Below are 143,092 nucleotides of genomic sequence, written 5' to 3'. Positions count from 1 at the left end.
TCAACTGATCAATCGTGTCATCTCTAGCAGCACATTCTCTGCGGAGACCAGTTATTTCCAGTTCCAGCTGTTTCAGACGAGTTTTGTAAGCATCCTGGGTAGCTTGACGAGCGTGAAGCTCCCTAATTTCATTCTCCATTCGCAGCTGGGTGGATATGATCGCCTCGAGTGACGAAGTTATCGCGCTGGGGCACGACATGGCAGAGTCCGAGGGCGCGCTCCGGGTGGGACCGGGGGGTGGCAGGGGATTGCGACCCGCTGGCTTCAGAGTGGCAGCATTAGCACGCTGTGTCAGCATACCTTGAGCCGCCGAGTAGCCCAAGGTCCAGCAGTCATCCGCTAGGCCAGCCAAGTTGCCGGTAACACGGCGGCAGAGAGGACGGCCGGCGACAGCCGGGATGACCGCAGACAGCGCAGCATGCAGCAGTTCTCGGAGCTCTCTCAGGTCGGGTTCGTCCATGGATGCCATGATACAGCACACCGCAGCTGGGTCGTAGCGCCCACTGAAAATGCAATCCGACTCAGCGATTAGACGTTTCTTGTCGGCTGACGTCGCACTAGTGGGGATCAGCTGGTCCAGGGTCGGCGCCCTCGCGCTCGTCGCCACCCTGTCGTGGGATGCTTTGTCGTCATTCTCGCCGGTATGCGTAGAGTTAGTCGCACTCGTCAGCTGTTCGGGGGTTGCGGTAGGCTTATTGGTGAGAGGAGAGATAGGACAAAAAATGCTCTTCGGTACAGTTTCTTCAGCGTCCGTAATCGTTGATGCTACGATTTTTGCCTTGCTTATCCTGCTCCGTTTGGTCTTTCTCGCCACAACCCATTCTCCCACTGTTTGATCGTAGCCACTAACCGAGGTGTCAGAGTCTGACATTATTGGCTATAAGGATCTCTCTTCAGAACTAGCACGAGACTTACTACTAAAAATCTAGAGCGAACTAACGCGGTGGTGAGTCTAAAATTTCAAAACTGGGTCAAAATAATCAATTTTTTAAAGCCTATAATTCAATTATTTCACCATTCAACTCAACTGCAAGTACCACCAAAATATTCTACGTTAAATTAAGATTCGTTTCATGCTTATCTCAAAGTCATTAAGCAATATCAAAGCAATAAAATTGTACAAACCACATTCTGATATTTTCAGGGCAAATCAAGCCGCTATAAATTCTCCAGGCATACATATGCAGCCCAATGTAGTTATTATTATTTCTGTAGGCCGCTTCAGGGACAGCAGTCGAATGAACCGCGGTATCCCTATTCATATACCGAATTAAAAAGGGAGTCGGTGCCTACATCATGGCAATCTGTCAACATTGATTTCCTGGTAAGGGCAAATGGTGGACGACTTATTGAACTATCTGTTAAAACTAAATATTCAAAACAATTGTTAAATCTGCAGAGGCCCAAAAGTAGTTAAGTACCACACCACCGCTAAAACCACCAGTAAGATCTCTTTGAAACACTAGGGAGTCGACTTATAAAAATTGCTACATTGATATCCCTAGCTTGTTTTACTTGCACTGGCTCAGAGTACGCATTTTGCATCCATTGCTTTGAAATCCCGCTATCATACCAAATCACTGCAAAAGCTGTGGTGTAAAGTACTTCTTAACTGCTGAACTTGACTGAATCCATATTCAGTGCACAGTGAACAAATGGCTCTTAACTTATAAACTCCCTCATGAAAGCACTCATCATACTCATCCACTCATCCATCCATCACGTTTGATTCACCATAACATTACAATAAACCACCATGCTATATCAAGCGCAATTATACCTCCCTCCCCAGCACAGTACACACTACACAGTACACAGTGCAACTGCACACCCCTACAAGCTCTATGCACAGCCCCTGCAGAGGCCGCCACCGGCGGGTCGCTACATACAGCCATCGTCGAGCCGGTGTAGGTCTTCAGCTCCTTGTCCTCCACGACGTAGTTGTTGACGACGTAGGTCAGCGAGGCGACCAGCAGCGCCGACAGCAGGTCGCCCAGCAGGCGCGGCACCAGGCCGGCGAAGAAGCCCAGGATGCCGTTCTCCTGGTAGATAGAGCGCATCGAGGAGAGAATGCCACTGGCGGAGAGAGAGAGAGGGAGTTTAGCGATCTGGCGGCCCATACTATAACTTAATCGGATACTCGTGTTGCGGTCATACTGATACTCTTTTATTTACGGTGCTTCATATGGAGCATGGTTCGTAGCGATTCCGCATTACCCAGGCGGTGAAACAGGACTAAATCTGGACGCAGAAGAAGACTCGCAAAAACATGGCACGTTAGATGCATAGAATATACAAAAGACAGGATAGGAGGAAAAGAAAACATTCATCCGAAAGCCACTGAACAATTCAGATGCATATTAGGTCATGTACACCGATTGCTGCAGGCATGAATTGTCAACATAACAGATGCATACAGATTTCATTCATAGCCAGCAAACATATATAGTGCCTTTTTGTTTATGTTTTGCACGTCATGCTAGTTCGGAGCGGAACAACGCAAAGAGTTGATTGATGGGCTGTGCAAATGAGCCGATTTATATTCCACGCCGACTAACTATCAACGAGCATCAAACAACCGCATATGTATGACCTACAGATAACATGTGTTACAAGTTGTCAATCATCAGCTATGCAAATAAGCCCGGCTCCCGAGACAAAACCAACCCAGTACTGTCCCTGCCACCCGGTGCCAAACACATACCACCTCAGTGCTGGGTCTTCTGAACTAACCGCAGCACTCACTAGTTAACAGCTGCTGTGCTGGGTCCTTTGAGATTGCACCTTACGGCGCCCACACGTTAAGCGCTGCGCCCCCTGACCTGACCGAGACGCCCTCAGGCTACCTATGATTAATCTCTTGACCTGACCTGGGCATGATACTGGGTCTCCTGAACTCACCAATCATAATGCCTACCTGTGTTGTGTCTCCTGATCTGACCTTACCGCACCATCTACCTATGTTGCGTCTCCTGACCCCACCAATCATCATGCCTACCTGTGTTGTGTCTCCTGATCTGACCTTACCGCACTATCTACCTGTGCTGGGTCTCCTGACCTCGCCAAGCCTACCTGTGTTGCGTCTCCTGACCGATGAACTGGGCGATGCAGCGAATCTTGACCACAGTCAGGGGGTGGGTGAGGATGATGCACGTCAGCCGACCGCCCAAGTCGCGCAGAGTGGCCATCATGAACAGCTTCCTCAGCTCGTCCTCGGTCAGATCTTCCTCGCGCTTCCTCCGCAGACGGTCCTCCTCCTGGGGAGAGCAGAGGAACGGTGAGGAACCGAGCGTGAGGAATGACACACGAGAGGAGCGTGGTGACAAACGTTCTGGGGCCAAGTAAGAAACTGTCAGTGGGAAATCAAGAGATGATTGGGAAAATACGATTTATAACGGATAAAATAGCCGCAAGGTCTGATATCATTCGTGCGGCAATCATTTCCAGATTAGCTCAGTTCCTGCTTTTTCGGTCCATCATTCGTGTTATTCCGTGTAGTCTCCTCAAATTTAGAACATGACATATTCGTTCCGAAAAGGGGTAGGTAGATAACTATTAGCACGTAATAGTATTAGTCAATTCACTAACCCAAACAACAAACTATTGACTGAGGCATAGCTGTCATCATGATTATACATCGCTGACATAAATTCTGCCGAGAACCCGTCACATAAGCGATGTCATAGACCCATATGGAGTTCCTGCTAAACGCAACGCCAAATCTCAGAAGCGCACTCGAGTACAGCCCCCTAAATTAGCTGTGCACACATTGAACAAGATATCGCAAACACTCCACGCTATATCCTGCCGTATCTGCAGCAACCCGACTGCATTATACCACCACGTGGTTCCGAAAGCGTGCCAGTAATATACAACAACGTGACATAAGCTACAACGGAACTCCGAGCACCTGTGCGACAAAACGCTCAGTCAGCATGACAATGAATTTTGGGTGTGAGTCATACGCTGAAGGCAGTCACAACCATGCTAATACTTCTCGGCCTTGAGAATTGAGACGGGTGGAAGGGTTGATGACGTCATACTAAATTCGCGGAATACCGGAGCTGGTGTCTGCGGGTGCTCGGTGTTTCATGGCGAGTAGCATCGGCTGCTTAGAAGAGCCAGTGATGTCATCAAGGTCAACGACCGCGACAATGAATGGGCAAATGTGCCCGCTATCTTTCGCTACGTGTGTTTACTGGTTAGCGTCACTTCATGTGAAAACCATTTATAGGTGTAGGAAAACAAACGATGGCGGGTTTCGTTAAGAAACCAGACATGCGGGAACATGCACGCCATCGCTTCGGAACGGGTTAAACACGTTGGCAGCTTATACAATAACGCAGAGTCATGCTAAAGATTGTCATCGTGAAAAACACCTTCAACACTATCTCTATGCGTAGACCACTATATAATATATATCCAGGCAATGCCCAGGACACCTATATAGTGGACAGTGGTCTATGCTCTTTGAAATATGAGAGAGCACAGACCCATTGAGTTCAACACGACGCATTGCAGCAAAACTTTTGGCCCGTGCATTTTCCTCTCACCCGTTATCTCTGTGACCTCACCTTATGTGTTAACCCGCGCCGTGCTGGGGGGGGGGCGTTTTTACGCCCCCCCCCTCAGGTTTTTCGCAAATATCTCAAAAACGGCGGCGCTGCGCGCCGCCGTTTTTGGTACACGTGTTCCTACATCATTTCCGCACATGTTGTGAAAATTTCAGACCTAGGCCGTTCAAGGTCAGGTCACCAGGTCACGTCAAGTGACCTTACCTCAGAAAAAGTTCAAAGGCTCGCTATAGCTACACCGACTGAACGATCACTTTGAAACTTTCAGCGATTGATATGAGTAACAGTATGTATAAAATGTATATCTCGGATTTTTGATATCTGTGACCTAAGGTCAGGTCAATTTTGCGACCTCTCCATTATAAGTCAATGGGAGAAAATTGAAATGCGCCTCTTTTGGACGAATATCGTTCAAAACGCTCTCAAACATCGGTTCATAGGTAAACATGACACACTGAATAGGAAAAATGCACCTGTGACCCCTCTGTGTGCCCCTGAGGTCATCTCAGGTCATGAACGGTCGCCAGCAGTTTTTTGGCTATAACTTTTGATAGAGACGTGCTAGAGCGGTGAAAACACGTCAGATGTGTTCAGCTCGACGATACGGATCGACTGATATGCAACATGACCCTTTTCGGTCAGGTCATGACCTTGACCTGAGGTCAAATTTTCAAAATGACCTTTCAAGGTCAACGAATAGTTCATTCGACGCGTCTCGACGAGAGAAACACGATGCTGGCAAAAGTAATGTCATGGCGCTTATGAGTCAAAAGTTATTGACGAAAAAACGTTTTTCGTAAAAACGGCTATTTTTGGAGTTTTTGCCCTCTGGAGGCTAAACCGTTGACCTGAGGTCAAATCTGAGGACATTACTCAGAAAGGTCTGTAAAAGGGCTATCGAATGCGCTTTTCCGCGGCGCTGTAGCTCTATCGGTTCCCGAGATAGCCGTTGGCAGTTTCCAAAATGTTGAAATAGTCAACATTTTACCTTTGGTGACCTCTGGTGACCTGACCTTTGACCTGACCCAAAAAATGACCGAAGTGTTTTCGTCCTTATTTTTGACGCTCTTTCGATTGCCGCTTACCGCGTGTCGCTACGTGGCCCAGGAGCCGAGTTAGACGGGGGGGCGTGAAAACGCCCCCCCCCCAGCACTCGGCGGAAAGTTCAGGCCACCAGCACGGCGCGGGTTAATTGGGGCTTTAGGCCGCGCCGACTACTAAGATCATTTTGCGCCCATGTGACCTGACCTTAAATGTGAAGCGACTAGTAACGTGGTGGGAGGTACAGCAAGAGGTCTCCTCTCTCCTCCCTTTAACCTCCTTGCCTTCCTCTCTTTGACCTGACCTTGAATGTGATCCGGCTGGTGACCTGGTGGAAGGTGCAGCCGGAAACCAGCTGGCACACAATCCGGGATGTGCTGCCGCGGTACAGACCCCAAAAGCCGTCCCGCTTCCTCATGTAGTTCACTGGGGAAGAATACAAGACAAGGGATGTGTTGTGTATAGTAGTGACACGGCGGCGAGGCACTGATAAAGACAAAGGTAACGACGGGTTAAAAGCAACGGGTTATAAGGACTGAAGGGTGAAGCGAATCGCCGCTTCAGGCTTGGATCAAGGGAAGGACGAAAACAAATTTACATGGGGAATAACGTCGCAATTTGACTACATACATACATATGTATGTATGTACTGATCTGGATAGCACAGACGGGTCCTGTAAGGCTCCCATCACCTATGGAAAGACACTTCTGAATTTCAGTAAGCTCGCAACGTTAGATGGCTACAAAAAAAAAACGAAAATCAAACTTAATCACAATGGGCAGTGGTCATAAAATAATCGCACATCTAACAAAGCATTTCCACCGGTTACGATTTTAGGCTCAATGACGTTTCTACTTACTGTATTTGAAGACATTGGGCAGTCCCAGCACCGGCCGGCCAAACAGGGTCTTGGTCGGGGTGGGCGGCAGCGGCTCGAACCCGATCTGTGGATACCGCCAGAACTTACTCCGTCACCAAGCCAGAGCGTTCCATACGAGGTAGATGGCCGTCAAATATGCGCGGGTAAAGACCGGGGAAGATGACACGGGGCGGGGAAATACCGAAACATCCCGTGAGGTTAATGTGTCAAGACGCGTGCAGGTTAAATCTGAGATGAGCGCAATAATAGCGGCGGCTGAAGGAAAACCAGAAAGAAAATCATATTAGCGCCAGAGTCACAATGGCGAAGAACGAACGAATGACGAACAATAACGGATACCTACAAATGCTTAAATATTTCAGGTTACAATAAAAGTCTATTGAGCAGCTTGTATAGCTTCATGCTCGCCATCTCAGCTATCATTTAGAATCCCACGCCGGTTTCCGACCGTGGGCCAAAATAAACAGCGCAGAGACATCAATATCGCTGTCACATCCAGCCAAGGTTCTCTTCACGCCCCTCACCAAGTCAATGTGTGTGTGACCACTGACCACCCTGTGGTTGATAAGTTTCTAGAACCTGTGATAATGCTAACGAGTCTAGTGCTGGCTCGTCGCTACCCATTTAAAGCAGTTTTAATTAGTGGTTTATAATATCGTAGCACCGCTATATCATAATAATGCGGCATGCTACGCTGACCACCAAAGTGACCTCGATTGACCTGGTTGGCAATGGAGGTTTGACGTACCTATATCACGCAACGTCTTAGCTGAGTATAAAGAGCGGTGGTACGGTGTTACATCAGTGGGATTAATTTTCCGTCGTCATGACTCGACAAAATACTAAGCCATATAATACCAGACATTCCCGTTAAGTGCCAAATTTCCTGCCATCGCAATTTTTTTTTTTACCCCGCTGTCTACTCCAATTCACAAGCCCCAGCCCATTCCAGCCCATCCCATTCAGTTTTCTATCCCTGCTGTCTGCACAAACTCCATTCACAAACCCCAGCCCATTCCACGGCCCTTCAGTCGCACCTGCATCAGCAGCTTGGCGTTGTCGATGGGGCTGAGGGCGACGTTGAGGCCCAGCTTGACGGCCATCTGGTAGCAGATGTGCTCGTTGGCCTCGTCATAGTGATGGTTGGCCATTGGAGCGGTGCCGGCGGCGGCAGAGGGATCCTCGGGCCCCGGCTGATTCGGCATGTAGCTCGGCCGAGGGTGATCCTGGAGACACGCAGACAGGTTAACCCTATTAGTGGCAGGCTCCTGGCTACCCCATATTAGTGGCAGGGGGGGCTGTTTACGACCCCCCCTTGATATCTCGAGATCTAACCGACCGATTTTCAAAATTCAAACGGCATTCGATTTGGCTCAACGAGATCTACATTTCTAAAAAAAAATTAAAATGTCAATAGGGGGGTAGAGGGGGGGAAAACGGGCAAATTGCAGATACATTTTAGACTGTTTATCACGGCCAGGTTTCTGAACCAATCTTAACGCAACTTTTGCCGATCGATAGAGAATGAACCAGGAATTCACATGGATCCTAAAAATATGCATTTTCAAAAATCATAGGCGGATACAGATCATTGAGATTGGGGGTACACAAAAAGTATAGTAAATAAGGTTTTTGTTGGTACTGTTTCTAAAAAGGGTGGCAATGGTCTTGTTATGTTACAATTTTCTTATGAGAGAACGACTAAAATTGTATTGGTCATGCATAGGCGGTGTCAGGGCACCTATGTTGGGAGGTAAAAAATAACCCCCCTTTTTGGACGCCTGGATCCGCCTATTATAGCAAAAACGTGTCAAAAGAGGATGCACAATAACTTTGTATATGTTATCACATGACACCTTTCATTCACTGTTCGTAAAACTGGTGCAGCATCGTGATCTTCGCCCAAATGACTCGCTTCACGAATAGGACCCCCAATTCCCAGTGCTCTGGAGCCGCCCCTGGTAAAGTTATGAACTTGAAATTTTCAGGGAATGTGCCCAATTTAGTTTTAGGAAAAGTCAGAAAATTTCAGCATCGTAGCTTCAGCGGTTTCGGAGATATTCCCGAAAAACCTGAGGGGTGGATAAAAACAACCCCCCTGCCACTAATAGGGTTAAGTTAGTCAGTTAGTCAGTCGATCAAAAACATGGATAACAAAGCAAGGTTCACTAGTTTCGTTTATCTTGAATAAAGTGATTTTTGACCGATTCGTAGATTACAGTAGGGTGGCTTAATCAGTACAGTAATCAGACAAGCGGCACTCATATAGCCCGATGTAGTCAGGTACGGTTCAGGTGCCAAGGAAGAACAATATAAGTGCAGTTGCACGTCAGGGATGCAGCAACATATACTAGTTGTCGTATGACAGTCCCCAATGAGAACCAGCGCACCTGGCCGGGCTACCTCAGATCCGCTCGGCATATCTTACCGCGGCTACAAACTGCTGGGACCGGGCCGGACGTGAACAGACCCGAACTAACCACAGAGACGCCACGCACAGCACTGACAGCGCTTCACCAGACACTCGGCAATCCTCCCCGTCCCCACCCCCACAGCGTCTCGGTCACTCGGCACCGGCCTTTCCGGGAACCCGATCCGGCGAGGGAGGGGAAGTGTCCCCCCCCCCCTACCCCCACCCACGCCTGGCGACTCAACGCGCTCGCGTCACCGATGTCCCCGCCCACTTTGAGAGACGTCATCATGGCTCAGCAGTGCCGGTTCCGGGAAACGCGAATCGAAAGGGGCCGAGACGAATCATGTCTTTAAGTGGGCGTCCTTACAACATTCGTATTAAAATTACGCAATCGCAAGATTATCTCACGTAGGAAACACAAATGAAAATGGATCAGCAGTATGCAAATTGACGGATTATATCGTGCACGTCAAAGCTAGTCTCACGACTAGACGGCAAACACCTGAACAGAGCCAGCATTGAAGCCAAAAAAACACGCCACTGTTTAAGTTCATGTCCACCTTTGGGCTTAAAAACAGAAAACTTCGACATAACTAAAACCATTCACGACAGTGTAGCTGAAAATGTAACTTTGTTTTACTAGTTCGAATGCCCTTGGATATTCCCATGAGTTTCCTCTTAGAAAAGATGGAGCAAAAGATAACTCACGATGAAAGATACACACAAAACAAAGCGAATATGCCGGAAAGTTGTAGGTAATAAGAGAACAAAACAAAATTTAGGATCAAATAAATTTAAGTTTGTTGAAAGTATACAAAAGTTATCAAGATGAACAACGACGAACTCAATAGGCGGTCTCAGGATATGAAATGAATATGATCATACTAAAAAAGTTCAGCTTTCGGGACGGTTAACGATTGACTACAGCGCGGAAATGAGTCGAGCCGAAGTTAGAGATTGAAAAGAACAAAGATGGAAAGCCAAAAATTGAAGAGGACAGGACAGGTCTAACTACAAGGCAGAACTACAAATACTTATTCACATCTGGGGTATTGCAGACAAGGCATTGCGGAGCAAAGCAGGCGGGAAACCACACAGCGGACCAGGACACCCAATTCTTGACCGAAGAAACATCCATGGTTTCCGTCACTTCTGCTGTCGAGAGCCGACCACCCAACCGCCGCGCACACTGAACGCTCGACTGCCGGGTCAGCTGACCGCGACCCGCGCGGCGCCCGGTCACCGGTCAAGGTCATGCCCCGGGGGCGGATGGCGCTCGGTCGGCCCGGGTCAGCGCGAGGCGCCGGTCGCGGCTCGACCTCAGGCGCCTGGGTTACCGAAGAGAACGCGACGGACGGTGGTCCGACGTCAACAGTCCAGATTGACTGATGCGTCGTTGAATAGCCAGGAAAACAACAAACGACGGAGGGTGGGCGGAGGGGTGTGGCGGCTGGGACTGATTGACGTAGATTTGCTGAACGCAATGAAGCAGTGATTTTTGTTTTGTTGGGTTCAGGTTAGACCCTTTCGGTCCGACGAGACCATCTCAGGACCGGAAGGATAATAGCAATTAGGGGAGGAGATTGGTCTGGGCGAGCACCCTGGTAAGTCGCCGGGACTGAGCTTGTGCTCTAACGGGCATTCCCGCATGATATAGTTGCCCGTCCAGCCCGGCACAAGGGATTGAGATTTGAGCCTGAGGTATGGAGGAGAAAGATTTGAATGACATGAGGATGGAACCGACGGAACGGCGAAACAATGATATTTAAAGCTCAGTCTTTGTAGCTGATGCGAAACGGTTTGGCTTTTGTTTGGCTGATGAATCACATACTTAACAAGTAGTATTTGTGTAAAATGGCAAAATGATATTTTGAAACCCCTAGTTTTCATCGTTGTAGTGCTTTTATACTTATTATATGGTTTTTACCTGTTGCTTCAGTTTTTGTATTCTTGACATTTAAAAATTGTGAATTGTTATCAAATGTAGTGAAGGTAAAGTACAACAACACTATAGGTATCTGTGGTGCTGAGGATACCACTAAATGAGAATGATAGCAAGATAAATGCTGTATTCCTGCAAGCCATTGTTGCCTATCTGTTAACATTACTTGTGAATCAAATAATGATTAGCCAGCTGAGTGTGGGATCAATATTTTTATTTTCTGTTCAAAGTAAATCAATTTATTGATTGCCTTTCACTACCCTTCAGAATTCAGATTAATATGATCAAAGCAAAATCATTATGCTCAGTAGAGAGTTCCAACATTTATGTTCAACATTAGACATGTTCCTTGTTGAAACACCGGCTAATTCTTAAATGATTAGTGATTAAGAAATGGTGTACACTTATGCCCAAATATGGTAATGAAGAATCAATTTTTGATGCCTCCATTTTTTTATTCCAGAAGCCCAGTTTGCCCAACTGACTTCCTCATTTGTACTACATAGAAGGGTTCTAATGGCTAAAGTTGGGCCGTACTATTTTCTGGACAAATCGCCAGCTGGCGTCATATGATGGCGCTAGCAGAGCTTGTTATATATCAATGCCAGATACAAGTAACTTAATAGGTATCTATCTTTTAATTTTTCTATGAGTGCCTTTTTAGCATACGTGTTCATGTCCATCTCCCTCCATATTTATATTAATTAATAGCATAGGTAGCTATTGTACGTCGCCAGCTGGCCAGCCAGCTGATTTTATCCAGTTGTTAGTAAGGCCCCTAAATTTCAGACACCATGACCAAGGCCATTTATGTCATCCCATGCAGCAACATTACTAATGCTTATCTTTGTGCTAATATGCCAAAATATGCCTGGACTGTGAAAAGTGGTGCCCGGAGAGATGTTCACGGGCAGTGGGCACTGCAAACTGCTGAGTGCGGTGTGTGCACCAGGCGTGGGGGTTGGGGATAGGTAGGCGATTCTGACGTCACGGCTGCATGCGGTGGACGGTCCACTGTGGCCAGTCCCGACCTGCCACAGCCGTCGCTGTGTGCGGTGATGGAAGGCTGATGTAGGGACGCAGTGGGTAGAGCTTGGAGGCTGGGTGCGGTCCGACCACACACACAGCCCGTGAACAGCCCTCAGGCCACGGGTTAGTCTAGTACATATAGCTAGGTTTGAAAATTGAAATCATTTAATTTACAAACTTTCATAGCTGAAAAAATATTGATGTGCGCCACTGCCTGGGACCTGGGGTTTCTCTTTTTTTCAGAATCACTTAGGTACCTATTGCAATTAATCGACTTCATCTAGGTACCTATTGTATGCATCGATGTCAGTTACCAATGTCATCAACATTATAAAAATGAGATTAATACTCACCCAGATTTTTCGATGAAACCCCAACACACTCAACACATCCGAATCGGGAATAATCCAGCCCCCAATTCCCACACTCAATCAAAACAACACGCAATCCGCACCAATAATAACAGCGCCACAATCATCTATTGCGCACCGGTGCTTGTCACTGTTGCGCCGTTATGGGAATGAAAAGTGCAATGAAGGAAAAGTTTTCATCCGCTTTCATTTGCGATAAAATTTGACATCCATTCCCTTATTCATTGTGATGCAGCTTCAAAATTCTATTTTGGCAGAAGAAGTAAAAATAAAAGTCACTTTTGTTTTTATATATTCAACAGTAATATAGAAAAATGCAATAATTATAAACCTCTTGTAATATTGATTTGTGTTCAATAAGATATTTGCAGCATTTCTTGTTCAAAATGGATATAAAGAAATTTTATAAATAATTGATTTTCTTTGTAACCCATCAATTTCAAAATACCGAATCTAAATTGAAGATAGCAAATTAAACGTATAGTCAAATAAAAATGAAAAATACCTCAAAATTTGCTTGGAAGAACTATATGACGTCATTTAAAATTTCCTGGGAGATTCAGAATGTTGCTGTCCGTGCTGTCGAACAGATGGAAAATACATGTGAGTGAGTACGGTCAAATTATACTCTACAGCAACGTCCTACAATTTCTAAGGTTGCTAGTTACATAATGTTTACTGCACTGATGTGGTGATTGTCGAAGTTCCCATGGGATGGATGTTATTGATTTCTTTAACTTATGCCAATGAACGCAATAGGGACCGTAGGCTTGCGTCACCATACCTAGTGTACCTTTATTTCATTGTGCAAGGATAAAGAACCTTTGAATTGTGGTAGCCATTTCAATTTCATTTTTTGTCTGCTTGCAAAAGATCTGTATCCTTACAGTTGGAGTTGTGTTTTGCAAACTGCTTTATAAAACACTTTTTGCGTAAGTTTTTGCCCTGGGCAGTGGGCAGTGGGCGGTGTCTGTATATAGGGCCTTGGGCGGTGTTTCACGCAAGTTTCACGGCACTGTGCTGCTGTGCACTGCGTGTAGCAGTGTACTGGGTTTCCATGGAAGCATCAACAAACTTGGACATTTGCAAAACTGAAACTTCTCTCACCTGGTTCACTCACCTGGTGGGGTTCCCAATCTCATGTCTGCAGACAGGAAGGAGTAGGCAGGGATACAGTAGGAACCCGCAGACACAAGGTGCACCAGTAGTTGCTACTACCAGAGTGGAGTTCATGCTGAAGTTGTCTCAAAAGCCACATTCATACAGCTGAGCGCTGCAGTGCAGTGTTGTGGAATACTGGCCTGCCCTGTTGGTAGTTTCCTGTCCCATTTATTATATTGCTGAACTAATCTGAGCTGGGCTACCTGGTTGCTACTCAAGCACCCATGTTGCTTGCAGCTGGCATGTCAACTGAGTGGAGTGTTGATGCTGTGTTGACTAGAACCCTTTTCAGAAGACCTGGGTCCTGGATTCCCCTCAGAATTCTGTGCCAATTTTATTTTCTGATTATATGGATGCCTTCTATATATTTGAGGTGGTGAACAGTCACTAAACCAGTGGAAACTGAACCAATAAAACTGAATTGCGGACAACTGAATCAGTGGTGACTGACTACTAAGTCAATGACAACTGAACCAGAGAAGACTGAAACAGTGACAGCTGAACCAGTGGGCAAATGAACCAGTAACAACCAAGCCAGTGACAACTGAACCAGTGACAGCTGAACCAGTAAACATCTGAACTTGTGATAGCCACTGAACATTAGGTTATACTTAAGCATAGGTTTAGGTGAGGACTGAGGTTTAGGTTAGATTAAGGTTAGTTTTAGGTTGTGTTAGGCTAGGTTGAGTTGCGTTAGGTTTGATTATGATTATGAGTTAGATTTAATGTGAGCTTTTCCTGCTACCCAATGTGGGCAAGGGCCCAGATAAGTACTGGTTCAGCTGTCCACTGTTTCAGTTGTCACTGGTTCAGTTGTTTAATAGTTCAGTTGTTTACTGGTTCAATTGTTACTGGTTCAGTTGTCATGGAATCAGTTTCTTACTATCATTGCCCCAATATGAAAATTTTAGCTACATGATCAATGGTGTCTCAGAATATAACTAGATTAAGTTGTGGATATAATATGTGATTGGCTGGCATCATGCCATCACGCTAATATCCTCCCCTGCCCTGGCAGGCTGGCAACATTTCAGTGATGATCTGCAGTCTCTCTGGAGCCCTGCGGGGACTCAGACACAGTCTCTCTCCGCTGGTGCAGTCCCTCCGTCGGCCGGCGCACACCAGCGCCTATCACTGGCTGAGTGGCAACGGCAACAGCTATGGCGGACAGTCGCGGTGGCAGTACACACCCGATGGAACCGTGTTTCACTCACCGGGAAGCAGGCCCTCCTCACAAGCCGTCAGCGATACGCACTTTGACTTCTCTCCATACCAGTGCGTTGGCTTCGACCTGGACAACACGTTATGTCAGTACCGCGTACGGCCCCTCATGGAAATGGCCTACTCGCAGTGTCTGGTGCCACATCTCATCGAACGATTCGAGTTCCCCGGAGACGTGTTTCTCGACATGGATGACGGCTCGGGGCTGTGCGCGCGGGGTATCGTCCTGGACGCGCCGCGCGGTAACCTGCTGAAGCTGCGTCATGACGGTGCTGTTCTGCGCGCCACACACGGCTCGCGGCCCCTGACTCGGGAGGAGGTGATTGATGCGTACGGCACCCACAGCGCGCCGTCGGCTGCGCGAGACCTGGCACTCTCGGTGACTGATCCGCCGTGCGGTCGGCTGCGCACCTTCCGGGACTTCTTCGACGCGCCGGCGGTGCTGGCGGCAGCCTCACTGGTAGATGCTGTGGATGCCGGCCGACTGCCGGGCGCGGACTACGCCACCGTCTGTGCTGCCGCTCAGTCCGGACTGCGCCACATGTACGACCGGGAGAAGTTCGCACAGGATCAGGACGGCTTCTTCAGCCGCCTGCGGGCGGACACGACGGCCATCGCGCACCCATGCAGTCCGGCCGTGCTGGAACTGCTGCGGCAGCTGCGGCGAGACGGCAAACTGCTGTTCCTCGTCACCTCGTCGCACGTCGACTACGCCCGGCACATGGCCGAGCTGGCGCTCGGCGCCGACTGGTTCCAGTTCTTCGACGTGGTCGTCACATACGCATGCAAGCCTCGGTTCTTCACAGGTCGTGCGCCGTTCCTGTCGGTCGACTCATACGATCGTGAGGGTGCCGTGGTATCGGCCGAAGCGCTCCGCCCGGGCCGTGTGTACTCACAGGGCAGTTGGGCCGACCTGTACTCGTTCCTACGGCGAGAAACCGCCACCGAACACCCGATGTGCGTGTACATCGGCGACAACCTGGCGTACGACGTACACCCAACGCGGGTGTACACGCGCAGTCACGCGCTGGCTGTGTGTGAGGAACTTGAAGCGGAGCACGGCGTACGCTGCTCTAGCGGCCAGCCGACCTCACTGCGACACTCTACCGTCTGGGGATCCATGCTGCGGGAGGGGGAGCACGACACGCTCTGGGGCGCAGTGGTGCGCCGTGCGCGCGCCTGTGTGCCCCGGCTGGACTACCTGGCCTCCAGACCGGACTGAGCACCCGGAGAGAGGTGGGAGGTTGAGTGGAGATAATGTCAAACCAGAATGTTATGTTAAGTGTGTGCACGAAGAACGTGGTAGCCGTTGTTCACTGTGCGCACTGTGGCGCAAAGTGATTTGCTTGGTCTTCCTTGTCGCTAATGGAGCTATTGCGTGGAAAGGGGAAGCTTTCAGCTCGCTGTACTACGAAGTGATGAAGATGTTCTTGTTCCTGTCCTGTGTTGAGTTTATGCTACATCTCCCGAGCGTTTTCACTGGCTGTATTTGACTGTTCAGTGTTCAATGTGCATTTCGTAGGTCTGTTTTATCTTAATCTTGTTCCTACTTTTAAGTTAGATACGATCGATATCGATAAATATCGATACGATATTTTATCGGTTTCATGATACTAGTGTTGAAAGCAGCGGTCTCTTGCAATATTTTCCGTTTTATTTTACTACTGTAAGGTGATCTTAATTCTTATAGCACAAGACGATTATAATAATTTTACTTTGGAGACTCCGTAGTCCGGTGTCATGCCTGCGCTCATATGCTTGCGCTCGAGCATCGCATCGACGATAACGACTAGCGACTTTTCGTAGTTGCGATCTTGGCCATAAGACCAGGCTCTGCTGTGTGCGGATTTCAAACTTGCGGACTCAGTTATGTCATTCATTTATCTTGTACTTTGTAGCGGTCCATATTTTAAGTCGTACTTACGTGCAATGCAGTGGTAAGTGATATTATTAGAATAAGGCTGGAGACTTCCACACGCGGGTAAGTCGCGTGTAAGTGGTTTGCGGGTAAGTTGGCGTTTATCTCGCGTTTAAGTCGGCGGGTAACTTTGCCCGGAGACTTCCATCTGCGGGTAAATAGTTTGTTCGCTAAGTTAGCGACCGAACTTACACGCGAGCCACCCCATGTATTAAGTTCGCGGGTATCTTTTCGGTGGTGCTTTTTTTGGTCCTTAGGGGGTTTTAAAAGTTTATTTCTGTGCAAATTTTAAGTGCAAGTGATAGACAATAGTGCAATCATCTAGTTCAGGCTTTTTCAGCCAGTTCGGCCTAGCCGTTCGGCTGCTAAGATTAGACGAATTTGAGGTCACCTTTTCATAGTACTGAGGCCAGTTTTACCAACAGAAAAATAGCCGCCTGGCGGAATTTTTCGCCTAAAGGCCGATTCACATACGGATCGAGAGCGGTAAAGCCCTATCCGCTTACGTGCTTATCGCGTTTCCACTCCGTATGTGAAACGGTCTTTAGGCAAAAAATTCTGCCAGGCGGCTATTTTTCTGTTGGTTAAACTGGCCTCTGTGCTTGTTGAGGGGTTACAAATTACGTATTTCATCACTGCAAGCATCCAGATGTTTTCAACAAGTCATACATGAGTAATCAGAGCAATATTTGAGTTGACAGAATTGAGGATGTAGGACTCAAATTTTCAAATACGGAGGTATTAGTCTATTTCCATCGCACCTATCTCCTTGCCACCAGCTGCTATTTCGTAATCTTCGGGATAGTGAGATGGGATTCGTATCGCATCCGAAATAATGAGATCGTCGAGCCAGCCGGCTAGTGTCGGGCCCCTGTCGTCGCACTTCGCGTTACGTGTCAGTGGGGCGAGGACCAGCTCAGTGGAAGCAATACGAGTGTCCGGTCAACAACCATGGACAGGAAGAAGAGGAGCAGAAATTTCAGTAGTAGAGACATGCATTTGTTAGCCGATGTCATGAAGACTGAAGTAAAAGTCATCAAAAATAAGCGACACGATGGAAGGAGTAATGAAGAACGAAAACGGTCTTGGAAGAACATTGTTACAGCCTGTAATGCAAGGTCAGAAGAAAAATGGGACTAGAAACAGCTGACACAGCTCTGGAGAGATATGAAAAGGACGGCCAAAAAGAACCATTAGCGGTTTAAACGGCAGCAAATGGGCACTGGTGGTGGACCGGATCCTGCGCCGTTGGAACGTCAGCCACCCCCGCGACACGCACATATTAAACTGATGACTGATCACTCGGTGATAATCGTCCTTTGTGTGGCATTGCATTGGACACCGACGACGCCTCACCGGTGAAGTGACGGGGCGGGGGTGAGGACGGGGGGTGACGGAGACGAACCGACGAGGGCAGACGAGTAATCTGAGATACGGCTGTTGCAAGATCATGCAGTAGACTGGCGGTCGGCCATACAGAGTGAAATAACACAAGGCGATTAGCATTACTGATGCTGATTGGCACGGCTTCAAACGCTGTTCTGGTTAGGTTAATGCATCACCACATCCCATTGTTACGGCTGTACTCATTGCATGTGCAAAAACGCTGATTGGGGGCCACCGGTCCCATAAATAACGGAATTTCGCACTTGTTCATTGGACCAGCTGATCGCCGCATCCCGATCAGCTGATCGGGAAGCCCTTTAAACTGGCGTGTAAGTCGGCATTTAAATATTTACACGCGTGTAGCTACCCACCAGTTAACCGCGGATGGAAGTCCCCGGGTAAAAGTTGGTGGGCAGCTACACGCGTGTAAGGAAGTTAGCCACCAAAATAAACGCGAGTTAACCGCAAACTGGAAGTCTCCAGCCTAAGTGACCGAATTTTAACAGCGTATTCAACGTTTCATGGTGCCTGGATGTCATTTGCGGTTCCTCTTAGTACCTATGACTTATGAGTGGGGTGGTTTGATTTCGTTTGTCATATAAGTACTCTTGAGGCGAGCGTGAGTGTGGGATTGTTTTTTTTTTTTTCGTAACGAAAGTTTGTCTGTTGGCGTGCTTGCAAAGTTAATTATGAGAAAGACTGCGACTGGCAATAAATTGTAGCTTCATGCCTTACACTACGATGAATGGCTATTCCGTGCGAACACACAAAAGACATGTTTTCGGAGTGTGCCCACAGGTTAATGCTAATCGGTCGCCAAGCTACGAAATCTTGTGCTTTTGCAATCAAGTCGTCTCAGGGCGGAAGGCGTGCTTGCTGTTAGTTTCCTACACATGTGTAATGTGCATCGGTGTGATAAGACGGGCGATGACATACATATTATAGACTGCTCACTAAGAAACCAGCCAGTGATCACTAAAGGCACAATATGCGTAGTATATTATGCTTTGCATGTACGGTACTCTTCTGGATTTTAACTCGTGTAATGTTAATGAATAAATTGTCTATACGACACACGAACAAGTTTTTATCGCTGGCGTGCAACTTTGTCGAATATGCCTGCGTCTGTGCATGTATCGGTGCTTCGTACGCTCCAATGGCATTCCGTCTAGACATTTCTGTCAACATTGGAAGGCCACAGAACTCGCCAGGCTGTATGTGGATTGTGCCTTGTGGAATGATGCCACTGGCGTACAGTTGTATGCCTATGGTGCTCGCCATGGATAAGTGATGTCCTCATCCTTCTCATTTTGATTTGTTACACCTGGGCCAGTTACATATCGTCCAATCACCCGCATTTTTTGTACTATTTGCTCATTTTTAGCAAATGAAAATGAGCAAATAGTTAACGAGAAATGTACGGCCAAGGGCGCACATTCTACTCGTCTACATCGTTCGGATGTGATATGTCGAAAAGCTTATGGTCATGTAGCACTCGCCCTGATTTCTTGAGCGTGCGCGCTGCAACCCCTCGGCATGCACTTCCCTCCAAACTAAAGAGCGCCGTGTCCTTAGCTTGTATTTGGAACGCGTTTCCTGCACCACGGAGTTGGAGTTTTATTTAGACGGGTTATCACCGGTCATCAGCCCGGAACGCGGTTCCCGAGCGAAGGCACTGCACGCACTGGCCGGACGAAGGCACTGCGTATATGTGGTACACTGGCGTGAAGCCGAGCCCGAACATAGGCTGTGTTACGAAACACTGCTGAAGTACTGTAACCGCACTTGCACAGGCACAGAACGTGCGCTGCATTGTGCACAGCTCTGGTGGTCCAGGCAGCACCGCTTGCATGCTATTACGGATGCTAACCCGATTACCTTATCCTTCTATCAGACTGTCCTTTCCCCAACCCCGTTAGCTTAGCCATCTGCCGGTTTCTGGCGCTACCGCAGACAAACCATCGATATGCAACCTTCTGAAAAAGGTTCAGGCGTAACCACTACCCACAGATCTGTGCATATTTCTACCCACCACCTCGTTACCCCGTTATAAAAGCTTAGCCTACCCTGTAACATGTCCTTCCCCACCTGCTTGGTTGAATGCGAGTGCGACTGCTACTACCTACATGATCCGATTGTTCCCTGTGCCCTTATGCACAACCCGAAACGATGAACATCGGAAACTAACCTAAAAGAATCGAGGAACGACGTGAATAGAAGACCTTCCCACTTACAGCTAGCGTTAGTAGCAGTGAGAGGATGCAACCAACAAACATACGGTACCTTGGCCTACAAACCCAACCATCCCGTCACAATGAACAGGTGTTAGTAACAGGCCGACCATAAGTCATTAACTTTCACCACTGCTTCCTCATGCGTAACATCAGGACCACCGTCTACCGTACGGCCTCGCTACGACATCCAAACGTCGCTGGCAGCGAAGTTTGGCGGATGAGTAGCTGAGCCACCCGGGGGCGGATTTTGAGCCTCCCAGGGTCGTGCCAGGGCCGCACGGGGGTCGGGCCAAGGCCGGGCCTCGAGGCCGTCGGACGTTGGCTGCCCCACCGCAGAGGCGCGCTGGCAGCGGCCGACTCCCCCGAAACGTACCGAGGTCACTTCGGGCGGGCCAAATGGCCGGCGCTCAATGTCCTCCAATCAGTGTGAGGTAATGTTACCACCACCACTCTAGATGGAGTACTCTAGCATGGTAAATCAGTTATTTACCAAGTCTTTGAAACGTGTGTAACCGTTTCAACCCCCACGAATGGTGGTCCCACAGTCGCAAGAAATGCTCTCCGAGCGACTGGGATCGGGTGTCAGAGCATGTCATTATTGAACACCCGGTCCTTTAGGGTGTTCAATAATGTTCGCCACTGCACCCGTGGGGAAGGGAATGCTACAAGCTGTATTTTCAGCTTGAGTCTAATCCACAATCGTGGAACTTCCGATACGATCCATATTTGGAGGCCTGTCCTGAACGGACGATCCAAAACCTCAGCGACATGCACTAAGTGTCTCGTCCGTCTCCCTCGCCATTGCAGGGATAAGAGGGAACAGTGAATCGTTCAGGGAGTTGGGTCCACCATGAAGTGGCATATCCTCCCATCCCGAGGGATTCAACCATCCCGGCGACCCATGCCATGCTATCAGAACATGCAGGGCACGCATGGTTATTCCCGGACGAAGCGGCCGAGGCAAAGGGAATTAGAGCCTGTACTTTAGCGATGGCATCCCATGCGGTCAAGACACCGTAGGTGACCATCCCGGTGCAGCTTTGCCTATCCTTGTGGATTAGGCACACGGGTTATGGCCTCCAGGCCATGGTGCCCGTTTACAGGGTCCCAGGCAACCCCAAACGGCGATTGTCTCCCTCAGGATGAAGCCCTATCGTACACCTATCAAACCGGTCTGGTTTGGGCCGATTGGCTAGCCATCACACTGCTCGCATTGGCAGATAACACACACGAAATCGGGGCACCAATGTATTTCAGAGATGCAAAATGCATCAACTGAATGGCCCTCGTCATGAAAAAGGTTCTCTCGAGATTTCGGCATTGTCAGCGATCACCAGCACAATCGGCCCAACTTTTGTGCACCGGGGCCTTCCATCGAGCAACAATCGCAGAGCACACACAAAATGCCACTACACGATCAACACACACAATCGCAAGTAAAAAACGACAACTACAACGCAAATCATGTCCTTGGCTAATATCACAGCGGCTGTGCAAGAACCGACTTCCTGGCACTGGCGCATGATCATCGAGTCGGGGTCACGGCACCACCGAACGGCTGACTAGTAAACCAACACCGTTTACCGTGCAAGGCTGAGCGTTCGCTCGAAATTTGAACCGGCACGTCTGCTGATGTGCCGGCAATGAGGCATGTGTGAAAATTGGTGGCACGTGCAGCAATCGCTGCCAACAGCGGACCCGTCTCTGTCTGCAGCCAGTGGGGAGCGGTCTTTGCACGCCCTTGAGCACCTCAACATAGCGGTAATATCTCGACAAGGCTGGGTAAGTCACTACGACCGCAGCCTACACGGCAAGAGCTTATTGCCGACTAGGTAACCACCCAGCGCGTCTTCCGACATCATGGCACATGAAATAAATACACTACAGTACGCGATTGACATTTCTCCGCGACACTGACACTTCAGCACGAACACCAGTAGCAAAAGCACGGTACAAAACGGCAGCCAGCAGCGGCCCAATCACAGCACCAGCGCTGAGCATTATAACAACAGAAATACCCTCACATTGTTCCTGGCTTTGTGCACATCTCGATCAGTCGGCTGCCGAGGCCGTCCGACCCTCCGCCAGCAGCAGTGGGGTGCTCAATGTTCCATTCAGCTCAGCTTCTCTGGACGGCAGTTCCGTCGCCTTTCAGAAGAGCTGTTTGTGTGAGACCTACAGACACTGCTGCTGCCGCGGGGTTGGTCGGAACGGCGCTCGGATCAAGCCACGACTGGGCGCTCCTGACTATCACGTCTGTTATTTTCAACACAATATAACTCGCAGTTTGCGACAGAACAGCGGTGGGCGATGCTGCCACCGGGAGTAGCACCTGCAGTACAGCCAGCACGACTGGACCCGACTGCTCGGTGGGGTTTGTGTGCGGTTGTGGCTTCGAGTTCCTCATCTTCGTACGTTGTTCATGCCCGTTCAGATCCTGATCAGATCACCGATTTCAGAGGCGTCAGTTTCTCATCAGTTTGGAAGAGCAAAGGTTGTTCCTTACGACAGGTAGTGTTAAGTTCCGTCCGCTTAGCAAGACGACGGAAGCTCCGGTTGAAAAGTAAGAGACATTCCTGGAAGCTGCTACCAAGTATCGGCCGCCGCTACTGAAGCCACCGAGACGAGGAGACGGCAGAAGTATTTTGTGGAGCCGCTGCAGCAGAGGAAGACACTGAGAGGAAGGCACCGATGACATCCGGGCTCCGAGTGGACCCCCGAGTTACTCAGGCCACCGTCTGCTTGTCCAGGATGGCGCGCCAGTCTGGGATCAGCTTCTGAAGATTGTCTTCAAATACATTCTCCAGTCGCCTCAAATGCTTGTGTACAGGCGGCTCTTTCTGAGAGTGGGATAGCAAGAAAACGTCAGTCTTTAGATAGATACGCAGCGACATGAACCCGAGTGGGATAAATCGGGCAGGTGAACAAAACAAAGCTTCTGAACGATGCCAAATACTTATAATAGACTAGGTATAGTTTTGCTCGGCGTGTTATTACGCCGCAAAATAGGCGTTGTTACGAGTCTTTCTCATGCTTCTGTTGAAGGCCCACTCACAAAACAATGTCCTAACAGCATGATTAGTTACGAATTAAAACCCTTTCCTAAATATCAGCCCTTGTTATATGTTAACAATGACAACCCGATACCTTAACACTTCAAAAGATGGCTACTGACCTGTAAGCTCGGGTTTTGGGCGATCAGCTTCCTTAGCGCGGAGATAAACTCTGGGAAGCTGCTGAACCCATTCGAGAGCAGGCGCTCCCTGATTTTGTCGAGGGCTGGCGGACGCGCGATGCCACGGAACTGTGGCATCCTCTGAAACGACGAGGGAAGCGTCAAATCCCAGTGACAGGTGCAAAGACACGACGAAAATGGCCAACACACTGATGTTTGTCATCCATTTCCTTCTCAATCGTGAAAAGTCGTCATGAATTTTGACAAACTGACCTCAGGTATTACATTTTCGCGTGCCTATGATGACAATGTCAATAGTATCAACTGCATCAGCTTTAACGGTTTTCATACGCTCCCGACAGGTCCTCCTGAGCCCTTCATACCTTGTACCGCTGGCAGACATGAAGGACGCCGGCATGGTAGGCATTCTGCCTGGTGAGGCCCTTTTCAATCAGAGGCTTCACTTCGGTCGAGATGATCTTTAGCCACGCACGTGTGTAACTCCGTTGACTCTTTTTCAACTGAAAATACCGGGGTAAGATAGTTAGGATCGTGAGACATAAACACCAATTAGTAGCATAAAGAAACAATTTTTGCCATCAGTTAATATTGGTCTAGCATTAGATGGAAACAAAATCAAAATAAAATGTTCATCAACATACTGGTAGCCGCTCATACGTAGTTGTAGTGGTGAACTGAATCAATACACAAAACAATGATATCTTATCAACCATACAAGCAAGTAACAAGTAGCTTATATCCCGCCCATGGCCGTGACAGCCACGAACCAACCGTCAAACCACGACTCACCGCCATACTCTCCAGACACTGGAAGTGGATGGATGGGTAGAATGCCGTGAAAAGCTCGGCGAGGAGACGCCGTGCCACGGCCGCCTCCTGATCCCCCAGCCCGGAGCTGGAGCCGGCGGCGAGAGGCGACGGCAGGACCGGCGCAGGGACGCACAGCGAGCACTGCCACTGGTCGCTGCGGGTGGAGGCACACGTGGTGGTGAGAGAAGGCGATGTCGAGTGTGCACGGTGCAAGGGTTTTTATTTTTGGGAAGTTGCACGTCACGAGCAGGCATCTTTAGAGATTTGGCACACCTGAAGGTGGGAAAATTTATGAAATGTGGCAAAAATAGCTTGTGATTATGTCCCCGGACATCTGTGGTTCACACAGTTAGGTCTCAGACCGCTTTAAAAAATAACAGCAGTAGAATGGTAAAGCCTCGTTGTTTGTGAGGAAAGCTAGATCACCGATTAATAAAGATCCGTGTTTGTTGAAACAATTAACAACATTTTCTTTGCCTTGGTCTGACACAGTCACCGTCGGCGTGTCGCTCACCTCAGATCGCCTGGCAGCTTTCCGATGTAGCAGGCACGATGGAAGGCCCGGCCGCACGGACCACAGGTCACCAGCTGCCCGCTGTCCGACCAGCAGAGCACGCAAAACTCCACGGCAAGATGGCCGCTAGCGCGCTTTGGAGAGCCAGACACTCCGTCCGCAGGCTGTGGCGTCGTCGACGGAGGTGGCGGAGTCTGCGCAGGAGGAGGTGTCTGAGCCGGAGGAGGTGTCGGCAGTGACGACTTCGATGGCGGCTCCGATGCGGCACTAGGTTTATTGGAAGAGGAAGTAGTGTCCCGTCCATTGGCCGCTGCAGGAGGTGGTGTGGCTGACGGCGGCGGTCGAGTGGGACACGCAGGTTTGGTCGCGGGAGTCGTCGAGGACTGTTTTGATTGGTCGGTGTGTTTTGGAGCGTTGTTCGTCACTCGAATTTCCTTGGAGACTGTCTTTGGGTGGTCTACCTCCTTGGCACTTTCTGTGATATGGTCCTGTTTTCTCGAACTTCCCGAATGTTTTCTTTCCTTATCCTTAGCCTCAGAAGGCTTATGGCTTTCCCCTTTGTCCTTGCTAGATTTCGTGACGTTCTGATGTTTGCCTGAATCCTTCCGTACAGATGGCTCTTTGTCTACCTGCTTCTCGGTGGATTTGGTTTTCTCAGACTCGTGCTTCCTAGCATGAGTGGGACTCTTTTCTGACTTCCTATGATGTGAATGTGTACCCTCGGACTTCTCAGAAGCAGACTTCCCACTAGAGCTGGTCTTCTCCCTGCATACCGCCTCTGGTGCCGTGGAGGTCTTCTTCGTCTCAGCACTCTTCGGTGCATGAGTCACAGCCTTTTCAGAGTCTGACTTCTTGGTGACCGCAGATGCCTTCTCAGCTTGTACTTTGTTTGAAGCTGTCGGGGTCGACTTTGTTTCTACTCCCTTGGAATTCGTCGAGGACTTTTCCTTCTCCTTCGTAACGTCTCCCGAGCTGCTAGCGGTCTTCTCAGACCGTGCGTTCTTTTCACCATCCTTGGCCTTCTCTGCCTCCGCCTTTTTATGAGCAGTTGAGGCTTTCTCTGCATCAGCTACCCTGCCAGCAGCGGAAGCCCTCTCAGTATCAGCACTCTGGGCGACAGTGGGTGTCTTCTTTACTGTTTCAGTGTCCTTAGAAACAGCTGCGACTTTCCCTGTATCCGTCTTCTTTGCCACGGGCGATATGTCCTCACCCGCTCTCTTAGTACCCGTAGTAGCTTGGTCCGTAGTCTTCTGAGTCGCCTTTGCCTTCTCGACAACCGGTGAAGATCCGCCGGCTTCTTTGGTACCACTGGTAACACTTGTCTCCTTATCAATCTGCTTGCTTTGTTCTACCGCTGTGGCGGCGACTGCAGCTTGCTGTGTAGCAGTAGTGTTCTTCACCGCTTGATGAGCCGGGGTGCTCCCTGCTGCCTTTTCGGGAGTAGACCGAATCGTGTCCTGCTTTTGAGGTGAACTTCTGACCTTTTCTGGCTCGCCTTCCTCGGAGACCGTTGGGGCCGGTACAGCAGGCGCATTGCCAGCCGCCGCCTCGGCAGGCACTTGCTTCGTTGGAGGGGAAGCCGGTCGTGCAGGATTAGATGACGTCGTTTCACATACCGGTTTTGTCACAGTCGTCTGTGGTTTTGACGCAGCATTTGGCGACTTTCCTGCATCGTGGGCTGGTTTTCCAGCATCAGATGCCGGTATTTCAGGAGCAGACGCTGGCTTTGTCGTAGTTTTCACCGGTGAAGCTGGTTTCGTCGCAGAAGGTGTTGACTTTACCGCAGATGGCACCGATTCCGAGGAATCACCAGCTGGTTTCGCCGCATCACCGGACGGTTTTTCCACAGTGGGAGCTGGCTTTGTTGTAGTTTTCACCGGTGAAGCTGGTTTTGTCGCAGGTGGCGCTGATTTTGTCGCAGACGGCGCCGATTTTGTCGTATCATCAGATGACTTCGCCGTATCGCAGGACGGTTTTTCCACAGCGGGAGCTGGCTTTGTCGCAGCAGTCACCGGTGAAGCTGGCTTCGTCGCAGACGGCGCCGACTCTGATGTATCACCATCTGTTTTCGGCGGAGCACAGGCCGGTTTTTCCACAACGGGCGCCGGCTTTGTCGCTCTTTCCAACGATGAAGCTGGTTTCGTCGCAGGTGGCGTTGACTTTTCCGCAGCAGGCGCCGATTTTGTCGCATCATCCGATGACTGCGCCGTATCGCAGGACGGTTTTTCCACAGCGGGTGCTGACTTTGTCGCAGCCTTCACCGGTGACGCTGGCTTCGTTGTAGAAGACGTTGACTTTGCATCAGACGGCGCCGATTTTGCCGCATCACCAAATGAGTTCGCCGTATCGCCGGCCGGTTTTGCCGCATCACCAGTCGACCTCGCCGCCGTATCACAGGATGCTTCTTTCGCACTGGACGCTACAAACGCTGGTTTTGTCGCATCACATGACGTTGGCTTCGCCGCAGAAGGCACCGATTTCGCTGTATCACAGGCTGATTTCGCCGCATCACAGGTCGGTTTAGCCGCAGTAGCAGTAGTAACCTCCGGGACCTCTCCTGTGCCCCGACCACCCTCCATACCCTGTCCATCCTTGCCGGCTGCGACTGACGCGAGGGTGTCAGTGGCACCGCTGAAGAGCGGGCTGGAGGTAGCCGAGCGCACGGGCGAGGCGCGCGTGTCCTCCTCCTCGGGTTCCTCGACGCAGAGCACGATATCGATGAGGTCGTACTCGGTCGAGGAGCGCTCCTCGGTGGAGCTAGCGCGGCTCGAGTGCTCCTTGGGCGCGCAGTTGCGCAAAATCAGCTGTTCAGTGGTGAGAGCGGGAGAGTCTGCAAAGAAAACGAGACGTGCGCCTGGTCAGTGTCGATCATGGTGATCCAGAAGTCAGACCATTTACTGGTAAAATACGCAGGTCGCAGATTTACTTTTTGCTGACAGAAAACAGATAAGCGTTAATGCTTCGAAATAGAAACATATGTCAAAACATGTGTTTTAAGATCCACTAATGGATAAGCTCAAATCACCTATCGCACAAAAGATACCTCCCATGTCTATGATGATCGCAAAAGCTACCAAACAGCTGAAAGCTTCTAAAAGACACACATACACTGAACACTCACCTGGTTTGGCTGGTACCGGCTCATGATCTTCGCTACCGGCCTCACTCTCCTCAGCGATCGGTTGCTCTTCACCTGTCGGTGACGTAATCGGTTGGTGCGACGGTGACGCCATCGACGGGCGGCTCGGTGACGCCATCGGTGACGTCATCGGCGAGCTGGTGACACTCACCGGCGGCGGTTCGGCCGCCTCGTCCGCCGCCGGCTCCGGCTCCGGTGACGCCGTCCAGGCGATGTAGTCGGGCTCCACGGCCTCGCTGCGGGCCTGGCCGCGGCCCCGACCGCGCGGTTTGCCGGCGCTCGTATGGTGGTTCCAGGTGGGGTTAGCAGGACGGACCCGGGTCGTAACGGGAGGTCGGGGCACAGCCGACTCGGGCTGCTGGGGGCGGCGAGGAGCGGGAACACCGCCGGCCGGCTGACCGCCCGACGGTCGGTTCAACATGAACCGGTTCGGCGGGGTGTCCGTCGGCCGCTGTGGCATCAGGTCCACTGGGAGGCTGGATCCATCCCGACCGCCACCGCGACCCCGGCCCCGACCCCGACCTCGACCGCGGCCACGGCCACGCTGAGAGCCTCGGCCGACCGGTGGATCTGTGGCGGATGGTTCAGTGCGGTCGGGCGGACTTGGTAGCAGTTTCCCAGCCGACGGGGTCTTCTCCCACTCACTGAGGCCCACTTTGGGCACCCTCTGATTCTCCTTCTGGGACGGCGCCGGCCTCTGCTCCCGGCCCGCCGCTGCTGTCTGTCTCGGCTGATGCTGCTGCCGCCGGTGGGTCTCACCGCCCGTCAGCTCCCGGTCTCCGAGCCTCTCGCCACTGCGATACCTCTTCTTCTCAGGCTCGCCGTTTCCCGAATCGATCCTGCGCTTCTCGCCGTGTTTATCCCGAGTCCTACCGCCGACCTCGCTCTGCGACTCGATCGGCGAGTGGAGAGACCGCGGGTGGAGAGGGCTGGTCGCCGACGCACTCGTAGGTCCCCCGTGGATGACAACCATCGGGGGCGCGGGCCTGGAAGGGGCAGGTCGGTGCTCTTCATTCTTGGCTGGCCCGTCCATCTCTTTGGATATCACCGGACGAGCTGATTTTGACGTATCTGGATTGCTTGACTGAGCATTGGTCGTGTGTCGATTTTCTTCGGTATCCGCAGATACCTCCGAGTTTGCAGATGGCGCTGGAGTCTGCCCGGCAGAATTCTCATCATTAGTCTCCGAGGAGAGCCCAGTAGCTCGAGTGACTGAGAGCCTCCGGTTAAACTGACGCCGACGGTGAAAGGCATCCAGCGTTCTATCCAGCTGCTTCTGGTGTGAACTGCCGCCATCAGCGGGTGCATCGTCTACCACCAGTCCGTCACCGGTCTCCAGAGAGAAGGTCTCCGTGATCACCAGTGAGGAGAGCCCGCTGTTGTCTGCCGTCTCCGATACCGGCTCGTCACAGTCGATGATCTCTGGAGCGGCGGTGTCAGACGCCTGGTGGCCGCGTCCGGAGCGGCTGAGGTCACCAGAGGCCCGCCGGGACTTGGACGGTGCCTCAGACGACTGGTGTGCTGTCGCTGGTTGTTGTCCTTCCGCCGCCGGCGAGCTCTGTAAATAAATAGAGAATATGTTGTAACAGCTTGTCGGCTGGGACACAACCATTACTTCGAGCGAAAATGCCGCAGAAAAACACTCCTGTTAGTAGGGTCTACGAAAAGATCATTGAACATGACAATCGTCTAGCACACCAAATACGAAAACGTGACGAGTTTGACACGATATAAATCGGAAGAGAAAATACGGTAGAAGCATCATGTCAGCCAAGATAAGCAACCGGTCAGGTCAGAATGCATCCCCTTCAATAAATCACTTTCATCCTTCTTACCTGTCCGTGCTGGTCCTCCTCTGGAAGTGTCCGCTTCCTTCCGAGCGGCACCTTCAGGTGCTGCTGCAGCGAGAACTCGGGCGTCGGCCGTGGAGGCGAGCGGTGACCCGGCCCCACCCCCGGCGCTGGGTCCACACCAGTAGTCGGCCGCGGCTCTGACGGTGCAGGCGACCGCTGCAGCCCTGGAGACGCAGCGGGCGCCCGGGGCGACGGCTGGGGAGGGGCCGCAGCCGCCGGGGAGGGGGCGGGGGTGACGCCCGGACCTGTCAGGTCACGGGGCGGGGTCACCACAGTCACGTCGTCGATCAGCGAGGACAGTGTAGGGTTATTCTGTTGGATGGGTGTCACCCGGGGCGGTGCTGGCCCGGACGAGGGCGGTCGCTGTGCCGGGGAGGTCTGGGGGACGGATGCCGCGGCCGGCGACCGCTGAGGCTGCTGCTGCTGTTGCAGAGGCGGCGTCTGCTGGGAGGAGCGTCTGACCATATTCGCCAGCTGTCCGAGCGGCTGGTGCGGCGATAGCTGCTGCGGGGGGCGGAGACGATGATGATGCTGCTGCTGCTGCTGCTGCTGCTGCTGCTGTTGTTGGACGTACTGCTGTTGCTGGTTGTACTGAGACTGATCCTGCCGATGATGCCGGGGAAGCTGTTGCTGCTGCTGCTGTTGCGGATGGTGGATGTATTGCTGTTGCTGGTGCTGTGCGTGATGTTGTTGTTGTTGTTGCTGCTGCTGCTGCTGCTGTTGCTGCAGAATTGGCTGCTGGGGGAGGACAGATGACAACCAGTTCGGGTCGGATTCCACTCTCATCCGCAACTGATCCATCAGAGTACTGTGGTTCTCGTAGCCGCCCATCCCATCTGGGGCCGCGTAAGCCGGCTGCTGCATGTTCTGCTGCTGGAACTGCATCTCCTGCTGAGGATACTGCTGCGAGTAGTGCTGCTGCTGCGCCATCTGACCCTGGTACGGCACCTGCTGCGCCATGCCGGACCCGTAGGGAGGCGGCTGATGGGCGCCGGGCGCAGGACTAGGGGTGGGGCCGGCGGGCGCGGGTGTCTGCTGGCGTCGCGCTACCTGCGCCGAGTAGCCGTGCTTAGCCTTCAGGGTGCTATAAGCCCGCCATACACAGTCGTACATGTCCGGTCTCAGGCCACCCGCAGGCACCTCGTTCAGGGCGCTGAACAAATCATCCAGCAGCTGCACGCCGAAGTCGGTGTTCTTGTGAAAGTGTTTCTTGGAGAAGAACAGCATGATCTTGCCGACGGCGTTGCACAGCTCGTTCCTCTTGCTCTCCTGGAGGCAGCGTTCACCGTCGTAGAGCAGGTAACCCATCATGTCGTTGATACCTGACGGATGGAGAGACATTGCCAGGTGAGCCCAGCTGCTGATTTGTATTTGTGGAGATTTTCGCATAGTTTGTCAGCAGTGTGCACTGTGCACCACTGTGCGTGCACACAGATGAACGCTCATTCGTGACATGGGTCCATAGGCCTTGGTCCATAGTAGAATAACATCACATCCAAATCAGCTAGACTTAACTCACTCGCATAAGAGCCGGTGAATGTGCACGCAACTAAAAATCTGACGCAATTATTAATATGTACTGATAGTAAATTTATTACAGTTATCTAACAAAATATTTCGGCAAACACTGACAAAACCGATATAACAAAATAATGTACTTACTATCCATGCCAAGGAAGCGTTTCATGCGCACATCTGGGAGTTTTCGATCCTTTTCGGGTGCGAGGTTCACTCTATGTAACCGCTTGGATAGATCCAACACATGCCTGGGGACAATATCAACCAGTTAGCAGACGAATGGCTGACTTCAGCTGCCAGAGAAGTCCCCTTTGGATGCGAGAGCCTCGTCGCTACGCGTCCAAAATCACCATAACAACGGAGAAGGTCGACCAACGCACTAAACCGGTGGTCAATCCAGGCGAGCTTACACATATGATAGCATATCTTCTGCTACTAGCTGTAAGAAAGGCAGCTGATGAACCGCCAGGCTCTCTGATTTTTCTCCCAGGTGATTTAATATCGGTTTACGATAGGTTTATAATAACACCGACTAGCTGTGTCAATCTGTTAATACGCCAGGTGTTCGTCGCACTCACCTGGCGCACTGGCGGATCCAGGTCCGGGTTTTGGGAGGGGCAAACAATAACAATTTAGTGACTCTTTCCATGCACTGTATATAGGCGTAATATTAAAATTTTGCCATTTCGGCCGGAGGGGGAGGGGGAGGCAATGGCCCTATTTACCCTCTGCTCGACCCACCACTGACCTGACGTTTCCGATGACGGTGGAGGGCCGCGCCTTTTCCATCAGGTGCTCGGTGAAGCTGTCCAGGTGCGCCAGCCGCAGGTCCACCAGCTCCGTCTTGGTGAGCCGCATGTCCAGCTCGCTGGTGTAGTTGTCGTAGTGGACCTGCGTCAGCCGCAGCTGCTCGGTGAAGAACGACCGCAGCCTCTCCTGGTAGCTGCCGGTGACAGGCGGGACAGGCGGTGAATGCAGTCGGAAGAGGAAATAATAGGTGACGACAGGCGGTGAATACAGTCGGAAGAGGAAATAATAGGTGACGAGTACGACAGATGACCGGTTGTGGCGGCTTGAGATGGTTTGGTCAGTAACCACGACATCAGGATACAGCTGATATAACGTGCCGATTCACTAAAAATAAAGGTGACAACTCAACCGATAAAACAGCATCAATTATCACGTTCATCCCGTGATGGCAACGTTTTGCATAAAATAACTACACGAAGAGGGGTTAAGTGAGCAAAAACGTTACTCATATCCACCATTGCTCAGATCCGCCAGATCACACATTACTTCTTGATTTCATATATCACACTCGCATGACCCTAGCAATCCTTGGCTGCTGAATTACTCGTCCTAACGCGCACGCACAAACATCATGGACAGAGTTACACACTCACGCATCATGGGCTGCGATGATGTCATTGACACTTGACTCCTTCGCCGCTTTCGCCTCTCCAATGCGCTGTCGAAGCTGCGTTCGCTGCTCGTCGAGCTGTTTCCGCTGCTTCCTGATGAAGTGAGAGGGCCGCAGTTCAGAGAGGAGAGCTCTCGAGTCTCGGGGCTTACTTTCACCGAAATGTGACCATCGTCCGCCGGAGTTGTGTGACACAACAGCCCGACACGCTGATCGGGCTGACCTGGTTCTCAAATACCGACACTCGAGCACAATCACTGGGTCACAGGACACAACAGACGCTGGGGAGGACATCTCAGTCATATGCTTTGCAGTTTGTAATAGTCCGTAAAGGCTGACAGTTGAACGTCACAAATGTTGGAAGGCAACAAATCGTCATATGTTTGCCTTCCAACAAACATAGCACGAGATGATATCTGCCTATATATATATCCTATATAGATATCTATATAGATGATATCTGATAAAAGGAGCACTTTGTGATGCTGTTACTGGCGATAGAACTACACGATCTACACGCGGAGCATTTATTTGGCTTGGGAAACACGTTCCTCTGATGAGGGGGAACGAGTTCGGATTTTGATATCTGTAAGTTTTGTCATTTTTTATTTTTGTCCATACTCGCATTACCCCTCCCCCGGCCCCAATGTAATATAGACTATCACGTCGTTGCAACTGGAACGGAGCAAAATCGACATATCTTTTTTGGCTGATTTTCATGCCAGACGCACAACGCACATTCATCGTGAGGAGAAAGGCGCGCAGCTGAATCTAAAAACGTCTTGTTGTTCTGCATTGCCTTTATCAGCATACTTTTTCCCGTCTCCGGCGGTGTCACGGTCGCCCACTGGCCAAAAACCGGCACTTGACAGCGCACAAAAACGACGTTTTGTTAGCTGTTTACTCCTATCGCCTTGGTAGGTATATGATTGGAATTTGAATAGGTACACGCAGCGGCAGCGCTCAGCAGATCAGCGATAAAGCTAAGTCTCTGCATAGCGAAGTAACTGCATAGTTAAATCGAGAGAGAAGAAGCGACTATAGCAGACACGACTGAGTGAGTGAGAGAAAGAGAATGCCGGGAACAAAAAGAGGAGATAAGGTAAAAGAGAGAGAGAGAGAGAGAGAGAGAGAGAGAGAGAGAGAGAGAGAGAGAGAGAGAGAGAGAGAGAGAGAGAGAGAGAGAGAGAGAGAGAGAGAGAGAGAGAGAGAGAGAGAGAGAGAGAGAGAGAGAGAGAGAGAAATGGAGGGGGTGTAGCCCCTGCATGTACCGCCGGTCACCGCTAGGCGCGTTTACTTCCGCCGGTCACCGCTAGATGCTGTGAACCGCGAGTTACAGTTTTGTTAATAGGTGTCGCTTTTACCAGTCTCTAAATTGCTAAAGCCTTCGATTAAGTTGTGCGCCCCCCTTTTAACGTTCCGTTCGCTTAAACTGCTGTATTGTTTGGACAACTGCATTGGCTGTGTGTATATTAAAAACCGTATGTATTCGTTTATTACATTCGATGTTCTCGCCAACATGTGTGCAATACTAGATAACTAAGTTCGTATGTAAAATTATATATGTCTCGATTTTGTGGCGAAATACAAGAGATATCTGTATGTTACAGTGTTTCTACTGGCTACACCAGCCAGATTGGTGACCCCGCGTTCTGCGCACTAAGGGATCGCTATCCCCTCGTGTTCCCTGGCACACCGACACTGGCCTGCACCCTGAGCTATCTCCTCCAGCTCTCTTTGTGTAGGAAGGAAGTGGCGGATGGTATGTCTTCACGAGGATCCTTCTTTTGTGCTGAGTGTAACTGGATAACGCCGACTACTACTGCTGCACTACGATCCAGCTACATCATCGGCTCACCTTACCGTCCGGCTACCTCTGCAGCTGCACCGCAGCACCTGCCGATCGCCGTGTCGCCGTCGCCGCCACCGATCTTCCCGACCATTGCTCTCGGCAGCCATGGACCAGAAGACCCAGCCTGCCGGCGCCGGTGCAGCCGCCGGCACCGGTGCAGCCGCCGGCGCCGGTGCAGCCGCCGCCGCCGCCTCGCATGCCGCTGCTGCTGCTGCTGCCGCTGCCGCCCAACCGGACTACCTCCGCGTGGCGACCGCGCCACGCAGCCACGTCGCGCCGCCGCGCTTCTTCGAGGAGGACCCCGTGATCTGGCTCGTCCAGCTCGACCTCTTCTTCTCTCAGGCAGCTGTGGACGATGAGCTCAGCCGCTTCCGGATCGCCGCTACTCTTCTTCCTGGCCACCTCCTGCGCGACTTCACCGACATCCTCCGCAACCCTCCTCTAGACCGACCTTACACCATCCTTTCCGACGCCATCCGTCAGCGGTTCGGCAAATCAGTCGAACAGCGTCTTCGCTGCCTGCTCTCTGGCCAACAACTCGGCGACAGACGTCCTTCCCAATTCCTTCGGCATCTCCTGGACCTTGCTGAAGCTGAAGGCTCACAAGATTCCCCGCTCATCCGTCAGATCTTCCTCAATGCTCTTCCGCCTCGGACTCAGCCCTTCCTCCAGTGCCTGCCGCCTGGGACGGACCTTGCGACCATCGCTAGCACTGCCGACCGACTCCTGGAGCTTCCGCAGCAGTCGGACGTCGCTGCACCTACCTCAAGCCTTCTCGCCGCGATATCGACTTCTGCGCCTGCTGCAGCCTCACCTGCTGCTCCTGCAGGACCCTTCCATCTCCAAGACCTGATGAGCCAGCTGCTGACTGGTATCACGGCCCTCACAACATCAGTCGCCACACTGGTGGACGAGACGCGCCGCCGAAAGAGGTCTGCATCCCATGCCCCCGGCCGCGCTCGCCACCGTCCACCACGCGACCTGTCTGCTGCTGCCCGGTCACCCAGCCCTGCAACCAACACGTCTACCGGCGCTGGTGCTTCCTACTGCTGGTACCACCACAAGTTCGGTACCAACGCGCGCTCATGTCAGTCACCGTGCTCGTGGTCTGCAACTGCAACTCAGACCTCGGGAAACCAGCAGTAGGACAGGTGACACAGACGTCTGCACCTGCCCTGCTCAACCCTGACGTCCCTCCAGCCAGCGGCCTTCTGAGACTCAAGGACAACAACACTGGTATCACCTTCCTCATCGACACTGGAGCTGAGTACAGTGTTCTTCCAGCGACACCCACCGATCGTGCTCGCGGAACCAACGGACTGGATCTGCAAGCAGCCAACAACAGCAGCATCCAGACCTATGGTCAGCGCATGCTCACGCTTTCTCTCGGCCTCAGAAGAGATTTCAACTGGATCTTCATCATCGCGGACGTCTCCCATCCTCTCCTAGGAGCCGACTTCCTCTCCTCGTATGATCTCCTCGTCGACACCAAGAGAGGCCGTCTCATCGACCACCTAACTGAGTTGTCTTCACCTGCTTCCCACTCTTCAGTGCCATCCACCGGACTGACAGCCGTCGTCGGAACCGACAACCCAGCATTCCTTAACCTCCTTCGCGAATTCCCCAGCCTCACCCAGCCGTCACATCATCCGGAGCCACAGCACTCAGTCCGACATCACATCGAGACTACCGGCCCTCCAGTCTTCTGCCGCCCACGCCGTCTGGATCCAGCTCGACTCGCCACTGCCAAGGCAGAGTTCCAGCGCCTTCTCAGTCTCGGAGTCATCCGACCCAGCAGCAGTCGGTATGCATCACCGCTGCACATGGTGCCCAAGTCGTCTGGAGATTGGAGACCCTGTGGTGATTACCGTGCACTGAACCGCATCACAGTGCCTGACCGGTACCCACTACCACATCTCCATGACTTCACTGCCTGCCTCGCTGGGACATCAATCTACTCTCGGCTCGACCTCGTCAGGGCCTTCAACCAGATACCGATGGCCCCAGAAGACATCGCCAAGACAGCGATCACAACGCCCTTCGGCGCCTTCGAGTTCCTCCGTATGCCGTACGGTCTCCGGAACTGCGCTCAGACCTTCCAAAGGTTCATGGATCACATCCTCCGTGGCCTAGACTTCGCCTTCGTCTATGTGGACGACATCCTCATCGCCAGCAGCAGCATCTCGGAACACCTGTCACACCTCCGAGAGGTCTTCAGCCGTCTTTCCCGCAACGGTGTGCTCCTCAACCCATCGAAGTGCGCCTTCGGCATGGAGAGCATCTCCTACCTCGGCCACCAGATCTCCAGCGGAGGCATCACTCCTCTCGACGATCGAGTCAGCGCGATCAAGAACTTCGACCGTCCAGAGTCAAAGAAGAGCCTCAAGAAGTTCCTGGGGATGATCAACTTCTACCATCGCTTCATCCCACACGCTGCTGCTCTTCTGGCACCTCTCCACGGCCTGACTGCCTCAGACGACCGAGCTGCTTCAATCACGTGGACCTCAGAGGCAGACGCCGCCTTCTCTGCAGCCAAATCCGCCCTCGCTGACGTCACCCAGCTCGCTCATCCCGTCAAAGATGCAGCCCTGAGCCTCAGCACTGACGCCAGCAGCACGGCAGCCGGCGCCGTGCTCCACCAGCGAGTTGGTGGTTCTCTTCAGCCTCTCGCCTTCTTCTCGCGCAAGTTCACGCCCACCCAACGCCGCTACAGCACCTTTGGACGGGAATTGCTCGCCATGTACCTCGCCGTGCGACAATTCCTGCCCTATCTGGAAGGACGCGACTTCGAGATCCTCACGGACCACAAGCCGCTCGTCTTTGCTCTCAAGGCCAACGGCAACGCCAACCATTCTCTCCGTGAACAACGTCACATGGACCTGATTCTGCAGCACACCAGCAAGATCGGACATGTTCCTGGACATCTCAACCCGGTAGCTGACGCCATCTCACGGATCAGCTCAGTGTCTGCGCCAGCTTCTGCCGCAGCTACACCTTCACCCGGCCTTCTGAGCTTGGCCGACATCGCCCTACACCAAGCCAACGATCCTGACCTGCCGAAGCTGCAACAATCCTCATCTCTGATCATCCGTGACTTCCCAGTCCCTGATCATCCGCATCTACGTCTCTGGTGCGACACCTCAACGGCCACACCTAGACCTGTAGTCCCAGCCAGACTCCGCCCTTCCATCATCAAGAGCTTCCACGACTTGTCTCATCCTGGCATCAACGCTACGCGTCATCTCATCTCATCGAGGTTCATCTGGCCCCACATCAACACGGACATCCGTGCCTTCGTCCGGAGCTGCCAGCACTGCCAGCGTGCCAAGATCCAGCGCCACACGAAGCCACCCATGGGCAGCTTCCAGCCACCTGACTCTCGCTTCCTGCACATCCACATCGACCTTGTCGGACCACTTCCTCCGTCTCATGGCAACTCCTATCTCCTGACTGTCGTCGACCGCTTCACCCGATGGCCCGAGGCAATTCCTCTGCCCACCATGGACGCCGTCACGGTGGCTCGGCATCTCGTCAGCGGCTGGATCGCCCGCTTCGGAGTACCCGAACTCATCACCACCGACAGAGGATCCCAGTTCGAGTCCCGCCTCTGGACAGAAGTCTCCAAGCTTCTCGGCACCTCTCGGATCCGGACCTGCGCCTACCACCCAGAAGCAAACGGGATGGTAGAGCGCTTCCACCGCCAACTGAAGTCAGCTCTGCGGACCGATGACGACGCCGCCTCCTGGTCGGACCGACTTCCTCTGGTGCTACTCGGAGTGCGCACGGCCCTCAAGGAGGATCTCGGATGCACCGCTGCAGACCTAGTCTATGGTTGCAGTCTCCGAGTTCCTGGTGACTTCCTCTCCCCCATGTCGTCGGACACTTCTTCTGATCCGGCTTCCCTAGCCTCTCGTCTCCGTGCCGCCATGTCGGAGCTCCGTCCAACTCCTCCTCGTCCTGGCTCCCGCCAAATCTTCATCTCTCAAGACATGCAAACCTGCTCCCACGTCTTCATCCGACGCGATTCGCATCGCTCTCCTTTCCAATACGTCTATGACGGTCCTTATCGTGTCCTATCCCGCGACCAGCACACCGTCACCATCGACCGTCTCGGGCGACGCGACACCGTCACCCTGGCTCGGTGTAAACCGGCCTTCACGGACAACATGCCTGCCGCAACGCCGCCTGCAGCACCGGACGTCCTGGTGAACGACACGCCTACTACAGCGACAGACAGCTCGGTGGACCGCCCGCCTGCTGCATCGCCTGCACCCAGCCGCTCAGGTGCCCCCGGCGGCTCTCGCCCGGCTCGCCGCGTGCCGCCGGACCCGTCGCCTGCTTCGCCACCCCCTCTCCGCCGTTCGTCGCGTACTCGCCGCCAAACTTCTTTTTATGGTGTTTAACTAGGGCGGGGGAGTGATGTAGCCCCTGCATGTACCGCCGGTCACCGCTAGGCGCGTTTACTTCCGCCGGTCACCGCTAGATGCTGTGAACCGCGAGTTACAGTTTTGTTAATAGGTGTCGCTTTTACCAGTCTCTAAATTGCTAAAGCCTTCGATTAAGTTGTGCGCCCCCCTTTTAACGTTCCGTTCGCTTAAACTGCTGTATTGTTTGGACAACTGCATTGGCTGTGTGTATATTAAAAACCGTATGTATTCGTTTATTACATTCGATGTTCTCGCCAACATGTGTGCAATACTAGATAACTAAGTTCGTATGTAAAATTATATATGTCTCGATTTTGTGGCGAAATACAAGAGATATCTGTATGTTACAGTGTTTCTACTGGCTACACCAGCCAGAGGGGCGTGATTGCACATAAGTAGTGAGTAGTTGAGTACCTCTAGTGTCGGTCGCTGTCAGTGTGTCACCTGTCGGAAGGTGTCTGTATGAGTGCCTTAGTGTGTAAGTATGCCATACGGTGCGTGCGGGAGTGCGCGTGACAGCGTGTGTACGCAGCCTCCCCCCATCCCAGCCCTCCCGGCCGTTCAGCGCCAGCATTCACCACCACGGGTCAACAACAAGGGCGGGCGCTGGGATAACAGGGAGCGCGGTGGACCGGCCGGTCCGAAACCCCCACCCCGAGCCACCTGCCGAGCAAACCAACCATCTCCAACAGATCCAGGGCAGACGCTAGTCCCAGCGTAATAGTTCGCACACAAACAAAATTCCTGAGGGAGGCAGGGACTCACACGGGAACAGTAGGTACGGTGAAAATGACCGTCGAAATGGTCCAATGGGTGGCAGTCAGGCGGCTGGAGCGGGCATAGGAGCAGGGGACGGGGACAGTGATTAATGAGTCAGTGTACTTGGGGAGCCAGGGGAGGGAAGAGGAGGGTCGGTGAGGGTCACAGAGGGTCGGTGGGACGCGCCATGGGAACAAGTGGAACGGCTGGACCAGCCCACGCCGAGGCCCGAGACTTTGAAACATAGGCGGCGGAACGGGGGGGGGGGGCACCGGGGCACCGTGCCCCCTTTGATTTTGGCATTTTAACACTAGCCCTATGGGCGTTGCATGGAAAGAATGGGACCAAAAGTCGGCAGTGCCCCCCCCCCCCCCCCCGTAATCGAAGGTGTTCCGCCGATTGCTTCCAAAGCTGTCAGAACTGTGGGGCACACGGGCAGCTCCAAACCGGTCAGTTGTGAAACAATGTGAGGAAACGCTCATTTTGAAAGGGAGGTGACGTAATGGCGCAGGCTACGCACAATGTGTCGAGATTAGAGAGGAGCTCCAAGGTAATAGCGGCCGGCCGGTTCTTCATAATCACCCATACGCACAGACGCACTACTATAGGAGCCTAAAAAAAAGAACGGGCCTCACTTGGTCGAGAATCGCACCTTCCCCATGCCTATCGACTTTCACTTTTAGCAGTGTGTACTAGTGATGTCAATTACGGAAAATCGTGATACCGATACCAAACCAAATACCAACAATACCTATCCATGGAAAAATACCGCAACCGAACCGACTTGTTAATATGAGGGAAATACCAACTTTTTACCAAATTCTCGGCCTCTTTTACATAAGAGAGGATTCATAAAACCAACAAAATACCAAATGCGTTCGCCTTGAAATACCAAATACCAAGTTGGTATCGGTTTGGTATCGGTATACCAAAAAGTTGGTATCCGATTGACATCTCTAGTGTGTAGGTACCTACATAATTCTTAGAGCTAGAACTGTATACACACATGCTATTTCGCTTTTACGGAAAAAGCTTTTAGTGAGACTTTCAATCAAACAGGCTCAATTACCCTTTAAATGTGGAAATCCACCTTCCCATCTAAATTTGGGAAACTCACGCCGAACACCTGTCCCGCGCCACATCCACAGCTCGTTAGCCCTCGGGCGCTCCCGGCCGACGTTTAGCGTTCAGTGGGTCAAATCCGGGTCAGATTCCCATGACGACACCAGTCCTATTCTCGTGTCCTACCTGGCAGTCGCTGACCGCGCCGTGTCTGTTGCTGGCCACAGCTGGCCCCATTCTACACACTACACAGTCGGGCCTCACACATTGGCCACGAAAGGAACGTCAGTAGTCTAATCGTTATATGGATTCGATTTTATCTGGGCGTTGGCCGGCCCTCGGACGGGCGGTGGCCTAAACGGGGAACACCACAGTTGGCTGGCAGGTGACACGAGAAACAACGTGATTGGTGAACAGAACGGCTGCAGTAACAGACTGATGTTAGCGTGATGAAAATGGAAACGGAGGGGAGTGGATTGGGCACGTGACTGAGGCGCCCCGATCGCGCGGTTTTTGCTTACTCTCGCATTTTAGTACGGTTATAGTTTTTGTGCCGTCCGCCCCTCGTATTGATTTGGTCGGCCTGCACGCAGTGGGTGCTGGGTGGACTGGTAAGTAAACGAACAAATTTTGAAGAAAAAAACACACAAAAACGAGGACTCACAGCGGCTCCAGCGCAAGCTGACCCAGTTATTGCGCCTCTTTAAGGCCGGTCCCGTATCACCCGTATGGTGTGGTTACAGAACAAAAAGTCCTGGTCGAGCCCACGAGGCCGTTATCTTGGCACAAGGCATCTAACGGCCTACCGCAACTGACGATCACCATCCCGGTAACACAGTTACAGCCTTATGTATGCCTCAGGTGCGACACAAACCTACGAAGATGGTTTGAAATGACATCTCTCCGGACAATCGAGGTCGAATGATCATTTACAAAATAACGCGCGTCATGTATAGGTATATGCCTTACCAACTTTGTATGGCTATTACCTATATGTAAACCCGAGCTACATGCAGTAGCGGCGGAACACCTTCAATTAAAAGGGGAGGGGGACACTGCCGACTTTTGGTCCCATTCTTTCCATGCAACGCCCATATGGCCAATTTTGAAATGCCCAAATCAAAGGGGGGCACGGTGCCCCGGTGCCCTCCCCGTTCCGCCGCCTATGGCTACATGCTATGCCAAACAGATTGCACGCAATAGTGATTAAAAACTTTCAGCTGGGCTTACGAGTTACGAGTAAAACAAAACCAACACGGAAAGCGAAGCCAAAGGAGGAGCAGGGGAGTCCCCAGCGCTACACTGCACTAGCTCTCCTGTTGTTCTGATGACGATCAAGTACTGTTACATCTATTTTCGTCCTACGTGTCTTCCAAGGTCACCGCCCCCAATCTGGCCAAACGGACACACACTATGGGAGACAGCGCCTCTGCGCCTGTCAGAGGCAGCCGCCGCCGCCGCCGCCGCCGCCGCTGCCTCCTCGCATTCCACGAACGTTAACGGTACGGGCCATCCCGCCGAGTCGACTGACCTACCCCACCAGTCACTGCCACAGCGAGCGGGCGGGCGGGCGGGCGGGCGCGACCGCCTCTCCGCTCCGGGTGAGCCGAAAAAGTGACACGAATGGCGGCCGGACCGGCAGATAGGGGGAGGAGGGAAGATGCGAGAGATACAGCAGCCATTTCACCAGCGCGGCGTCGAGCGTACCGAAGATAATGGATACCAGATAACTCGGAGCCTAGCTTATTGTAATGCTAATTGATGCCAGAGCGAGTTTCATTTCAACGTTCGCTGATACGATAAAATGTCCCTTAGATCGGTGATATGATATGAACGGTTTAGCAGTAGGTGTGCACTATGCATTATGCAAGGTATAATGCCGTAATAAATTATGGCCGAAAATTGTAAAAATCGAAATGAAATCAGTTCAGTTCAGCGCAGAAAAAGCATTCAGCGTCGATGTTTTATCGTGCATAGGTAATCGATGTGATGGACTAGTGACAGCAGCAGCTGCAGCTGCACAGCAAACAAGTTCAATACGTCGCGACTGTCTGGCGCCAATCCATTCCCAGTTCCCACCCTTCCTTCTGCCGCTGAACAGTTTTGTGCTGCTGATCAACAAGAAAAGCTACACGATCATATAATGAGGCATTCTTTGTCATTAAAACATACACAAAGCGAATGACATTGGGCGTCGGCCAGTGGCCGGCGCCCGGCAGATGTTCGGTGCAGGTGGCCGGGTCGTGCAGCCTCTGATGACGAATGCAACACAAAAAGCTCGCTATTACTGAACGTCTGCACTCGTAATAATGAGGCTTGCGTGACCAAAAAGAGGAATGGGGTGGGGAGCGGACCGGAAGCAGGCAGACTCCCGGGGGAAGCCGGCGCTAGAGTCGCGACACACGGGCTTTGTTCGTTGCCGCCACCGGCAGTCCTCGTATCGATTCAGACGTGGAACGCGGCCGGTGGGACGTGCAGTGCGAAATTTTAGTGGGCAGCCCTGGCACTGTCAAGGCTAGTCTGAAGTCTAGCAGAAAGCTAGGGTTGAAAAATATACGATTACGTACTCCATTTATAGCGCTTCCAAAATACTCGTTAAAAACGGTAGCATTCAGCTTCCCAGCAGCTCCCACATCCTTCCAGCCTCATCAGTCGTCACCTTCCCCTCTGACAACCCGTTCAGTCGGCTGACCTTGTGTCCGTCTGGACCCGGCCTGTGCCCATGACCTTCACTTTTGTACAAACAGGCTTTCGGGGTGTTTCATAACCGTGCGCCGCCTGGGGTCGACCGAAGCCATGACGTGGAGGTTGAATTACGATAATCACCGTCCTACCACCACCAGACGCTGGGGAGGGGTGCCGCGAGGGGCTGAGGAGGGTGTCTTGGGAGACCTCTGAGGGCTGGGGAGGGTATACCGTGGGAGACCTCTGAGGGGCTGAGGAGGGGTGTCGTGAGGGGAGCTGCCGTCCGCTGCCGAGGGCTGTCCAACGCGCTCCGCCGCCCATAGCGACACAGGAACATCGGTACGGCTGGACCGTCCCGGTCCGACCGGCCAGGCTCCTATTTCGACACCGAATGGGGTCAATGACGGCCCTGCACCCGCAGAACACCGCGCCAAATTCACGATCGTTTTCAGTGTCTGTACAGCTTTGCATATTTCCCGTCCAAATGACCAATCTATCGTGTTTTTAAATTTCAGAAAGAGCTTCATATATACCAATGCGATCTTGTCCAAATCTTGGTTTGCCGAATCAGACACTATCAAACGCCATTCCCAATTTGATGAAATAGACAGTAGACACCTTGTCACCCAATTTAACGGGTAATCAATCGCTGCTCCGCTACCCTAGCGATACTCATAGTTTGTTTGCCTCACCTTGTCCTATTTCCTCTAAAATTGCAGCCGTGTTCTAGGTCGACCTGTTTTGTCCACCGTCTAGCCTCTCTCACTCAGACACTCTTGACAGGAGAGCCACGTTATTTTGTTCGACCTCGGTAACCAGTCGTACCCGGCGCACTTTTTGTCCCTTGTTTGTCTCGGTCAGCGAGGCATTCATCTGAGCTGACCTCCAGCTTGAGCACGCTCTCTCTCTCTCTCTCTCTCTCTCTCTCTCTCTCTCTCTCTCTCTCTCTCTCTCTCTCTCTCTCTCTCTCTCTCTCTCTCTCTCTCTCCCCTCCCTCTCCCCCCTCCCCACCTATCTACACTGGCGAGCATCAGCTACCCCTAATCCAGCACACACATTTGCTAACGGCACCTGCTCGCTATCACATTGTGCCAACAGAAGGCACCTGCCTTTCCGGCTGTTGTGAGGTAACAGTTTTATCGCCTCCAACGGCCGTCGGACGCGGGGTAACAAAACCCACCCCAGCGCAAAGCCGTGGTACAGTTATGGTTATTGGTGTGAGGACATGGCTTCAACCTCTGACCGATTTGAGCCACTTCATGGCTCAACGACAGAAAACACCAAAGGTTTCTGTCGCTGACTGAGTCCGAGACTGAGTATGAGTCTGAGTCTGAGTCGCTGTAAACACGCACTGAGATGAGCGATGAGCTGGCTAGCACAGAGCGATTACGAAACTTTCACATCCAATAATCGCCTCGCAGAGAAAGTAACCCACGCATAAGCGAGACCTCATGCAGTATGCATGGGAATAAGGATAATCACCCAGCCGAATAGGTGTCTCAAATAAGACACATTCGTATGTAAATTATATGCTCTATAAATAGTACAATTCAAAGGTGGCTCACCTGGTGCGATCGAGGCGATTGGTGAGCTGCGCCTTGACCTCTGCCTGCTTGTGTTCGAGAGTGGACGACTTGTGAGATCGGTGAGAGGAGAGGATGCAGTCGCCACAGCCCACCGTTTGACATGTATCACAGTAGTTGTCGTACGCCTGTCGGTGGAAGGGTGGTGAGTCAGGGAGTCAGTGAGGTGGTGAGTCAGGGAGTCAGAGAGGTGACGAGTCAGTGAGGGGTGGGGCGTTGGTAATTGGTTTTCGGGGAACGGTAGCCGGTGTGGTGGGGAGAACAACTGTTGGTCCTCCCCTTCCGGGAAAATCGGAAGACCCTAAGTAAGTTGCAATTTAATTTGTTCTTATTTTTATTTAATCTTATAACAAAGATAAAGCAATCACGCCTACTTTGTAACTTTCTGACGAAAAAAAACAGGAACAATAATTTGATTATTTTCTGTTTGCTATAAAAATAGGTGATTGGAAATTGTTGATTTAATTGTCATAAAATAAGCTACACTTACAATTTACATGATCTTATCTGAACTACATTTATTTTTTTTACACCGTTTATGCTTTCTTTGGTCAAGCACGTTTTCCGTCCCGCACCGCCGTCTCGCTGCTGGCTTCCATCTGGCCCTGCTCCGAAAATAGCCAGACGCAGACAGTCGCCCTTGACAGAGCCAAGCCTGACGCAAAAACCTGTCTGTCCCCGACCCATTAACTGTTCACTCACTTTGCGGTGTTCAGGACATCGCTGGTGCGCCGAGTCGTCATTGTAGGCCGTTATTGAGTGGTCCCACGTGAGCTTTGTTTGATTATGTGCCTGTGAATAAAACAAACGAAGTAGTAATCACAAAGTAATATCAGAGAATTGACGCTTGGCATATGTGTTCTTGGGAGTACTTTTGTCATCACTTCTGTTACAATTACGAGTAATGCGTTTAGATAAAGGGGAGCTACGAAAGCAATTAATGGTGCACAATTATCTGAAATAGTTCCTACAATTGCACTGTCAGGCGGGCGTCACTACCTACACCGTAATGCATCGGGTGCAGGTCTGTTCCTGTGACAGCGGTAAGCCTCAGCCCGAGATCTCGTCCCGTGCTGAGAAGTTGATCCGGTATTATCATCCACCCAACCCGAGATCGAGCAAGATAAACGAACAAAGACGCAACGCGAGATCTGTCCCGCCCTTTGACCGACACAATGATCGTGTCACCGACTCGGCGATACACATTACACACCGGTCATCGGGTACAGGTGTCCTCGGAGACTTCCTGTCCTGCCCCGCCCGCAGAGGGGAGGAGGTAGCCCGGGGAGGGGAGGGGAGGGGAGGGATGGCGACGCTTCCTTCCGCCGCGCGGCCGTTTGGGTCCAGTCAGCTGTCCTGCTATGCGCTCCTAGCCCGGGGCGGTGGCTGAGCGGCGGCGAAAAACGGTCGGACGGTCGGACGGTCGGACGCGGTCGGCCGGTCGGGCGGTCGGTCGGTCGGGCGGTCGCGGTCGGTAAAGGACCGGGTGGGGACTGGGGAGGGGCAGAGTGCGAGATAAGTGGGGCGAGATGTCAGAGGAAGGACGGAGGGCAACGGCCTACGGTCGAGAGTGAGACGACCCCCGTGGTGACCGAATAGGATAGTGTTTGTCATGGCCCGGGTCGGTCCAAAGGCACCTTCCCAGAGGCGCGCAGGCTCTCATATTTGAATCGGGGAACGATGAAGAACAGGGGTCAGGTGTCTCATTACTTCTCATAACTGGCTGATCGTATCAAAATGATATGAGGACATGATCAATTGATCACTTCATTTGATAAAACTTGCTAGGCTCCTAGACAAACGCAGCTATGCGTGCCGAAAAAGTTCATTCGTATCGTCGCGATCGCCCGCTGGAACTGCCACCCGTGACATCATGCCGACGCGCGTGCAAAATGCTTATATAACAATGAACTATTCAGTGGTCTGGAAATGGGCACTGATGTAAACAAAAGTGATACGCGAACTGATCGCGCTAAAAGGATAGACAAGAACAGGTGGACAAAAAAGACAAAAACAGTCGAGATAAATTGACAAAAACTTCTTCCTAAAAAGTTGTTTGGTTTTCTTTCTAAGCGAGGAAAAGATCAAAATTTCGTCAGTTTCGGATGCTACTGGAGGAGCCAATGGCCCATATGCCTTCCATCCCCACCTTCGATCCGCCATTGACTGTGCGCATAGCTCCGATTATTTAGGTTCAAATTCCATCTGCCCTCGCTCGGGTGGCAGGAGCTGAGCAGTTGCACGCTCGAGCTACGCAGTAAATCAGATGGTCCGTGGTGAACAGAGCTCTGACCCGGCCGGCCGGCCGGCGCGGGGCGAGGGGGATGGGGAGGGGTAGTAGGGTGTCTGATCGGTCACATGGTCTGCCCTCCCGTCGGCACGTCCGGTCCCTGTGACGTAGCCCGGTCTCTCGCTTAGCTACAGCCTTATACGGTCCCGTCGGCAGCAGCGGTGCATCTGGTCAGTCTCAGCTGGGACAGCCACACCCAGAATGACATACCCACTCGCTAGAGTACAATCAAACAGTGCAGCGGTTCGGGCGCGCCACATTCTCCGCCCTGTCCACATTTAATATACGACCAACTCTGATTTGTTTGTTTGTTTTGTTGGGTTAGGCCCTTTCGGTCGACAAGACCATTGCAGAGCCGGAAGGATGATAGGAATTAGGTAGAGACATTGGTCTGGGCAGGCACCCTAGAGAGTCGCCGGGGCTGAGCCCGTCCATAGGACAGGCCGACCAGCCCCCCAAGCACTCTCTGCACCCGGCTACGGGGTGCAGCTCCCTCGGGAGCAGCGGTGCCGCCCCAAGGGAGCAGCCCGCAGGAGATAAAGTTGCCTGTCCAGCCCGGAAGGGGGTTGTGGCGTGGAGGAGAAGGATTTCAGTATCCTGAGGATAGAAGCACGGATAGGTGGGGGACCAACTCTGATATTAGGACAGGTCTCCACCTGCCTAGAAACGGACATTGGAGATTGGAGTCCGCACTCCGCCCCCACTTACCCTAAGCATACAGTCAGGCAACGGGTCCATTCCATCCATCCCTTTCAGTACGTCCCCCTCACGCTTAGTAGTCGGCTGGGGGATCCGTCCAACCTGTACCCCGATACATCTCACTAACAGGTCCCCTCACTCTCCGTACCACTCACCTCAATACAATCCTGACAGAGCTCTGTGCAACATTCTGCACATGCGCCGGCAGCGATCGCCTCTCGGCCCCGCTCTCCGCACTGGCCGCACAGCCGGCTGCACTGTTGCACGTGCTCCCGTTGCAGCAGCTCTTCCACCAGGGGATGATCGAGCACCTCGGCTGACTTGGTCATACACAGGCGGCACTGGAACCCGTCTGGCGGCGGGAGAGGGGAGTGAAGCTCGGCGGTCAGCTCGGTGTGCACTGCAGGAAGGACGAGCGCAGACCAAGAAAAATTTAGGCAGAAGATAACTATTGCGTGTTGATTGCAGAAGATATTATGAGTTGCAGTGAAATTGACCTCTTTTTTGCTAGATGCGTCCATAAGAGCATTCATATAACCGTACATATCGGCGACTTTTTACGTCGAGATGGTAGATAACGGATCTCTAAAATATAGGTGTGCATCGATCTTTTGTCCTTCTACATTTTCATGGAAAAAGGCCAATAAAGTTGTTTTAAATATGTTACGACTATCTCATTGGTCTGTACTTTACTATAGGGTTAACTATATGATAATCATTGAAAACCTTTACTGCGATGTGGGTACTGAGCAAATCGACAAACTGACTGCATGACATGTTCCTGAGCCTAACTGCATTACTCGAGCAACTGTAGTTGCACATGTCGGGCTATTTGAAGCAGCTCTACAACTGGAGTATCCTGATCATATTGTAGCTAACACACTCATATGTACCTATAGCGGAATAACCAATAAACAATAATAAAATACTGAGAAAGCGCGAATGACATAGGTAAATCAAACGAGTCGGAATTCCTAACTCTTTCGATTTGATTTAATCTATTATAGTCGCAGCTGTTTTCCACTATTCTACCTACTCGAGCTTTGAAATCCTGTTGCCTCTATAATTTAGAAATGTCGTAGCCTATCTCAGATCTTAAACGCTTTTTTACTCATAAGGGCGGTTTAATCGAGTGAAAATTGTCTGCCTCTATTTGAACGGGAAACGTCAAATTTGGACATAAACGACCCACATTATTTGGTTATTTTGGAAACGGACCGCTTCCAATTAATTTGGATTCCTTACATAACGCTTCTCAAAACTGGTTTAGAACTACCGAAGCGCGATAAGCGGGACACGGCCCGACACTCGAGCAGCCCACATTGCAACAACGGATGTTGCAACATTGGCAGGTTACGCTGGGGACAACGTCCTATATGCAGTTATACACGTTGAGCCTCGACAGCCGCACTGGCCGACCCAAGTGAGGCGTTTGGGGCATCAACTCCTCCCACAGTGGTCAAAACTCAAAACTGATGAAATTCTGCCTTTTCCTTGCATTGCATACGACTACTTCCGCGACCTGCTGGGGGGGGAGGGGGGGGGGCAGAACCTGACCTCTAGATTTCGCCAATAGCTTCTAAGCGCTTAGAGCCAGCGACGGTTAACTTACAGTACCTTATCAATTCATACATCAATTTGACATGTACGTACCCTGAAAATCTGAGCGAAATCCTTTCGAAAAAGTTGTAGGAAAATGACGTTTAACCCGCGCCCCGTTGGGCTCTGCCGAGCAACGCGCCCTGTTGGGGGGGGGGGGGGCAATTTGCCCCCCCCCCCCTAAGATCTCGAGAACCACGCAACCTAGCGACAAGCGGCAAACGGTGTTGGATAGCCCTATCAGGGAACTACCTTGTGACCCAATTTTATTGACCTAGGTCAAACCGATGACGTCACAGGTCAGGTCAAAGGTCGAATTTTCACCGTTTACAGGCATTTCAAGAAATGCGTTGTAAAATCGAGTAAATGCATTTCATTGAAAATCATCGATGGGGAAATGTTCTTCAAACACATATTTTGCTATTTGAGGTCACTGATACCAGGTCAGGTCACAGAGGTCAAGTCACTGGGGGGTCACAATACGAAAGTGTCGTGTAATATATGTTTTATGGTCCATTTTACATGCCAAATGCGATTATGTGGGTCAGGCAGCCTTTGGGGTCAGCTTAGGTCACATTTTGGCCAAGGTCAGGTCAAGGTCAAGTCAAATTAGGTCAAATTTCAAAGTTGATATTTTTGCACAAAATGGGCATCGATTCGATGCAGCTCGTCACGGGGAGTTCAATGGTGGTCTTTGTTTTGCCCTACATGTTCTAGAATCGCTAAAAACTGAGTTAAAAAATTTGACGTCATCATTTTTGAACAGTTTTTTCGCTATAACTTGGCCAAAAAACGAGATATCAATCTGAAATTTGATATGTGAAGAGCGCAGGGACTATCACATATATTACGGGTTTTTCGAAATTCGGAATTATTTTGGATTTTTTTAAGTTTTTCAAAAAAAAAATCAATTTTTTGAATTTTTAGGGGTCAAAAACCCAAAATTTTGAAAATCCGAGATAGCAATTTTGTAGCGCCGCTTCTTGTCTACTAGACCATATAAAGAACTTTGAAATTGCTTGGTAACTGTAGATTTGGTGAGCGTTTCAAGATTGCATGTTTTTTTGCTCATTTTTGCTCGAACATGACCTCAGTTTGACCTCAATAACTCCTGACCTAAGGTGACCTAAGACTTGAAATTTGGTGTGAAGGTGTCAAATTGATGCCCGGGAAGGCACTGAAAATTTGGCGGCACTGCGCGCCGCCGTTTTCTTGCTATTCGGGAAAAACCACAGGGGGGCCAAATTGGCCCCCCAACGGGGCGAGGGTTAATAGACGTCATGTCACGCCATTTTCGCATCGAAACTGTAAAAATTCAAACGCCTTTAACATATCAGTTTTTCCTTTTTAAGGAATCAAGATGTAACAAAATACTTTATGCGTAAGTTCGCTTTGTCTTTTGAATGAAAATATGGGATTTTTGAAAAGTAGGGATTTTGGCCCAAAATTCTAAAGAAAAAAACTGACGGGAAAATCAATAAATCAACATCAGTCCATTATTCGCCAACTGTGCTCCAAAACCGAAAATGTAGAAACTTGCACTTTGTACCCTTGACCTGACCTGACCTCTGATCTAACTACTTAGGCAAAAAAGGTTCCAAAAAAAGGTTTCCTCTTGTCGAGAGCTTTCGATTGCCGTTATTTCAGTCTTTCTACGAGTATCGGTTCGGAAGGTAGACAGGAGGGAAGAGGGCAGAATCGCCCCCCCCCCCTCCAGCAAGGCGCGTATGGCTGAATAGCCTAGCGGGACGTGGGTTAAAAAAAAAACGCACAGCAAGGCGTAACAGGTGAAGTCCGAGGAGTTTATAATTAATGGAGCACCTTTTAGAGGAGTACTCCGCCCCCGCAGCTCTCAAACTACTTTCACGGATCCGCCAATAGTCAGCCGCAAGGACGGTACACAGGTAAACGTTGCAAGAAAGCCGACTGTCTTGTTACGTCTTAGATGTTGATTATGTAAAGACATGGTTGCACTTTGAGGGTTTCGGTGGTACAAAAAAAAAAACATTTTCATAAAAATATTTGTTGCTCTACCGAAAACCTTTCAGCACAACTACGCCCTATAAATTTACATCGATTTCACCATGAAGCGCAGCTAACTGGTGGTAAAATGAACACTAAACGTGATGCAGGATTTGATAGCAGTACACAGCTCTGGTAATACAGCATCCAGAAAACTTCACCCCCGTAACAAAGTATTCCGGGCACGGCAGCTATCCACCGTCGCGCGCAGGGTTGTAGTGACGGTCTTTTCTTTATCTTCAACGAACTTAAATCAAAGCTTATCTTTACACCCATGACCTCGGGCGCTCTAAAACTAGAAATCCTTACACGATGCTAATATGGGATAGGTACATACATGGATTGGTTCGCTTGTTCTTCAAAGAGAGTCCATAATAACAATGAGCATACAGTTGCTAACAAGCACACACAGTCGAGCAAAGAAATAATATGAAGCCACAAACAAGGCCCAAATCCACAATGTCATCACAGTCAAACCACCCGTCGCAATGTGCAGCTGACACCGCTATTGAACATCATATTCTAGACACCACACCCCTGTCCCCTCCCGCCCCTTCCAGCGCTGGGTCAGTCCGCCAACACGGGCCGGAGCCGAGACGATCTTCTGTTCGTCGCCACTCACCAGGGTTGCTGCTGAGATTGCCGGCGCAGCTGCCACACACTGTGTGCAGACAGCCGGGCAGCAGCCGTGGCGTGTGCTCTCCGTGCAGCAGCTCCAGGTCGCACGAGGAGCAGCTGAGCAGCCCCTTGGTGCGCGGAGCGCTCAGGGGCGCCGGTTCCTCGCTGTCGCGGCGGCCGGCCGAGCCGCCCGGCGCCGGGCTGCCGGCGGCCGCTGCGGCCGGCTCTGTCTCGCTGGGAGCGCTGACGATCATGGTGACGGGAGCGCCGGCCAGGCGCGCTCCTGGGGACGCCCGTCAGACGCTCCTGCCAGCTCCTATACCATGAGGACCACGGGCGGCGTCAGAGACGGACCAGATGGTCTACCGATGGAGACCGATAGGACGGCGAGCAGCGGGACTAGGAGACTGAGAGGCCGAGTGGGATTGAGTCAGGTTATCTAGCTTCAATGGAAAAGGAGCAGTAAAAAGGGACTGATTAGGATACAAATCTCACACTTCGATAAATTTAGACGATCGAAATGTGCTTGGTAATGCTTAATAAGCATCTCAGTGACTCTCACCATCATTCAATGAACAGGACATGGGTGAAATGAGGCATTTCACACTGCTTTGAGAGCATGGGCTTTCTCATTTGTGCAGCTGTTCAATAAGAAAGATTTGAAATTTAAATGCATTTGCATGTCATCACATAACGTCGCGTTCTTCGCCTTGCCGGCAATAAACATACCTAAGTATGGTCAGACGAAATTAAACGAGTCCAAGTGGGTAGACGACTATTATGCTTGATAAAGATCATCTCATGCTTGGTAAAGCATTCGTGCGTCTCTTGCTGATAAATGTTTGATAAAGGTAATTGACAAGTCATTCAGTCGATGGGAAAGTTTCCTGTCTGATGCAACTGTTCAAGTGTTTTGTTTGTATTCTTGTGCAATTTATATACGACGATGACTGACGATCTTTGGCCCACGTGTGTCGGTGACTGTGTAACATCTGTGCGATGGACACTTGATCCCACCACCGATAAAGAGGCGGGAGAGGGATTTGAAGACGAACGAACAGATATAAGTCGTCCTCAACATTTGATCTTTTGATCCTACCTAAGGTGAGCTTTTAAGTTGATAAGATAGACTAAATTGTGAATCATAGGATCAGAGAGCGTATCTATCTTGTTCGGAGGATGAAGATCAGAGAGAGGATGAGGACGAGGATGAGGATACATAGAGATTAGAGGGTGTTCATTGTTCGTACCGGTGCATCTTCCCCATACACAGTCTTCAATCAGCCCTATCACATCAACTCCTATTCCCCTCTTTCTTACTCCTACTCTATCTCTCCTCATCCCTCCTTGTCTTTCCCTGTACCTGTTGTTCTGTTCTGTTCGGTTCGGTACTGTTCTTTCTTTCATTACATCTCCTTCTAGTCTTCCTTTTTAGCTCTTTCTCAGTTGCTCCCGTAACACCTTTCCCGCATTCTCCCATACTTTCAGGTCAATGTCTCTCTTCTTTTTACAATTCTGGGCATCTCTAATCGCAACTTAACTCCTTCGAAAGAAATGGCATTTAGCGCTCATTTTTTCGTATCCTTATCCCGCACTCTTCCTAAGCCGCACGGTCTACTATTATTTACTCCTTCCCATCTTCTCGCTTGATTCTAAATCCATTTCTCTTCTTTTTATCTCACTTTCTTCGTTTCATTTCCCTTTTCCTCTCACCCTCTGTTATCCTTTTTACCCCATCCACTGTTGAATTGTTTAACATTTCTTCTCTCGTCTACAGATTTGGAAGTTTTTTTTTTCTCCTCTACCTTATGCTTTCGATTACCTAACCAGTTTTGCCCGAGCTATCGTCATCCGTCAGTCACAGTATTCGAGTTGGTGATAAGCTTTAACTGTTCAATCGAAATAATATATTGTTGCTCTATGCGCGAACATTCACTACTTTTCAAAATGTATTTACCTTAAAACATACCTATAGTACCTACCTATACCTATACAAAACTTATGGCGTCATACCGGCTTTTATAGAATAAAAACATCATTATATTCTTCGAAAACGTATCCATTCAAAGCCCATGTTTCTCGCTGGAGCACCACACCATTACTCTACAATCCATTCGAGATGGTCGTTTCAGTCGGTCGGCCAGTTCCTCTCTCTCGGCCGTTGACCGCCCCCGGGCGTTGGCCTGTTGGCGGAGGTCCAAGTGGCGGCCCGAGGGCTGGGCGCCGAACAGCCACCAACCCCAGCTGCCAGCGCCATCGGTGACAGCTAGACCGGTGCACAGCGAAAGTCGACAATCTAGGCCGCCAGTGGCACGTAAAGTAATCTTGAGAGGCACAGGCCTGAGGATGGCTGGTATAGAGGCGCTACACGTAAATAACGCCCCCTCCTCAAATCCATATCCACGCTTCTCGACTAGCGAAAATAAAGCGAAAAGTAAAGGCAGCCGAATTAAGGATATTTCATTTTTTCATTTCTCAAAAATATGATGGTAATAATATTTCTTATCATACTAAATACAATGAAGAGGTATCTGAATAGTTAATCGAGTCATCAGCAAAATAATTAGCTTGAACAAACTCAGCCTGTTGACCAAGCTCGAAGTCAATATTCAAAGCCGGTTTTTGAGTGAGGCTGGTTTTTGAGTGAAGCTGGTTTGATATTGAAACCGGTTTTTGAGTGGAAACGGTTTTTGGTAGAGCTAGTTTTTTATGAGACCATGTTTTTTTTTTTTTTGGTAAGGCTGCTTTTGGAATTCGCCCAAAACCAGTTTCGAGTATGCTTGCTGATGGGTTCCTTATAGTCAGTTCAAGTATCAAGAGCCGATAACCGTTAAGTTTTGCTATTCAAAATAATATTTTCTGACAGATGAGTCTCACGCGCTCCACTTATTCAGTATGCACTATGCAGTACTCCCATGCCAGCAGGGGCCAGATTCGAATAGCTCACAGAAATTCGACGCATACAATTTCCATATCTAAGGTTCAAGGATAGCATTGGTAAGCTAGAACAATCACGTGGTAACCGTGCAGCCCAGTTCCAGGCATTGCGTAACCCTCACACCATCTAACCGGTTGCCAGACGGCCAAGAGCAGAATGATATCTTATGTGCATTTTGCAGTGTCTGGACGCGCACGAAACCAGTCTTGCACCAGAGTCGAACTTTTGAGTTTTGTTCACAAGTGCCACTTTCAAATTCCAATTTCTAAATTTCCAAATTTCAAAAGAACCGAAAGCAGTCATGCCTGTCGTTTTAAATAGGCAATAACCCGCGCATGACTGGGGCATTTTCCATAACGCGGCTGATGGGGGGGGGGGAGGGCTCTACAGTGCCCCCTCTCCTATCTCCGAAACTACTCGGCCGATCGTCAAAAATTTAAACAGCGTTTGACAGTTTGGCTTGTTCACAATTTAGGCTCTGGCTGCCGGCTAATAAGTCCGATCAGGCTCATTTTTAGTTAACGCGCTCCTTGATATATGTCCTAGATACCGTGATGGTACTGAGCCTGTATTTCAAATTTCTCAGGTTAACCCGTGCCCTGGTGGGGTCTGTTTATAACGCGACCTGGTGGGGGGGGGGCTATTTTTTGCCCCCCTCGTATCTCCGAAACTACTGGACGGATCTGCAAAATTCAAACGGCGTTCGAAAGGCCTGTCAAATTTGTCGAAGGAAACCAAATTTCATTGACCTCGGGGTCACCGGTGACGTCACAGGTCAGGTCAAAGATGAAATGTTTCACCGTTCACGGGTGGGTCTTCTAGGGAAAGCGTTATAACACCGAAGAAAACGCATTTTGTGGAGAATCAGCGATAAGGCGTCAGTTGCCTAGTACATATGTTGCTATAAGAATTAAGAGGTCACTGACAATACAAGGTCAGGTCACAGGTCAGGTCACCAAGGGTCACAGGTCAGGTCACATGAACCTAACTTTAGGTATTAAGGTTGTGCGATGCATGTTTTATGACCAATTTTTCATTTCCAACTCAATGGTGTTGATTATAAGACTATCAGGTACGGCTTAGGTCACTTTCTGGTGAAGTGCAGGTCAAGGTCAGGTCAAGGTCAGGCCAAAAAAGGTCAAATTTTAAAGTTGATAGTTTTGCATAAAATGGGTATTGATTCGATGCAGCTCGTCACGCGGAGTCTAATGGTGGTCTTTGTTTTGCGCTACGGGGTCTAGAATTGCTAAAAATTGAGTTTGAAAATTTGACGTCATCAATTTTGAACAGTTTTTTCGCTATAACTTCGCCAAAAAAAGAGGTATCAATCTCAAATTTTGTATGTAGATAGAAGGCGGCAAGGACTATCACATATGTTCCGTTTTTTTAAATTAAGAAAACTTTTTGAAATTTTCGGCTATTATATTCAAAAAATATATTTTTGGATTTTTGGGGTCAAAATCCAAAAATTTCAAAAATCTGAGATGGCAGTTTTGTAGCCCTGTCAATTCTACAGCTTTTATGTGTTAATCGTTTTTCTGTATTTGCAAAGCTATAGGCCTGACAGCTCTTCCCGCGAAACCCTTTTTTGGGTCGAAAACGGCAGAACATGACGTCACTCTGACGTCATTTCCGGCCAACCTATCATAGTCTTTGGAAAAATTTTGGTCACAATGTGTAAAATTGATGTCCAGGAGGGTACTGAAAGTTTGGTGACGATCGGCGCAGCGGTTCTGGAGATATATCGAAAAGTCTGGAGGGGGCAAAAAATAGCCCCCCCCCCACCAGGGCGCGGGTTAACCCTCGCCGGACCTATTGGTTTTCTACATACGCGCCGGCCGAGGGGGGGGGGGGCGGGTACGACCCCCCCCTCGCCGTTTCGCCCCTGGTGGAGCTAGCGCGTCGCGGAAAAAACGAGCGTGTGCGCCGTTACGAGACGCAGAGATTGGTACCCGATTTTAAGGTCCTAGGTCAACCGGTGACCTCTGAGGTCAGGTCAAGTGCCCCAAGGTACGGTTCAGTTTTTGGTGAATAACTTCACAAAAAACGGCCGCAGAGCGCCGATTTTGGCAGCATCGTGTTCGTCTCGCTCAGGCGCGTCGAATGATATACTTTTTGTCCGGGTCAGGTCAACTTGGGGTGTTGACCTCAGGTCAAGGTCAGGTCAGCACCCCCAGGTCACGAAGTTGGTCGAAAGAGGTCATGTCGCATATCATTCGATTTGGCAGGTCTTTCTGAGTCCATTGGTGACTTTCCCGACTCGCTAGCTCAATTTGATCAAGAGTTATTGACGAAAAACTAATATGACCTTGATGACGTCATAAATGACGTCACGCAAGGTCAACATTGCAAAGGTGACGCATCTAACCTTGCAAGGAGTGCATCAAATCACGATTCTGTGTGCTTGAGATAGTTGGAGATCGTTCCCGGCGCCAGAATAGCAGTTTGAATTTTCCCCCATTGACTTATAATGGTGAGGTCACGAAAATGACCTGACCTCATATGACCTTTAGGAAAAATCCGAGATATACAAGTTGTGGGACTCATAATGGATACTAGATCCTGCAAGTTTCATTTCCCTGTGACATCTCCTCTGGCAGTGAGGGCGTTGCGAAGTTGCGACATCTGAAGACCGTGCAGAGGTTCACTTATGACGTCATAGGTCAGTGACCTGACCGGACCCAAAAATGCGGTTGGTGTCAAAAGAACCGGCTTGGATCAAAGGTCAGGTATGCCAAGTTTCAGCTCTCTATCGCCAGCGTGTTCGGAGCTATCGCGAAAAAACCCTATGGGGGGGCGGCACCCGCCCCCCCCCCCCTCGGCCGGCGAGGGTTAAGGCAAGGTCATCCTAGGTCACGAAAATTTTATATCATGTATCGGTCACGTGACACATGTTTTATGGTCCATTTCAGCCATATATTTCGAAAACAGTGTCGTCTGTGTCATTTGAGGCCATTATTAGCGGACAATCGCTGAGTTCAGGTCACTATCAGGCCAAAAGGTCAGATTTTGAGGTTACAATGTTTCAGACAAAAAAAAAGATGTCTATCAGATGCCGTTTGAGCTCAGGAACACGATGATGCTTTTATTTTGCGGTGCAATGTCAAAAACGTACTGAAAAATTGATTTTAAAAATTGAAAATGGTGAAATCTTGACAACAAAGTTCATAAAGCCAGCTATTTTTTTAAGATATCGGGCTAAAACTTCATTGAGTAGATCATTTCTATCCCATAGATTTAGTTTTTTTTGGAAAATTAAAAAAACAAAAATGATTTTTTTTAAATTGTGATTTTGTAAGAAAAAGTTTCAAAACATTCAAAGTTATGGAAATCTTAGATGACAGTTTGATATCCCTGTCTATTTTGAGTCCTTTCATGCAAATGAACTGGATCTAGCTTTAAAATGGAGCTCTCGAGTGCTACTGGCGTAGCTCAATGTTTTGCATCAAAATCGGCCGACATGACGTCACTCTGACGCCATTTCCAGCCGACCAATGGTAGCTTCGAAATTTTCCTTTGGACAAAGGGTGTCAAATTGGTGCAGCCGAAGGAACAGCAAGTGTCGTGTTGATGCGTCCAGTGTTTTAGAAGATATTGCAGAAAAACGGGAGGGGCTCTGTAGAGCACCCCTCCCTCAGGCGCGACTTTGAATGAAAGTTAACCTAACGGAGAACGGGTGCCAAGATGACGGGGGGGGGGGGATAAAAACGTCCATAACAGCGCGGTTTAATGATGTGGCTATTTATTTATCTATTTATGTATTTATTTATATATTTATTTATTTATTTATTTAAGCGTACAAGAGCGTTCACCCAATCTGTAGCCTTTCAGCCGAGATAAATGTGGAATAAATGGACATGTTAGGTACTGTGGAAGGAGAGGAAAAAGGATAGGGAGGACTGGACGATGTAATTACAAATCCTTGAGTGCTGATTTGTGCTCTATAAGTTCGTTTGATGCATTCTGTTATTAAATGAGCACGACTTGCAGTTTAGCTACATGCACACAATGGCACCAATCAACTAAACCATCAGTTCCAAACTTCATCTCACTCCTGACCGTCTTTTCCAGTGTCACGTCTTTGATGTCTTGTTTACTCTTGTGAGCATTGCCACAATTGTTATCGTAGAAACTCATCTGAGTACGTAGGACTTGGATTGGGATACAAGGACAATCCAACCATTTTTTTTTCAGGCTGGAGGAAGTGAACCTACTCGTATATGGTGAGGTACTTCGTCTCACGGGCTTCTCTTGGATACTGCTTGAACAGAAAGAAACACACTATCAATGTTGAGCAATCGTGTCGGTAGCTCATCCAGTATTCACCGGCAGCTCTCTGGATCCGCATATCCGTCCACCGGGGTAGTATACAAAACATATCCCACATCATACGTCCACTTAGGTCGTATGCACTATTACATGGCTTGTACGATAGGCACCACAAAGCCCATCATAGCTTTGACATCTTAGTAGGTTCCCTTCTCAGTCCCGGTCGTATTTTCTCAACTTCTTTGTTACCTTTGTGCTCCATTTCACGAGGACTTTCCAACTTCAAAGTTTACACAGCTTGCCGTCTGACATACACGAGTAGGTGCCTCATCTTCTCCATGCCTTGCTATAGGAATCAATAGCCGTCATACATTGCTCTCTTGCATGCATTGCATATCTATGCCACGAATATCATCTTCTCACATGCGAAGGACTGCAGACAATGATCAGGATAGAATTATGATGGTAATGAGGGAAAAGAGGCAGTCACAGTCATGTGCTGGTGATGTGCCGAAGTCCCCAATACAGGAGCAAGTAATGAAAGATTTATCAAAGAAAATGAATTAAAATTTGCGATGAATTTTTACGAAATTTAATCTTTTTAAGATAAAGTTTTAATGAACGACAGGTTCAGTCCCGAAAAATACACTATTGATAGAAAATTGACGTTTCTGTAGATTTCTTGGATTTGAGACGATCAGGAATCGGACGGGGCTGAACTGTTAAGTTCAGCTAGCAAGAACAGTTGAAACTGCTGACGAAATGTGGCAGAGAGGGACAATCAAGACAAGCAGCAAACGAGCAGAATTTCATGCCAGGTCTGATGGAACGCCACGGTCAGCATTTTGAATTTTCAAAATTTAGACAAAAATTGTCCAGACAAACTTACGCGAGTGTCAGCCAGTGGCCTGTGTGTCGTCTGTAGTGTCACAGGTCTGCCGTGTGGTGCTGTCTGGTGCACAGCGCGGCCCCACGGCCCCGCCGCTCCGCGCCTGTTCTCTGTCTGAAAGCGCGCGGGGCCGACCGCGCGCGAGGGGAGGGACGGCGCACGCGCAGCCGCCGACCTCGCCGGACGCGCCACCTGCCCCACCCGAGGCTGAATTGGGGGCTATAAAAGCCGCCGCGCGCGTGGCGCCAGCCCCAGTTGCCGCCCGACGGTCCCGGTAAGAGCGCGTGTGGAGAGACGGTCGGTAGTATCGGTTTGTTTGTTGGGTGGCCTCAAGGCCCTATATACCTCAATTGAGGGTGGCCTCAATGATTAGGGTATTCGGGTGTCATGCCAGGCTGCCTTAACTTCAGGATAGTTTGGTGCGCTACTTGCCCTGTCTTTTCTGAACGTCAGCGAGGCCTGCTTGTAAATGTGTGTCCCATGATGTTATCCTCGTATCGAGGATACCCTGACTGATTTTTGACGTGTCCCTTAATACGTTTCAGCTTCGTTTCAAAAGTGAAGAGGTTTATTGGTTCCTGGCTTCACAGACGTAACCATTCTGGAAAAAGAAAACTGATGTTGGTTGAGTTGAATGCTCTCACAGTTTCGGATTTTTACACATGGCAAATATTCTGCATTGGATCGTAGAAAAGTAAAAAGGAATGCGATAGCCGAGGGCCTTCATCGAAACACTGGGACCAACTGCGAATTTTGGCTGACAGAACATTGGCAGTGGTCCAGTGCCACAGCTTCGCGAATATAAGGGTAATATTCGCTATTATATTATACAAGTTATTTTATAGGTAATTAAATAACTTGTCATTTATGAAACCATAACCCAAATACGAAACGATGAACCGTTGACAAGACATTGAACAACGAATGATAAATGCAGTTATTTTTACGACGGACATACCCCCAATATTAACCAGTAATGTTATAATGTCAAATTTATGCCAAATTATGCCAAATTTATGTCAAATAATGTCAAATTTATTGTAATTATGTCAAATTTCTTATTGCACATATTCAAAAACTTATGGCATTTCTATGCTAATAAGTGACTAGCTAGCTCGGGGTCGCTGCCAGCAAACGGACCACTTTGTGTTGTCGCAGCGCCGCGGCTTAACAAAAGCTAATGACAAATTTATTATCCGGATGTTTTTTTTTTAAATATGGCCAATAAATATGATACCAACGATCAATACTGGCACATGCTTGCAACAGTCAGTCCGTCCACAACGTAGAGACAAACTTTCAGACAAAAGATGAAAATGAAACGAAGAAAAATGACCAGAAGAAAACAAAAAATAGTGTTCTAAGCAGTAGTTTCAGACAAAAGATGAAAATGAAACGAACAAAAAAATGACCAGAAGAAAACAAAAACTAGCCTTATAAGCAGTACCTAATGCCTTTAGTCAAAACGGGAGAGGGAATATAAATTATCTCCGACGGAGGTTCTAGCCAGCCCGATTCAGATGAGGGAGTGATGCCGTTCCTTTGTCATGATGGATTGGTAACGTCTGCAGAAGCCTGCAGAATTAGACAGGATTCCTAGACTTTGTGGCATATTTTCTTTAGAAAGTGTTGAGATGACGAAAGAGCTATAAAAGGCGATGAAAGGTCGTGACGACAACAATGAAAAACAAGAATCAAATCAAAACTAAAAAGCAGCCCGATAGAAAGGTAAACATGATGCACATTGCGCACGTACCGAAACACGTACTGCAAACACAGCGTAGAGGATGCTAGATGGAAAAGGGGGTGCTTGGAGATCGGGAATGCGTCAACAAAGGGCTGGGTCGGTGACAATGGGACAAGCAGCCTGCGATTGTACAATCAATTTAGTTTGCCCGTGCAAGTATCCCAACGATGATTGCATTTCCACGTCACACACAGCTCCGACATATGAACGTGTTTTTTTATTGCCTTTTACGAAAATATTTTATTCGACCCATGCTGATGATGCTACTCGATTGAACAACACAAAATACGGCTTTGACTCAATTAACCGGAAATCGAATGGCGCGTATTGAAGGTTGAAGAGCCCGTTTGTAGCGCTACCTAGGATAGTTTCGATTACTATTTCATCACTTCCACATCTGATAATCACAAAAAGTAAACATCTCTTGCAACTCAGACGAAAAACAGCCGGCCCAGTTCGCCTTGGAAAAGTTGCACAAGACAGCGCCGCCAGTCAACAGCATACCAGCGGAGCCAGTGCCTCGCCATCACCCAGCTAGCATAAACAAACGGAGCAGAGGGCCAGCGACGCTGACATAAACACAGACGGCGACTGTCCGACGGGGCCGGCCGCCGCCGACCGCCGCGGGCGGACCCCAGGGCCATTACACTGCCCCTCGCCACAGCCACCGCCGCCGCCGCCGCCGCCGCCGCCTCGCCGGCCGCCCGGTATCGACTGCAGGCGAGCGGCGCGCCGGCCGCCGGGCGGCGCGGCGTGGGTCCAAGGACAGTCTTTGTTCACAGGCGAGTCCCGTCACCGACACACACGGCGGTATCTGCGACCGAGGACGCCTGCACCATGGAGGCCTGCCGGCGGAGGGGCAGCTGGGACGGCGGCTCTTACCGCCTCCGGCGCCGCGCTGGCGCCACGGCCGGCTTTTTGAAAGCGAGGGCGGCGCGGCGCCAGGTTTTTGTCGCCTCTCCCCTCCCTCCTTACCGCTGGGTCAAAATGGAGGCATGGCCCGGCCGTGACCCGCCCGGCGCCCGTCCCGAGAAAAACACGCAGGTAGTGTCAGTGATGTTTTTCTGTGAGGTGAAACGGCGCCGAACCCTCCCCTCCCCCTCCCCAACAGCTGGGGTCGGCGGCTGATCGGGTAGCAGCGATTTTGAGGAGACAGGATAGGTGGGAAATGGTATGCGAGGAGGAACCGGTGTGTGTGTGTGTGTGTGTGTGATGGAGAGGGAGGCGTCGGTAGGAAGTGGGCAGAGTATCCGGTATGCCGGTGGGGAGGAGAGGGATCAGAATAAGTCACGTGATATGGGATTGAATCAGTACCTAAACGGGAACTGAGTTTTACCAAAAAAAGCCATATATAATTGATATTTAGGACCAAAACCGCAGATGCCGTTCAGCCGATCAGGCGCAGTTCCACTGCCCTATTAGTGGCAGGGGGGGGGTTGTTTTTATCCACCCCTCAGGTTTTTCGGGAATATCTCCGAAACCGCTGAAGCTACGATGCTGAAATTTTCTGACTTTTCCTAAAACTAAATTGGGCTTATTCCCTGAAAATTTCAAGTTCATAACTTTACCAGGGGCGGCTCCAGAGCACTGGGAATTGGGGGTCCTATTCGTGAAGCGAGTCATTTGGGCGAAGATCACGATGCTGCACCAGTTTTACGAACAGTGAATGAAAGGTATCATGTGATAACATATACAGTTATTGTGCATCCTCTTTTGACACGTTTTTGCTATAATAGGCGGATCCAGGCGTCCAAAAAGGGGGGTTATGTTTTACCTCCCAACATAGGTGCCCTGACACCGCCTATGCATGACCAATACAATTGTAGTCGTTCTCTCATAAGAAAATTGTAACATAACAAGACCATTACCACCCTTTTTAGAAACAGTACCAACAAAAACCTTATTTACTATACTTTTTGTGTACCCCCAATCTCAATGATCTGTATCCGCCTATGATTTTTGAAAATGCATATTTTTAGGATCCATGTGAATTCCTGGTTCATTCTCTATCGATCGGCAAAAGTTGCGTTAGGATTGGTTCAGAAACCTGGCCGTGATAAACAGTCTAAAATGTATCTGCAATTTGCCCGTTTTTACCCCCCTCTACCCCCCCTGTTGACATTTTTAATTTTTATTTTTTAGAAATGTAGATCACGTTGAGCGAAATCGAATGCCGTTTGAATTTTGAAAATCGGCCCGTTAGATCTCGAGATATCAAGGGGGGGTCGTAAACAGCCCCCCCCCCCCCTGCCACTAATAGGGGTATACCAAGAGCCTGCCACCAATAGGGTTAAGTGCATTTCAGGACGCATGAGTAAACATATAAATTGATTATTATAATTATAATTGATATAATTGATTATAATTGATTATTATATTATAATTATATATTATAATTGATTATAGATGCCTACTAAAGACAAGGGCGTTTACCATCAGGCGGTCAGGTGTTTGTCAGAAAGGAGGAACATCATTGGCTCAATTCAGCACGAAAAAGAGATACGCGATTAAAGTACTTTTTTCAAAACCGATTGGGCTTCAAGTACGTTTTTCGACTAAGCACGCGTTTTTGCCAGTGAAACGCCCCAAAAGCTGAACTTGAGAAAATCGAAAGTCGCCTTATTTTAACCTGATTTTAACATGTGAATTATTCCTGATACATTCCATAAGTGCTTTTTAGAACTAGACATTAGGACAGTGGTGATGTCATTCTGTGGAACGTGCATTGCAAATTGCAATGTAATGTATACCTACCATGGACAGAACCGTCTACTGGATTCTGACCTTGGTAAAAGACTGGATTCTGACCTTGGTAAAAGTGAAAACGAAGTTTTCCTAAAAATTCGTCGACACTTAGTGCCACGTACGGACATTAGGTGCCAGCTGCCACAAGTGACGTCATCATAGAATGATCGTTTTTGAAGATACAATTTCCATGTATTTACCGAGCATAATTTGAAAGTGAATATATAAGGGGTAAAAAAATATTGGCCAGACGCTGACGCTGTCAAAACTCACGTGAGACCTTCGATAATGAACTCGGAGCCAAACCAGTCTTGAAGAAATTAACGTAAGAAGTTAAGAGGGTAAAATGAATGCGTGAGAACTTTTTCGAGAAAAAAGTAACCGTAATCGTAAGTAATCGGGAAAAAGAAGTAAAGGCCGAGCTACACTATGCGTGATCGTCCAGGAACTTACGTGCGTGATCTGCGAGTTTGCGGGTTTTGCAGAAAATCGGTACGCTGATGAAGTTCAGCTGATAGGAAGTACACAGGGTCGGCTACACTGGGGTCACGCAGATTCAGTCAAGGAAATCCCGGACGTTCAGTACAGGAAATGCCGGATAGTCAGGACGGTCAGGACGTTCCGTACCGATATAAAGTTCAGAGCTACGAACTTTTTTGCAGAATCTGCGAGATTACGTGATATGAGACAGTTGGTGGCGCACCGTATGAATGCAAGTGACGTAATTAATAATTGTTTCTTTAATTTTAATGTGTTTTTGATGTTTGATTAACTAAACAAGTTATTTATTGATAAAATTATATAGAAAATTGCAAATTTAGGCGTTTGTTACGAAACTATCCATTAGTTGTTATTAATACGTCAACGTACAACAATTCACGGAAATTCTGGAAAATCGCAGAAACCGATATCAAGGGAGTCTCGCAATCACGGTTCTGCAGATCACGCACGTAATTTCCTGGACAGTCACTGATAGTGTAGCTTAACCTTAAGAAGTAGGCTAGGGTCTAGGGATCAAAAGCGCACTGCAGAGGGAGCCACGCCAGACAGCGAAGCGGAAGGATGCATCGAAATGGCTCAAATAGTTTTTCAGCAATAAATTTTGACTCAAGAGAGCAACGACGCTGCTTTTGCCAGCATCGTGTTCCTCTCGTCGAGACGCGTCGAATGAACGGTAAGTTGACATCGAGAAGTCATTTCGAAAATTTAATCTCAGGTCAAGGTCATGACCTGTCTGGTAAGGATCATGTTGCATATCAGTCGATCCGTATCGTCCAACTGAACACATCTGAGGTGTTTTCATCGTCTAGCATGTCTCTATCAAAAGTTATGGTAAGAAAAACTTTGGCGACATTTCATTACATGACACGACCTCAGGGGCATAAAGACATTAAGACAGGGCATGGGTGGCAATTATCTGTTCAATTTGTCATTTTTAACTTCTAACTGATGTTTCATTCAGTTTCATCATTCAGGACATTCCGAAAAAAACTTGCAGTAGATAGTAGCCGCAGGCCGCTTTGAGAACAATACCCGCTTTGAAGACGATAGCGGTACATTTGTGAACAAGCTCAACACAATCGCATTCTGTTGCAAAGCAAATAGGTACACCTAAATTTCACGGAAACAGGCCACAGATACTGGTAAGTCCACAGATACCGTAAGACAGGTCTTATCAAGGCCTCATCACACCACGCTCGCAAGACCGCTGGATAGCCGATGGCGGAAACAATGGGCGAACTGACAGTGATCTCCAAAGGTATATGCAAGTTGTCTGTAGTATTTATTTGCATCCTAATCAAATTAAATACGCAGCGTTGCATGCTATGCGCATGTTTACACTCTTGTTCCTAGATGGCGTTAGTTGTGAGCGCCAGCATCTATGCTGTGCCGCAAGACAGCTCAACTGTCCACCAGCCGCCTGATTATGCGGATAGGTGTATGGATCTTAGCCCGCGCCCCGCTGGGTGGGGGGGTGGGGGGCAGAATCTGACCCCTGCCGTATGAGGTTTGTCATTCCATCTCGATGGTGAAGCTGACAGGCGGCTGGTAAACAGAATCCAGGTAGTGCTTAGGTAATGTTCATTGCTTATGTAATGCATTACGCAATAGTTTAAGGTAATGGTGCCAGTTTCAGTAAACGTATGTCCAATGTCCGTCCAAAGAACGGTATTTTCGTCGACTGTCCGCCCGAAAATGTCTAAGCCCTTTGACCAAAGATGTCCAAAAACTACGCAATAATTCACACTGAACGCTGTTATTTGACCCGCGCCCCACTGGGGGGGGGGGGGGGGGGGCTATTCACAGCCTTCCTCACGTTTTGCAATAACTTCTAAACCGCTTGACGTATCGACGCCAAACTTTCAGTATATTCAGCTGCATCAATTTGACACCTTGTGTCGAAAGATGAAACTCGTAGCTACCATAGGACGGCCGGAAATGACGTCAGAGTGACGTCATGCTCGGCCGATTTCGACGCAAAACATTGAACCACGGCAATCGCTCCAAAAAGCTCAGTTTTTTAGCTAGATCCAATTTCTTTGCATGGGAGGACTAAGAATAAATTGCATTGTCAAACTGCAAGCTCGGATTTTCAAATTTTTGAAAATTTTGAAAATTATATATAGTTAAATTCAAAATTTCTTTTTATCTTTTTTTTAGTTTTTGACTTCGAAAAAACGGGATAGTTACATGTGATAAGATACCTGATTATGGCTTAGGTACTCTAGCAAGTTTTAGCCAGATATCTTCAAAAATGGCCAAGTTATACGCATTATAGCAAATATTTCACAATCATAAATTCTTCAAATAAAATTTCAGTACGTAGTAAACCAATATAAACAGCACCATCGTGTTCCTGAACTCAAACTGCATCCGATAGACACCTTTTCTGTTGAAAAATTTCAACTTAAATTTTTTGACCTTTTTGACCTGAAAGTGGCCTGACCTATGCTAAATTCAACTCAAAATGACCTCGAATGATATAAACGACATCGAATTCGAAATATATGACCTAAATGGACCATAAAACATGTGTCACGTCACCGACGGATATAAGATTTCCGTGATCGGTGATGACCTGACCCTGACCTGAAAATCAAAGTACAAGTTCGGTAACCTCAGGGTATCTAAAGCATCTCTTCACGAGTGTGTAAACCAAAAATGAGCCTGATCTAACTTGTAAGACGGCGGCCAGAGTCCAAAATGTGAACAAGCCAAACATCGATAGCTTTTACTTTGGGTTGACCTGTGACGTCATCGGTGACCTCGTCAGTGGTCAATGAACTAAGGTTTCGTTCGACAGTTTTTCCGGGGCTATCAGAAGCCGTTTGAAGTTTAACGATCGGCCTAGTAGTTTCGGAGTGAGGAGGGAGGGGAGCTATGAATAGCCCCCCCCCCCGTTGGGCGCGTTATACGCAGACCCCAGTGGGGCGCAGGTTAACTTACTTTCAATGAACCTTTACCAGCCCAAAATTGGTTATCATACCGAAAGCTGAGCTTTCAATTCCCGAATTAATGATATACACAAATACGATTACTTTATATATATATATATATATATATATATATATATATATATATATATATATATATATATATATATATATATATATATATATATATATATATATATATATATATATATATATATATATAAATACTGAGGTGAAGCAAGTGATTGTCCAATGTTGTCCAAAGCCTGCAGCCTTTGCCCAACTAGTCAGCATTGGATGTTGGAAAAATAGGAATTTCGAAGGTCCAAGTTCCGAATAGCACCACTATGTAGTTTAAACCCAACCTCTCGTGGCAATTGCGCTTCTGGGTGTAAGAGCCAAGTCCACCCTACCCTCTCCCACTCCCGCGACGCAGGCGCCAATCTCCAGTTACGTTAAACCTGTCCCCGTTCTTTTTTCGCCGTCTGGCTCTATTTTTTGCGCCTGTCTGGGTCTCGAGGACGCTTAACGACACTGAACTGTCTGCCAACCGGCGGTCTCTCGACCTGTCCGGTCCCGTGCCAGCGCAGCGCCCAGCGACGCCCGACACTACCCGTATACGACACATTCTTAGTTCGATAAACACTCAGCTCATCATCGCCCTGATTTACTGATCATATTCACGGAGAATCAATTCTAGCTCTGGGCATGGCAGACCAAAAGAAGGCCGTCAAACACATCTGATGACGGTATATAGGGCCTTGCTGATGACAAACGATGTCAAAAAGCAACGGCATAATATCTGTATACCCCGCGGCAATAGTAGCTATAACGCATCAGAGTTCACGTAAGCCCAATGACATTTTTCAGACAGTGTCTTGAGCTGGGCGTAACGCAGCCCCCTCATGCTGATTGGATGCTGATTGGTGACGACTATAGAAATAACAATGATCGCGGGCGATGAGCAGAATTAAGGACCCTATGGGATAGAATCATTACTAGCTAATAGATATTACCCGAACCTTCTGACTGTCTATAAAGTGAGCATTGTAAATGGATGGTTATGGTGGACGAGGGCCGTTATTCCAATGAGCGCAGCCGACTTTATCGGGGTGAAACAGCCAGGGCGCCGGTGGACTGGGCGCCACCGCTGCATTTAGGTAAGGGAATGCTCATACTCCAACGCTCCAGGTACTATCAAAATCAAGGCAACAGCCTATGGACCGGCCATCCACTTCGGACCACATCGCTGTAAAGTGGGTGGCGCAAAATGGCGCCGGCCCGATATTTACTGTTTGTGATTGACATATGTGGGGTGACCGGCGCAAAGCGGCGCCGGTTCGATATTTGCTGTTTTAATCGACGTAGGTGACGGCACTGGCCCGATGTTTACATATGTTTTGCACGATATTTGAGGAGGGGTCGACATTTCAAGGCAGGCGCAGGTCAACGCAGCCGACGAATGAACGACACATGAAGGTTACCGGGACACTTCAGAGCGACGTTGAACCAGATTTTGGACATGTTTGTGGGCACTTGAGACTCATTGAGAGACGTGCGGGCAGCGTAGTCGGGACAGTGCGTCACAATCGCCTGTTGATGGAGCCTCAAATTGGCTGAAAAGACATATCCGCCTCGGGCAAGTATATAACCGTTGAGGGGAGTGTAAACGGGACTCGGCGTCTGCAAGCCAACCAGGGTGCACTGAATTGGGCTCCGACTGCACTCCACGGCTCCATATCCTACTCATAGCCACTAGCGGATCCGGGGGGGGGGAGGGGATTTTGGACAAATACCCTCCCTCCCCCGCGGCGCCCGAAATCAACAACACGCTTTGCGGTTTTTTGAGAATGGCAAGAAAACAAAAGAACTTTTATAAAGAAGTTTGTTTTACATAAACCGCTTAGCAGTGCGTAAGGAATCGAAATCCGGGGAGTTTTGGGGAAGTTGGAGAAACTTTTTTGGGTACTCCCCCCCCCATAGCTTCCAAGACCGACTTTCTGGATCCACCAGTGCGCTAATTCGAGATGGTGGAGTCATTTCCTGAACCACGATGCATGTAACTTAGTGATACAAATGTAACTTAGTAATGCAAAAGTACTATAAATATTTTGGAATGACAGTGGTCCGGGTGGCAAGGGATAAAAGGCTGGGAGACACTCCAGCTTACCGCTGTCATGAAGAGTACCTTCTCCTAGCATACAAAACAGAGAAGGAGGGGGACGGGGGTAGTGACAGGACCATCACGAGTACCCCTACGGCCTAAATTACCACGGGTCAGCAAATACAGGCGGCAATAAGCTCGCTGAACGACAAACGTACCAATGTTTGGTGGGCCCGCCACCTGGCGCTCCTGACAGCGTTATTTACTCAAGGTTATAATGTGTGATGGCCGATGGGCAAATAAAGGACGTTTTGCCGTTGTCGAGGGCGCGCCTGTTGATGCGGCGCCTTTCAGGTGACCTTGGCCTGGGCCGGTCACGTGGTGCTCGGGTCGGCCGCGAGCCGGGCGGCCGGAGTCAGTGGTTTTCGGAATACAGTGACGGCCGGATGCGCTGTGTGTCCGACTGGGACGGGTCCGGTCAGCTGCCGCGACATGGTGGCAGCGGTGGGATCGGTCTTGTTAGTCGGTGTGGCCGCTTTCTGTGACTATTAGACAGTGTCTCGGTGATATTCGGCCATGGGGAACCCGGACGAAGCAGCCGACGCTGGCAGCCAGCCGGTGATGCGAGTGGCACTTGGGGATTTTCCGCTGTTTGACGGCTCAACGTCTCTGGAGTCGTTTCTTCAACAGTGTGAGCGCTTATCTCACTTGGGTGGTATTCCGGTGTCGCAGCTGCCGAGTATAATCGCAGCCAGATGCCGCGGACTGGCACAGCGAGTCGTCGAGGGCGCAGCCGCTGGGGCAGAGGTGACGACAGCCCTTCGTCACGCCTTTTCTACTACCTCTACAGCGGCCGCTGCCACGCAGCTGAGCGGCCTCAAGAAGGGCAGCATGTCGGCCCTCGAGTATTCTCTGGAAGTGAAGAGAATGATACGGCTGGCATGTCCCGAGTTTTTCGACGCGACAGGGAAAGTGAAAAACTGTTGTGGCACCAGTTATCAGGCGGCTCTCTACCGACATCTGCTGGTGGGCCTCAGTGACCAGGAGAAGCTCCTCCTCTCTCGCCAGGGTGTTGCGACGTTTCAGGCAGCTGTCGACGAGTTGTTGCGAGAGGAAGCTCTTCAGGACGGCGGTGTTAGGGCCGAGGGGCCCAGAGTTCACTGGGCCGAGTGTGATGCTGTGGACGCGGCCGACGACGGCCGGCCGGAGCCGCCTCGAGCCCGGGAGGATCGGCGTCAAAGCGTGGACCGGGTGACGACTTCTCGACGCTACAACGTGCCTCCGGGGCGCGACGGATGTGGATTCCGACGACGATCACCAGGCCCGCCGCTGGGTCGAGGTGGCCGGTCTCCCGGCCGCTCCCCGGGGCGGCGGCCCTTTGGTGACGAGTGGCGGAGCCGCGGTGACTCACGTGGCCGGTCACCGGGCGGCGGCGCTTCGGGCGCCCCGTCACCGCGATCTTCGCCGGGCCGGCGGGCCGGGGGCCGGTCCTCGGTCGACGGGCGGGATTCGTCCTCACCAGAGGACGAACAGCACCAGCGCAGACGTCCGCCGCAATGCTATGCGTGCAGAGGCTTCGGGCATCTCAAACGCGACTGCCCAAACGTGCGCCGGGGCGGACGGTGGTAAACCTTCCTATCACCAAAGTGAACATCAACGGTTTCGCGGTGAGTGATTGCCTTCTAGACACCGGGGCGACAGAAAATCTCATTGACAGTAGAGTTTTCAGTGTCCTCGCCCCTAACGCGAAACTGGAGCCGCCCGTCCCATTAGTGTCTGCTTCTGGACACAGTCTGAACACGCTGGGAACCTGTCGTCTCAGTGTAGACGTGCTGGGGAATGGTGAAACATTGACAGGTGTTGATTTTGTTGTTGTGCACAACCTGACCCATGATGTTGTGCTCGGGTGGCGGTTTTTGTCTGATAACCATGTTGTTCTTAATTGTTCCCCTTCTCAAAGTGCTAAGATTAAGTTAAGGCTGAAAAAGGCTGTCAATGTTCTCCCTCGTTCAGCGGTGTGCCTAGAGGTTAAGATAGATCGGAAGTTGTCGGATGCGGAATATCTTTTCGTTGGACAGCGGTCCAGTAACGTAGAAGTGGCTGATGCTTTGTTGAAACCCCTCTCCGACAACGTGATTCCAATATACATTAGGAATCGCACTAATCAGATGATTACAATGCACAGGCGGAGTGTGATCGGGTATGCAGAAGCAGTCGCAGATGTTGATATGTGTGAGGGTGACGCCGCTGCCGCTCCTGATGGCTGCGAGCCTGCCGATGAGCCCAACATTGAGGTGAACTCGGTTTCGGCGGATGATGGGCGGTTTGTTGGCAAGGACACAGATGAAATTTTGTCGGAATTTGTGATAGGTGACCCGATAACAGGCGCACAAAGGGACAAACTCGCCGCCTTACTAGCTACATTCCCGGAGGTATTTTCTCGCGGCTATGCTGACATTGGCAAGTTTAGGGGTGATGACGTAAATTTAGAATTACAGTCAGGAACAAGCCCTCAATTTGTCAAGCCCTATCCTATTCCTTGGTCTCGGGAGGAGCAGTTAAAATCTCAGCTTGATGAATTACAGTCCTGCGGGGTGTTAGAGGAAGGTGAGCCGGCGGACTGGAACAGTCCTATTTTATTGATTCCAAAGGGTTCGAATGAATATCGCATTGTACAGGATTTAAGGGCGCTGAATAAATGCTTGCTACCAAAGCGATTTGTTTTTCCTGAAATAGATGATTTCGTCTTTTCTCTGGGAGGTTGGAAAGTGGCTTCATCACTAGATTTGCGCCACGCCTTTTGGTGTCTTCAGTTGTCACACGAGTCGAGCAAGATTTGCGCATTCCACGCACTCGGTAAGACGTACTACCCTCGGAGAATGCCCATGGGGTGTATGCAGTCTTCGTACTTCTTGCACCTTGCAATGCGAAAAGTGTTGGGGGACATTGAAGGATGTTACCTTTACAGTGACGATATCCTATTGGTGTCTGAGACCGTAGAAGACCATTTTAAGTTACTTCATACTGTGTTTGAGCGGCTACAGTCAGCAGGATTGAAAGTAGCGCCTGAGAAATGCAAATTATTTCAGACATCTCTTAAGTATCTGGGCCATTTGATTACCCCAGATGGGATCGGGATGGATCCGGAAAGGATTCGCGTGATCCGGGACATGCCGCGCCCCGAATCGTTAAGAGAAGCGAAGAGAATTTTTGGTTTATTTTCTTGGTTTAGAAAATATGTCCCCTCGTTTTCAAGTATAGCCGAGCCGCTGGTAAAATTATGCAACGCCGAGAAGTATTATTGGGATGATGAATTAACTCGGTGTTTTGATAATCTAAAAGCAGAGCTGTGCGGAAATAGAATATTGAGCTATCCAAAGAGGGGCTACCCTTTTCTCCTATATACGGACTCTTCGTCCACTGGGTCTGGTCAAATGCTCGCACAGATTTTCCCTGATGGCAGAGAGCGGGTGATCGCTTTCAGTGGAAACAGGTATAGCCGGGCTCAACGGAAGTGGACCATTTTCGAGTTGGAACTTTTCTCTTTTATTCAAGGGGTTAAAAAGTGGTACAAGTATCTAGCCGACGCGGAGTTTAAGTGGCTTTGTGATTGTAAAAGCGCCCTACAAATTTTGAAAAACAAGGATTGCGTGAACCCGAGGTTGATTCGATGGAGAGCATTTTTGAGTCAATTTCACTTCGAAACCGAGCATAGGCCTGCATCGCAAATGCAACATGTGGACGCAATTTCGCGTTTTCATGAGCGGACTGACGGGAAAATGTCTGTGTCAGATGAGGATGTGTCAGACGAGGACTCGGTTCACTCCCCCCCGGAGGGGGTTGACAAGGGCGGTGCATCAAGGCAGCCGCTGAGCCGGCCGGAGCGCGGCTGTGGCGCCTCCGGCGGCGATAGACGGGCGTCTGGGCGCGGCAGCGCGGCGGGTCCGGCTGCCGCGGATGGTGCCGCCACAGAGAGCGGTGTTTCAGGCCGGTGCGGGCCGACAGCACCGGATCCTCAGCCGGCGAGGGAAGAGGCGTCTGTGGGCGACGGAGGTGCTGGTTTTGCAACTCCTGTTGAAGCAGATCGTCGTGGCAAAGCCTACGAGGATTCAGAATCAGGGGAAATTAACCTGATTTCTGAAGATTTTCTATCGCAGTTGTCGCTTACCAGAGAATCGCTGATTTGGTACCAAAAACATGATAGGGACTGCAGATCCATCGCTCACCGTCTGCGGCATGGTAAATGGCCTCGATCCACTCCCGTGGCGCTTAGACGGGAATGTATAGCGGAATTCTCGCTGCAGAACGGGGTGCTTGTCAGATATCAGCGCGAGTTTGAGACGACGCCTGTGATCGTGTGGCCGGCGGCCAAACGGTTCGAGCTTCTGCGCTGTCATCACGACGTGAGCACAGCGGCGCACTGCGGTGCGGGTAAGATGTGCGAGGTACTTCGCCGCCGGGTGTGGCTGCCAGGTATGAAACGTCTTTGTGAGGAATACGTCCGTAGCTGTAGACGCTGCAGCAAGAAAAAGGACACACGCCCTCAAAATCCGCCTTTGATACCACAGGGGGCTGATTGCCCAAATGCGGTCCTAGTCATAGATATCGTTTCTATGCCTCGTAGTACCATTTCATCAAAATGTCAGTTGCTTACTTGTATTGACAAATTTTCAGGATTTGTTAGTGCATACCCGTTAGAAACGGGTTCGGCGGACTGTGTAGCTGATGCACTAGCTCATCACTTTCTGACGTTTGGTCCGCCTGAGCGTACGGAATGCGATGCTGGTTCGAACCTTTTGAAAAATAACAGGGTTAAAGAAATGTGTACCTTCTTTGGGGTTCAGACCAGAGTCAGTGTGGGCTATTGCCATCAGGCAGTGGGCAAAATTGAACGGCGACATTTAGACATTAAACGGCGTCTCAGAGCACTGTCGTCTTCCAATGGGGCCGATTGGGAGCTGCTCCTTCCGGGAATCCTGTTTTCGTTGAACAATGAGCCATGCCGGACACACGGATTCAGCCCATTTTTCTTGTACTTTTTACGATACCCTCATAGCCCTATTTCTGATTTAGCTACTCGTCCAGTGCGAAAGTACTCAGATGATTTCATTTCTGAAAGGTTGCGGTTATTATCGGAGGTATTCCAGCGAGCTCGGGAGCGGCAGTCTGAGCGAATGTGTGAATACAAACATTATTATGACCGGCGGCACCGAGCTAAGGATGTAGAATATCGACCTGGTGACCGCGTGTTGTGTAAAAATTTTGGAGCTAGGTCAAAGATGGATGATCCTTGGCTGGGACCTTATGTTGTAGTGCAACGTGTGGGCCGTCGCCATGTAGACGTACAGGATGATCGGGGTCGCATTCGTCGTACGCACATGCGAAATATGAAGCGTGTGTTTGAGTGTCCTGTGTGAAACCGGAAACGTCGAAAACAGGGTGTTTATGTGCGCCAACTGTTCTGTTGTACTTATGTGTGACTGCATCATATTTTGTTGTGCTGTGTAGAAAACGTTTTCGTTTTTTTTTTTTTTTTGAAAAGGGGGGAAATGTCGAGGGCGCGCCTGTTGATGCGGCGCCTTTCAGGTGACCTTGGCCTGGGCCGGTCACGTGGTGCTCGGGTCGGCCGCGAGCCGGGCGGCCGGAGTCAGTGGTTTTCGGAATACAGTGACGGCCGGATGCGCTGTGTGTCCGACTGGGACGGGTCCGGTCAGCTGCCGCGACAGCCGTATACTTGACCACATGTCACCACCGCGTCGATCATGACTACCGTTGCCAGTCACACAGCGCATGGACAAAGTAAAGAAATATGTCCAAAGATCACCAGATAGAGGCGGATTTTCGTGCACGTTCATCGCTTACCTTTTGAAGCAAAATGAATAAGGAAGCGTTTAGAAAATGAATAAGGAAGCATAGAAAGAATTTTGCAACTATAGTCTGAAAAACCTAATAAAGAAAGAACGGATTTAAAGTAGAACCACCATTGACGCACGTGCCACGTGCCTTTATAGCATAGGTGGGCACCGTTCCCCAAAATTGTAACTTCGTTACTCGTTCCTCCGTTCCCTCAAAACGTGACTTCCGTTACTCGTTCCTCCGTTCCTCTGTATATAATGTAACGGAAGTTCTTTTAGTCCGTTACTCCGTTACAGCAAAATAAAAAACGTTAAAATGTTGGGTATTTCAAACATTTTTGAGACCATTCTGACACAAACTAAACCTACCGAGAAAGCGGAATGCCCACCAAATCTACCAAGACAGTGGGCACTGATTGGACACTAAACCTTGGAACGTCTGGTGGTACTGATGCGCATCACTTGTCCCCGGCCAGATGCCGGTTGCACTTCACGAACACTAGACGTTCCAGGTTGGCATCTGAGAGCATAGGCGGCGGAACGGGGGGGGGGGGGGGCACCGGCGCACCGTGCCCCCTTTGATTTTGGCATTTTAACATTAGCCCTATGTGCGTTGCATGGAAAGAATGGGACAAAAAGTCGGCAGTGCCCCCCCCCCCTCTCCCTTAAAGGGACTATCCCACCTTCTAAAATGTTGTTAAAACCAGTTAAATTGTGCCCGACTTTATAGATTGGATGACCAGGAACACGGTTCTGGCATTTATTTTTCATTAAACATCTTAGGCTTCCCATATTCCAAACACAAACTTTCAAATATGTGACGTCACAGCCCAAAATTACCTCCTTCCCCAGGCCACATTACTGTCATAAAGCTGATTCTTTTTACTCTGTAGGCACCACAACAAAGTTCAGACCAAGTTTTAAGCGATTTTTCAACGAACAAACCCATTTAAATCAGAATGACTAAACGAGGTGACGTCACACTAACGGTCGCTCCATGTTGAAGATAGGGCCTTGTACAAGGCCCATTTTCAAATGAAGGGAACGAATTTCTTCAACACCAAGAGGCCGCGGGGGTTGCAACCTAGATAGATAGTGGTTTCTGAACCTCGCCGCAAACTTGGCTATCTCAACTCAAACCCCATGTTAATTAAAGGTGGGATAGTCCCTTTAATTGAAGATGTTCCGCTGCCACTTTCTGAGAGGGTAGCCCTTTTTGCACGTAGCACATCTTTTCCCATTGAGAACATGCGCTCTACTGAGGCGCTTGAAGGGACGCCCGTGTTGAACTTTGCGAACACATACTGCAACGCCGGCTTATTGCGGAAGGCCAGTACACTGTACACTGAGGCCATCTTCCGTCTTCAAGTCAGGGCTGCTCAATAATCCACTATTCCGCTGCTGCATTAATGTCTGTGGGTTAGCTGAAAGATCAACCCGCTCGGACAACGAAAAGTAACGGAGGAACGAAGGAACGGACTAAACTGTTAACTTGTAACGGAGGAACGAACAACCAATGTAACGGAAGTTACTTGGTCCGTTACCCTTTTTAAAATGTAACGAGTCCGTTCCTCCGTTCCTAAAAATTGTAACGGCGTTCCGGAACGGAGGAACGGATCGTGCCCACCTATGCTTTATAGTGCCTTAGGTATATCCCAAAACATTTGTCTCACAGCTTTTCACACACATTTTATCCGAACCATACATTTCCAGAGACCCAAACACGTGCAAGGCGATTCAGGCCCTTTAACTCCGTTCTTTCTATAGGCAAGACGCGTTGGATGCAATTCACGCGTCGTGCACCGTAAGCATAAAAAACGGTTTTATACCTTGAGTTTTATATGCAGATATGCCACGCCCACAAACATAGCATCGAAGGCATGGCCGTGGATGAAATTGGCAAAGGCCTACTAACTGGCCGGTCCTCCCCTACTAATTACTACTGATTGACCGGTCCCCTAGGAAAAAAACTGATCAATAATAAAGCGTACTAATTACTACTACTAATTACTACTAATTGACCGGTCCCCTAGGAAAAAACTAATCAACAATAGAGCGTACCATCATGCGGTAGTGTTCATGCAGTGGAAGTACGACGTATTTGTCGACGCGTGTAATTGTGCACGAGATGTGGAAAGTTTTTTTCTGGGTCAATGTGGTCTCTGGCGAGATTATATGACCTTGGTAGAGACTTGGTATTTATATAGTCACCGTGGTATTTATATATTTATGTACACTGTGGGTAGAGAGATGTGGGGGATTTGGACACGGATGGACTTTGGAAGGATGTGTGTTAACGAATATAACGATTGCAAAGGATATTTTATCACAGTTCAGACAGACTGAATTATAAAAAGTTACAGACTTTCATACCAACACTTCTGGGGGTAACGGAGAACTTCGGCAGGGGTAATGAGGGTCTCTGGGAAAATAATTATCTTTTTAGAATTCATGACTCGCACGAATAGATAATGTGGTGTATATGTGAACTGCATCCAGTTGCCATTCTGGCCTGCCACGGTCTCTGAAAAGAGGTCACAGGTCGCTACTCATTTCCCGAGCAATTTGTTGAAAAAAAAAATGTTCATCGTTTTTAAGAGTTGATTTTACCTACCTACCCCTGTACCTGCCCCTGTATAAGTGCGATGGTCAATCGCGTTCCATTTGATACGCAGAAAATAGAGCTACCGAAAGCATAGGAATATGCGTGATCTTTGCCGTGTAAGCAATGGGGTCTGATAGGTGGGGTGACATAGATAACATGAATAGTTGTCGGATTCAGACGGATTCATGTTATCTATGGTGGGGGTAATGGTCATGTCAGACGCCAAAAAAGACGCACCACCCGGGGGGACCTGCTCACCACTGACCCAGAGGAGGCATGTCCCAACATTTGCCGACCCCTAACCTACCGGCATGGTCAATAAACTGCTGACCATAGTTTTTTTTTTTAAGTTCGACCCTCACTGTAAACGTCCCTGTGAACAGAGCACGAGATTTGTCAGATGACTTACTTGGAAAACTGGCTAGCGCACGTTGCTTTTCACAGATGACAAACTTGCTCTAATCCTTTCTTGTAGTTGACTTCCATTTCCCCGACTCGCAATGAGTATTTGCCTATATTTGCGATTCCACAGTGATACTCGACTTGTCGGGAATTACACAACTGAACCAATCAATCAATCAACCAATCGCACGGCGTTTAACACTATGCTACTTCATCGGTGTTCAAAACACATTTCTGAAATATTTTTTCGTCTCTACAATAAAACGTGCACCCTGCGTGCACCCACGTGCACCAGCCAGTTTTCCCAGCCAGTCTCTCAGGAAATCTCGTGCTGTGTTCAAGAAGATGTTTACAGTGAGGGTCGAACTCGAGGCCCTAAAGCGTCGAACTCAAGAAAAACGGAATATAAGTGATATGAATGGCCCTATGTATATTGTATGTTACATAGCATGTCACATGATATGACATGAGATATGAGCGACTTACGAGCGATCCGATGAGCTGAGGCGGCACCCGAGGTCCGAGGATTAAATTAATCGAATTATGAGTTATGACAACAGCCATAAGCAATTGAAATTTGTAAGCTGTAACCAGTGCACCTAAACATATTACATATGCACACATCAAAGGTCGACAAAGAGTTGAGTTTTTCAGTAATCCTGGCCTGATCCCTGGGCTGTTGAGACGTAGGTAGGTATGCACTGGCATTTCATGTCGCATTGGTATCAGCCATACGGGTATTCACAGTCTAAATTGCACTGGTAGGTGCTCGTCTTACGGCCACAGGCGAGATACCAGATCGAATCAAGATACGAGCTGTGGGCATGGGGCACGTGAACAAGTCTAGACTGCAGGCTCGAAATGATCATCGTTTATCGTTTCTGTTGAATAGGAAATAATGTGCGATGAGAGACGGCACCCTCAGGCGTCAACGAATTTGAGGGAGCTTCGTTTTCATTGTTACCGAGGCATAAATCGAGTAGCCGGTTCTGTCCATGGTATAGTTTAACTTACTTACTTACTTACTTCCTCGGCGGCAGCTTCGTGGACGAACGGGATCCAGTGAAGCATTGCTACGTTCAAATTCTACAAACTGTCAAAATTGCAAATATGTAGTGGAACACAATGCTTATTCTATTTGCACTAAAACGTAATTATTCAACATAGCTTTGCGGCCTTTGCGCACCTACATTTGTATGATTGAATTGCATGTCATTTATTTCAAATAGCATGTCAGTTGTTTTAAGCTGAATGTCACATGCTTTAACCCGCCTGTCAATTGTTTTAATTCAGAAAGTAACTGTTTTAAATCGGGACTTCATTTGTCTTAAAATGCATCAAAAATGGTGTAGCTTCAAAATGTGCCAACGGAACTTTTCGGGAAGAAATCGCCTGTTCAAATAAGTCGAAGTTCGATTTTCTCAGGTCCAGTTTTTGCTCGTTTTGGCGACTTAAACAGTGCCTGTTCGGAAAACATAAAATTTTGCTCTGTCTGGACAAGAGGTGTCAAATTGATGCGGCTGAAGGCACTGAAAGTTTCGTGTTGATACGTCCTGTGGTTCAGAAGATGCTGCAGAAAAAAAGGAGCGGGCTTTAATCCTATTAGTGGCAGGCTCCTGGCTACCCCTATTAGTGGCAGGGGATGGGCTGTTTATACCCCCCCCCCCCTGATATCTCGAGATCTAACGGGCCGATTTTCAAAATTCAAACGGCATTCGATTTCGCTCAACGTGATCTACATTTCTAAAAAATAAAAATCAAAAAATGTCAATAGGGGGTAGAGGGGGGTAAAAACGGGCAAATTGCAGATACATTTTAGACTGTTTATCACGGCCAGGTTTCTGAACCAATCTTAACGCAACTTTTGCCGATCGATAGAGAATGAACCAGGAATTCACATGGATCCTAAAAATATGCATTTTCAAAAATCATAGGCGGATACAGATCATTGAGATTGGGGGTACACAAAAAGTATAGTAAATAAGGTTTTTGTTGGTATTGTTTCTAAAAAGGGTGGTAATGGTAATGATCTTGTTATGTTACAATTTTCTTGTGAGAGAACGACAATTGTATTGGTCATGCATAGGCGGTGTCAGGGCACCTATGTTGGGAGGTAAAACATAACCCCCCTTTTTGGACGCCTGGCTCCGCCTATTATAGCAAAAACGTGTCAAAAGAGGATGCACAATAACTTTGTATATGTTATCACATGATACCTTTCATTCACTGTTCGTAAAACTGGTGCATACAGTCAGTAGCGGCGGAACACCCTCAATTAAGGGGGGGGGGGGGCACTGCCGACTTTTGGTCCCATTCTTTCCATGCAACGCCCATAGGGCTAATGTTAAAATGCCAAAATCAAAGGGGGGCACGGTGCCCCGGTGCCCTCCCCGTTCCGCCACCTATGCATGCAGTTATAATACATCAGCATCGTGATCTTCGCCCAAATGACTCGCTTAACCTTCCAGGTGGTGGGGGGCATTTTTTTGCCCCCCACCCCTTAGTTTTTTTTTTCAATATATCTCGAGAACCGCTGCGCCGATCGTCACCAAACTTTCAGTACCCTCCCGGGAGCAGCTAGCGCACATGGTGACCAAAAAGTTTTCCAAAGGCTATGATAGGTTGGCCGCTAATGACGTCACCCGCTAATGACGTCAGAGTGACGTCATTTTTGCCATTTTCGACCCAAAAAAGGCTTCGCGGGAAGAGCTGTCAGGCCTACAGCTTTAGAGATACAGAAAAATGTTTCGGACATAAAAGGTGTGGAATCAAAAGGACTACAGAACTGCTATTTCGGTTTTTCGAATTTTTTGGATTTTGACCCCTCAAATTCAAAAAATAGATTTTTTGAATATAATAGCCAAAAAATCCAAAAAGTTTTTTGACTTTCGAAAAAACCGGAATATAGGTGATAGTCCCTACGGCCTTCTATCTACATACCAAATTTGACATCGATACCTCTTTTTTTTGGCCAAGTTATAGCGAAAAAACTGTTCAAAATTGATGACGTCAAATTTTCAAACTCAATTTTTAGCAATTCTAGACCTCCTAGCGCAAAACAAAGACCACCATTAGACTCCCCGTGACGAGCTGCATCGAATCAACACCCATTTTATGCAAAAATATCAACTTTGAAATTTGACCTTTTTTTACCTGACCTTGACCTGACCTCCACCAGAAAGTGACCTAAACCGTACCTGATGGTCTTATAACCAACACCATTGAGTTGGAAATGAAAAACTGGCCATAAAACATGCATCGCATAACCTTAGTAAAGTTGGGCTCATGTGGTGAGTACTGGTGACCCTTGGTGACCTTTGGTGACCTGACCTGTGACCTGACCTGGTATGACCAGTGACCTCTAATAGCAACATATGTACTAGACAACTCACGCCTCATCGCTGATTTTCGACAAAATACGTTTTACTCGGTGTTATGGCGCTTTCCCTAGAAGCCCCGTGAACGGTGAAACATTTTATCTTTGACCTGACCTGTGACGTCATCGGTGACCCCGAGGTCAATGAAATTTAGTTTCCTACAGCAAATTTCACAGGGCTATCGAACGCCGTTTGAATTTTCCGGATCCGTCCAGTAGTTTCGGAGATACGGGGGGGGGCAAAAAAATCCCCCCCACCGCGCGGAAGGTGGCTGGTAGGCCCACCGCCTGCCGGGTTAACGAATAGGACCCCCCAATTCCTAGTGCTCTGGAGCCGCCCCTGGTAAAGTTATGAACTTGAAATTTTCAGGGAATGTGCCCAATTTAGTTTTAGGAAAAGTCAGAAAATTTCAGCATCGTAGCTTCATGTAATCTGTAATCTGTAATCTGTAATCTGTAATCTGTAATCTGTAATCTTCAGCGGTTTCGGAGATATTCCCGAAAAACCTGAGGGGTGGATGAAAAAAAAAACCGCCACTAATAGGGTTAAATCGGGTTAAATAGACCCACCAGTGGGGCACGGGTTAATGGCCGTTCTTTTATGGCTCATACTAGTAATTTATATTTTGAAATATATTTTTGCTTTTGGTTTATATTTAATAAAATAATCTGATTAAAAAATGTTTCTAAGTCTTTCTCCTACAGTGTATACCAAATACTCCTACATCAGAATGTACCCATATTAGCCGCAACGCACGTGGTCGTGGACCCAGTCAGCCGTTTATTAGGGCTCTGGTGGGTAGTGCCATCTGCTGTCAGACCTGGAAACTCGGACCCACGTTCCCCTCCGTCCTGTGGCTGCGTCGGCGGCGCCGCGCCGGCCACTTCCAGGATAATGCCGCCACCCACCCGGCAGGGAGCGCGCGCCGAGCGGAACTCTCACCGCCGGCGGCATTGACGCGGCGGCGGCCGCCACCTGGCATCCTGCCAGCACGCGGTTGGGCTCGGCGTTTCCCTGAAGGCGGCGCGCACTCAGCCGAGCGGCAGGGCCGCATGGGAACGGACGCGATTGGCTGGCGGCTTGGACGGCCGCCAACTGCGCAGTCACCTTGAGCTCCAGTAGCGGTCAAAGGGGGTGGGGATGGGGAGGGGAGTTGGGCAAGGGGCGGTCGATTCCGGTCGGGCGTTGGGGCCAGCCAGCAGTGAAAAACAGACGAGGCGCCAGAGCGGCATATGGACTTTGGACCTCGGAGGTTGGACTGGCCGGGAGATGCCGGGGTCTGGACTTCGCGGTATCTTTTGTAGTACCCGTGATGAATCGTGATTTTTTTAACCAATCTTCCAAGAAAATCAGTACCTAATAGTTATGTCATTTATAGAAAATCGGAATACCGATACCAAACCAAATACCAACCGAAACCGTGAGGAAATACCGAAACCGAACCAACCTAGGAACATGAGGCAAATACCAAATTTATACCAATTTATCAGCCTCTTATATATTACTGAGGGTTCGTAATACCAACAAAATACCAAATATAGGAGGGTTGAAATACCAAATACCAAGTTGGTATCGGTTTGGTATCGGTATACCAAAATGTTGGTATCCGATTGACATCTCTAGTACCTAAGTAAGGACAGAGTGGGTTGCCTAACCGTAACCGTTTTTTCCACTTTTACAGCTAAATCGGCTAAAAAGTTGTATGACGAGCACAAAACAACAATACAATCATTGAGGAATGCCGTGGTGGATAGATAAAAAGAAAGGTGATCGAATTCCACAATCTGTCAAAAAAAACTTTACCCAGAGTAAAAAAGTTAGCCGCGTTGTCTGACTGGATGTTTCATATTTAGTAAGAAAAGGAACATTTATCCCCTTAGAAAATACCCGAGATAATCAAGCAATTGCACTGACCGATCATTCTGTTAAGTTAGCAAGTGTCGACTAGTCGTTTTTTTTTCTAGGAACGAACGCATTAAATCGATCACATTTCAATCAGCATGACTGACCTTGATCGATGTTGAAGTATGGCACTATCCGAATTCCGAGGAGACCGAGAGAACACTTCCAGTTGTTATCTTGACCTGGCTGTGAGTCACTGGAAGCTTTATCAGCACAGAGCGGCTCCAATGACAAGCACAACCATCAGTTTCTGCAAATGTAACCTTGAGACGGCTATCGCCCCTTTTGATCTCTAGGGCCATCCAGTCCGCGCCCTTTTCCGCCGCTATCACCTGCGGTATCAGCCTGGCGGTTATTTTTAGCAGCACATCGCCAGCCGCCAACCAATCACCGGGCGCGCTCTGGAATATGTCCATATTTGGCGAGAATTCCGCCGCGTCGGTTGACCAATCAGCGCCGACGGCTGAAGTCATGCCCTAATATGGTCTTGGCACAGCCGCGCGCATGCGTACCACCTGCCGATTACGTCATCTCCCGCGCCACCAGGCCGGGAAACGGCAGCAGTCGGGAACGCGCGGCGGTTGGGGTATGAGGTGGCCGAGTGACAGGGAAGCGTGAGAGGCGTATGAACTGCGGTAAGTGAGACGGCGGAAAGTGTCATTGCATTTAAAAAATGTGCATCCTCCCTATCCAAAGTGCTTCGGTATAGCCGTCTTGTGCGCAATCGGTGTCTTCCCAGATTCAGTAAGTAACAAGCTTTTGTTGACTACATTTTGTTTGACGATTGTGATTCAACCATCGTGAAGGTGCACTTAGATTAAATTGTGCGGGATAGGAGAGACATTCTTGAAATCCTGATGTAATAAAGAATTTGTGCTCGCTTATCAAAGTACAATGTTGATTAAAATCGTTATGAAGGGATGATGCGTCTCGCACGGCTTAATCAAATGTTCATTTCTTTATAAACCTGTGGGCATGCTATCTTAAACTCGTATTGGCGATAGAAAAGTGCGTAGTATTATGATGCGTGCGAAGTTGCACCGACTCTCTGAGCATGATGGCCTCATGATTATTTCGTGAGTGTCTGTTGTCGTTTTCATGTCGATATCGCATTGGGACCATTGGATGGGCGACATTTCTTTTGTGCAAGATGTTCAAGTCTCCACGAGGTTTGTTTGGAGGGGCTCCGTTGGAAAGAAGCTCTTCGTCTGGAATTGAGATGTTTGAATCCAAGTTACAACGTCAACTCTAAGCATGTCATCTGAAGATGCCTTTTGGCCTTTGGGCTGTCATTGGTGATAAGCATTGCTCGGGGTTACATGAGCAGAGTTAATACGCATTAGAAACGGACTACAATGGTGAGCGAATAGGAAAATCCGTTCCTGATACGCATTTACTTGCTCATGTAACCCCGGTAATTGTCTGCATAAGTGAGCCTCGGTGGCGCACCAGGTTGGCTATAACCAGGTAGTATATTCTTGACTGGTGGTCGTAGTAGTGACAAGTGATGGTTTTAAGTTGCGACCCTTGGGCCCCAATGACCACTGTCGTCCAGGCGCCAAAAAGAAAAGAAAAACAAGTCCCGACCCTGATCGCGATCTTTCCAGCGAGGGGCATTTTTGCAAGTACCCATACTTCCTGCGGCGCCCGGCTTCGATAAAAATAGCGGCGGCGAGAAATATGGGCGTTCGGAAAAGCAGGGAGGCTAAGCACAATTTCGCGCCATTTGCGCGCGGATCCAGATGTTTGTTGAATAGCAATACACCGTTACTTTTTACTACTGCAATGGTGTATCGACAGTAGAATATGTTACGACCGCATAGCTGGTCAAAGGTCCGGTAAAGTGTGCGTGCGTTACCGATACTGACTCCACTTTCGCAAGATGTCATTTACTCCACTGGATAAAATTGCTCGCTTATCTTTCAAGTTGAATGTTGTTTGCAGTGCAACGGACGGTCGCTAGTCATCATGGCTAGTAGTGTGTGCATAGCAGCTCATGTGACATGACAAGGCACAATTGAAATTGTGGTATGGAGACGCTCCTGTCTGTACCTATCACCGTTGTAACTGCACTTTGCTGTATGATAGCGTGCAGATCAGCGTCTGTACGGCGCCGGCTGCTGTCATTCACGAGCACGTGCTTGAGGAGAGTGCCACGGCTGATGCAGGTTTAGAAGGTAATTTTCATCGTGTAGACTAGAGGTGGGTGACAACATATCTTTGAAGGTTTTTTTATGAATATGGACATTGCTGTGTAGCCAATGGTTCACAATTTGTGTTACTGCCAGTGATTCGTTAATTGCTGCATTTCTTTTTTTACAGAATGTCACGAGAAAATGCTCAACCCCGCTTGTCGAGCACGCCCGACGAAGAGAGGATGGTGGTCAGCGCATCCAGCGAGGCCCAGCCACCCACGGGTGCGGCCATTCATAGCCCCGGCCAGCCATGTTCAAGCACAAACCCAGAGACGGCTGACGTTATCATTGAAGAAGATTCCACGGAGGCCGTGTCGCGAGTGAAAGGCCTTCTCAGCTGTTCAGCCTGTGGTGTGCTCCTTCAGCATGGGGAACACACACCGAAGTTGCTGCCAAGCTGTCTTCACACAGTCTGTTCTCGCTGTTCAGAACAGGGCAATTCTGGTGAGTGCTTTAATTCCGTTTTTACTGTCTTTAAAACCATTAGGCATTAACCTTTATTTTCTGAAATTCTGAAATTAAGTGCATTTCGACTTAGACAATTCAATTCCTATTTTGAAGTTTTAAATGCCAAAGCGCTTCACATCACTTTTTCTTAGTTATTTCTCAAGTTGTCATTGCCGTGGAAGGAATTGGTATTAATGCATGTAATTATGAAATGACTTTTCACTTTAACCAAAGATGTATCCACACAAGCTTGACACAAGCCTTCCTATTTTACACCTGTCTTACAGAAGAAGGCTTCCAATGCGGTCTTTGTATGACTACGTCACCCGAGGTGCTCGATCATCCTTTGGTGGAAGAGCTACTGCAACGAGAGCACGTGCAGCAATGCGGCCAGTTTTGCGGACAGTGCGACGAACGTGGTGAACGGATGGATGCTGCCGGTACATGCGAACAGTGCAATATGGAATTGTGCAAAGTTTGCATCAGCGTAAGTGCTCCCAAAGCAACAGCTTGTTGAAAGCTTGCCGCTTTCATGCTGGGGCGAGGGCCATCTTGAGACTGTGGCTCTTATTGGCTCTTATGGATGTTTTCTGCTTGATGGTACATTTATGTACTTTTGCTTTATTGTACTCTACTTGGTATTTGTGCTGCTACCAGTACCGCTCTAACACTTTAACCCTTTTCACAGGCCCATCAGAGGACCAAGGCTACCTGGACACATAACATTTCCATGTTTGATTTTGTCTTCACGGAGCCACAATGCCCGAAACACAACAAGGTGAGTTTGCCAACAATAATTCTGTTCCAAATGGCGATAATAATATTTTTTAGCGACACAAGCTCCCGTCTTTTATTTTGTCAAACCCTGCTTTAAAAGTTATCCCTCACTCTTGACCACACTCGTCTTAGCCAACCATATACCTATACATAAAGCCATGGGCCCTATGGTCTATTTGTAAAAGTTTCACTGCATTTGATTAAAAGAAAGTAAAGAAAATTGTCAAAATATCCAATTTTCTGATCTCTCCATCCATTTTTTGTTACTGGTATCAGCGGTTTCATGCAACCCCTCGACGCTCTCCGTCGGCTAGTGTGTGTCTATTGTATGATGTGTTGTGATCACCTGATAAAAGTGGAAAATGTACTACGATAGAGGCCAAGTGTCGCACCCTTAGATTTTGTCACAAACAGATGCTCTGGTAAAAACCACTTTTGAATATTGCTGTTCAGTCACTCGCATGTCACAATGCTGTCAAGATTTAGTAATGAAGAACCGGAAAGCAGGGTAGATTCAGTAGGGCATATAGGCAAAAGTGACTCAAAAAGTTGGTACGATACACAAAGTTAAAGTTTTTCCGGATTCTAGTGCACATCCATGTATAGCCAGTGTATCTTAACGAAAAAAGAAAATAAAGAATAGCGAGTAGCGTTACACAAAGATAAACTTAAGAAGAAGTCGCTTTCCACGTGTGTGTGCATGAACTTTTAATTATACTTAGGACATTTTGAGGGGGTGAATGATGCGATCAAAGCAAAAGATTCGTCGAAAGATTGCGTGGTGTATAAGGGCATAATATGGTAGTGTTTTATGCGTCCCGTCTAAAACTCATTCTTTTCGTAGTTTTTGCAATCAATTTATTCCTATGCTTAAATATCGTTTGTGTTTGTTATATTCATGAGCAACATCATTCCGTGTTATGCTCTCAGATTCCCCCACATTGACCCATGAAAAAATGATTTTCTTTTCCGCATCTTGTGCACGAGTTCACGCGTCGACAAATAAATCCCACCTCCACTACCCCGCCACCTGGCTTATTTCAAGTCACAGATAAGTGGCCAAGAATCACACGTGGTTGATCACACCACCCGCTGCGAGGGTCACTCGCCAGCGCCACCAGTGGGCATCCGCCGCCACCAGTCCTGTAGCCGCGTCACTCCCAAGCACCTCCAGTTAACTTCAGTGGGCATCCGCCTGCAGCAGTCCTGTAGCTGCAGCGTCACTCGCCAGCACCTCCTGTTAACTTCCACCAGTGGGCTTCCGCCGCGACCAGCCATGTAGCTGCGAGCGTCACTCGCCAGTGCTTCAGTTCCAGTTAACTTCAACCAGTTGGCTTCCGCTGCCACCAGTCCTGTAGCTGCGAGCGTCACTCGCCAGCGCTTCCACTGAACTCCCTCCGGTTACAACCATGCTTATAGTTAAGCTCAAGTATTGAATGGCCGATAACACAGGTCTCCAGCCGCCAGCTCTTCGATTTGATTATCGTAAAGCCGAAATAACATCTAATAAAATATTGTTCGTCTTTGTTACAATCGTAAGCAGTAAGCACACATCATTCCCAACTCGATCCGTATCATGCTCTCTCACATCCCACACGGCCACAATTTGGCCACAATGACCTGGGAAATGATGATTTACTTTTTCAAAACTCGTGCACAACTTCACGCGTCGATAAATAAATCCCACTTCCAGTTCCAGGTCACAATTCCTTCTGGTGATTTTTTTTATGATATTTGCTGCCATCAAAACCACGATTCATTGCAGGACGCTTAGAGTGACGGCACTGTCCGATAACTATATGGATGATCAGAGGCGTCGTAGGACAAGGCGTACTACATGCGGATGAATCGAAATATGGGTATCTGCTCTTATTTCACTGTCATTTTTTCCAGGGAACTCAATTGTTTTTGTAGCCCTGCTTAAATCCGTTCCCCATTGATTGATGTGCAACGATGCCCATATTTTGGGAGTTTGTATGCTGTGCCTAACCTAACACTCATTTGTAGGTTTATGACAACTACTGCGACACCTGTCGTGAAATGGGATGTGGTGACTGCATCCTGTCGTCACATAGATCTCACGAGTCGTGCACACTCGAGGCGAAGGACGCAGAGATAAAACGGAGGCTACAAGCCAGTCTGGAAAACATGAGGTAAGCTGGGATGAATTCAAATCGTCGTGCATGTTTGGGACGGCTGCCGCTTACCAATGCCTTACGCCAATGTATCGCCAATGTATCAAGGGGGCAATATGCAGTCACTTTTTGTGATATAGGGAATTGGGATTAATGAGGCAAAGCCTGGAAGTCCTTTTCCATCACGTGTGGCCTCGTGGCGTTACAAGCCCGCCAGGGGTGAGTCGTAGCACATACGAGTCCAACGCTGCACAGTCGTCCCGTGCCGTGGGCTCAGTGTTTATACTGCCGGTCGGGATGTTTACACTGACGCTAGCTGCGGGTCTCGGCAGCGCAACCGGTTGAGTACGTGCAGACTTTAAAAAGATCACTTAATGCCAGGCTCGCCGCCGCCCTCGCGCAGACATTGTCGAAAAATAAATTCACACTTTGTGCAGGCCCGCTGTCGCCCCCGGGCGCATCTAGACGAGCGCGGTATGAGCAATGAGAAGACTAGTGTGACGGACAAGCTAATTTAAACCCAGGCTGAAAGCAGTATCGAACCGCCACCGCTCATTTTTCGGCCAGTGGTCTAAGGCTAAGGCGTCATCATTACGTCAAAGGGACGCAAGGGCTTAGCGTTAGGTTCACTTAAGCTTTACGTTAGGTTCATAGTTCGGCACTCGGTCACCAGGGCCACTGTTCCCGAGGGACGTTGACCGTTTGCTCGATATTAATACAGCATTCACAGTCAGTACTAGGGCTTCGAAGAGAATGGGAGTCTGAGTAGACAATCCTGACAGAAGTCTGTGCTTATTTTGAAAGCCAGAGTCTGGGTCGAAGTCACCGAAAATCCGCCAACTCAGCAGTCAAGATGACCAAAAGCACCAGGGACTTTTGGTCAGCGGATATATTTGCTGCGACACCTCACCTGCCGTCACTTCCAGGTGAAGTGCTGCAAACATGCGATCGGGTCTGCCCTATCCGTTCCTCGCGTCGATCGGCCATGAAACTCCAGACCTGAGGACGGTACGGAATGGCATGCTCTGTATTGGTCGCGGCGCATATCTCCTCTCCCGTGCCAGCTCTCTGGCACTGAGCCAGCGGCGATCCAAACTCCAAGTGGCAGCTGGGGGGGGGGGGGGAGACGGCTCAGGACACCACATCTCACCCCCTTTGCATACAAACAGATGACTCACAACAAAACAAGCCTACCCGTGGCAGACACTGTCAAGCATCGCCCCTGCGCGTATTGTCCATTAGCGCAAAAAAAAAACTTACACCACCGCAAAGCACTTCCGACTTCGAGCACCGCGCCTGCACCCTGCGCCCTGCGACTGGCGCGGAGTGCCTGGCTGCGCGCGGCGCCGTGGGCTGCCAGGACGGCCGGTCGTTCCGGCCTCCGCCTGAGACGCTAGCCCGTCAAAGTCTGGCTCACCAGCACCGTCTCTTCCTCCGCCCGCCGGCTCGCCTCTGCCGTCCTCCTTCGGCGAGACGGCTCCATCTCCTCCGTCGTTCCTCGGCCCCCGGCTAGCCTCCACCGCCGTCTGATGGCTCGGCAGATTCGACTCTTCCGTCGTCTCCGGCTCCTCTGTCGTCCACCTCCGCCGCCGTCTGCCGACTCGACGGTGTCAGCGCTTCCGTTCGCCGGCTCCCCGGATGCACTCGTTTGCCGGCTCCCCGGATCTGCCTCCGTCCGCCGCGCCGGCGCGCGCATGTGTCTAGGCTCAGCCCGGCAGCGGCAGTCCAATTCGCAGCCAGAAGGGGACGACTCGGGACACTACAGGGTCCTCGCCAGTCGTCTGCGTAAAAGTTTACTAGGAGTCCAGGTGCGACACTTCGCCTGGCGTCACTCCCTCGGTGCGCTACGTGGCATTGCATGGACGGTTTGACCACCACATGCATCGCCGACGGCGTAGCGGGCGCATATATCGATGGGCCCGATGACCAGGTGGTGGAGAGATGACCAGACAGTAAACACCACCACCGGCCGTGTCTTTCGTGTTGCACCTCTGGTATGACGCTCCTATTAGCTGCTGGACGCCTAGTCAGCGTTAATCCGCAGATGACCCGATTGCATTTGGTACCGGCAAGATGGCGGTGCTAGCATGCGCTTACGAGGAGCGAGTTTCGCTGGTGCCACCGCTTAGTCAACATACATACAAGCATTGTGCTAAATGACCTCAATCGGGGGACGAGTGCACTTTGAGTGGTTCCCCTCGCACTGTTCTCCCACCGGAAACGATAAGGTGGAGACCCTGGCAAGAAAGGCAACGCCCTTAACCAAGAGGACCCCGCGGTCGACCGTCAAGACGACCCACACGGCGGCATCCACCCCGGCGCGAACTGGCTCGATGGGCGTAAATAACCTTTGAAGTTCGGGCGCCCTTTAAACCCACACATCAGGCCTCGCGGTTTTCATCGGTGGGTGATCGGCGTAGAGCTGTTTTCGTCTTCCGGCGCTCCGCCACCGCCGCTGCCAGCTGGGGGTCGGCAGCCCACGGTTTGGGGTCCGCTTTGGCTCCTCGGGGGATGTGACGTGCACTGGCGTTCATCATGGTCTCCGCCAGGTGCTGGGCAATCTGATTCGTGGTCCGGTCCGGCCGAGGAGGGGCTAGGAACTTCAATTCGTATTCCTCGATGTACGCCGTCCATTTAGTCTTGTGGTACGCCCAGCGTGCCTTGCGGATCCGGCGGGAGCGCGATCCCGTGACTGTCGCGTTAACCACTTTGGGGAGGTGGTCGCTACCGAGGTTCTCGCCGGTATCCCATGTGCATTGTGTAGCGTCTGGCCATGTCCTGGTGTGCCCCCGTTGGATCGGGAGCCGTGGACGGCCCTCGCCCGTAGCCGTCGCGGGTGGCAGCGCCGGTCTTAGCACCCCAGCCGTTCCGATTGATCCAGTCAGGGATAACGAGACATGGTCCGTCTGGTTCGGCGCAGGATGCGTCCCATGAGTCGTGATGGGCGTTGAAGTCTGATGACTTGGTTCGAGGTTGGGAACGAGTCCAGTGAGAAGTGGTCCGTTCGTTCGTCCGCTTCCCCTGGGCGGATCAGTGGGCGGCAGACAAGGCCCTAAAACATAAGGTTGGACGAAGTTTTCTACCAAAAATGTACTAGAATAGCGTACGAGTCAAAGCAATTTCCGTTGTTTCTTTACAAATATGTCGCAAACAAGCTTTTTCTGTAATAAATTATTATTTCGAAGTTAGGCAACCAGTTGCTATAAATTCGATAAGCAAACACTTATTTTTTGTATAAAAGCCTAGCTTATATAGTCCAACTCTAGTTGAATAATCAAGTAGCTACTAAGTTTTCCAGATGTGACACATATTGCGCACTTCAGACAAATGCGTTGCTAAGGCGTTGCTAAGGACTCTTTCGCATGTTTTGCTGCGTGGTTTTGTTATGAAGTGAGGGAAGTGAGATGGACAGGCTTTTTGATATCTTCCTGGTTTTTCTATGACCGTCGCAATTATTTAACTTGACATACTTTTCTTGCTTTTTTATCCGAGGCTTTTTCAATAATTGGTAGATTCTATCGTGGAAATAAAAGGGCCAGCAGGCCACAGAATGCAAGTCGACTGATAGTGAAATAAAAGCTAGAAGTGTCTGTTCCATTAAAAATTTAATGTGATGTGTGATGGAACATGAAGCAACAGGATCAGACGCAAGAACCACCAATTAAGATTTAAGAACCCAGAACCAGCAAGCGCCATGCCATCAAGAGCAGCCATGGTAACGTTTGATTAGCTTTCAGAAAACCTTGGACTAGACGCCAGACGGTGAACAATCAAGAGATCTTACAAGACCAGTAGTTACTTGAAAACGAGAGCCGCCAGGAAAATCAGTAGATTCTTCAATGGCAAGTGGCAACACATTTCAACATCTATCTAGCAATAATTTGCACCAGCGAGGTGCTATCATTGTGTTTTGTGTCTGTATGCCTAACTGCTAAAAAATATTCGTCAATAAATAAACAAACAAATAATGCGTCTTTTTCTACTGAAAGTATAGTCCTCCAAGTGGCAAGGGATGAATAATAGAAGGTATCTAATTAATTGCCATCTATTCATTCAATTAATAAATTAGGCAATTCAGGGCATCGATCGGCAGCGCCCTTACTGCATAGTACTGCGGATCGTCCATGGGTTTCTTGATGACTCGGACTCTGACTCAGACTTTCAAAAATCAACTCTGACTTTGATTTCAAATGTCGGCTCTGACCGACTCCGACTCCACAGCCCTAGCAGGTCTGCGGAGGCAATGGATTTTTGGTGACTCCGACTCCGACTCTAGCTTTCAAAATCGACTCTGACTCTGACTCTGGTCAGAACTGTCGACTCTGACCGAGTACAACTCCGACTACGGAACCCTGAAAAGTGAAAGGTCTGCGGAGGGGATCGAATTTCGGTGACTGACTCAGACTCCAGCTTTTAAAATCGACTCTGACTCCGACTCGGCGACTCAGGTCAGAACTGACAACTCCGACCGACTTCATGACTCCGACTCCGGAGCCCTACTGGCAGCTATCACGCCAGGGAGCTGCAAATCATATGTTCCGTGGCGGTTTATGGCATTAAAGTCGATAATGCGGCTGAATCGCACTATGAAACACCCTTATTGGCTCCAAGAACCACGAAAGTTAGCGCATCACCACTGGAAAACGTGACAAGATATCGATTAATTGGCCCTGGATTTGGATAAATAACATGTTGATGATCATATTAGCACACATTTACGCTATCATCTATCTCAAGGTTGCCCTCCAGGCGGCTCTAAACTATGGCAATTTCCCTATCTTCAACATGTAAATGCCCTCGGGCGTCCTCGTGGTGACGTAGGCATGGGAGTGCCAGGTTGGTAGGAACTAGACTTCGACGCCCCCTGGCGGCAGACGTTGTATATGTCATAACTCGAGTTTGTACAAGTCGTGTCCGGTTGAGTCCGATTGGAGAAAGATCCGGATGGCGCACCACTCAGTGGAGTCGTCTTGTGGCTGGAGTGGCGATCGATCAATGGTTATGAACTGGATGCCGTCGCGGACAAAGAGCGCCACGTCTCCGCCCTTGACGGGTCCGCCACTCCTCACATGCGCCCTGCGGGTGACCGCAGCGGTCAGGTAACCCGAGAGGGATGGCTTCTTGTTCGCTGCCAGCGTAAGGTGGGCTTAGGCTCGGTCCTGAACGTCCTTCGTTACCTCCTCTCCAGATGTCTTCTATACTCTACAGCAGTGGTGGGCCGGGACGTCTCCCAGTCTTTTTCCTGTCTGCCGCTCGGGCCACTGTCCACTAGTCTAATTGAGCCTAAATGTGCATGCATGCGTTTAGGTGAATGACTCCGCCATTTTGGGATACACGGTGGGTATCGTGCCCTCGCCGAATGAATCCGACACCGTTCTAAGAATATCCCTACCGAAAGACGCTATTGATGCATCCAGTGTCAGAAAAGTGGTTTGGGGATCTAAGTTCGCAGACTAAAATTTTGAAAAGGTCGCAGAACAAAGTTGGAACTTAGCTATGGTTCCAAATTTTTAATGAAGCTACTGCATTATATCAGTTTCTTTTTAGCATAATGGGCAGAGATTGTTGAAATGCAGCACATATCAAAGTGAAACACCTGCTCATGACCAACATGCAATGGTAATCATTACGCAGGCACCTCACGAGATGCCAGATCTGTCTACGATAGCAATGTAGGTTGAAGGTGTTAGGCTTGTAGGTTGTAGGCTAGTAGGCAAGGTTAGGTCAGGTTAGATTATGTTTCAGATCTGGCATCTCGTGAGACGCCTGCTTAATGAATCCCCATGCAATCTTGTATCTACTTAATAGGCAGGTAGCCTACATTGCCATTGCTCAAGTATAATGATGCATACCTCATTTGCCTAATTCTAACAAGGGAAATCCAAGAACATATCATAACTAAATGCAAGAAAACAATCTGAACCCACCAGAAGGCTACTAATGTGAAAGCAGCTACCCTTGGATATCACTTTCTTAGCCTAGGTAGAAGTGAAGGTATAATCAAGAAGGGGAGAAGTTAAGACAAACTGAAACACATGGTTTATGTTAAGTATTACAATTACCTGAGCTTGTTACAAAAATAGACATGAACAATCCCACCTCAGATTCCTTGAACGAAGATGGTCGAGGTCGAATGAGTCTCAGTATCTCAGCCTTTAAACAAAAATCATATTGTTGAGTATGAAAAAAACGAGAAAAATTGCACATAAACATTTAACTTTTAAATTTCCCCACGAAATTATACTTCTTTACAATAACTCACGCAAATTGCGAGACTAACACGGCGCAGTCGCGTAAAAGCGCGGGAGACGCGCCAGACAGCGCTGCCTAGTCTGAGAATGTATTTATTTTTTAAAAAGTATTTGTTGCTAGTTAAGTTCATTGCCGAATTACAAAAACGATTTTGATGTTCAATTTATTTTAATACAAAATTTAATGAATAATATGCAGCACAAAATAATGCCTTCGGTCGATTTATTACAAGTTAAGATATCTTACTGCCATGAGTTCGAGAAAAATAAAAAAGTCATTTTTTTGTGTAATTCAGATGGGAAAAGGGCATCAAAAAGACAATAACTGTTTATTTTGTTCATTTTAATATCATTCACAAAAATTTTGCCATAAATTCGTCCAAGTTCTCTTATGCCGGCACCAAAAAGGTGATACCTCAAAAAACGCTGTCACTTATTATCCCCATACGCATTTTTTTTTGCTCATTGTTACGAAACAAAAACTATTCTATAACTTTTTCCAATCAATTTCCATTCTAGCCATACCTTGTTTTGCAATGAATGATGTCTAGGTGTCTTAAACGATCCAAGTTAAGCTGACCTTAGCAGGCACGGAACGACCCCGCAGACTATCGTAAAATATGGGCATCACACGTTATAAAATTGCTAAATTTTGACATTTTTGAAAAGAAAAATCTTTTTTACATCTACTGATATCATTTTTTCATACTTTACTGCAATTGGGAACTTTTACCAGGGGATAGTCTGCCACCACGGAAACACCAAATATGTTCTGCGAGAACTCAGAAAAAGTTTGCGCCCGGTTGCGTTATGAAGGGAGCCGGGCGGGGAGCGAGCTTGTTGGTGCGGCGATGGCAGTGTTTTAGACGTCAAAAGGCCAAGGCTTATGACTCGTCTCCCATGACTCGCGTGTTATTTTTGTGATTTGTTTGGTACCAAGTTTGGTACCTTTGTTTGATTTGTGTGAGAATGTGATTTTAAAGGTGGGATAGGTTGTGCTGATATATGTATTATGGGTAATATGCTTATCCAGTACCCATAATTTTCTGATAGCATTTAGGTACTACTCACTAGCTTGGTATATGTGTCATGTCTCAGAACAGTGTACATGTAAATTAATCAAGCTGAGCTTTTCAGGTTTATCTCACCTGACTACGTAAAGTTTGCATATCTATTTGGGGCATTGCCCATTTACTACTCACTAGCTTGGTAGTGTTGTTTCTCAGACCAGTGTACGTGTAAATTAATCAAGCTTTTCAGGTTTATCTCACCTGACTACGTTATTAACTTGAACTGCTGTTGTCTGTCAGTTAATTTTTTTAAAGCATTCACTACTTTGTAGGCACTGCATTCTAATATGGATATGAAATCGAGCTTTTCAGGTTTATCTCACCTGATTACGTTAAGTTTGCATATCCATTGGGGCATTGCCCATTTCCAGCTCCTGCATGCTGTGTAGTCCTTCATTCATATCATACGTGTTGAACCAGATGTTAAAAGGGTGACAAAATTTTCAACATTTGTATTATGAAATACAGGATTAATTGTTAATGCACACACTGTGTGATCACAATTCACAGATCACCTGTTCACAACACATCACAGTTGATGGGCTTCAGGCTGCCGATCAAATACCAGTTATATCTATCAATCTAATACCAGTGAAAGTTTTGCCAACAGCTGTCAGCTGGTGAACCAAGAGTAGCAGGCGGTGCTGGTTCTTGGGAGTAGGTCAGTAGTTTGTACTGCATTCTATTCAGGAGTCCAGGTCTTCATTCAGTAGCCATGGAGACTGGAGAGAGATGACTTAATCTGCTGAAGAAGAAAAATCAGTCAAAATGGGTAGGCAGTTGGGTTTTTATTAAGTGACCCATTGTGAAATGCTCCATCAAGCCTGATAATGCTGACATAGATGGGTACTTTGTTGCACAGAAATCATCTGTTTAGGGAACGTTTGCTCACAGAACAAAAATTGTTTTTCTTTAGTCAAGACTTTTCGCAGAACAAATCTTCCGAGTTCAAGAAAACTTAGAAACGGGCCACTTTTCTGACACTGGATGCATCCCCCATTTATTCACACTTATCAAATTGCCGAAATCAAGGTAAAGGACTGCCGTGTGCCGAATGAAAACTTTATTCGTACAAGCTACAAACCGTGCCTCTTAACCCTAACGCTTACCTTCGCCACACGAATTAACCTAGGCCTCCTCCCGGTTGCTCGTTGCGTTTACATGCTCGATTCGGGATGAGCTCCATCACCCGATCCGAGGCTCAACCAATCAGGAGATGGCAACGCACGGTTTCGACGACACCGGCCTCTTTTCCCTCGCTGAATCACCGACATCGCGCTGTACATGCATACAAAAACTAGGGCACAACACTTCTTGTACGTCTGGCACCGGATCATCGGCTCGCAGCTGGCCAAACGCCATCTGCGCCTAGACGGCAACACATTTCGCTGATTTACCACCACCGTGCAGTACATGCATACGAAAACAAGAATACCGACCTTCACAGCGCCGTTCGCGCTTGAGGTCGCTGACGCGGCACAATAAAAAGCAAAGCCGTTTGCGCCACCTTACAACACCCTACATACACGTGCACCGGTGTGTCTGGTACCAGCCTTCATAGCGTCGTCTACGCCGACCCGGCGGCCGCTGACGCGACACAATCAATAGCAAAGTCATCGCCGTATGCATCACCCAAACACCCTACACCAGCTGGGCTTGTTAAATTGCTACCACGTCCGCTTTTTTGCGCTTGCCAGCGTTCGAGCTCCTGCTTCTTGGTCCGTAGGCCTACTGCGTTCCACGACACTATGGTCAGGCGGCTTCGCGCTTTGCGGTTCAGACGATATCGGCGATTATTTACCCTTCGGCTGCGACCCCCTCGGGCCGTACCCCCACGGGCACCCGATCCCCCGCCGAGGGCGCTCGCGGCGGGGAGGTGGTGTTCATTTAGTTAAGCGGGCTGGGGGACGCAGCGGCCCGGTCGCGCAGCCTCTGAGCCTGCAGGTTTGATGAAGCGCTGAGTGTGTCCCGCACCGGGCTGCCACCTCGGGCGGGTCGCCGGACGACGTGGTGGCGAGTCGGCCACCGGCGATCGCGCGAGTCGGCCACCGGCGATCGCGCGAGTCGGCCACCGGCGATCGCGCGAGTCGGCCACCGGCGATCGCGCGAGTCGGCCACCGGCGATCGCCCCCCTCCAAGAGGCGTGTTGAGCCTCGTTCGGTTGACCCTTACGCTCGCCACGCTGGGGCTGGGGTCTCCCCCACACTGTCCACCTCGGGAAGGCGAAGCTCTCCATACGTTTAAAAGGTCCAGACGGCCCATCAGGTCGGAGTTTTTGTCGTCCACCACACTGGGGAGGGGATATTGTAGTCGCTAGAAATAGCAACGACCTTTCGCAATCACTCCCTACATCGTGGAGTACGCATGCGCACCGGTCGAAGAGCGGGACCGTCGTGCCGCTGATGCGAGATGTCAAGGCCACTCGCGTGGCAGCGCCCCTGGCGGCGGAGTGTCGCAACTATGGTCCCTGCCAACAGTGTTGCCTCCGCCTAATGGGCAAGACTTCTTACCTCGGCTCGGTCTCCTCTAGCGTCCGAGAAGGTAAGAGATTCGCCGCGGCCAAATGTAACTTAAAATGGGAAGAATCAGATGACCCGGCACACTTTTTCGTGAGGATTCAGTTGTCCATCCCACAGAGTTCCCTTTTCCGAATTTTGGCCTCCTAAATATACGAACCCGATGCAGGAGAATGTCTGCAGCAACGACGTGGTGACAGCTCTGGGGATCGTCTTCCTAGACCTGATGGAAGCAAAGACAGGCTTTATGGATGGAAAGAACTTCACGTCTTATGTTGGAAAACCCAATTTTTAACGCGGAGTAAACATTCACGGTGCCCTCCGCTTTTGCAGGATGGGTGGTCTATGGCGCATGAGCCAAGTTCAGGGTCTGTCACTTTTAACCTCCCAAGTCCCAGTGGAAGTTAATGGTGTGTAACATGGCGTCTCACCAGGAAGTGTGCGAGCTCTGGTAAAACGTAATCAACATTTGTTTCACGACTGTTTGTACATGAACACTGAAAACCAAGGATAACACATGCCTCCCACCAACTACACAAAAGCAGGCAATGCATCTCCATTCAGAGCTGCGCGCCGATCCATCGCTTAGCGTGGCGTCGCAAGTCCGGCGCTGGGGTGTATCGATTTTGCCGCTCTTCGGAAGAAAGTTTGGTCCGCCAACAGCCCGGACGGCGAACATAAATCCGATTTAGAAGTTAGGGATATTGCGCTCAAAGAAGCCGGCGGCGAGCCGCGGAAGCTTGAAGCGCAGCCATAAGGGACGTCGCAGATCCAGTTCGTTGTGCTTACTACCTGATTCGTGCAAACGTGCCCTTATTTTTACTCGTATATGTAGTCGCTCATGGAAAATATGCCGACCACCAGGCAGAGTTTTAAAACTTTTTAGAGTTTGAGGCTGCTATCGGGCTTTCAGGGTGATGATCCGAGTTTCGTGTTACGTTTGATCGCAGATGATGTCCTGCATTTATTCCGGCCAGGTCGGGTCGGGTGTGTCAGCTCAGGTCAACCAGTAGGCGTTCTGTCAGCTATCCCGCGCCCCGCTGGGCTATTCAGCCATACGCGCCCTGCTGGGGGGGGGGGGGGGGCAGATTCTGCCCCCTGTCTAACTTCCGAACCGATGGTCGTAGAACGATGGGGAAAACGGCAATCGAAAGCTCTCAACAAGGCGGATCTTAAGAGCCCAATTTTTTGCTTAAGTAGGTCAGAGGTCAGGTCAAGGGTACAAAATGCAAGTTTCTACAGTATCGGCCTTGCACCGTAGTTGCCGAAGAATGGACTGAGACTGATCGCCCAAAATGTGTTCTTAGGCTACCAGGACAATATTCGTTGCATGTAATATCATTCAAAGGTCAAGGTCAGGTCAGGTCACCAAAAACAAAATATAGAAAAGGGCATGTGCGACACATGTTTTATGGGTCATTTTATTCATAGAATTCAATAGGCACACTTAATAAGTGATATGGACCACTTCTAGATGAATTTCAGGTCGAGGTCAGGTCAAGTGAGGTCAAATTTTGAAGTTGGTTGTTAAGGCCTAAAAAGGTGTCTATCTGATGCAGTTTTTCACGGCGAATCGAATGGTGCTATTTTTGTTTCCCTGCGAGGTCTAAAACTTTCAAAAAAAATCATTTTTTTTCAAAAATTTTGTATGTCGTGCTGTCATGAAATTTTGAATAACTTCCACATTTTTGAACAGATTCTTCTAAAAGTTGGTTTGTAGGTGCACATAGACCAGGTTTCTGGCATATATTTGATAGACAAAGTAGAATCACGTATAACCTTTTTTGTTACGTCTTGATTCCTTAGAAATGAAGATTTTGGCGGCGTTTGAAATTTTGCCGTTTTTGAGGCGAAAATGGCGAACATGACGTCATTAAAACGTCATTTTCTAGAAAATTTCCCGACGGATTTCGCTCAAATTTTCAGGAAATGTGTTAAATTGATGTATGATAAGGTACTGAAAGTTTGACGTCGCTGGCGTAACGCGTTTAGAAGTTATTGGCGAAAAACGGGATAGGGGCAGATTCTGCCCCCCCCCCCCCCAGCTGGGCGCGGGCTATCTATAAGAGGTTTCAACCACCATTGACAGCTTCGCAACATGTTACGAAGGCATAAAAACTACTTCATAGATGTTCAAGTAGTTGCTTAATTCGAAGTCAGCTTCAAAAATTACCATAGAAACATGTAAACTCGAAAAAGTTAAACGAGGTCATCGAAGTACAGTGACCTGACCTTCATGTGACCTTGACATCCACCCTTATGCAAGGGACCAACATCATATCACATGTTTGAACGCTTGAAACCACGAAACCACGAAAATACTGCAAAGGCGCGGCTAATGCGTGCCAACATACGCCGAATCGCGATTCTGGCCAAACATGGTCTCGAGAAATAGGTCACAACAGGTCATTTGGGTCGTGGTCATGAAATGTTCAGGGTAGGTGTAAAATTGATCAACTCGAGGGCACTGAAATTTTCGTTGCTATGGGCTGCTTATTGCGCGAGTTATTCGCGGAAAATCGAAGGGATCCGTTCGACCCCCTATAATTGCGAGTTAATTCCGTACAACTAATGCTCGTCGTACTGCTTCTCCGCCGCGCGCTCCGCTTAGTACAAGGGGACACCTCAACCCGCGCCCGGCCGGCGACGCGTCATGCTTTATTCATAACTGTCCGCGCTCGCCACTCAGCGGCCGGAGTCGGTGCTCTCAACACTAGCCGACACGCATAGTTACCTTCCTAGAAACACCTGCCAGCTGCACTCAAGGGATTCGATCTGTAGAACTCGACCACTGCCTGCTGAATGTCCTTTTAACCCTCGCCCATGTAGGGGGGGGTTGGTGCAACCCCCCCCCCCCTGAGGTTTTTCGGAAATAGTGCAAAAACGGCGGCGCGCAGCGCCGCCAAATTTTGGGTACCTTATGGGGCAAACCTTGCGCATCTTTTGATAAAAAAAATTTGACCGGGTCATGTCAGGTCACGGAGTTATGACGTCACAAAGGGAACAGCCTCCGGCCGGATTTTCACAAACTGAGTGCCAACGCCTGAGGTTTCCTGCCGGTGGTACGGTGATCGGTTGATGGATCGTGATGAAACTTCCCATGCATGTTGGGGCAAGTATTGGCTATCATATGGTATAAGAAACTTGACCGGGTTAGGTCAGGTCACGGAGCTATGACGTCACAAGAGGAACAGCGTCCGGTACTATTTTTGAAAAGCGCCCGAACCACTATTTTGCTAATTCTTGTCACCTCAATGGGAATATGCAGCAATATTAGCTTCCATAGGGAGCAAATGGACCTTCCAAATCCAAAAATACAATCAGATTTCAAAAATTTAAATTTTGATTTTTCGAATTTCTGCCGCCGACTGTGACCTTGCCGACTTCCGGCGCTCCCAACGCGCCATTTTTAGAGCTAGGGAAACGAAATACATACCAAACGATAGAGAATTGATCAAGGAACACGATAGTGAAGGTTTCAAGTCGATATCTCCCACCGTTTTGCCGCAATCGCCGCGGAAAGTTGAAAAAAGTCTATTTTTCCGAAAATTTGACCTTTGACCGGTCAAAAGTAGGTCAAATGTTGACCTAGGACCAAAAAATATACCACCAATCGCGAGATCTCGGCGAGAGCAATCCGTTGGTCTTTTCCGCTAAGCTCTACGACGCTCCGTTTTCAAACGCCAAGGGGGGGGGGGGGGTCGCACCAACCCCCCCCCCCCCTGCATGGGCGAAGGTGGCAGATCGCCGTTTTCGGGCGAGGGTTAATGCTTTAGACGTGTTTCCTGGAACTCTGCTGCGCCGAACGCTCTTCAATCATCTCGGAACTATTCTGATCGAGGCTGCTACATTTCACGCATTCGTGAATGCTCCGACTCGTCGACCATGCAGGCAGTCTTCCATGATTGAAAACGGTTTCTCGGTCTCGGACATTTCGAAACTGTGGTGTACTGCTCTGTCTCGCTGAGGTCACGGATCGGTGAGGTCACGGCTTTCCCGTGACCTCACCGATCCGTGACTACATAGTTCAGCCCCTATGCGCTGTATTGTTATGGCCCCCTACGATCTCAAAGTTACCATCGATTTTCAAAATCCAAATGGCGTTCGATAGCCCCGCCGGGGAACTACCAAGTGACCAACCTAGATGCAACCGATGACGTCACAGATAAGGGCAAAGGTCGCATTTTTACCGTTTTATGAATCGAGTAAAAGGCATGTTATGGAAGATAATCGATAGAGCATTGGTTGTCTAATTGGTGCTTATTTTGCTACATGTCACTAATACCAGGTCAGGTCACTAAGGGTCACAATATGAACCCAGCTGTGATAGGGTCGTGTGACGCATGGGCTGTTTGATGCCTGCTTAATGGTAAATTTTACATTTCAACTTCAGTGATGTGGGTCAGGTCAAGGTGACCATTGGGGCTAGTTGAGGTTCGTTCTGGTGAAGGTCAGGTCAGGTCATAGTCAGGCTCAAAAGTCAGGTTTTATTAATAAGCATTTTGGCTTATAAAAGGATCTACTCGATGCAGCTCGTCAAGGGAAATCCAATGCTTGTCTTAGTTTTACGTTACGTGGTCTAGAACGGCAGCAGCTGAGTTAAAAAAATTGGCGTCAACAATTTTAAAGTTTTTTTTTTCGCCAAAAGTTTGCAAAAAATGGAGCTATTGATCACAAATTTGGTATGGCGATGTAAGAACTAAAGTTCTATTAGATGTATTCTGTTTGTTAAAAAATATCGGTGTTGTAGGGTGTTATACCTGCCCAATGAATTATTGTGAATTTTAGGATCAAAATAAACGTACATCCAGGATAGCAGTTAATAGCCCTGTTAATCTTACACCTTTTTGTGACACTTAAATGTACTTTTAAAACTACACGCGTGACGGCTCTTCCCGCAATACCTTTTTCTGCCGAAAATGGCGAAAATGGCCGTCATTTTGGCGTCATTTGTTGGCAACTTCTCGTAACCTCTTCAAGAAAGTTTTGGTCACAATGTGTTAAATTGATGCCCAGAAGGGTCACGAAAGTTTGGTGACATCTGCAATACATACTTCAAAGATATCGACAGGAAGACAATGGGCCGTTTCGACCCCTCCCCCTGCCCCCCTGGGGCGCGGGTTAACGCTACGAATGTTCACTTCAATTCTCTGAATCGTTTATCGTCGAAGTGTCATGTTCACGGCCCGTTACCCCCCAGCTGCGATGTGCCCGTCCACCGCGCGCAAGTACTCACCCACCCGAGAACAAGACCATTTCGCTTGGATCGCAATTCACATGTTCCCCATCTCGCATGTTCCCCATCCTACTCAGTCCGGGGAAATCCGAGCATCGGCGGTCACCGTTTCGTGATGCCACCGAATGTTGAATAACTCCTACATTTTTTTACTGATCTAAGAGTTCGAATGGAAGATCGTACTTCAATAAACGTATTTTCCATTTTGATAAACTCAGTTTGGATTTATGGTTATTTAAGAGCATTAAAAAGAGTGTTTTGTTTTCCAAATATTGGGATCAGAATGAAAAAGAAAGACGAGACACTCACTTAAAAGACAGTATAAAATCGCTTACATGCTTTTTGTTACGTCATGACTACTTAAAAACTGAAGACGTCATAGGTGTTCTTTCTAATTGTTGCACTTCTTTGAAGCGGAAAAGCCTGACTTAAGGCCATTTAAAGTTCATTTTCCCCCCACAATATTCTTGGACGGATGTTGTTCAACTTTTCATTGAACACGTTTGATTGATCTTTGGTCGGGTACCTACTGTAAGCTTGACGCAGCTTGCGATAAATGTTAAAAATGTCGTCCCCTCCCATGGCCGCGTCGCACGAATCGCTGTGTCATTTGTCGGGCCGCCGTTACGCTTTAGCGCCGGCTGAGCTCCACATTAGCGCCTAAGGCACGCCGCCGTCCATTTTGGCCGTCCCGAACCGGGCAGGGGCGGACGGGGGAGGCGGAGGAGGGAGGGGTTTGGGGGTCAGCAGGAGCCGGCAGCCGTCTCAGCCCCGGCGGATGTTTTTGCGAGGGAGGGAAGGGAAGCGAGAGACAGGAAATGAAGGGGAGAGAGAGAGGAGGGTGTTTGTGTGAGAAAGAAAGAGAGAGAGTCGTTGGAGGAAGGGGAGGGAGGGAAGGAACAAAGGAGACTTGACTACGAAACTGGAGTGTCTCGGCTGTACCGTAGACTATAGAGGCTGGGCAGTTTCAGCCCAAGACAGGGTTGTTTTCTAATAGAAGCCCGCTGTAATAACTCATGAGGACAGTGATGAAACGCTAGTCGTTACCCGAGACTGCCTGCAGCCGTGTTATTGAGCACCGTCCCGGCACAAACCGTGGCTCCAGCCGAGGGTCCGGCTCACAGCCGGAGCTGGCGGGCTCCGACGCTTTGTTCGAGGCCACTGTTTAGTTCGCTGCCGGAGGGGACGTAGTGTTGGGTTTGGTGCCGTGATAGACGTTTGTTTGGTGCCGTTATAGACGTTAGTTTGAGGTCATTATAGGCGTTAGTTTGGGGCCATGGTCCTTTACAACTTACATACGTTAGTTTGATGCCGTTATAAACTTTAGTTTGATGCTGTTATAGACGTTAGTTGGGCGTGGTTATAAACTTCAGTTTGGTGCCGATATAGTCATATATACAGGGTGTCTCAAAAGTTCGTTGTCAGGTACCAGCCATGTTTTTTTTTGTCAATAATTCTAAATCAACAATTAATTAGCGGTCGAAATTGTGCATGGGCATTCGTAACAACCTTCCTCAAGCAGTCTCATTATTTTCAAGCGCATTCGACCCTTCATGAGCTCACAAAAAGGGTTCATCTCTGACCATGGGTCAGGCATGAAAATGGAGGTCGCAAAATCGGGTCGGCTGAGAAACTATTTCAGAAGTAATGGGAATGGTTAAGTCGGAAATGACCCATGGCAAACTGTCGGCGAGGATGAGTACAACATGATGATCATCTAATAAAAAAACGGCGGCTAAAATTTTTGAAGGACAAAACCATGCGAGACTAACAGCGTTTTGAACGACCCTCGTACGGCAGCAGACTCGTGCTCCGGAAAGCAGCTGAAAATGAAGTAATAACTATTGAAAACTGACAAGAAGCTCACAGACAGAGGTTAACCAGTTTCAAAAATTGCAGGTCATCGTAAAATAAAGACAAAGTATTATTTGAAATTGTTTATAATATCTATAACGCTAAATTTTGGGGGAAAATGACACGAAAATCGTCAATGCCAAAGACAACTGACCCTCCAAAAGTGTCAATTGATGTAAATTTTTACCTACGAAGTTTCAATAGGCAGATCTGGAGCGAATAGCTTTCTTTTAGACACAAATCCCGACTAAACCGCACGATGGACAGGTTTTGGCAGTTTACTAAGCAGAACTTCTTCTGAGGAAAACACTCCGCAACTCAGCGAAGGTCTTGTCATGGGAAATGATGAGCGTTTGGGATTTGCAAAATTTGCACAACGTGTCTAAGAAACAGATGGCCGACACATTCTTCTACGATATGCTGCGAGAAATTCGCCCCTGGCACTTCCCATTTGTTCAGGAAGGGGGTTGTTTTGAAAAGGAAAATGGTGCTTGGGAGGTCGGCGCCAGTCATTCATGAAGGAGTTAGCGCCAGAGAAGACCTACAAAATACTCACGGATGGTGTCGATGCAAGCTGTCGGCTTTCAGGGAGAAGCGGATGTTGCCGGGGAGCTCGTCAAACCTAAATCTGACGCAGAAACTGGAGGGGATTCCCCTACAAGAGCTTGAAAGCTGGTAACCTCTTATCAGCCTCCGGCAGCTGACGGAGCGACGAAAATCGGTATGGACTAATATTTTTGGAGATACAGCAAATAGTTTGATTTCCAACCTTCCGAATCAGTTGTCAAAGCATGCATATTTGTCTAGTGTGCGCACAGACACCAAAACCTTAGATTTTTGGCCGGTTCTTATATGCTTTATGGGCATGGGAAATGTGTCAACGAACTTTTGAGACACCCTGTAGTGTATAGTATAGTATAGTTTGGTGCCGTTATACAGTATACACCTTAGTAGGGTGCCGTTACGGACTTATGCTGATGCCGTAATCAGTTTGGCGCGGTTATAGGCTTTCGTTTGGTGCCGTTATAGACCTAAGTTTGATGCCGTTATAATGGAGACGTTATAGTGGTGCCGTTATAGACGTTAGTTTGGCACCGTTTTAGGCGTTAGTTTGATGCCGTTATAGATGTTTGTTGAATGCCGTTATAGACGTTGGTTTGGTACCGTTATAGACGTTAGTTAGGTGCCGCTATAGACATTAGTTTGGTGCCGTTACGGACTTGAGGCTGATGCCGTTATGTGTTAGTTTGGGCGCCGCGGGAGAGGCGTGGTGGTGGGTTCGATCTCAGTTTGGTATCGGACGCTCCGGCGCGTCTCCTAGGAAACTGGGTCACTCCAATACAGGTACTCCTCCCTCTGTCCTTCCCTCTAACTCCCTCTCACCTTCCATGAAATTACTCATATATGTTGCGGTTATGTCACTAATTTACCTTTGTTTCGAATATCTTCTGTGATGACAGATGAGCATTTCGAAACTCTTGCGCAAAATAGCGAAGGACGATGGACACCAACAACAGCGTTCTGAATGTCAGGTGCTTATAAATTGATGGTGAAATGTGGTGTCTTTTATATAAATCTCAAGCAAAAAAAAAAACATTAGTGACAGGGCATGTTTAGTAAACTTAATTATTTCGTTCGCAACCTGACGCTGTTAAACAAACCAAAAATATCAGTGAAGATGCGGTAGATCATAAAATGGCCTTCACTCGGCGGAAGAAGACGTCAGTTGTGACAGCTTGGATACATGGCCTGGAATGGAAGAATACTGTATTTTCAGGGTGTTGGATAATTTATGGATAATGAAACACAAGTATCCTCCACATTTCGGCGAAAGGCGTAAATTTTTCGCGGAATATTCACAAAAAATATAGAGGTTTGCAAAATTTTCCGTTGAAGGCTGTTTACATCGCATTGAAAGTTCCGACCCTTACCAAGTTTTGTCGTTTGGTATGCTTTGTAAAACACCTTGTTACCAAACATCACGGACCAATTTCCTGAAAGTTCTGAAAATTGGTACGCTGGATATTATTTCGAGCGGACCAATGCACGGCCGGAGTGGCTGGGAGTCAGCGAGTCGGTTCCCCGCTGTTACAAGCTGTAGGCGGGTGGGGGTGGGGGAGGGGACTGGGCCGGGGGCTCGCATCTGCCGCCCGCCAGATACGGACGCACCCCCGCAGCTGCTGCTCGGTCTGTGTGCGCTTTTGTGGCTGGACGACCGATAACGCCCTGCCAGGTGTGCGTGCGAGTGAGGGGAGGGAGGGGGAGGGGGTTGGTGTAATGCCCGGTGACCGGTGACAATATCCTGGAACTGAACCTCGCCTTCATATGCTGAAACTATTACAGTACCCAATACTGATGGTTGTCGTTCTCCTGTTTGTTGTTTTTCGTATCACGACTCCCCTCAACAATGCAATAAGAGCCGACTCTGGACTGGCTTTTGTCTGGTCGGCAAACAAACCTACCCTTGTTTTGTTGTCGACGGTAATATGGCCGTCTTCGTCGTTAGCCCACCGACCGTTCGGCTAACTCTGGTCGTGTCTACTGTTACAGGGAGTTAAGGGCGTCTCTGAGCCAGAAAATGGACATCCTGAAGAAAGGTTTAGCCGAGGCTGACTCCAGCAAACAGCAAGGCATCGAGCTCATCCAGGGACATCATCAGGAGTGAGTTGCTGTCGCTACAGTTAGCACTGAAAGTTCCGGCGTTCAGCGCTCAATGCTGACGTATTGTATCGTATCACGTCAAACGGGGATGTATTTCATGCGCGTTCCGATGCCGAAATCGCTACGAACTGTGAAATTACCTATCTGATATCTTTATAGTAATGCAACACAGATTGACGGATACTAAGCATCCTTACAAGACTTGCAATTTTGTCTTCGCGATGCCTTGCTACCGTGTATTTTCCTTATATCTTTTTCGTGGAGTCACTCATGTATGTGTTGTGTTCGCATTCTCGAATTCATGTTTGTAACAACATGATATATTTCGACCGCTTATAAACTACGTAACAATACGTAACACTTCAAATAACGCCCTGACGTTTGCCCGCTGATTTGAGTTCGCTGAGCAACAAGCTTGCTTAGCTCGGCGGCTCTTTTCAGTGGGCATTTGACTCTGCCGAACCCAGACCAGATACTGTCCCCCCCCGCAAAAATGTGTGAATGCGCTGCACGATTAACCTAACTAACCGATGGAATGACTGATCCTTTGGCTTATTCTTAAATGGGAAGGTGTAGTGGCCAGTCAAGCTACATTTAGCCTTGACTTCTTTGCTTCTCTTTTAAGCCATATACCATACTAACAAGGGCCTTACCGCGCTTATTCCAGCTTTGATTTTGTTTTCTTCATTCTCCTAGCAGGGAGTGTCGCGACTTGATGTATTATGTTTCGGGGTGGTGTTAACGTAAGGTTCTATGTGTCGCGCGGGTCAGTGGGTGGACACTCCTGGTCGTCTATTCATGGGCGGCGGCTTAGAAAAAAAAAGTAGACCATGTGAGTGCTACCACAGGGTGACGCTATCCATTCCGCGTAGCGTTTGCCTGAATACTCGAGCAAAGGAGCCGCCTAAATTTTCACCGTTCCCTTCTCTCTCCCCTTCAGCTATCAGGAGCGCATCCGCGACTTCTTCAACAAGCAGCTGGTGGCGGCTCAGGAGCGGTACGACATGTACGGCCACGAGCTGCAGACGCTGCTGGAGAGCGTGTCCCTGATGGAGCTGCGTCTGGCACACCTGGACAACTTCGCCCACAGACTCCTGGAGAACGGCCGGCCGGCGACGCTCATCGGTAACGCCAAGTAAGGACAGACGCGGGCGAGGCGGGGACGCGAGTGTAAGGTTGTTGTTGGTTATGATTTGGGCACGGAAGGGCTGCGGCCCGGGTGCTGTACTTTGAAGTGCTTTGGAGTTGGGACATTGATGACTGAAAACCTGGGATTGTTGGTTGCGGTACGGGGGTCATAGCTGACTAAGCACCACGGAAGGTCAAACATACGTGGTGCTTTTGTTGAAAGTGTTGGTGACGTTGATTTTCGTGCAGGGACGCCACAACGATTTAATTATATGACGCACATGGAATCAAGCGTATGTTTTGCGCTTCTGCGGTTGTGTAGAAATGCGGTAGCAATCGTTGCATTACCTTATTTTCTAGGCTCTTATCCCACTAGGCCCTGCAAATATTTAGCACGTTTATTTTCTAGCTGTTCTTGCTCCAGTCAAGGCCTTTCAAAGTAGCATTCATTTCTTTTCAGATACATTCTGGCTCTTGCCAAGAAGCTGGGAATGGTGGACATCAACTGCCAGCCGGCGAATCGGCTTCCCAAGATGGAGCTGCGACGGATCCTGCCCATTGATCGTGAGTGCCCGATCGAAGGAATGTTGAATGAATTGTTATTGCATGAATGTGTTGTTTGATCCGTATTGCTCGATATTAACATGGTTGGACGGTACACGAACTTTTAAAACCCGTAAGTCGTTTTCGAAGGCCAACAATCAAGACAACCGGATAAATCGATGGACCCTCATTCGATTCTTTAGGGGCTTTAACAACATTTAGCTGGTAAAGTCGGGATACCCGTACTTTTCGCAAGACATTACCCGCCAGGATCGTTCCAGTTTTGCTCCTTTGATCCCTCACAAAATATCATGCTATCCATCCAGTCTTTCCCAGCTGCGATTGTTTTGGTAAGACTCCGTCCCTCCCTACCCTTATTCCTTTCAACATGCCTCGAACTGATCCCATCTTCTATCCCTCCGCCTCTCCTCGAGTCATCATGACCGCAGCCCTCCCTCCCCGTCTCTCCGGCAGGTATCGGCGACATGATCTCCCTGGCACTGTTCGACGACGGCAAGTGCATACAGCCCACCCTGCATGACGCCTGCGTCAAGGCCTTCCTCGTGACCACCGCCCAGATAATGTACGTCCAGCTGCGCTCCCAAACAGACTTCGGCGTCAAGTACGTGACGATGATGTTCAGGGAGCTGATTCAGCTGCCCAGCATGCGGCCTGAGCTGTACAACATGATCAAGGAGCTGCATGATAGGGTGACCAGGAGCATGGTGCAGCAGGGTGCACCCTCACAGGGCGTCCAGCAGCCGGGTCAGCCTCCTCCCGGCCAGCAGCACCATTTTCCACAGCAACAGCAGCAGCAGCAGCAACGCGCTCCTCAGCAACAGCAGCAGCAGCAACGGCAACAGCAGCCGCCACAGCAGCAGCAGCAGCAGCAACAGCGTGTGCCTCAGCAGCAACAACAGTATCAGCAGCAACGGCAACAGCAGCCGCCACAGCAGCAGCAGCAGCAGCAGCGTATGCCTCAGCAGCAACAACAGTATCAGCAGCAACGGCAACAGCCGCCACCACAGCAGCAGCAGCAGCGCGTGCCTCAGCAGCAACAGTATCAACAGCAGCAACAGCAACGGCAACAGCAGCCGCCACAGCAGCAGCAACAACAATATCAACAGCCGCAGCAGCAGCAGCGGCCTCCTCAGCAGCAGAGGCAGGCGCCGTCCTACCCTCAGCAGCAGCAGCAGCAGCCGCCGCCGCCGCTGTTGCGTGTTCCTGTTCCGTCGTCAGCGGCTGGCGCGGGCAGGCCGCTGCCGCCCGGCTATATGGCCGCCGTCAGGGTCCCCGCGCCGGCCCCCAGCGCTGCACAGCAGGGCGCGCCTCCGCCGGCCGGCGTGCCTGAGGAGGCGGCGCCGTTCTCACTGAACCTGCAGGAGCAGGAGCTGGTCCAGCTGGTGGGTCAACAGCTGGGTCCCATGCCGCAAAGGTCCGTGCTGAGCGATCTGCTCACTGCGCCGACTGAGGGCCAGCCGAACCAGCAGCTGCCGCAGCAGAATCAGCAGCTGCCCCAGCAGGCACAGCAGCAGCAGCAGCAAGTTGTCAATGTTGAACTGTTATCGGGTGGTGGACAACAGTTCCACCAGAACGTCCAGCAGCAGCGGGTGCCGCCAACGTCAGTTCCACCGCAATACCAGCAGTCTGTGTACCACATGCAGCAGCAGCAGCAGCAGCAGCAGCAACTCCAACAGCAGCAACAGCAGCAGCATGGACCCCAGATGTACCAACAACGGCAACAATGTCCCAGCAGCATGCCTCAACAGACGGTGGAACAGTATCAGCTAGCGCATCTGCTCCAGCAGCAGCAGCAGCAGCAGCCGTATGGACAGCAGCAGCAGCAGCAACAACTCCCAGCGCAGTGCATTCAGCAACAGCAACACTGGCAGATGCAGCAGCAGCAGCAGCCTCATCCGCAGTGGCGGCTGCAGCAACCTCAGCAGCAGTCACTGCCTCGACAACCTCCGCCTCAGCCCCAGCCGCTGCCTCCTCAGCCGCCTCCGCAGCAGCAGCCGCAGCCGCCGGAGCTGCCTCAGATCCCGGTGAGCTGGCACAACCCAGCCACGCCGCGGCCGGCGCGACCGGTCCAGCTGTCCCTGGACAAACAGTTCCGGGTGCCACTCGGCAGGAAACGCATGCCTTCTGGTGGCGACAGCCCACAGGTGCGTAGCTGGTGATACCGCAGGGGAAGCTAAGGCACTGATAAGACGTTAATATTGATCATGTTTGCACGACTTGTGTAAACAAGTATTGCGATTCGCTGTGCTTAACATCTCGACGCAGCGTAAAAAACGTATGCTTCAGAAATAGCTGAAGAATTGGTACTAACTACTGTCAAGTGTCAACTTTAACTAAGCCGTTCATCTTTTCGCAGTCGACTGATGCGCCATCGAAGAAGACTAAGTCCAAGCCGAGGAAGCCTGCCGAAGCGAAGCGAGCGTCCAAAGCCAAGTTGAGCGTACCGGGCACCATCACGCCGGATGTGACGATGACCCGGATTGTGACTTTCCCCGACGCCTCGACGAGCGGTACTGTTCTGTGCGCCTCGCTCGACACGCCTGCTAGTACAGCCGCAGCGCAAGGAAACGCGAGTGATGGCGGTCCCGCGATCCCTCCGCTGGTGTCCCAACCGCAGTCATCGGCGGAGCCCGACCCGCGGGCACAGACACCTTCGACTAGAGCTGCGGCTATGCTGTCGGGCAGGAGCGGCATCACTCTGACGCCACTCTCGACCGGACACGTGAACCGGCCGCCCAGTCAGCCGCAAACGCCGACATCGCTGCCCTCCCCCAAGCAGGAGGCACCGTCTCCGTCTGCGGCGAGGACCCCAGTCCTGCAGCCGCCGATGGTGGCTCTGTTTCAAGAGCAGCCGGCGCGGCCGCGGCCCGACGGTGGCTCACGGCCTGGAGAGCCGCAGTGGCCTCAGTCGCACCCCATAGACACACTGAGGGAGTGGGTGGAGTCGGGAGATATCCGGAGGAGTGCCAGTGTGGAGGAGCCGCCAGTCGCCTCGGCTGAAGCGGCGCGGAAGCGAGCTCACAGTGGTGGTGATGGATGGCCGGGCGGGAGTGGCGCCGCAGCCCAGCCGCGTGCGGCGGAGAGGCCGGCCGTTGGTGAGGACGAGGTGCCAAAGAAGAGGCACCGCAGCTCACCGACGGATGCCCCACCTCCGGCAGACACTCAGCGCTACCCCAGCAGCTGTCGGGTGAAGGCACCTTCACCACCGCAGGACTACGTACCGTCATCGGCGGGCCGGCCACCATCGGCGTCCCGCACCTATTTACGTAAGTATTCGCGTATTACAGGTTCGGTACATGTCTACACGCGATTTATTTTTTTTCGGATTTGATTGTGTTGTATCGCATCTCGTCTCATAACATTGCATATGGTCATTGATATTGGGGAACCGGAAGGCTTGTCATAAACGTTGTGTGTCCTTTTGCCTTTTTGTCATGCTGGAGATGGAATATGTTTTCGTTGAACTCCCAGTAGGCCCCTAGATTGTCCAATAGTTCCCACTCATGTTTGCTGTCTGCTTACTAAGACACCGACCTAACCTATGGATTGACCAATAAATGACCATCCCCAGGGTCGTCTCGAGATGAGTTCATACTGCAGAAGTGCGCGCCGCGGGACCCGAGCGAGCGGCACAGCTCTGGCGAGTCCGGCTCGGGCGCCGACGCCGGTCTGGAGGTGAATATGCAGGTGGAGGAGCCGGCCGAGCAGACGCAGCAGAGCGGACCGCGCCGGAGCCCCGCCCCGGCCGCCCCGCCGCCCCCCGGTGGGACCAGCGAGTCGGCCGGGACCGGCACGGCACAGGGAGCCGCTCCAGCCGGCACTCCCACAACCTCTGCCAGCCCCCAGCCGGGGCCCAGCCGGCGGGAGTTCTCAGAGGACACTACTCGGAGGAGGTCCTCAGACTCCTCCGGACGGCGCCCGTCCTCGGAACAGCCGCCGGACCGGCTGGTGCCGCTCAGTGGGCAGACCCCGGCCGGCGTGCGTCCGGAGGAGCTCACCCACGTGGTGCGCGTGCCCGAGTCGGTGGCCAACGGTGAGGCGGCCCTCGACTGGGAGCCGGCCAGAGACCCGCTGGGTATTTGTTTCCCGCGGGGGATGCTCTACGAGCCCCCGGCGCGCGGTCCCACGTCTCCCAATATCAGCTACTGCGTGCTCTGCTGGGATGGCGGTGACCTGCTGCTCTGTGACTCGTGTGAGCGCGCCTTCCATCGGGAGTGCTACGTCGGACCCGCCGGCGACGAGGAAGGAGAAGAGTAAGTAAAACGAGAGGGAAGAGTTGGGCGGGGAGGCAAGAGAGGGAGGAGGCATGGGTAGGGAAGATAGGAAGAGTACGAAGGCAAAGGAGAGGGAGCGGTGGGTTCTCACAAACTATTACAGAGGTACTGGGCTGGCTCATTGGGACTCGAATGTTGAATATTTATTTGAATTATCGATGCATAGTTGGCATTGCTGTCGGGGACGTAACCGAGCTTTTCTTGGCATCACCGTGGTTTGTTAATTATGTGTGCATCATGGTCTGACTGGTACCGCAGGTTTTCACCATGTAACTAATTCTCGTATGATTCTACCTTCTGCGTCATCTCTAACCCCATCCCTCCCCCGCTCTCAGCAGCTGGCTCTGCCTGATGTGCCGAGTGATGCCGTCACCTATGAGCCCGCTGGACCGCCGGCCGGGCGATACCATGAACGAAACCGACATGACGCTCGCCAGACGACTGTTAACCGAACTGTACGCCTGCTACTACCCGGCCATGTACTTCAAAAGCCTCCAGAATATGTCGGTGAGTGGGGAAATGACGTGTGTGTGGGAGGGGGGGGGGGGGGCTGTATAATGTGTTTTGTACAACTGCCGGAGGAATGGAGGAATTGTACATAGCCGGAGCCGGAGGACAACTGGCGGTGTACATGAATGATAAACGTTATTGTATATGCTGTAGTGTATAGTATAATGTGCATATATTGTTGCATGTGTGTCATCATATGCACTGCACTGCACCATAGCATCAAGCTTACTGCTCTTGGAATGCGCACTCACGCCCTCTCATAGCCTGTCTCCAAGATTCACACCATTACGTTGGATCTGCATTATATTTTATATTCATGCGACCATCGCATTTTGCCATTGTATCCTGATTTCTGCATGGAAACTTCTTTCCGTCCTGTGCACTCACAGTTACCTCTCGCCTGTACCATAAATGTACCATATCTCTGTTCTTGTTATGCAAAATCATTTTCATATTTCTAGAGACGTCGTCTGCCTGTAAAGTTCTTTAGCCCCTAACACTTCTTCCAAACCCAAGTCTCTACAAGAAGTTCTACTCCTAATTCGGGAACCTGTCTCTATCCGCAGCTGAAGCGAGGCTTGAACAGCAGCTTTTCCCGAGCTTGGCTGAAACGTATCCTGGTGGGGGCCAAGGCAAAGGTTTCTGACGGTTTCAGCAAGCGAGGCGCTTTTTACCTCAGTCTTTATACAATTTGTCAGCCGTTTGTTGGCAAGGTGAGACCCGTTAGAATCGGCATGCGCTCTTAACTTGCATCCCAAATTTCCATTTCCTAATTCATTTCCTGTGTGATTCTATCAACCACACTACCTGTGCAGCTCGCATGATTCACTTTGCACTCACCAATTTACCGTTCGTATTTCTGTATTCGACTGTCGGTTGTGTCGCGTGCCGTGACTGACGCCTGCGTATACCAACAGAAACTGCCCGAGTTTGATGCCATCGAGAAGCCCGTCTGCCTGGACGGAATCAAAGAGCGACTGCTCAACCACGAGTTCGAGACACTCATGGGCTTTCTGCGCACCACCAAAAAACTGGTCGACCAGATCCGCTTTTTCAAGGTAGGTCAATACTGACAGCTGTAAGACGTCCTGACCAAGTTAGTAGTTATTACACTGGGGCTTTTGGATCTGGGCGATGCCCTATCTTACCCGAGTTATCGAGGAGTTTGATGAAGTAACCGTTCGTGCACCCCTAACGTTCAGCTGGACTGTTAATACCTACCGTTATACGTTTGTTATGGAGTTTGAATAAGCAAAATAAAAGTTTCTCCTGGTAGTGTTGTGTAGTGTACACTACTTTGTATCTTGACAACTTATGTTTGCCTCCTGCGTTACTGTAGGGTTCTCACTAAACCGAAATCTTCCTTCGCTCTTGTTGCAGAGGGGCACACCGGTGCACAAGTACCTGAGGGAACTGGATGAGAAGTTCGAAGAGTTCCTTCAGCTCCACATGAAGGACTTCTGGCTCCAGCTGGATGACAAGGCGCTCAAGCGTTGAACAGAAGTCCGATGAGACGCACAAATGCTTTAAAGAAAAGCCAACAGTTCATTCAGGCTCAGAACTGTTTTAGAGAAGCCCGGCTGATAGCAAGATGGTATACAAATAACAAGTACTCAAGAGAAGCCCATTCGACGGCAAGGTGCCCTAAAACTTGTAAATAATAGCCGGGCGCTCAAGTACTTACAGGCTCAAGTACTTACGGGAACACGGCGGTCAACAGGCCATGTGATGTATGTCTAACGCACAAGTATTTAGACAAGACTGATCAATAGCGAAACGCTTCAGTACTCGAGAGAAGCCTAAACGCCGGGCATGCCACCCACGGCGAACTAGACCGTCGGTGCAGCAGCAGCAGGGCCTGTGATGTCAAGTCCAAGCTGTACTCGCCAATTTTCATTTCTTCGCTTTTGTTTTTTACTTTCAGTTTGTTCGATGGACATTTCGTGCGATATTTGTAGGTACTGGTTAGAAGCTCATCAGTGATCGGACGGCAGTTGGTGACATACAACCGACATGCAGACAGGCAGATAGAGCCACAGATACTATGTAGAGGGAAAACAATACCATGTTAAATAAGAACAAAGCAATATCGAAAGCTCTCTATCGTCGCCGTGTAGCAGTCTTGCTCGGATGATTTTCATTGACGCGGTTGTACCGTAGCTATCAAATATGTCAAGTCGGCGCGTTCGATGTCCTGCGCGACATTTCGTGACACGGTTAGACGCTGGCCGTAGTCTCAGGCAGGCTGAACATGACGAGGTGTATATTCCTTTAACCTGGGTGGTTGGGGGCTCCCTAGAACAGTGGAGTGCTGGCCGGCGCTGGATGGGACCCGGCTGATCCCCGTGTATCTGTGATAGTACCCGCTGATCAGATTTGTTATCTCACGTTGAGAGATGTGTTGTCTAAGTCAAGCGTTGTCTAAGTCACGAACTGTGCGTTGTAGTGTGGTAGTTACGCGTTAAGACGCTAAATATGTGTGGTAGTGAAGGGAGTTGAGTGTACAAACGCAAAGCGCATCTCAATGTTTTATATTCGAGTGTATTAATATTAAACAAGTTCCTTGCCATTTTTAAGTTGGTGTTTTATGTCTCGTCCCGCCCCTAAAAGAGCGTGTAGCGAAGGTAATATATTGCACTTTCGCGGCACGGCCGTCGTCACGCAATAGTGACTGGTCGTCAGGACAAGGCGACAACAGGCAGATAGGCCGGGCCGGCCGCACCATTTAGTGTTCCAACGCACCATACAGGCCCAATAGTATACCCACCGTACCGTATCGTAGCATATCGTACTATGCTGCACGGTGTATTACTATATCGTGTCATACAGTGCCGTACATTACGATATGCGGCACCGTACCAAACTGGCGTTGCGACGGTCGGCGCTCGATGTCTTTAATTGCATATACTGGTGCTAGTCTTTTCAACATTAACTTACGTTAACCATCGGACTCTTCTGGTCCGACGTCCTACATGCGTCAAAGAAGGCCCACATCTCAGTCTAACAGCCAACAGTCATGGCAACACGAGCCACCCTGGCCCGAAGGTCACTGACCAATCTACTCTGAGACAAATTCGCTGACTACACCATACCCGAAATTGAGCTCAACATGACACTCCGTTACTGCAAGGGACCCATAACATATTGAAGGCAGAACATTAAACCGTTCTATAATCACTCGCAATCGCAAATGCTTTCGATGGTAGACTATCAAAGGCGAGAACAGCGGAATAAACGGGGCACTTAACGAGTGAGCGATGGATGCTTCCGCGGTCACTAAGCCATCACGAAGCTCCACTGGCCGCTAATCTATCTTAGAAACAAACTTCGCTGGCCTGACTCACGCGGTCCCGTGGTCAGAAATGTCTTCCCGTGACCGTACCGGCGCGTTAACTGTCCCACTTCCCGAGCTGTGATATTGCGAGCCTCCACCGCTGCTGGTGGCACCCGTGTTCATCCGTCGTCGGACCGAGCGGCGTGGCCGACCAGCACTGCGTCGCCGCCGACATTGACAAGGCACTGCGCCTGCGGGGTGGAACGGGGGTGCCGTTAGAACTCTATCCCTAAACACCAATACACCGAATCTAGCCAATCGAAAGGCACACGAAAATAGTTCCAGTCGTCTTTTATTGACTGTGGAGAGACAGTCGCATTGGTATAAATGGGGTGAAAGCATATGTCGACTCTGAGATAATGGAATATGAAGTGATGGGTCCTGGGCACCACAGAAGATATGCGGACTGCGGCGATTCATGAAATCCACACAGCACAATTAAGACATGTAACGGACCTGATTCTTTGCAAAAGATTGACGGCAACCGGCAACTAAATTTTGTCACTTGTGCGGGTTTCGCAGCTGAGTAGCATACCTGGTTTTTGTGCGGGTTGGGCAGCAGCACACACTGCGACATGAAGTAGGAGACGAGTGCGTTCCCTCCAAGCGAAGTGACGTGTGCGCGAACCACAGCCAGCACCTCGGTGATCAGGTCCTGCATGAAGCCGTTCAGACCTCCCACCTGTCCCGAAAGAGGAAGACGTTAGTCAAGACCGCCTACCTCGCCGCCCAAACTGACATAGGCCAGTTCAATTCGGCATGTCCGGAAAAACGGACAAGTAATTAAGACAACCCAGCCTTGTCGCGCATACATACAGCGAAGTTAGTTTAGACCGCCATCGCAAAAAAAAATATAGGCACAAGGATCGGTCCACCTGGCCACAGAGACAGGCAAAAAGCCTGACAAAGGCGACGGGGATTGATTCGCTGAGTGGCATTACATATACAATCTTTAGAAACAAATATGGATTCTGGGTGGATTCGGGATTTTGAATACTATCGACGACATGGCTGCATTTTCTCACACCGGGTAAATTCCATCCTGCACCAGCTGGCACAACAGAAGACTGTTACCCGGACACCGGCGGCGTCATATCATCTATCTAAAACCCTTCACATGGCGACCATACGTGCCGCGCCGAGCCGGAGCCGGACAGGCCGGTCCACTCTGACAAATGACCTCGCTGTTGACGCGCCCGGAAACCCTATCGGCGGACCACCTGGGTCCCACATGGTCCGTGAATTTCGAAAACATCCGTGACTAGGGGAGGGGGGGGGGCGACTGAACAAGGGTAGCGTCTCCTACCATTAACCGGTGTCCACTTCAGCCCTCAGCAACCACTACGGCATTCCACGATAGGATCTTCAAAGGAGACCGCGACCACGTGGGCAGTAGGGGACACCTGAGCAAACAGCTTCGTCGGTGACAAACAAGAGGGTGGCTTTCGGGGCGGCCGACGCCTGGAGAAAGCGAGGGAGAGAAGATAAATGAAAGGAGGGAGGGAAATGGGAAAGGACAGCTGGGGTGGCAGGGAGCGGACGAGGGGGCGAGGGGAGAAGGGGTGCGATAAAAACAACCGGCAGGTGAGGTGACATTAGACTGTTGGCCAGATGAGGTAGAATATAGAAAAACAGGTCCGTCGTTAGCCGGAGCCCTGATCGGCGGCCTGCTAGTACTCTTGCCCGCGCTCACATACGTGCACGTTACCCCGGCAACGGGCTATTGACCAATGAGAAGCGAGGAAAGTGTTACGTCACTGCGATTTTTCATATACCTGTGCCCCCCGGACGTGACGTAGTGTGCTCGCGCGCGTGCAGGGTCTCTGCGATCGAAAAAGAGCGCTAGCAGCGCGCCACTCGACGCCGCAATTGTCAAAAGCGGCGTGTTAGTATGCTTTATTATGAATGATGTGTGTAAAAGTGAGTTTTAATGTTGTTTATTTGGAAGAAATGGTTGGAATAAATTAAGGTGTTTTTATTTCTGTTGGTTGGAGTTTTTATTCAAAAGATTTCGGTCTATACCATTGATATTTACTGAAAATACCTTCGCTTGAATAAATTGCAGATATTTGGCAACTGAAGTGTTAGGTAAGCCTAAATGATATGTAAAAAGGTAAGAGACACCCTGATTATCATTTGAGAAACGAAAATATATGAATTTTCCTTATAAGACTCGCTCCATATGCTACTCCGCGGTTTATGCCCCGAGGGTGTCCGAGGGTTCCCGTTAGTTTGTCGCTGGCGCTCGGCTCGCGCGCGAGCCGACGTCACCGCCTGTGACGTCGGCTCGCGAAATACGTCATACCCTGCACACAAAATAGCCGGCTGCCGAACAGCGCTCGGGTATTTGTTGTAGAATATAGGAAAAACAGGTTTGTCGGTAACCGGATATTTTTGGTCATGGGTCATAGCCGAAGGTTTTACCTTTGCAAAGGGCTGAACCACAGGCTTTCCGTGCGGCAAGTCGGCAAGACCACGTAGAACTTCATAACTCACACTTCAGCTATCGCCCGTCTGCCTGAAAAGCTACGAAGACAGCGCCACTCTGACTCACCTCTCTGAGTCCGGTGCACTCTCGAATGAAGAAGAAGTTGAGGTTGCCCAGCCAGCGCTCCACCTTTCCGCCGGTGACGTGCGGCAGTGGCGTAATAATGACATCATAGTCGCCGCGCCACAGTGAGTTCTGAACGAGAGGAGATGGAACAATGACGTCATAATGAACACTGAAAGTGCACGGTTAAGTTATCTCGGTAAACTTTGAACATACACACAAAAGCTTTGACTTCCTTCAATGCATTAATTTTCTTCCAAGAACATTGACTATATATTTTTTTCAAATAGCTTTCACTTGCCTCTGCTTGCAAACTTGAGAAGAACAGGTAAAAATAGGAGCGATAAGTTTGGATCACTAGATACACGCTGCTACATCCTCCAGAGTCCAGTCTTACACAACCCTCTCCCATGCCGCTTCCATTTCCTCCATCGCTCCCTCACCTGAGTTTTGAGCGCTCCGGTGACACTGCCGGCCCGGCCGGCCGACCTGTCTCCAACCGGACCCTCCCCTGTGCCGTCGGCTGAACCGTTCTCCGCGCCGGCCGAGCGCAGAGACGCCTGCTTGCTGAGAGGGGCGCTGACGCTTAGCGCCGCACCTAGGGAGGGGAAGCGGAGATGATACAGAACGTGATCAGTCTGCGAGGAGGAATATATTGACGGAAGTTGGTAGTGTAGTTGGGATATCAGGCATAACAAATTTACTTCCAGCCAGGACTTCAGATACTGTGCTGATGTGCGTTTCTGTTCGCTTGTATTCAACCTACATCGAGAAGTCCTAACGTTGATGCTCACCATTCAACCTTACCGGGATATGAACATCGACAAATAATCTGGCAAGTTGTTATCGGACAATTCAGAAAGCCAACAGAATCTCGAACTGACACCACGAGATATCATCCACCAGGCGGCGCCACGTACCATACACGGATATCTGGATTTCGTCGTCCTCGGGCAGATCGACACTGAACCGAAGGCCGCACAGTGCGCACGGCGCCAGCTTTCGCAGCTTGAAGTACAGACCCTGGTGGAATGGGACGGTGGGAGGGGTTAGACAATGCTCCTCGATCAGCTATAGGTCATTCCTTTCGGCATCCCACTTGATCTTATCAACATGCATCAACCTATGGCACCTGACCTCATCACCTCAGATTGCTCATTTCTGTATATTTTCCATAATACTATCAACCACCCCATCGCCACCCCTCCCAAACGTTCCACGACGCCCACCTGTATGCTTTTTCTCCACGGCCCATCGCCGCGCCTCCAACCATCCCAGCTCACCACGCTCCAACGGCGCCCACCTGAATGATTTTCTCGACAGTCTGCGCCAGCTGCCGGTTGGAGGCGCTGCTCAGCTTGGTCCGCACTATCCGCGTGAACAGCTGCCGGTCATCCAGCAGCAGTCGCTCCGGTACCCCGGGCACGCTGCTCGTCGAGACGAGGTCAAACAGCTCCGGTGGAGGTCGGCTCATCAGCATGGAGAGCAGGTCCGCATCCTCTGTGTCGTCCATCTGACAGAGACGTGTGAAAAGAGGTCACTAGTGGGCACTTGTAGAGGATCCATCACCACATACAGTACAAGTCACCAGAGATCACTTACGAATTACGATTACACTGCATACTCCAGCATGCTCACTGTTCAGTTCACAAGAGGTCACGACAGGTCGCCAGAAGTAAAAAGATATTCAGCATCGGCCAGTTATGCGCCTCAGCCCCATCACAACCACAGCGGTCAACACCTTTTTACAGGAGCACGGTACTCTGCCCCAGCCGGCACCCTAGTTAGGACCACAGATCAGTTATTGCGTTCCCACGGTCACAGCTCTACGGTTTCCCCATCCCACCTCCAGTATGCAGGCGTCCTTGTTTCCCGCTGCAAGGTCCAGCTCCGGTTTGTCCTCCTCGTCCTCTGATTCCTCGTCCGACGTCCTCCCACTCTCATCCTGAGGACAGGGGAGAGATATGATAAAATAAAGGGTTATAACATTCCTTTACAGGATGCAGGGTAGTACAGGATAGGGAAATGGAGGGGAAATGTCGGGTTCAGGGCATGGTAAGAAGCTGGGGATCTCCACTCCATTATGAAGCGGATATGTGCCATGCAATTACAGTATTGAGCAGTTACCAAGCGGGTCACGCAGAGTGCGACAGTCGAAAGGGGGAAAAGACAAAGGATGCCGGAACAAAGAACATTGAAAGCGCATTCAGAACGGCTCCGCTAGCGAACGAGGCATTCGACACAAAATGTTTCGGTGTGCATAAAGATATATAAATTTAATCTTAAAACGACCACATTATAACGCAGGTAATAACGATGAAAGCATTGGCTTTGCTGGCGCTGCTTCAATCCTTAATAGAAATCTGCGAACGCCTTGCGGCGTTCTATGCTGCGCAGAGGCCGTGCCACCTATTCATCTCATTCACAGGGCCTCACCCAGACTCAATGCGCCCGTCAATACCGGCCTGAGGCCGCCGGATCAAAACTAATAACGTCGCACCGGGCGCAATCAATGATCGACACGGGCGGACGGGGCGTCTATTGGCAGCGGGACGGGTCGATAGACGCCTGAGGCGCAGAGCGGCGTGGGGAGCGCGGTGAGGGCACACCTACCTGGTCGGAGATGTTGAACGCCTCCCGGTTACTGGCCACAGTCTCTGTGATCCGACGCTGCGTCTCGGCGAGACGGTCGGCGCTGTCATTAACGGCTGTGGATGCAGAAAGACGCGAAGGTCAGATAGAGCTCAACTAAGAAATAGGCATTGACAAACATACAAACAGACAATCAGGTCAAAACAAGCATGCAAATCTTATCAGACTCAGTCAGAAATAGAGACAGACACTCTGTCGTAAATACAAACCAGACATCCCTCCCACGACGTTGTCACCCCATCACTGACCTGATGTGACCCGAGGCACCACGGGCGGCGGCAGGGCAGACAGGTAGACGGCAGTCGCTGTGGCCACAGCCACCATAATCTCTTCACCAATCGACAGCTGAATCTGTGGACATAAAACGGGAGGGAGGGTTAGATTACATGGGGACGCGGGAGAGAGAGAGAGAGAGAGAGAGAGAGAGAGAGAGAGAGAGAGAGAGAGAGAGAGAGAGAGAGAGAGAGAGAGAGAGAGAGAGAGAGAGAGAGAGGAGAGAGAGAGAGAGATCATGCTTCGGGAATGAAAAAAAATTGTTCCAGCTACGCTCCCTTTTCCCTAAATAAACAGCAGCCTTTCGCTCATGTCAGATCAAACTTCCAACGTACCGTCAGGTCAAATAGCGCATTCATGCCGAGAATCCTGAGCTTGGTGAGCAGCTGCCGGTGCAGTTCGTACTCGAGGAACGGTAGTCGGTCAGAGACCTCCTTGGCCAAAACCTCAGACTTGACGTCGGCTTTTTCTCGACACACGCGGGCCTGGGGAAGAGGTGTAAATAAGAAGGCTCGTCATTTACAGAGCGTACACAGACTCGGGCGAGGCAGCGACGCGGACTTTGGAGGCTATATTACTGAAATGATATGCAAGTAAAAAAGAAAGTCCATAAGTGTTTCAAGAGCTACGGAAAGTGACACATTCACTGAGATGAGATCTCGACCCGTCTTCTAGTTGACCCCGCTAATGATTCAACTAAAATCGCTATAAATTGAGATGCCGTCATCCGGCGTCAAACGGCCCTTACTTGGACCAGCCAGCCGTGGCCGGTAACCGGCAATCTCCCCGGTGGTTCAATAACAAATAGTCACACGTCACGAGCCTCAGCGCCTGCGCTCCTCACCTGAACGAGACAGCCGCGTCCGGTGACGGGCAATCCTCCGGGCGGCTCGATGGTGCTGAACACCACGTCCGGCACCTTGCTCTTCCTGGAATCACGGCCAGAAGGGTACGGTTACAACTTCGAACCTCGTCAGACTCCCGGATGTTACCGTCAACCCTCGTGTTACCGACAGCCGGAAACTGCAGACAACGCCGACTCAGTACAGCATCGCAAACCGTGTAGACTGCGCGCGTCAGTCATAAACAGAAAACTGCATAGGACCCACGACAAATCGACAAATAAAAGATTAAATTTGCACCCTCATATTTTATTTTTCGTTGGAAACTGGTGTAAGGGGTTGTGATGGGCGGGGAAGCCAGCTGTGGCAAGGATTTTTTTCTCCGAACAACGGTTTCCGAGATATAGCCTCGGGCAATTCCTGGAGGTCGCGCTGCAGCCCTATGTTTGGCGGCCTATAACTCAGAAACTATCGGTTTTCTACGATAAAAACTTTATATGGTTCAACTCACAATCAGCCAACAAACATTTTGGCTATCTCTGATTTTCAATTTTTGAAAATTTTGATCACGTGACCTTTTGACCCATTTTTCGAAGAGTGACCTTGATATTTTCCCCACTGAAAGTTGCAATTTTGTCTGATGACGATTAAAGCCTTATCAATTGTCATTCATATGCGAAAATAAAAAAAGTGGATATCGCCCTGCGTTGACCTCAGGTCAGGTCATTTTTATGACCTGTCCATTATTACGAGCGGGAGCGACAGCGAGATCTCGAGAATAAAGCAAGATAGCGACAAGCGGTAAACGTTGCAGGGTACAAACGGATAAGGTCTATAATTTTTACTGAGGTCATTTTCAGGTCAGGTCAAAGATGACGTCACAGGAGCAAAAAGGAAGTCAAAATTGCGGCACTACATATATATGAAGTTTTTCTCGAATAACTTTCAAGGTATCCCAGCTAGGAACAAACCAATAGCACCATCGTGATCCTCTCGTCGATCCGCATCGAAACATATGTATGTTGACCTCGAAAGGTCGAAAGGTCAAAAGTTGACCTTAGGTCACGTGACGAGCGGGAGCGAATAGGCGAGTTATAACCTAGAAAAAGGCAGTCAGTACCACCCTGTTGACGGTCCCGTACATACCTACATACGGCGCAGTTGAATTGGAGCGCCGACGCGGGCGCGCTGCCCTGGCTGTACGGCAGGTGACACGGGGCACAGTTGGACACGGACGAGTCGGGCTCCTCCAGAATCACCAGGGCCTGTGGCGAGAGCATGGGCGATAGAACATGTTGAATAAGCACCGGGTGGCTGTATTTAGGTGGCTGTAAAACAGTCAACTATATTTAGTAGATGAAAAGAGCCGACATAAAATAGTATGGATGCTGCTGGCACATTGCAGAAAGCAGAAGGGCTTTGAACGATATTACCAGCAAGTAGTAATTCCGTAAATATGCTAGACAAATCAGGGTAGCAGCACCCTCGACATCTGTCTGTCTGGTATGGTATAGCAGTCTGCCTCACTCATACCTGGCTGGTCGATTTAGCAGCCACCCTCGGCGTATCTGGACAGTATAGTTTATCCGCCACCCTCGTATCTGCCTGGTAAAGTTATCCTTTTTTTGGGGGGGGGGGGGTTGGCCCTTTCGGTCTAATGAGACCAACCAAAGTTACCAAAGTTATCCATCGCTTTCGTATATTGGTAGTAAAGTGATCCGCCACGCTCGTACCTGGCTGGTCAGACTGGCGTCCAGTCGCAGTGCGGACCGCACCTCCCGGGAGTCACAGCGGGCGGCCGCCAGTGGCTCCGACAGACCCAGCGCGGCAAAGTTGACCGTGGCAGCCGTGCCATAGGCGCTCAGCACGCATACGTCATCCCTGAGGAGGGGAAGGGTGGAGGTCAGACCCGTGCCATAGGCTAAGCACACATGCGTCATCCCTGGGAGAACCGCGGAGAGACCGATGTTTTGATGGGTCATTGTATCAGCCGCTGCCTGATTAGATATAATCGGAAATAAAATTCGCTCCTTCCGCTCGTTGGAATGGCCGCGGCTCTTTCACGTCCCTGTTTAGCCTTTACGGCAACATTAAGTCTGTCAGTTACTTTGCACACATGAACAAGCAAATGCGAATTACAAACGGACTGATTTTGCATTGAGCTTAGGTATCCGTCTGCAAAATGCAGTTATTTACTTCCCTCATCACTTTGTGGTAAGTGATCTAAAGTAGCGAGGGAAAAAGTTTCTTTTAATCATCACTGCTACAAACCTCTGATCACATTTCACGCCACAATTCCTCACCAGATGGTGGTGGCCTCTTCATATCCCAGCACGACGTTGCAGGCCAGTGACTTGCAGTGTGAGCGGACCTCAGTCCGGACCTCAGCCCACCAGGCGTCCCGCGTCTCACTCTCCTCAGGGTGGTGGATACGGTCGAGAAGCTTCACGGAGCGGGCGCTCACCGTGCCGCCTGCGGATGGGGTCGGAGGGAAGGGGTTTGTTTGTTAATTGGGGCTTTAGGGCGCGCCGACTTCTAAGGTCATTTTACGCCCGAAACGATGCTAGAAACGACAACGCGATATAACAAGTAGGACGGCGATATAGTAGGAGCGATGAGCAGTCAGCATAGATGTAGACAAGGTGTCTGGGAGAAGGCTAAGCAAAGCAGAGACTCAGATTAAAACATCATACCAAGCAACGAAGGATTAGGCACCAAAAGTCACCGATTGCTTGAGGCTACTTGGCTTGAGAAAATATTTGATAACATTGTTCCAACATCCATCGGAAGTCTAACTCAAGAATGGCGAAGTTGAGGGTTACGGGTACTGCGACCCATTCAAGAAAAATCCCTCCTATACCTCCAGTCGACTCCACACTGAGTGAAGATGCACACCCAGTGGATGCATAAAGTGTTACAATCCCGCCCCCGTCCCAACTCACCGATATGCGTGATGAACCCTGACGGAAAGGTGCGCAGTGTGATGAAGGGGAACTCTGCCGACTCGTAGTTATCCTGCTGCTGGCCTCGCTGTTGGGCTGACGTGGTCACCAGCTGGGCCAGTAGCTTCGTGTCAGCGCCGCTGGACGTGGTGCTGCTTGGGGCTTTAAGGGGAAGGAGGGGAGGCGTAAGACAGCAATCGGTGGACGTAGTGCTGCTTGGGGCTGTGAGGGGGAAGGGTCAAACGGCGGGCGGCGGGCTAAGGGCTGAAGGCTGAAAGCTCGTGGATGAGAGGGGGAGGGCGAGAGTCGGACAAGGGGAGACGGAGGACAGGCGACGTACTGCCCAAAACCGTGGCCAGTGGGAGACACCATTTCAGGATTCAGAAGGCAGATGATGTGAGGGATAATAGACGGTGGATGGTGGAAAAAGCAGGACTGTCGATGGCCTTCACTATATAGCCTTGAGCACTCGGCAATACGAGCGAGTAAAGCCCTCTGCAAACTGCGTGGTAAGTATTCTTTTTTTCGACAAAACCGAGAATATCGCGGATACTATGCTATCGGTCACTAGGAAATCGTAACAGCAAAACGCGCGAGACTCCGCATCTTAGATGGGCATTACCATCGTATTCATTTTCCATCCAGTTTGGCAACAAAACTCAAAAGTTTATATTTTACCCCCAAAACAAACTGTTGCATTTTGTTGCCACACAAAGCATATACTTTGTTTAGTGATAGACCCAATCGAAGGAGTGGAGCATGGTGCCTCTATTTGCAATGAATTCCGACCGACAGATCACATAGTCCTTGAGTTATTACCGGTTTTGTCGAAAAAAGAATACCTACCACGCAGTCTGCTGAGGGCTGTACCGTGATTTCACCTAGAAATCAAGTTATATAACTATATTACAGCTGATTATCCAACACCTAATACCGAGGTGGGTTATTACTGTACATACAATACAACTGCATATTAGGTATGTGCAAATATACAACTGTACATGTAGAATACATACGTTATACAGTATACACAGTAGTGATATGTTGTAATGATGAGGTGTCCACATGTAAAAAACATTTTTGAAGAAAAAAACGTTTACATCCGTGGGTGTCATACCAGTACAGCTACTATTCTCTCACCTTTGAAGTTGGTATCGTTTTCCAGCGAGCGGCTGAGCTTGTCACCGGAATCACTCCCCTCTACCGAAGTCGTATGGGCGGCTGGGACTCCAACTGGCGCTCCGGCTGACGCTCCAACTGACGCTGCGGCTGGCGCTCCGGCTGCTCCAACGGCGGGGACAGAGGCGGCACTGGCGGCAGCGGGCGGCTGCGGAAGGTGGGGACTACCACACGGGTCGCTGCAAGACGAACGAGGGCCATCAGCGCGCCGGTCGGTGCCCGCGGCCCGGTACGGCGAGCGGCGCTGTCGCGGGGCGCCGCTCGCACTCACGCGAGAGGAGGATGACCGGCCGGACAGGCGCGGGGAGGGGGAGGGAGACGGGCGGGCGGCGGGAGTGGGACAGGATGGGCGGGACGGTACCGGAGGGGGAACCAGGCGGTCCGGGGAGGGGGCCGTCACCGGGGGAGTGGGGGACTCCACCAGCAGCGACACCATCTCAGGAGAGCGGACCAGCTGACCGGGATCACAGGAGCCCTCGTCAGAGCTGGCATCCCAGCGCGCTGTGGGCGACAAGGCTTCAACGGCGACTGCCGGGAGGCCTGTCAGCGCAAGTAGCTGTTCAGAGGAGACACTGTGCAGTGAGGCCATCTCGGGAGCGCCCGGTAAACTGAGGGGATCGTCCTCAGCCAGGCCTAGCGTCACGTCTGATACGCTGTGGACTGACTGGAGCGACTCCAGCGAGGCTAGGGCCGCTAGTTCTGGGTCCTCAGACATCATAGAGGCTAGTGACGGGTCCGGAGCGAAACCGGTGCGGGCACCAGCGCCGATCACCACCTCTGGCGCCGATACGACGTGTCGCATAACGCGGCGTGGAGGTGTCAACCGGCCAAAAAGATCCCTTCGTCTCAGACAGTCGTCGCCACCGCTCGACGTCGTCGACCCGGGCTCGTCCGGCGCCGGTGAGGCGAGGTTATCAGAGCTGTCCAACTGAGAGACGACCTCCAAACTACCGGCAGCCGAGCCGGGCTGACTGTCATCCGGACACCACATAATATCGCCGCTACTGTCCCGCTGAGGAAGCCGGGAGGCAGCGGGGGTGTTCTCGTCAGACAGCAGCGTTTGAACGTCACCACTGCGACACACGATCCCAGACTGTCGGAATAGTTCACTGACTGTGGTTGGGAGAGCCCCGCGCGACGATCCGTCCCCACTGACGCTAGATGCGGGAGCCTCATGGGTCGAGCCGCCAGCTGGCGAGGCAACCATTGTCCCCGAGGACCGGACACTGGCTGACTCGGGTTTGGACGAGGACGGAGAGAGGCCTCCCGAAGGAACTGGAGATGGATGAGGGGCGGGGCACGCGTCGCCGGACCGATCATCCTCCGTGTTAGTTAAACGGGCCAGACTATCACCACTGTCGGGGTATAGGGAGAAAGTCACAGGCGCACAAACACCAGAACTCTCGTCGTTAGAAAGACTATCCGAACTATCAGGGTACAGGGTGAACTTGACTGGGTACGGTACCGGGTTATCCAGGTTGTCTAGGTAATCCTGTGAGAAGCTCTCAAGATCTAGCACTGGTTCCTCGTTGTCATCGCATGCATTATCGGTGCTCAGGCTGGGATAGAGAGACGCTACCTCTACTAACATGTTCATGCTGGAAATGTACACCACGTCATGCGCGCTGAGACTGTCCAGGGCCAGCTGGAGCGTGGAGTTGGGGATGTCGGTGCTGCGCCGCTCCGCCTCGTCGCCCGTCTCGCTGGCTGTGTCCTCCGAGGAGCTGATCACCATGACAGGCCGCTCGCGCTCGGCGTCACCACCGTCATCACCATTCTGAGTAACATCGTCACCAGTGGCATCACCCTCAGCATCACCAGCATCATCATCATCACCATCTTCAACTGTGTCTTCGCCAGGTTCACTGGGATTCTCACTGTCATCACCATCATCGTCGCCGTCTTCCAAGGCGCTTCCAGCAGCCTCGCTCACCGAGTTTAGCGAGCCCAGTCTGCGAGGAGTTCCATCACAGGACGACGTCAGTCTCCGCCGACGGCCGGCGGGTCGGGCTTTCTTCTCATACCTCGCTGCAGCCTCGATCACCGGCTGGAAGTTCGGTGTACTAAACGCCTCTCTACTGAGCGCTCGCGCGCCGGTGCGACGCGAGCCGCGACGTCGGAAACTCAGTCTGTCTTTCACGAACTGGTGGGCGGCGGCTAGGATGCCTCGCGAGGCGGCCGGCGCCGGCGCGGCGAACGGTCGCGGTGAGGGCGGAGTCGCCGGAGGCTGCTCCTGTTCTGGAGTTGCCGGCATCAGCTGTACGGACGGCACGGGACGGAGACCGGCCGACGCGGCGGCGGAGCCCTCGACCGCAGAGCTGCCGGATACCCAGAGAGGACACGGAGCCACTCAGCAGACACAGCCACAGAGAGACCCAGAGAAAACTCGGCGGCGGAGCAGGGGAAGCACCAGGCGCGAACGGAGCCGGCCAGCGAGCGACGCTAGCCGTGAGGGGGTGCGGGGAACTGACATCATGCAGAAGAGCTTTAGAGAAACAGTGATGGAAGCTGGGTCCGATCGTGCCTGGTGACCTCCAGTGCTTCGCCGCGTGTTCCCAAAGCCAGCCCGTGAACCCCGAACTGCCCAGAGCGACAGCAGAAACAGTGCACACTGCACGCTATACAGTGCATTGAGCAAAGCGCCAACTCTAGCATACAATTATGAGCCCCATAATAAAAGCACAGAGATGATCATATATGCATTCATGGCTTGGTGCCATTATAGACAACCCCAAATAGAGCAAAGACCCTGAGACGTGCAGAGCCAAAACAGACACATTCCAAGCAACAGAGTGAGATAAAGCCAGACATGAAAAAGCACCCCAAAGACAAGACAGAGGAATATTAAAAACAAGCCCAAGAAAACCAACATAAGAAAGGAACCCTTTATTGACACTGCCCAGTCACCAGGGCAGACTTAGGTAGTCTTCAAGCTAAAATTCCGAGACGCTAGCGTGGAATCCGTGATAAGGAAATTCTGGCATATCGCTACGTTACTAGCGGATCAACGGAACCTTACCTCAACGAAGTCAAAGAAAGGATGATTCCGAAGGATAGGATATTGAGCTATGAATACAGTAACTACGATGTGGAAGCTACAATGCGATAGGTATGATATAAAGAAGCTGAAGTCATAATTATAATATGTCTAGGCTCACTAAGGCTAGTTAAGTACATCTAGCTGCAATATCATATATCCTTCTTTTGACAGGTAAACGGTCCATCTAGTGCAGTCCAGGGAGCTGTGATAGGATCAGCTGGGAGAGTCAGCTCAGTCAGTCTGCCGCCAACTGGGGACTGTAGAGTTGACTGCGACTCACCTGTCCCGGTCCCGGCCGCTGCCCGGCTGGCGACTGAGCGGACTGGGACTGCTGGGGCGCGCCTCAGTCCGCACCAGACTGACGGCCGTGCCGATCCCGCGCACCACGATACCCGTCTCGCCCTCCAGATCAAAACACTGACGGTACCTGCACGGAGAACAGGAGAGAGAGGCATTAAAAACACGCGAGATAATAACAACCGGCCGGTAATGATCAGATAAGCCCACTCTATCGATATACAACAGCCGGCAGCGGAAAAAAACACCTAAGCCAGAGTTCATGATTTCCTCCCAAACCCACTCCATAATAATAACATTCTGGATCAATAAAGCTGCTAGGTATCCCTCATCCTGAGCTTTGTAAATAAGCCAAGCTCTGCTTGTTTTGTACGTCACTATTTCTTAACTCAAGAAAAGATAAGACCCACGAAGCTCTCCTTTCGTAATTCACAACAAGCCCGAAACAGCAGCCTGCCATTCACCCACCCAATGACGGCGTTCCCTCCGGCCTCGATGACATTCACTCCAATCCTGCGCTGCACCTCTCCCGACAGCTTGGAGAAGAGCGTCTGTCGCGCCTCGTTGGACGCCCGGGGAGTGCGGATCTTGTCAATCCACTGGTACTCGGGGTCATCATTCACCACCAGCTCGTGCACAAAGCCCAGCATGGCCTGTACGCAGTGGCCAGCAGGCACACACGGACCTGGGGAAAGCACACGGGAGGTGAACTTAAAAAAGGCATCGTAAAATAGATAATGTGAGAACTATAGAGAAAGACAACTAATAACATTAATTCACTAACAATGACAAGTATTTGCATCATTTGCTTTAGCGATACCCTATTGGCACATACGCACTCAGCCTAATGAAAAACAACATCTCTGGGATGGTTTAAATACTTTGTATTTGTATTTGTATTTGACAGTTAAAACACTCTCCACAGTAAAATGGCTATTCCGAGTGTCGCGTCACGGTTAAAAGGAAAAACAAGTTAAGATACACTCATCAATCACATCAAACAGAACACAATTCAAATCACACATTCATCCTTAATCACGCAGATACAACTCGGAAACAGAGCGTTTAAAAGCTCCCAGAGGGAGATGTCTAATGTCATGGGGCAGACGGTTGTACAACTGGGCTATGCTGTAGAGCAGGCGCCGCCTCCCTGCTTCGGTTCTCACGCGTGGGAGAGACAGATCAGTGTCCCGCCGGGTTGAGCGTGAGCGAAGGGAAGAGTTGGCCAGGATTTGGGAGGACATAGTATCCGGCTCTTCGGTGCAGCGTATTTTGTGAAGGAAGTTAAGAGAGTGGATTTCGTACAACTGACGGGCGGTAGGCCAGCCCAGTTCCTCTCGCACGTCCGATATGTGGTCAAATTTTCTTCGGCCGGACACAACGCGCAGCGCAAAATTGAGAACTTTTTGGAGGCGTTGTGTGTTTTTGTCCGACCCGTTTCCATAAACCGAGAGACAATATCGGACGTGCGAGAGGACCAAGGCGCTGACCACGGTTGGCAGAAGTTCACAAGGGATGTGGTGACGCACGTGGGACAGCCCAATGAGGATACCGTTGCATTTTTGGACGAGGGCCGATACGTGAGCGTCCCAGGTGAGGTGCTTGTCGAAAACCACGCCAAGGTTCCTCACCGTGGGGCCCTCACGGATCGTGTCCTCACGGAACCGAATTGAGATGGGATCCAGGCTGCGGCAATTTTGGCGCGAGCCAAAAACGATGAGCTCAGTTTTAGCTGTGTTAACTTTTAAGCCGTTGGTATGAAACCAGCATCAAAAGAGTCCAAAATTTGTTCTAAAGTGGCGATGAGATGAGGGAGGGAATCTTTTTTGCCAGAAAGTAGAATTTGGGTATCATCAGCGTACTGCACCACGTGCGCCCCGGGAGCGAAAAGAGGGAGGTCATTGGCAAATATTTGGAACAGGAGCGGGCCCAGCGAGGATCCTTGGAACACGCCGATAGGATTGGGTAGAGGATCGGAGAGGACTCGGTTTCCTCGCCCGTCAGTTGTGCAAACTGATTGGGAATGGCCACGGAGGTAAGAAGAAAACCAGGTCGGATCGATAGAATAGGTTTGAAGTTTGGATAGAAGCTTTGAGTGGTCGATGACGTCAAAGCATTTGGAGAGATCGAGGAGACATAGGAGAGTGAGTTCCTGACGGTCGGTGGCAGAAAGGATGTGATCGGATACGGTGGCGAGCGCGGTTTCTGTGGAGAGACAAGAGCGGAAACCGTGCTGGGATGAGGAAAATAGATGGTTGCCAGACATGTAGGTGTACAGCTGCTGCTGAGCAACTTTTTCTACAAGTTTGGCAAAGGCAGGAACAATTGAGATAGGTCGATAGTTGGATGGATCAGTAGGATTGCCCGCTTTGTGGATGGGGTGGACGATAGAGTGCTTCCAGGACGCGGGAAATTCACAGGTTGTGAGACAGGTGTTGACAAAGTAGAGAAAGACGTGACCGATGGAGTCGAAACAGAGGCGTAGGATCCGGATGCTGACACCGTCGGAGCCGGAAGAAGAGGAATTTTTCATGGAAAAAAGGACACATCGGAGAGAGTGAAGGGAAATAGGTTGTAAGGTGAGTGCACAGGCGCCTACTCTAGGTAGTCTGCAAGGAAGAGGAAGGGGCTCCCCCCTGTCTCGGACCTCAGCCGCGACCCGAGGGCCGACCCCCACAAAGTAATCGTTCAGCTCGTTGGGGGTGGCCTCAGGCACGACTCGCTGAGTGGACCTCTTGCCCTCGATCACCTGCCGAAGGTTACGGAAGGTGGAGGCCGGACCCTGCCTCCTCACCCGGCTGGCAATGTCGTTTTTAACGTCACGACGTATAGCAGATTTTACTTGTTTGTCCAGGGCGAGGAAGGCAGGAGTCCGGCCCTCTCGGGCAAGAAGTCCACGGCGCCGTGCCATGAGTCGCAGGGTGGTGTCCGAGGCAGGGGGTGCAGAGGGGTTGCGAATTTTGAGACACCGTAAGGGAGCATGAAAGTCCAGGATAGGTAAGAGTAGCTCAGTAAAGGCAGCCCACTGATCCGTCAATCCCACACGCGAGAAAACCGCGCTCCAGTCGGTGTGACAGAGCGAGTCATGAAAAACAGCGGTATCGATGCGGTCAAGGCGTCTAGAGTAGACAATGTTGGGTCGTGCTCGAATCTTTGGTATGGTAAGACGTGCTATGATAAAAGAGTGATCACTGTATGGACATGACATAACACATACATCCTGGACTAAAGTAGCGCAATCTGATATGAAAACGTCTAAAAGTGATCCGGTTCTAAAAGTTGACTGGTTGACAAACTTTGTGACGCAGCCGCCGGCAAAACCTCGCGACTGTCGCGAGCGCTGGCAATGTCCTGTCGTTCCCGTGTACAAGTAGAGTAGAGCCAAGGGCGTGAGGCGATAGGTCAACTTCAACCCGGGACGAACCGAACTCTGCCTTGGGCCGCTGCCAGGGACGTAACTACGATCACCAGCTCGGTGAACGATACATTCTACCCGGGTGATTTGCTACTTATGCTCGACGCAGAACGATACACGGGAAAAGGAACAGATACTAAATTAATTAGAAAATTGGATGCATATCTTTTTAGAGCGCATCTAGCTAGTTTTACTCTGGCCTAAACAAATGTCATCGAGGGAATGTCCGATTAAGCAAACGTACGTGACATCGCCGAGCAACCACCATCCACTCACTGGAGAAGTACTGCACACCGCAGGACGAGTGTCTGAACTTGTTAAAGTCACTGAAGAGGTCCACCTTGACCATGACATTGACCTCTCCGCGGATACCGTGCAGGGTATCGTAGATCGGAATCCAGCCAGAGATCACGGAAGGTCCGCCTGTGGGCGAGGTTACCGTTAGAAGCGAACAATACAAAGATCATACAATTAACAAGCGATGTGTGAGATGCAGCCATACGCAACGGTGAATAAAACATCAGGGGAACATAAACATTTATTGCTAAAGGACATTGGACAAGTGTGTTGAAATCGGTAATGGATTAACGTCGAAGATGTTGAATTATTTAACTGAAATAATTAATGGCTGCAATCAATAACAGACACAACGCAAACGAACGGAATTTCCGACATTTAAAGGCGCACAGTCCTAACGAGCTTTCGTAATGGCTCTATGTGTAAACCATCAGCATAAGCTAATATTTTCAACACAAATGCAGCTAGCAAAGCGAATAGCTGAAAACATTCGAGTGAAGCGCAATATGGTTTGGGATAGTACATTTACGATAGGTACGCAACTATGCAAAGTACAGCGGGGAGAACTGAGGACTGCCGACCTGCGGACCCGGCGGGCGCCGTGTCGGCGCGGCTGATGAGCTCGGGAGCCAGCAGCGGACTGAGACTCAGGTACACCTTGCCTATGGCGTCGTGGGCAGAGTACGTGTCGTGGTCCATTACACGGATCTGAAGAGGCTCGTCCTGCAGCTCGGCGTCGTCCTGAACCTACAGACACATAAGCAGGCAGGCGCGGTGGAGGGTGTGAGTGGGAGCACTGAGAAGTATGGGTTAGCGGGTGTCAGAGAAGGAACGAGGACCCTGGGGTCAGCCAGTTATGGAATATCATCCAGCAGAGAGTTGTCCTGTGCCTAGAAACAGCCCGGCATATCGGTAACGGTCGGGAGATGGGATATGAACCCCATGGAGTGGGGTTATTGATCGATGGGGCAGGAGCATTACAGTTGGTCACTTAGTGGATGGGCGGGAGACTCAGCAGATCAATAGACATCATTGTATCTCCAGTTGTCCATGGAAAAGCCAGTAGGCTGTCGCTCAGAAAACTTGGTATTCAACGAACAGACATTCTCCGTACAAGTGTAAGTAAAAGTAATATGATAAGACATTTTTACTGCGTAAGTTGGCGATTTAACAACGCCGACTGCTTATCAAACTTCCTCGAAAGCATAACACATAACATATCCAAACAGAAACAGATTAACTTACCGGGAAACTCTCACCTCAACCGACACCAAGAGGCATAAGCACTAAGCAGTATGTATTTAACGTGTGCATGCGTTTGACACTGAGCAACTAGCCTCGGTTATCGCGGATGTTCTATGGATGTTTAATACAATACAATACACACCAGGCAGCGCCACTATGTCCTACCTCGAACCGAAACCAGTCCGAGTTCCACTGGGGATTCAGCGAGCGTCGGCACACGTCTGTCTTCTGCGTCACCGTGCCCAGCCGGATCTCGACGAACGCGTCGGTCGTGTCGTTAGCTCGGTCCATGACCGGTAGGTTCCGTCCGGCCAGCACCCGTACCTTGACCTTGCCCGGCATGGTGGGTCTGCAGGCAGCTCCTCAGCTGGAGACTGCGGAGGGAGGGATGTTAAGAAACAGAGTAATGCTGAAGTGTGGTGATGTGAATTGTGAGAGGCTGAGGTTACAGAGCAGTCAGCAAGGCACTGACATGGATTGGAATACTTCATCCATGGCACTGATTATGCTTATGGAGATTTTACTTATAAATTTAGCTCAAACAGTTTAATGGGCATTGGGCAGATTGACAGCCACACTCCATACTAAAAAAAAAAAACTGTGAGCAGCTATTTATGCACCTTAAACTTTGAGCTCTACCTGTACTTGGGTTGGCATTTGGCTGTACTGAATACTGATATTTACTAATGAGTGCATTAAAAAAAAATCACTGTACACTTGGGGGGCAGATTGATGTTCCACCACTCCCTACCCATCAGGCTCCCATGGCTCAACACTGGCAGCGGCCAGTGGCAGCACTGGCACCACTGGCACTGGCAGGCAGTGCTGAGCAGTGCTGAGGGCAAGCAACACTGGCAGCGGCCAGTGCTGAGCCATTGGGAGCCCGTCGCCCGATGGGTAGGGAGTGGTGGAACATCAATCTGCCCCCGAGTGTATCTATTGAGCTTTTTTTGGTCACTGTATATTTCATCAGCAATCTGCTGATTTTCCATACATGGAAAGTGTCCACCTATCTCAGGACCTCATTGGTGATAAGCATAAACCAGTAGGTACCACCAATGAGAAACTGAAAAATTGTAGCATGATGTTAAAAGGAAATTGCTAGTGAACGGCCCTCGGTAAGTTATTTACAGCGCAGCAATTCACAGACAATCACTAGGGGAACAGTCAAGAGATGACTGATTTTCATCAGTATTTTATCACTTCTTTTTATGGTGCTTCAGCTTCTACACCTAATCAGTATGCAATGACTCTGCAGTTACTTCTGCCGTGCAAAGGCAAAAACCATTATGTCGGGTCAGAGGCCATTCCCTCAGGTCAGAGGTCACCCGAACATAATGGGTTTTGCCTTTATACGGCAGACTTAGTCATATTACACACCCAGACCGGAAAAAATAGGTACAGCCTACAGGTCTCACTGGTTTTAGCGGTAGGTTTTGCACCTAGAAAATTTACTGTACTTCAGGCTATATCTTCGTCGTCTTAAGCTTCTAAGTATTGAAGATGTGATCGGCTTGTTGGGTAACAAGCCGGCCATGATCGTGTAAAATGGTCTCATGGTAGATCGATTAGTTCCTGAGATATAACCAGAAATGTAAAAGTGCAAAACCTACCGCTTAATCTCGCGAGACCTGTACATGTTACCATTAACATAGGTATACAGCGACCGGCAGGCAGCGTAACAAAATTATGACGCAGCATCCGCGTAATTACGTCTGCCAAAATTTTGGTGCACAGGTGTATCAGTCTCTGAGGCATCCTGCGTAGTGTATGGATTTTTCCAATCTGGTTACACACCACCTACACCGCATAGAGCAGTTTCGAGTCATGTAGAGAGCTGTAATAACAGTCATACATACGTCATGACCAAAAGTAGAAAGTACCTTCATGCAGTATGCTTGAAGCAGGGAACTGTCACAAATTCTGCAAAATGATGAAAAGCAGTGGTAGAACAGCAATAACGTCCTGCCAAGCCAAAGCCCATGCCCACATAACCTCACCTTACCTCCAGCAGAAACAAATGTCCAATTGTGATTGGATATTACAGGATACCGATATCACAATAATTATGCCCAATGCTTTTACATATCATATCCTTGGCTACATATAATATTCTCCCCAAAACGCCAAATATCTCTCAACATCGGACTCAAAGCGCTGGACTCTATGGGCCTGTTCCAGCGCCTCCAGTAGAAATTCTTGACTGGAGGCTCTACCAGAGGTTTTACTGGAGGCGCTGGAACGCAATCTGGAGATTTCTGGAGATTGGCATCACATATACCAAAAGAATGACGATTGTTCTCTCTTGAAACGCAAAATTTGTCTTCAATTTTATTAAGAAAGATTAACAAAATTGTAGCAATGTAATATTCTTTACATTCAAGTAGTAAAATAATCAGTCAAAAGTCCTTTGTTTACATTCGTGATTGTCAAATGTGCGCCATAATTGTAGACCAGAGCCTCCAGAGAAATTTGGACCTCCCAACTCTCTGGAGGCTACTGGAGGTTTCTGGAGCTTTGGTGAGAGCTTTCTGGAGCTTTCTGGAGGCGCTGGAACGCTCTCTGGAGGATTCTAGAGCTTTCTGGAGCTTTCTGGAGGTTTCTGGAGGCGCTGGAACAGGCCCTATTTGGCTGGACTGAAGATAGGGCCACAGTGTATAGATAGGGCCTTGGACTGAAGAATCTTGAGCAAGAGCAAAGCAAGAGCTTTGCTAGCCACCAGTCAATTCTTATTGTAGTCTGATTTTGAAAGTTCTTTGATGTAATTTTCATAAATATCTGCTTTATATAATTAACCGTGCTTTTAAGAGGGGCTTTTTTTCTGCAATTGTTTGAATAAAATTATTTATTTAAGGATATTTGGTGTTGAATTTTTTAAAATCAACTAACAACTCTTCATTTCATTTGTAATATACGTCATTTTTGTTTAAAATTTATAATTCTCATTTCTTCTTCCTTGATATTCTACAACTATTGCGCATTTGATTCATTCAGGATTAAAGTTGTGATCACGTTGGCCTTTGAGTGCAGCCAAGTGCAACAACCGTTTCCGACAACTGGGCGAAATATTCATGACTCGCCCAAGAACGCATACAATTTCGCCAACAGCATGCCAAAGAATGGCCAAAGACTATTAAATGTACTTCGCTTATGGCCTCGGTCGTGATCGGTGATCGAACAAATTTTGGAAACGGATTTCTTTTTAGCATTAAAACTAAGTTATTGTGGCCATAAAAAATATTTTTTTTATGAAAAACATGCAAAGTAGATTTGCAGCTTATGATGTTTGAATGTTGATGGACAATTTGATGATACTGTTAGTAATTTAACTACAGAAATGTGAGCAGTAAACAGAGAATTGAAATCTGAATTGTTGTTTCACTAAATGTGTCAAATGCATGTTTCATTTTAGCCTAAATTTGTCTTATCATAAAAAAAAAGATTTGGAAGCTCATCAAGAAATACGGTGTGATCGGTGTGGGTGTGATATGGCCATTAGCGTAAACGGCGTAAACCTTGGCGTAAACGCTTGGTTTGTGCACATCGCATATTCTATTGATGAAGTTGTTGTGGTGTATTGAGTTTATTGGAAAAATAGATTAACAAAGACGAATTGCAGATAAGCGCTGCCAATAATATTGCTAGGCATCCTTATTGAGGTTTAGCTTTGAAGCACATTAGTTTTTATTAGTCATGGTAAGTGATGACTTTCTTTGTTGTTTTTTTTCCTGTCCTCGCAGGCAATATTGATTTAGTACAACGATGCAAAGTTTCTGGAGCTTGTCCTTTTTTCTACCTTTTGCCGAGTTCCATTCATAAGATTTTATACCATGCTCTTGCCTGATCTGGCAATACAAGTCCTAAGAAGGTACCTACGCAAGTGCGGGAACGGGGGGGGCAGTGGGGGCAGCTTGCCCCCCCAACTCTGGTGGCATGGGGCAGTGCCCCCACAACTTTGAAATGGAATACCACACTTAATGCAAATGTGTTCATACTCTGTTGAAAAAGTCAAGGGATGAAAAATAAGTGGCCTAAAACCAGTGAGAAAACTAGACTTGGGGGTACCCCAGGTTGATCTATTATGGTGTGCCCCCCAGTCTGAAAGTAGTTTCCATGCCCCTTGGTACCTATGTACATACTGGACCTGATGGTACCTCAACCTACCCATCCTACCTAATAGGTACATACCTACCTGCAAAGCTCAGGTGTGGGCATCAAGCAGACATTTTTTAGGTACCTACCAGATTAGATGGTGGGGATAATAATGAAATTTTAGAAAGAGACGTTCCGGCCTATCACCTTTTATTAGGTACCTACCTGCTGTCTAATTAAGCCAACTTATTTGTTACAGTTGCCACTATCTTTGCTGAGAACGGCCCAAAGCCATCCTATGGTGAGTGTTGGTTTTGCTCTTTTCTTTTAAATTGATATATTATCAGGCAATATATCTATCAGTACCACATTGCACTCAGAGTTTATGGCATTATTCAGGTAAAAGAGTTAGGTTACTGTAAGCAAATTTTATTGAGCTAATTGGGATTATTTTTAATCAAATCATTGAATATCTTATAGTGTGAACATTCTACTCCTTACAGTATTTTTGCATCATGAACATTATTATTATATTATTATTACTTCCAGAGGTATCATCTCTTTGACATGGCTGTTGTGTTTTGCAGCTGGTAGAGCTGAAAAATGGTGAAACGTACAACGGTCACCTGGTGAGCTGTGACAACTGGATGAACATCAACATGAGAGAGGTCATCTGCACATCAAGGGTGAGAATGAATCTCTCTCTCTCTCTCTCTCTCTCTCTCTCTCTCTCTCTCTCTCCTCTCTCTCTCTCTCTTCTCTCTCTCTCTCTCTCTCTCTCTCTCTCTCTCCTCTCTCCTCTCCTCTCTCTCTCTCTCTCTCTCTCCTCTC

General features: G+C 49.7%; 5 protein-coding genes across 17 annotated transcripts in view; 2 read left to right on the top strand and 3 right to left on the bottom strand.

Annotated features, from left to right (window-relative positions):
• LOC122389672 (mitochondrial carrier homolog 2-like) overlaps positions 1–12,394 on the bottom strand; it is a 23,857-nt gene extending 11,463 nt beyond the window's left edge. The window contains exons 1-6 of one of the 4 annotated variants that reach the window (XM_043381912.1): positions 12,234–12,394; positions 7,534–7,722; positions 6,476–6,560; positions 5,920–6,041; positions 3,073–3,257; positions 1,890–2,076 (exon numbers count right to left, since the gene is read on the bottom strand). In XM_043381912.1, coding sequence (XP_043237847.1) covers positions 1,890–2,076; positions 3,073–3,257; positions 5,920–6,041; positions 6,476–6,560; positions 7,534–7,701 — 747 coding nt within the window. In that variant the 5' untranslated portion in view covers positions 7,702–7,722; positions 12,234–12,394. Of the gene's footprint in view, positions 1–1,889; positions 2,077–3,072; positions 3,258–5,919; positions 6,042–6,475; positions 6,561–7,533; positions 7,723–9,951; positions 10,110–12,233 lie in introns of those variants that run through there. The other 3 variants (XM_043381913.1, XM_043381914.1, XM_043381911.1) reach the window with 3 other exon arrangements.
• A 2,354-nt stretch (positions 12,395–14,748) lies between these two features.
• On the top strand, positions 14,749–15,855 carry LOC122389668 (5'-nucleotidase domain-containing protein 1-like). Its single transcript, XM_043381899.1, has one exon. It carries the CDS (start codon positions 14,749–14,751, stop codon positions 15,853–15,855), a length of 1,107 nt encoding a protein of 368 aa, XP_043237834.1.
• Positions 15,856–21,406: 5,551 nt separating this feature from the next.
• On the bottom strand, positions 21,407–60,437 carry LOC122389665 (mucin-19-like). Its single transcript, XM_043381895.1, has 15 exons — positions 60,314–60,437; positions 52,222–52,533; positions 48,134–48,330; positions 45,692–45,781; positions 44,972–45,117; positions 32,605–32,715; positions 31,950–32,144; positions 31,346–31,449; positions 29,666–31,005; positions 27,813–29,388; positions 24,692–27,521; positions 24,157–24,331; positions 23,730–23,867; positions 23,347–23,487; positions 21,407–23,011 (listed from the first exon to the last, which is right to left on the bottom strand). The coding sequence occupies exons 2-15, from the start codon at positions 52,469–52,471 to the stop codon at positions 22,898–22,900; spliced, it is 7,407 nt and encodes a 2,468-aa protein (XP_043237830.1). The 5' UTR covers positions 52,472–52,533; positions 60,314–60,437; the 3' UTR covers positions 21,407–22,897.
• A 24,591-nt stretch (positions 60,438–85,028) lies between these two features.
• On the top strand, positions 85,029–118,678 carry LOC122389659 (histone-lysine N-methyltransferase 2D-like). 4 transcript variants are annotated; one of them, XM_043381883.1, is made up of 15 exons: positions 85,029–85,119; positions 86,807–87,123; positions 87,414–87,613; positions 87,815–87,904; positions 89,911–90,056; positions 109,516–109,626; positions 110,567–110,761; positions 111,215–111,318; positions 111,772–113,462; positions 113,675–114,584; positions 114,890–115,571; positions 115,931–116,099; positions 116,669–116,815; positions 117,020–117,160; positions 117,483–118,678. In XM_043381883.1, the coding sequence occupies exons 2-15, from the start codon at positions 86,808–86,810 to the stop codon at positions 117,597–117,599; spliced, it is 5,019 nt and encodes a 1,672-aa protein (XP_043237818.1). In that variant the 5' UTR covers positions 85,029–85,119; position 86,807; the 3' UTR covers positions 117,600–118,678. The 4 variants fall into 4 exon arrangements, with proteins under 4 accessions (XP_043237818.1, XP_043237817.1, XP_043237820.1 ...); XM_043381882.1 differs by having other exon boundaries at positions 115,928–116,099; XM_043381885.1 differs by lacking the exon at positions 116,669–116,815.
• A 40-nt stretch (positions 118,679–118,718) lies between these two features.
• LOC122389658 (C2 domain-containing protein 5-like) lies at positions 118,719–140,358 on the bottom strand. Of its 7 annotated transcripts, none has more exons than XM_043381875.1 (23): positions 140,170–140,358; positions 138,335–138,543; positions 137,506–137,671; positions 136,904–137,050; positions 133,681–133,897; positions 133,196–133,342; positions 131,465–132,193; positions 129,837–130,006; positions 128,697–128,858; positions 128,058–128,226; positions 127,488–127,635; positions 126,901–127,019; positions 125,757–125,841; positions 125,248–125,397; positions 124,888–124,990; positions 124,601–124,695; positions 123,834–123,932; positions 123,291–123,500; positions 122,908–123,010; positions 122,431–122,585; positions 121,991–122,119; positions 119,972–120,118; positions 118,719–119,627 (listed from the first exon to the last, which is right to left on the bottom strand). In XM_043381875.1, exons 2-23 carry the CDS (start codon positions 138,509–138,511, stop codon positions 119,556–119,558), a joined length of 3,699 nt encoding a protein of 1,232 aa, XP_043237810.1. In that variant the 5' UTR covers positions 138,512–138,543; positions 140,170–140,358; the 3' UTR covers positions 118,719–119,555. The 7 variants fall into 7 exon arrangements, with proteins under 7 accessions (XP_043237810.1, XP_043237811.1, XP_043237812.1 ...); XM_043381876.1 differs by having other exon boundaries at positions 140,175–140,358; XM_043381877.1 differs by lacking the exon at positions 131,465–132,193 and having other exon boundaries at positions 129,837–130,054.
• Between the last annotated feature and the right edge of the window lie 2,734 nt (positions 140,359–143,092).

The sequence above is a fragment of the Amphibalanus amphitrite genome, unplaced genomic scaffold, assembly GCF_019059575.1.
Source record: "Amphibalanus amphitrite isolate SeventyFive unplaced genomic scaffold, NRLGWU_Aamphi_draft 000367F_arrow, whole genome shotgun sequence".
Lineage (NCBI taxonomy): Eukaryota > Metazoa > Arthropoda > Thecostraca > Balanomorpha > Balanidae > Amphibalanus > Amphibalanus amphitrite.
Note: the sequence above shows the minus strand (reverse complement) of the source record. Positions and strands in the feature narration are given on the sequence as shown.

Excerpts from the sequence above, each read along its gene's own strand:
- LOC122389668 (XM_043381899.1), top strand. The coding sequence starts at position 14,749 with ATGGCCTACTCGCAGTGTCTGGTGCCACATCTCATCGAACGATTCGAG.
- LOC122389665 (XM_043381895.1), bottom strand. The coding sequence starts at position 52,471 with ATGATCGTCAGCGCTCCCAGCGAGACAGAGCCGGCCGCAGCGGCCGCC. Across the intron at positions 24,332-24,691 it reads AAGCTGCCAGGCGATCTGAG|CGACCAGTGGCAGTGCTCGC; the intron begins GTGAGCGACACG and ends CTCCACCCGCAG. Across the intron at positions 23,488-23,729 it reads ATGTCTGCCAGCGGTACAAG|AGGATGCCACAGTTCCGTGG; the intron begins GTATGAAGGGCT and ends TCGTCGTTTCAG.
- LOC122389659 (XM_043381882.1), top strand. The coding sequence starts at position 86,808 with ATGTCACGAGAAAATGCTCAACCCCGCTTGTCGAGCACGCCCGACGAA. Across the intron at positions 90,057-109,515 it reads GCCAGTCTGGAAAACATGAG|GGAGTTAAGGGCGTCTCTGA; the intron begins GTAAGCTGGGAT and ends CTACTGTTACAG. Across the intron at positions 114,585-114,889 it reads GGCGTCCCGCACCTATTTAC|GGTCGTCTCGAGATGAGTTC; the intron begins GTAAGTATTCGC and ends GACCATCCCCAG.
- LOC122389658 (XM_043381874.1), bottom strand. The coding sequence starts at position 138,511 with ATGCCGGGCAAGGTCAAGGTACGGGTGCTGGCCGGACGGAACCTACCG. Across the intron at positions 133,898-136,903 it reads CGGTGTGCAGTACTTCTCCA|GTCCGTGTGTGCCTGCTGGC; the intron begins GTGAGTGGATGG and ends TGCTTTCCCCAG. Across the intron at positions 124,991-125,247 it reads ATGCGCTATTTGACCTGACG|ATTCAGCTGTCGATTGGTGA; the intron begins GTACGTTGGAAG and ends TTATGTCCACAG.